Source organism: Pelodiscus sinensis, chromosome 6 (genome assembly GCF_052426305.1).
Source record: "Pelodiscus sinensis isolate ZL-2025 chromosome 6, ASM5242630v1, whole genome shotgun sequence".
In the NCBI taxonomy this organism is placed as follows: Eukaryota; Metazoa; Chordata; order Testudines; family Trionychidae; genus Pelodiscus; species Pelodiscus sinensis.
The window spans coordinates 11,174,771-11,277,968 of record NC_143057.1 but is presented as its reverse complement, the minus strand read 5'-3'; the positions used below and the strand labels follow the sequence as shown (position 1 = coordinate 11,277,968).

The 103,198-nt window shown below is 45.5% G+C and overlaps 3 protein-coding genes across 6 annotated transcripts; 2 read left to right on the top strand and 1 right to left on the bottom strand.

Moving 5' to 3' along the window:
• The first annotated feature begins 327 nt into the window (after positions 1 to 327).
• LOC112545100 (thioredoxin-like) lies at positions 328 to 46,468 on the top strand. 2 transcript variants are annotated; one of them, XM_025182499.3, is made up of 5 exons: positions 328 to 521; positions 30,352 to 30,456; positions 39,177 to 39,236; positions 41,226 to 41,291; positions 46,353 to 46,468. In XM_025182499.3, exons 1-5 carry the CDS (start codon positions 492 to 494, stop codon positions 46,413 to 46,415), a joined length of 324 nt encoding a protein of 107 aa, XP_025038284.2. In that variant the 5' UTR covers positions 328 to 491; the 3' UTR covers positions 46,416 to 46,468. The 2 variants fall into 2 exon arrangements, with proteins under 2 accessions (XP_025038284.2, XP_025038285.1); XM_025182500.2 differs by lacking the exon at positions 328 to 521 and adding an exon at positions 28,924 to 29,028.
• A 14,900-nt stretch (positions 46,469 to 61,368) lies between these two features.
• LOC102459221 (thioredoxin) lies at positions 61,369 to 77,266 on the top strand. Its single transcript, XM_006118848.5, has 5 exons — positions 61,369 to 61,524; positions 70,176 to 70,280; positions 72,079 to 72,138; positions 75,247 to 75,312; positions 77,052 to 77,266. Exons 1-5 carry the CDS (start codon positions 61,501 to 61,503, stop codon positions 77,112 to 77,114), a joined length of 318 nt encoding a protein of 105 aa, XP_006118910.2. The 5' UTR covers positions 61,369 to 61,500; the 3' UTR covers positions 77,115 to 77,266.
• A 5,468-nt stretch (positions 77,267 to 82,734) lies between these two features.
• PTGR1 (prostaglandin reductase 1) lies at positions 82,735 to 102,493 on the bottom strand. 3 transcript variants are annotated; one of them, XM_014571414.4, is made up of 10 exons: positions 102,221 to 102,493; positions 101,246 to 101,361; positions 99,820 to 99,865; positions 98,758 to 98,817; positions 92,651 to 92,815; positions 91,231 to 91,348; positions 89,840 to 89,995; positions 86,116 to 86,221; positions 83,736 to 83,854; positions 82,735 to 82,955 (listed from the first exon to the last, which is right to left on the bottom strand). In XM_014571414.4, the coding sequence occupies exons 2-10, from the start codon at positions 101,349 to 101,351 to the stop codon at positions 82,845 to 82,847; spliced, it is 987 nt and encodes a 328-aa protein (XP_014426900.3). In that variant the 5' UTR covers positions 101,352 to 101,361; positions 102,221 to 102,493; the 3' UTR covers positions 82,735 to 82,844. The 3 variants fall into 3 exon arrangements, with proteins under 3 accessions (XP_014426900.3, XP_006118911.3, XP_014426901.3); XM_006118849.5 differs by having other exon boundaries at positions 102,263 to 102,493; XM_014571415.4 differs by lacking the exon at positions 102,221 to 102,493 and adding an exon at positions 101,569 to 101,590.
• Between the last annotated feature and the right edge of the window lie 705 nt (positions 102,494 to 103,198).

Here is a 103,198-nt window from a genome sequence, read left to right as displayed (position 1 = left end):
CAGCCCCGGTAAACCTCATTCCATGAGGAATAACGGGGCTGCCGACAAAGGGCTTTGATGTCGACAGGGGGAATGTCCAGACTAGCCGCGAGCTGACAAACAGCTGATCAGCTGTTTGTCGGCTCAGCGCGGCAGCCATGTAAATGTAAATGAAGCCGCGATCATTTAAATTGCGGCTTCATTTACCTTTGCCTACAACCCTAATCTACATGCCTCTGCCGACAGAGGCATGTAGTGTAGACACAGCCTAAGAGCTGAAGTCAGTAGTTTGGCCTGGAGCCAGACCCATTGTGACCAGTGGCAGTGACTGGTGAGGGGTCGGTAGGAGAAGTGGCAGGTGGCTAGTAGGAGCAACAGCAGGCAGCCAGCGGGGCGGCTGGCAGAAGCAAGCGGACCACAGGACCAGCACAAAGGTGGCATGGCCTCAGGCTCAATGAACGGAGTCATCAAGGTGATGTGTCTGGGTCTGCACTGACTGGACAGAGCTGTAAATGCGGCGTTTGAAGTTGGAGAACGTTTGGGTAGGTGAGTGGGACACTTACATTGCTGGACTTGTGAGCCTGAGAGGCAAAGGACATTGCTCAATCTGCTTGAGCTGGGATGGTTACTCATGGGGGTTATGAACTCTGGTTGTGGTATTTTCCCAAGTTAATGCCATGTGACTTCTCTCCCTCTTTTATTAGACGTTTATTTTCTATGCTCAGACTCTGTGCCTGTGAGCGGGGAAGCATTGCCTCCCAGAGGCACCCAGGGGTGTGTGAATTTCCCAGGGTACTGGGTGGGGGCTGAGCTGGTTCTGTGTGAGATGGATGAAGAGGGACCCCTAGATCCTGAACCTGGCCCTGGCTGCTGCCGGCGCTACCTGGCAGAAGGGTTACAGTAGTAAGAGCCACCCAGCTCTTCTGACATTTAAAAGGCAGCGCTGTAGCACTGCTGCGCCTCTGCCTCCCCTTCCCCACTCCCCACACACTGCAGAGACAGTGCTGGGGGGAACTTGCTTTTAAGCCATCTCTTCCCAGCACTAGCTCCTGCTCCTCGCCCCCTGCTGTCTCTGATAAAGAGGCAGCAAGGGTGGGGGGGAATGTGAGTAGTCGACTCGACTCCCAGTAAGCCCAGGAGTATCAGGTAGCCAACTATTTGGCTACTTTTTTACATCCCCGGTGCAATAGTCATGGGAATGCTCCTGGCAGAGCTGCCCCTGTTGTGCCAGAGGGAGGAGGAGCCAAGAGGCCTTTCATCTCTGAGCCAGAAAAGGAACAATGTGTGGATCTGCTGCACCCTTCCACTGAAGAAGAAAACCCCTCAGAACAGGTGAAGCGGAGGAAGACCTGACACTAAAGCAGCCAGGTCGACTTGTCCCTACAGGAAGGGAGCCATGCTGGAGTTGACATGGGAAGGACGTGCACTCAGCCCGTGCTGTGGGGAATGGCTGGAGGTGTTCTTGCTGCAGAGGGCAGCATCAGATGATCTCCTCCCGAGGCCTGCAGGGAAATGTGCTCTCCAGTAGCAGCTGCTGAATCTGTAAAGCCAGGCCAGGGCCTCACAACCAGGATCTAACGAGGGCACTATGATGTTTTAAACAGTACCAACCAACAGCCACCCTTAATGGTTTGAAAAATTAACCTGATCATAGATTCTAAAGATAATGGATTCTTCCAGCAAGTATATTACATTATATGATGACCGGTCTGTAGTAAGGGTACATCGTAGGCACTGCTACCAATGTTCTCTGTAAACAGAGCGCTTGGGCTGCCATCCGGGAGAGATTCAAATGCCAGCCAGCTCATTAGAAGAGCGCCCACAGCAGCAAGTGTTTCTGCATGTGGTGCACATCTACACATGCCTCAGTGCACATAAAATTTATTCTTGCACATGGATGTAAAAAATTAGAGGGAACATTGACTGCTACAACTGACATGTTATGACACAAGGGGAAAGTAATACCAAAATGAACAAACCCCAGAACATAAAAGCAATATTTCAAAATTTTGAAACAAACGTATTCCAAAACCACAGTTTGTTGGATATTCTATTCCATGAGAACAGCTGAAGTCTCTGTTTTTTCATTCTGGATCCAAACAAGAACCGATTATGAATTGTCAACATTTCCTGCAAAATGGAAAACCCGAGTTGTGACCGGCTTCTTTGGCATCACCTGGGGCAGTGTCCTCTTTTTAAAGGCAGTTCTTGTGCAGAGGATGAGAAGTAGCCACAGCCTCCCTTCACCTGCAATCATGTGGAAGTCAGTCACTGGGATTTATGGACAGTTTGGGATACAAGTAAAAGGGGACGTTGAAGTTGATGTATAATGTATTTTCAGTTTATTAGTGCTGGTCCCAAGCTTCAGTTCTGATCCAAAGCTGGATCAGAAAGTTCTCACAGTTTAAAAAGTGAGCAGCCTTAGGGCATATCTATACTGGGGAGTTATTTTGAAATATTAAGGTAAACATCCACACTACCAAGCCCTTATTTCAAAATAATAAGTCCTGCTTGTGCAGAGGAATAGCTTATTTTGAAACATTTATTTTGGGAGTTATTGTTTTGAAATAATTTATTTCAAAATAATTTTCCAGTATAGACATAGCCAGAGGGTATGTCTACATTACAAAGTTAATTTGAACTACCAGCCGTTAGTTCGAATTAACTTTAATAGCAGCTACACATGCAAACCGCTAGTTCGAATTTAATTCCAACTAGCGGAGCGCTTAATTCGAACTAGGTAAACCTCATTCTACGAGGAGTAATGCCTAGTTCGAATTAAGTAGTTCGAATTAAGGGCTGTGTAGCCACTTAATTCGAACTAGTTGGAGGCTAGCCATTTCTAGCTTGCCCTGGTGGCCACTCTGGGCCTAGCCAGGGAAACTTTTCTGCCCCCCTCCTGGCCCCAGAGCCCTTAAAGGGGCATGGTCTGGCTACAGTGCCCATGCCAGTTGCAAGCCTGCCAGCACCCAGCCAGCAGACCCTGCACTTGCCACGGCATGAGCCAGCCACCCACTGCCACCCAGCCCTCCACCTCTTCCCAGGACAAGGCTGGTGGCTCCCAGGAGCCTGCCTGGTGCTGCAAGAGGCGGGCGCCCACCTGGTCTAGTGCGGAGATCGTGGAACTCATTGAGGTTTGGGGGGGGCCTCCAACGTCCACAACCTCCGCACTAGGCACAGGAATGCAGCCATCTAGGGCAGGATAACTGCCAGCCTGGCCATCAAAGGCCACATGCGAACCCAGGAGCAGGTTTGCATGAAAATCAAGTTGGTCCAGTGAGACCCCCTGAGCTTAGAACATAAGAACATAAGAATGGCCGTACTGGGTCAGACCAAAGGTCCATCTAGCCCAGTAGCCTGTCTGCCGACAGCGGCCAACACCAGGTACCCCGGAGGGGATGGACCGAAGACAATGACCAAGCAATTTGTCTCGTGCCTTCCCTCTCCAGCCTTCCACAAACAGAGGCCAGGGACACCATTCCTACCCCCTGGCTAATAGCACTCCATGGACCCAACCTCCATGAATTTATCTAACTTCTCTTTAAACTCTGTTATAGTTCTAGCCTTCACAGCCTCCTGTGGCAAGGAGTTCCACAGGTTGACTATGTGCTGTGTAAAGAAGAAGTTTATTTTATTAGTTTTAAACCTGCTGCCCATTCATTTCATTTGGTGTCCTCTAGTCCTTCTATTATGGGAACTAACGAAGAACTTTTCTTTATGCACCCTCTCCACACCACTCATGATTTTACAGACCTCTATCATATCCCCCCTTTTCTAAGCTGAAAACTCCCAATCTCTTTAGCCTCTCTCCATACGGGACCTGTTCCAAACCCCTGATCATTTTAGTTGCCCTTTTCTGAACCCTTTCCAAGGCCAAAATATCTTTCCTGGGGTGAGGAGACCACATCTGTACACCGTACTGAAGATATGGCTACCATAGTTTGATACTTCCCCTCCTCCTTCTTTCCCTGGCTTCCCCCTTCCAGCTCCCTTCTCCCAGGTTTGTAATGAGTCCACCCCATTACACCCTCTGTGTACAAACCCATAGACAACTGCTTCCAATAACATGAGCCCCTGTAGCACAAAGCCACTAACCAGCTGCACCAAGCCAAGTCCCCACCTCTACACTGGTGCAGTGCTGGTTCAGCCCCAGGTGAGGCCACATGCACAGCCAGCTGACTGGGCCCCGGGTGCAAGGTCCAGGGTGCAAAGGCCGACCTTCTTCCCTTGCCCCAAGCGATCTTCTATTCTCGATGGGTAGGGTCGGTCTAACCACAGGCTGATGGGTCCTAACCGGAAGCATATGATGTGCCCAGTCAGGCGGAGGTCAGTGGGAAGACAGCTAGATGCCCTCTGGGGGCTCAGCGGATCATTACCCAGGAACTCAGGCACCAGGAAGCAGCTTGTGGAGGAGGTGCCCCTTCAGTTCATCCTGGATGGGCTGGTGCCCTTTGGCTTTGGGGGACATGCTGTGGGACCAGGACCAATGAGCTGCACTAACTGTGTAAGCCTGAATGTGACCTTGCCCCAAAATCCCCCTATTGGCATCAACAGGCTTAGTCCTGATCTATAAACTGACTTACGCAAGCTCACGTCGGGGCCCAAATTTGTATTCATTGGAAGGCAACTGCCAGTTGAATGGCAGTTGATCAACAGCCAGTTGATCAACAGCCAGTTGAATGGCACGGTGCATGCTGTGCAGCTGGAGGTCGCCTCCCAGCTGTCCCATGGGACTGTACTATCCTGGGGTGTGTCTAGACTACATCCCTTTTCTCGAAAAAGGAATGTAAATTAGACACTTCGAAATAGCAAATGAAGCCGGGATTTAAATTTCCCGCACTTCATTTGCATAATAGTGGCTGCGGTTTTTTTCCACATGGGGCTTTTCGATAGAAAAACAGCAGTTTAGACGGGGGATCTTTTGAAAATAAAACCTTTTTTCGAAAGATCCTGTAAGCCTCATTTTTCATCTGACAACTCTGTCAACAGGCGCGTTGGCGACCTTCAACAGATGACTGACAATGTGATCTGCAGTAACTGCAGGCCAGCTTTGTGCATGTGGACATTGAGTCACACCTCGTCCACAAATTAAGGATGTATTTGGGAGGAGAGAATTGCAAACGCCTACCTCGTCCCCCCACAGCCTTTCAAGTTTTGCCTTCTGAGGGCATTTTTTGTCTGGCTGATTGTCTGTTAATGGAATGACTCACAGTGTCATGCATATGCTTATTTTGAGCTGACCCTGTCATGAAATTGTGACCACTTTTGGCTGGAGTTCGAAGGACTGTTCACCAGCCAGTCTTTGTTGGCGTCAGGAGGTGAGCTCTATCAGCATAGGAGGATGCATCTAGGCTCTTTTATTTTTTTCGTTGTAATGGATTTACTGTAAGACTAAGGCCATGTCTATACTATCAAGTTTTGTCTGCAAAACTTATGTCAACACCCAAAAGTCGACAAAACAAAAATCACCAGAGGGTGTTCACATTTGCTTCCTCTGTCAACAGATCATGTCCACACTGGGGGTGCCATCATTGACAGTGTGAGCAATGCACTGTAGGTAAATATCCCACTATGCAGTGTTGTGGGAAGGCAGAGCTGATCCCTGCACATCTTGGGATTCCCTCTGAGTTCTCTGACATTATCCTCAGCTCCTGGGAGTAGCATGCTGAGTAGTAGTGTGAGCTCTCCATGTTTTGAAAGGGGAGGGGGGGGGGTGAATGCCTGCAGGGCATCAGAGATCACAAAACACTAAGCAGAGCCATCAGGGCAGGGATTGTGGGATACTGGCAGAAGCCACTTCTGTGGACAAAACAAAGAGCAGAGTCTATGCTGGCTCTTTGTTGACAAAAAAGGGAGGGGGAAAAGAAAAAAGTCTCTTGCAGGAATGGAAGTTTTTTGTTGCCAAAACTGGGCATTTCCCCCCACAATAGTCACACTGCAGCAGGGTGTGCAAGCTCACTGTTTTGTCGCCAAAAGGCAAACTGTTGATAGAACTTCGTAGTGTAGACAGACTTGGAAAAGCCGTGTGTTAATTTGAAAGCCTGGGCTATTATGGTTTGTACTAGCCTCTGAAGAGAAAGCAAAGTGGAGCGGCTGGCCTGGTGAGGCTGATTTGCTGGGGAACTGTGCAGCCTGGAAAAATGCCAGCCAGGAGGGAAAGAGAATCATAGAATACTAGGACTGGAAGGGACCTTGAGAGATGCGGTTCTCCTCCAAGAGAGGGCCCAGATGCAGAGGTGGGAGTTTAGAGGAGGTGCCCATCCTAGCTCAGCGAGGGGAATACAGATGCCATTGCTCTGAACTGTGAAAAATAGGGTTCTTTCCTTCCTGTCCAATTACAGGGCACTTTGTTTAGGTTATCTATGCCCTGGTGATGTTATGGTTGTGCAAGTACTAATCAAGGAAATCAATCAAACCCAGCAGTGGGCCTGCAGATAATTAGGCCCATGTGGGGCCAAGACCAACTCCCTTAGGGTATGCCTGCACAGCAAAGAAAAATCTACCATGGGCCTGGGTTTGGAGGGGGGGGGGGGTGGGAAGGCTTGGGCAGCAGGGTTGTTTCATTGCTACGTAGATGTCTGGGCATGGGTATGGGCTAGAACCTGAGCTCTGGGATCCCCACCTGCCACACAGTCCTAGATCCCAGGCTAAGTAGACAGCACTAGGTAGATGGAGGAATTCTTCTGTCAACCTAGCTACTACCTCTGAGGGAAGAGGTGAGTTACCTCCTCTGATGGAAGAATCCCTCCTATCAATTGTCTACAACACTAATGTGCTACAGTAACACAGCTGCAGCCACGCTGCTGTAACATTTTCAGTGGAGGCAAGCCTTAAAACTTTATGAAAATCCATAAAGGGCTCAGCCGAATTGTCAGCTCTGAATTTTCAGGAACTGTAGAAAAGTTTAGGTTTCATTCTGGATCTGAATGTACCCATTGGAACCATCCTGATGACAGGCCCATGGCAAAACACTCTGGCTGTGTCTAGACTGGCAAGTTTTTCCACAAAAGCAATTGCTTTTGCGGAAAAACTTGCCAGCTGTCTACACTGGCCGCTTGAATTTCCGCAAGAACACTGACGATCTCATGTAAGATTGTCAGTGTTCTTGTGGAAATACTATGTTGCTCCTGTTCGGGCAAAAGCCCTCTTGCACAAATGCTTTTGCACAAGAGGGCCAGTGTAGACAACGCGGTATTGTTTTGAGGAAAAAAGCCCCAATTGCGAAAATGGCGATCGGGGCTTTCTTGTGCAAAACTGGGTCTAGATTGGCACGGATACTTTTCCACAAAAAGTGCTTTTGCAGAAAAGTGTCCGTGCCAATCTAGATGCTCTTTTCCGCAAATGCTTTTAACGGAAAACTTTTCCATTAAAAGCATTTGCGGAAAATCATGCCAGTGTAGACGTAGCCTCTGGGTATGTCTACACTACAGCACTAATTCGAACTAACTTAATTCGAATTAGTTAATTCAAAATAAGCTAATTCGAATTAGTGCATCTAGACCTAAAAACTCATTCGAATTAGCGTTTTGCTAATTCGAAATAGCATGTCCACATTGAGTGGACCCTGAACAGAAGTTAAGGCTGGCTGGAACCAGTGCATCAGGTTAGGACTTAGAGCGTGGAGCTGCTGCCTCAGGCTAGCTGAGGGCTGTGCTTAAAGGGACTCGACCCCCACCCCAGACAGACAGTTCTCAGGGGTTCCCCGCTTGCTTGTCTACCTCGATGAGGGACAGCAAAGCAGTCCTGACTTGGAGTGCCCTGAGTGCCCACACTCGGCACATCACAGCACTTGGCCATCAGCCCGGCTGCACTTGCTGCAGGCTGCCATCTGGGGGGGTCAATCGGGGGGCTGTCAGGATCCAGGAGGCCCGGCAGGAGAGCTTCCACCCCGAGGAGCCCACAGAGCCACCCCAGTCTTCCCCACTGGGGGCTCATGCCCCATTCCTCCCTCACCTCCTTCCACTTGCCCCTCCCTAGCCCCCCTTATTCTACAAATTGCATAGTTTATTTCTAGTCTAAATCAAAATAGCTTATTTTGAAAGTTGGGGCTGTCCACACCCAAATTTCAGAATAAGGCACTATTCCGACAAATCCCTTAACCCTCATGGAACGTGTGCCTGCTATTTCAGGAAATAGCGGGCGCTTTTAAAGATGCAGCGTTGCTATTTCAGGATACTTCTGGTATCTCAAAAGAGCAAGGCAATCTAGACGTAGTGTGGAATAAGGTGCACTATATGTTGAGGCTGGGGTAAGGGCAAAGGAGTTGTCTCCAAGAGGGGAAGCTCTCTCATCCGGATTGGGCCAACAGACTGAGAGACAGAGACACTCCACTGAGGGCCCCTGGCTGGGCCCCTGTTAGAGGTGTGCCCCAGAAGGGGGTTGCGATACACAGGGTGTGACTCAGCCAGAGGGCTGAGTTGCCAAAGAGGCTTTTGGTATCAAACTGAAGCAGTGCAGGAACCCACACGTGGCCAGATGGGGAGCGTTTGTGTGAGCTGAGTGCCACCCCATTACAGAGGGTCTCTGCTGGGATCCTTCTCCTATTTCAGTGACATTGTATTATTTGTTATTGGGCTGTTGCTATTTTCAACAAGTCCCCTCGGGGATGCTCTGCTGGAGTTACAGCTTCTTGCTTCAGCCCCTAGGGCGAAGTCAGTCACCTGTTTAATTTGTGAACCTGAATCTCCATGGTAGCTGTCTCCACACCCCGCTCCCCTGGCAGCCTGTGGCAACAGCCACAGGCACCTGCCGAGCCAGTCCACCATCGAGGTTTGCTCTTGGGGCTGCCAAGAAGCGAGATTTCAAACTGCCCTCTCATGGTCCTGTGCCAAATGTTCCTCAGAGGCCCTGCTCCTGCACCAGTTGAAACCAGTGTGAATTTTGCCTCAGTAGGATCGAGACCCAATTCCTGCCACCTCCTGCCTGCAAATCTTCCATTGTGAGGAAGGAGCAACAGCCCCCTTGTTTTCGCAGCAGACCAGTGGGGTGTAAAAGTGTGCGATAAAACCAGTGAATGCTGCGGCAACGGGGTCTCATAGCTGGACAAACAAGAATTAAGCCAGAAATCCACATGCCAGCAACAAGCTGGTCCCATGACTAGCCGGCCGCATAACTGTGTACTAGAGCTGTTCAGACATCCCAGACTGCATTGCTTCGTGTGCTGTTCATGTTGTTCCGTGTGCATGTCCTCCGGGGACTCTGTCTCCTGCCAAGGCCCCGTAGAATAGCTGCCCCACTTCCCCGAATTCACTGCCTACTCACATTGGCTTCTTTGAGCACAGACACCTTTCTATTAACAGAAAGGGAAAGTATCGATCACAGCAACGCCTCAAGCCCCAAGAACACCTTCCCTCAGAGGGGATCCATAGCATGGAGCGTCACCTCCACAATGGAGAGGGGGGGAAATATTAGTCCTCTCAGTTTACAGATGAGAAAGCAAAATGAGACTTGCCAGAAGTCTCACAGGGCATGAGGGCAGTGCCAGGCAATACAGCTAACTTGCTTTAGCCAAATCGGCCTTTAGCCAAATTGGCCCAGGGCTTTAGCCAAATTGGCCTTTTTCTTCAGACTGCCTAGTGACTTCTGACTTCCGAGAATCCTGTTCTGTCATTTCCCTGTAGCCTAAATGGGCTGAGTCGGAGAGCACTGATAAGAGCTCCTGGCTCACCGCAGTCTAATTGTTATTACTACACAAAGCACGGGCGGTTTTTCCTCGGAAAATAGGTGGGGGGAGGGAGGAAAGAGGGGTGCTCCTAGGCTAATTCTTACGGCTGGGTACAAGTAGCATTTTGCTGCAGATCCACTGTGCTTTTTCCTTCCCCTCCAGAGCAGGACACTGATTTGCCAGCCTTTCAAACATTCCTTCATTGTCTCTCTTCTAGCGTTGTTCTGACTGAGCTCTGTCACCATCACATTCTCTCACGTCTCTTTAGAAGTCTCATGCGATATTTTTCTGTTTCAGCTTTTTCCTCTTTCTCCCCTACATCCTAGGTCGATGCCCGAGAGAGGAGAGGGCATTCGCAACCCTGATCCTTTCTTTGTTTATTTGTTTGGTCTAAGAAAATGCAGGCCATTTACATCAATAGGCGACAGGAACAACTCCCAGGCTGTCTGTTGAGGCTATATTAATAGATGGCCATCTGTTCCTGGAACTGCTCACAGACTGGCAGAGGAGAGACATTTCCAGAGCTAAATGGGCACTGGCTTGGAATTTTTCACAGGATGAGCCCTACTCATCTTTAGCAGGCCAGTAGCTCTCTCAGAGAAAAGGAGACAGGCAGGTTTCATTCTCGGGGGTCATCTCCAAGGCCAGTAGGAAAAGCAGCTCCTCAGACAGGCCCTGCCAGTGGCTTTCTCTTCTAGAAGGGAGATGGCCCAGACTCACCCATGTCCCTTGGCCATTCTACTATATTGTACACATCATCCGGTCAATTTTATAGTGGCGCTGTGGTTGCCTGACCCTTGATCACCAGGGGTGACTAAGGTAGTGATGGAAGGGTGCAATCCTATTCCTGTTGGAATCAATGAGGGAGGGGGGTGGAGATGACAACTAAGTTCAATGGGAACACAACTGGACTCATTTCTGTGCATGGGGGTGGGTTATTTATTTACATTGAAAAGCAACAATCTTTATTTTAAAAGAGTTTTTCCCTGTCAAAGTAGTTTCTTAATTGCTCCTTAGTCATCTAATGAGTCTTTTGTATGTTTCTTGGATATGAGAGTTCCCACTAGCATGCCAGTGGATGAATTTAGTGTTGTCTAGAACCATAGCCCAAGTGACATTCCGACAATTCAAGGAAACTGTTTCTTTTGGATGACTCACACCCAAAACAGATTTCTCCTTGGACCATGGATGACCTTCAGAAAAAAAAGAGAACATGCACTGTGCCAAGGCGTTCTATATATCTAATCACTCCAAAAATACACTGCCTGCCCTTTCTTATTCCTTAAATGGACACTTTGGCTTCACACGGTTCAAGACACTTGTGAAATGTGTTTGCATAAAGGTGCAGTTTCATAGACCCAGAATAATGTCAGGCTGTAAGAAGGGACCTGAAAAGAACAGCAAGTCCACCCCCTGCATTGGGACAAGCTCCAGTCTACCTAGACCATCCCTGAAGGTGTTTGTCTCACCTATTCTTAAAAATCTCTGAATATGAAGCTTCCACCACCTTCTTTGGTAACCTTTCCCAGTGCTCTGCTAGCCATACAGTTGGAAAGATTTTCCCTACTAACTATCATAAATCTACCTTGCTGCAAACTAAGCCAATTACCAAGTCTACCTTTGATGGCCGTAGAGAGCAGTCACTGATAATGACTTTAATGTATTTGAAGATGTTGTCACATTCTCCTTTGGTTGTCTCTTCTCCAGACTAACCATGCCCAATTCTTTCAGCCTTTCCACATAGGTCAGGTTTTCTAAGTCTTTTATCATTTTTGTTGCTTTCAATTTGCTCTCAGTCACTCCAACTTGTCCACATCTTCCCTAAACTGCGGTGCCCAGAACTGGACACAACTGGGGCCTCCTACTGAGGCCTCACTAGTGCCAACTAGAGTGGGACGATTAACTCCTCTCTTCGTTTTTCACAACTGCATCACAGTGTTGACTCCTATTCAATTTGTGATCCAGTCTAGACCCTCCCTCTCCCCCTAATCCTTTCAGCGGTACTATCATCTAGCCAGTTATTCCCCATTTTGTTGTTGGGCATTTGCGTTTTCCTTTCTAAATGAAGTACTTTGCACTTGCCTTGTTTACATTTCATCATGTCAATCTGAAACCATTTTCCAATTCGTCAAGGTCACTTTTCATTCTAATCCTGTCCTCCAAAGTGTTTCCAACCCCTCCCTACTCAGTGTTATCCACAGATTTTATCAGCATACTTTCCACTGAATTATCCAAGGCATTAATGAAATATTGCATGGTACCTGACTAAGGCTGCCAACTCTTCTGACCCAGTGGATCGGATGCCATAGCATCCAGTTCTTGAGAGTTGACAACCTTGCGCCAGCCTAAGGCCTGACCCTTGTGGGATGCCAGTAGCTACACGCTCCTAGTTTGACAGGAACCATTGATAAATACTCTGAGTACAACCTTTCAACAAGTTGTGCACCCACCTTATAGTTATATCATATAGACCGTGATTATGAGAATGGCATATGGAAGAGTGTCAAAAGCCTTATTAAAATCTGCTTCCTGCTTCCTCTCCCTATCTAGTAATCCAGTCAAAGAAGGAAATTAGGTTTGGCATGACTTATTCTTGACAAATTCATGCTAGCTATTCCCTTACAGAACTATTATCTTTTACGGGTTAAATTTCTCTAGTCTGGCATTCTTTGGTCCACCAATATCCGTGGTCTGGCATGATTTTAGATACCCACTCCAATTATGATGGGTGTGGCCAAGTTTCCCGCAATGGCATGAAGTTTTTTATAGGCACCAGTCCTGGCTCTCAGTGTTCTATTCTGTTATTTAGCTCTAAATTACCCTAAATGTCTTCTAAGAGCCCAATAAGCAGTGGAAGTGTTGGTAATACTACTAACAATATTGACCTCCTGTGATCTGGCAAATTCTCTAGTTCAGCACCATTCAGGCTCTGAAGGTGCTGGACTAGAAAGTTTCAGCAGATATTTACTAATTAATTGTGTAATAATTTGTTGCAGTATCTTTCCAGGTATCAAAGTTAAGTTGATTGGTCTATGCTTCCATGAGTGTTCTTTGTCCTCCTTTTTAAAGACAGGTATTATATTTGTCTTTCTCCAGTCTTCTGGAACCTCTCCTGTCTTCCATGAGTTCTCAAAGATAATTGCTAATTGGTCTGAGATTGCTTCAGTGAGGTCCTTAAATGATCTAGTATAAATTTCATTAAGTCCTGTCAATTTGTATAACTTACCAGAATTTTTAAACCTGTTCTTTGCCTGGTCTGACGAGTGTTCCTTCCCCCTTGCTGTTTTAATTGTGTTAAGTACTGGTCATCATTATTAACCTTGCTAGGGATGACTAAAGCAAAATAGGCATTAAAAAAACACCTCTCACCTTCTTGATGTCATCTGATACTAATTCTCCTGTTTGGGGCTTTTTCTTGCTGCTAATGTATTTAAATAACCTCTTCTGATTACATTATATGACTCCTGCCACTAGACAGGAATCCAGGCTGAGAAGCTAGGAAACCTCAGGAGATTAGGCTGGAGGTGGGGGAAATACCAGCAGAAAGTGAGAGCTGCTTAGAAGGAATGTGACTGCTTACCTACGCAGAGCGACAGAGCACTCCTGTAAGGAGGCAGCCGCAGTGGAGAGGAACACAGGGGGAAGTAGGAAGGGTATCTGGGCCCCAGGTTGCAGGGAATGATAGACTATTCCAGACTGCGGGTGTAGCAACATGAAGATGTGGATTGCTCAGAATAGCTCTGGAACGGCTGTTGCATTCTCGATCGCAGTGTGCCCAACCCATTGCACTAGGCTATACCTGCTCTCACCCTTGGCTTTGTGCACTGCGTTGTCCCTGAGGAGCAAGTGTCACAGTGGTCTGGAGAGTGACTCTTGGGTATTCGTGTAGCAGGGCTTGCTCCATGAATTGCTTTCAAGAATAACACTACTAAGGCCTTAAACTGCCAACAGAAGCTGCCTGGTAACTTGGGGAGAGATGGAGGGATGTACTCACAGAGGCCTTACCCACATGGGGGAGAGTCAAGGAGCCTTTGCAGCATGTTCAGTTTCAAATACACTTACACTAATTCAGCTGGAAGGCAACAAGTGTGTGTCTCACTGTGCCCAGATCCTCAGGATCAATGGATCCTCAGGATCAGGGAAGCCGTCTGATTGAATTGCTGAACACTTGTGAAGCACTTCTTGATCCGTGCATGGAAGAACTCAAACCCCAGGGATTGCATCAGTGGTAATAGAAGGAAATTTTCCTCTGCAGGAGGGACAAAGAAAGCTACTGCTATTTTCAAAGCTGCTATGATCATTAAGAACCAAAACCCAATAGTTTAAATGGAAATTGTTAGTCTAAATCTTCTAGCTGAAATGAAAATCTCAGCCCCGTACCCTTAATATACAAAAGAGAAAGTTCAGTGAAAGGACCAAACATAAACTGACCAGGGAGAAACCTATCAGCAACAATCATGTTTAAATATAGTTGTTGCTATTACAACTTCTGGTGCAGATGACGTAGTTTCTAACAATTTTTTTTTTAATGAATTTAGCTGCTTTTTCTCCACTCAGAATATCCAGGAGCAGATTGAGATTTCCTTGTTGGGCAACTGTATTTTGGGATACTCAGATGGGATTTTTCTTGTATATTTTTTGGACCTGCAAATGGATTGTAAATGATTGACTGTGAGTATACGGTAGGAAAGCTGAAACAAAATACAGGACTATGTAGCACTTTAAAGACTAACAAGATGGTTTATTAGATGATGAGATTTCGTGGGCCGGTCTGGAGTGGGTCACTTCCTCAGATCAAATAGTGGAAGAAAACTGTCACAACCATATATACCAAAGGATACAATTAAAAAAATGAACACATATGAAAAGGACAAATCACATTTCAGAACAGAACGGGGATGGGGGTGGCGGGAAGGTAAATGTCTGTGAGCTAATGATATTAGAGGTGATAATTGGGGAAGCTATCTTTGTAATGGGTAAGATAACTAGCTCCTTTGTTCAGACTCAGGTGTAAAGTGTCGAATTTTAGCATGAATAACAGTTCAGACGATTCTCTTTCAAGTGCAGTCTTAAAAGGTCTTTGAAGCAGGATGCAGGTAATTAAGTCGTTGAGACAGTGTCCTTTCTGGTTGAAATGGCAAGAAACTGTTTTTTCTTTGTGATCCTGTCTAATATCAGTTTTCTGGGCATTGATCCTTTGGCGAAGTGTCTGAGACGTTTGTCCAATGTACAAAGCAGACGGACACTTTCGGCACATGATAGCATAAATTATATTTCTGGATGCCCAGGAATATGTGTTCTTGATCTTATAACTCACTTGGTTAGGTCCAATAATGGTATCAGCAGAGTGAATATGTGGACAAAGCTGGCAACGGGGTTTGTAGCAAGGGAAGGTACCACAGTTGGTATCAGTGTGGTATGTCCTGTGGTTGTTGGTAAGAATCATCTTGAGGTTAGGTGGTTGTCTATAGGAGACTATGGGTCTGTCTCCCAGAGCCTCTTGGAGTTTGGTATCCTGTTCCAGTATAGGCTGTAGTTTATTGATAATGTATTGGACAGGTTTAAATTGGGGGTTGTAGGTGATGACAAGTGGTGTTCTATTGTTGGTTTTCTTGGGTCTATCTTGAAGTAGATGGTTTCTAGGTATTCGTCTGGCTCTTTCAATTTGCTTTTTTATTTCTCCGGGTGGGTAGTTGAGGTTTATAAATGCTTGGTAGAGATCCTGAAGTTTCTGGTCTCTGTCAGTGGGATTAGAGCAGATGCAGTTGTATCAAAGGGCTTGGCTATAGATGATGGATCGTATGGTGTGTGCTGGATGGGAGCTGGAAGCATGTAGGTAACTGTATGAGTCGGTGGGTTTTCTGTAGAGAGTAGTGTCTAATTTTCCATTGTTGATTTGTACTGTGGTGTCCAGGAAGTGGATCTCTCGTGTAGAATGGTCCAGGCTGAGGTTGATGGTGGGGTGTAGGTTGGTGTTGTTTACTTGTGATGAGTCACATAAAGCACATAGTGTTGTTTATATGCCCTGACTGGGTGATTGAGCAAGCACTGCTGGCAGAACAGGCATTTCAGATTTGATTTCCTCTGGCTACTCATTCACAGGACTCCAACATTCCCTTTCTGCAAACCTCCATGGCACTAAAACCGGAACCTTTAGCAGTGACCAGAAAAGGGGGCATGTGCCGGCCTCAAACCAAAGTCATTCAAAAACCCCAGAAAGTCACACAATGTTTTTGCACTATTCACCGCTGGCCAATTTCTTTTGTGCTTGTACAACACCTGGCACAAATGGAGCTTCTTGGCACTACAGTAATACAAAGGAGTTATTAATCAGAGAGCATGCTTCATCTAGCTGAACCTGTGTAAACCAAGACCAAGATATCCGCCTTTGAAGTAGTTTGAGGTCCAGGGATAAATAATACTGTTAGACACACTCCAAGTACGTTTATTAAGTATAATAATGTGTGTAAATAAGTGCCCGAGGGAACACATGATATAGGTTCAACCTCAGGCCTCCTTCTCCTATTGTGTGCTTGGGTAGCCATTGATGCATGTGCTTAGTGAGTGTGCAAAGCAATCACTCTCATCGAATAGAATTTGAGTCCCATTTGGCACAGATGCAAAGGACACCACCACACTGTGCAGTGCACTGAGGTCTCGGGCCCAAAGAACTCTGCATTTCCAGGATGCAAAAGAGAGGACAGCGCTTCCCTGTGAAGTGAGGTGCAGGAAGTACAGGCCACCTGCCACCAAAGCCTCAAGGTCCATTTCTAAGCTGCTCCTGGGAGAAAGCTCACCAGGGCGGTAATTCATCACAGGCAAATGTCAATCAGTAAGGAACAATGATGAACTTAACATAAGAACGGCCTTACTGGGTCAGACCAATGGTCTATCTAGCCCAGTATCCTGTCTGCTGACAGTGGCCAATAGCAGATGCCCCAGAGGGAGGGAACACAACACGTGATCATCACGTGATCCCTCTTCTGTCATCCATTTCCAGAGAAACAGAGGCTAGGGACACCATTCCTTCCCATCCTGGCTAATAGACATTGATGGACCTAACCTCCATGAATCTATCTAGCTCTTTTTTTAACCTTTTTAAAGTCCTAGCCTTCACTGCATCCTCTGGCAAGGAGTTCCACAAGTTGACTGTGCGCTGAGTGAAGAAAAACTTCCTTTTATTTGTTTTTAACCTGCTGCCTATTAATTTCATTTGGTGACCCCTAGTTCTTTTATTGTGGGAATAATAACTTTTCTTTATTCACTTTTTCTATACCAGTCTTGATTTTATAGATCTCTATCATATCCCCCCTCCCATTAGTCTCCTCTTTTCTAAGCTAAAAAGTCCAAGTCTTTTTAATCTCTCTTCACATGGGACCCGTTCCAAACCCCTAATCATTTTTGTTGCCCTTTTCTGAACTTTTTCCAATACCAAGATATCTTTTTTGAGATGAGCGACCACAACTGTATGCAGTATTCAAGATGTAGGCATACCATGGTTATAGAGGCAATAAGAGTCTCTGTGGGTATGTCTACACTACCCCGCTAGTTTGAACTAGCGGGGTAATGTAGGCATACCGCACTTGCAAATGAAGGCCGGAATTTGAATTTCCCAGGCTTCATTTGCATAAGCGGGGAGCCGCCATTTTTAAAACCCCGCTGGTTCGAACCCTACACGGGGCTCGAACTAGGTAGTTCGAACTAGGATTCCTAATCCGAACTACCGGTACACCTCTCTATCCCCTTTTTAATTATTCCTAACATTCTATTTGCTTTTTTGACTGCCGCTGCATACTGAGTGGATGTTTTCAATGAACTATCCACAATGACTCCAAGATCTCTCTCTTGAGTAGTTGTAGCCAAATTAGTCCCCATCATATTGTATATATAGTTGGGATTATTTTTTTACAATGTGCATTACTTTACATTTATCAACATTAAATTTCATTTGCCATATTTTTGCTCATCACTTTAGTTTGGTGAGATCTTTTTGAAGCTAAATTAGTATCCATCATATTGAACGTAAAAATGCTCTGGATGCATTTACAGGAAAATGTTCCCTGCCCAGCATTCTTACAAGAACTGTTCCCTATGAACAGCTCCATTGCTGATGTACAGCAAAGCTAGTCTGCTGTAGATGACCTATGGAATCCAATGTAATTTTAGTGCAGTCTTGGGGAAATGGCCGGGAAAATTTACCCCATAAATAACTCTCGTGCTCTTCACCTTGATGATGATGATGATGATGATGATAATAATCCCAGACTAATGACTAATTACTCACCTGTCAAAATAATTACTAGCCCCTGAGACCTGGAGCTTTCTCTGGAACATTTTATGACGATACTTTCTTATTGCCCAGAATTGACCAAAGTCCAAAATTGATTCACTTTCCCACCTTGCCAAATTGCACTTAAAAATAACCATTGCACTGCCATTCCTAAATCAGTGTTAATAATTGCAGTATGCCAATAGCTCCCATAGGTGAAGGTGTTGCATTAATCATGTAAATCAGCCTTCTCTGGAGGGCTTTATGCTGCGACTCTACAGATTGAGTTTGACGCCCTGCCCAATACATTCTGGGAAAGGGGTTAACTTCTGCTCCACTATGAACTGTGGATTCAATTGTACTGTCAGGGCTTCATACTCCTCTCAACCCAGAGCAGAACTCCCATTGACTTCAATGGGAGATTTGCACAAAGGCTTATGTAATAATGTAACTTGCAAAAGTCTGATTTTTCTCTGGTGCTGAGGACAACGCCAGCCAAAGTCCTGCAGGTGCTCAGCATTTCTACACTTAGGCTGTTATCCACCGTGACTCAGGCTCTGTCTAGACGACACTGGTCTATCCGAAAAAGTTACACAAATTGCGCTCCGCAATTTTCATACCTTTTTCCATTGTTTTTTTCGGAAGTGGCTTTTATGAATTTTGACCAGTCTATACTGAGCCAAATTTCAGTTAAGACTCCTTTTTCAGAAGAGCCCTTCTTCCTTGTGGGAGGAGGAAGACAGGGCTTCTGAAAGAGCGCGTCTGCTCTTCCGCAAAAAAAAAAGCAGAAGAACAGACACGTTCCCTGGACACGGCGGAGTTTTTCTGGGGTATCCCCAAAAAAACCCGTAGTGCAGATATAGCCTCAGTGGGAAAGCCCTCTCCATTTAGGCCCATCATTCTTCCTGCCCTTTGTTTCCTTCCCTTCCTAGACTTTCTGTTTCTCCCTCTTTCCCGCTTTTGTATTTTTCCTCCTTTTCTCCCCACTGTACTTCCATTTCTGTAGCAATTTTCAGCTCCCTCCTGTCAGCATCACTTCCATCACTTTCCCCCTCTCACCAGCTAACATGATCAGCAGCAGTGTTCCCTGTAGGCTGAGCATTTTGGCAGCCACTGAGGAGAGACTCAGGTGCTGGTGGTGCACGTCCACACATGCCGGGGTGCACAGGCAAAATGTATTCTGTCCACAGATGGAAAAAAATAGTGGGAACATTAATCAGCAGTGACATAAAGTTGCCTTTTAGAGCATCCTCATTAAGCTTTAGAATTACAACCAGCAGGGCTGTTCTCTACGATATTGTTTTGAGCTGTTTGTTTGCAGACAAGGGCAGACATCACATTTCTCTACAACCACGAGGTCTGGAAATGTCCTTTGGCCTTTAAATTAAATCCTGATTCTGTAGCTGTGCAATGAGGGTTCAGGGTAGAGCAGAGCCAGACACAATGTGGCCAGTGGATGAGGACTATAAGGGTACATCTACACAGCGCTCCGACCTTGAAATAAGTGACTCAATTTGTGCTACACAAATTGCGTAGCTTATTTTGACCTTATATTGAAATAAACTATTTCAAAATTTGGCGCTGTCTACACAACAGATATTTTGAAATAACATGTGCAGTTAAAGATGCAGAATTGGTATTTTGGGATACTGCCAGTATCCTGAAATAGCCTCACTGTCTATACCTAATTGAGAATACAGGTCATTTTTCTAAATTACTATGCCTTCATCTGCTCTGGAGAGAGACATTGCAGCAAAGAGCTTACTACTGTCATCTGGGACAGCATCTCAGTTTCCAAGCTGTGTATCTGTGTTCCCTTCAACACCTCTGTGAATTGTGGCCTTGCCTTTTACATACTCAACAAGGTGCAGTTTCAGATATTCCAGTCATCTATGTACAATGTGCCGACCTTTTTAATGTACTGAGTGTAATTGCTGAAGTCATAATCATAGAATGCTAGAACTGGAAGGGATCGCAAGAGGTCATCAAGTCCAGTCTCCACCCTTACAGCAGGACCAAGCACCATCTCTAGATCATCCCTGACAGATGTCTATCCAACCTGCTCTTAAATATCTCCAGAGATGAAGTTTCCACAACCTCCCTAGGCAATTTATTCCAGTGTTTGACCACCCTGACAGTCAGGAAGTTTTTCCTAATGTCCAACCTACGCTCCCTTGCTGCAATTTCAGCCCACTGTTTCTTTTCCGATTTGGTAATTAAGGAAGTGTTTATACAACTGTCATGATTTTACTGGCTGCTTTATAAATGCGAGTGACATCTCTAAGCACAGGGCCAATCACTTCCTTCCTGAATGCAGAAGCAAGCAAGAAAGATGTTAGCCATTTCCTCCTTTCAGGGGAGGGGGGATCTCCAGGCCAGCCTGACTAATCCTGAGGCTGGTCAGACCAGAGGAGACTGGCGCCTGACAGCAGTGGGAGGTGCCTGCAGATCAGCTCTCCACTGCTGACCTGAATGGTGACTGCTTTGGAGACTGCCCCAATCATCCAATTCTGCAACTAGATGGCACAGCCTTGGGCAGAACCACCTGAGAGATAAATCTCTTCCTTGTTGGGTCAGCGTTCTGGGGGAGCTTATGGGGACCCTGCCCTCTAGCTCTATTAATCAGCGATGTCTCATCCTGTCTACATCAGTTGTATTTCCTGCTCTGTAATTTAGTTGCTGTTACCACACCCACTAATACAGCAATTGCACAAGCATGTGCAGACCTGGCTTTGAAAGGCACAATGGGTTGCTGGCTCACTGAATTGTCCCTGTGCCAGGAGTCTGCTTAGAGCAGGGGTAGACGATAATTTTTGCAGGGAGGCCACTCAAAGGATCTTGGTAAGTGGTCACAGGCCATTATATTAATGGAGGAGATGTGTGAGGTCTGGGACGGAGTTTGGGTGCAGGAGGGAGCTCCAGGCAGAGCATTGGGGTGCAAGAGAGGCGTGCGGGATCTGGGAGGGAGTTTGGGTCCAGGAGGAGGTTCTAACCTAGGGCAGAAGGTTGAGGTGTGGAAGGGGGTGTGAGGTGTTGGCTCCGGCCCTGGTCGAGAGGTGCTTATCATAGGTGGCTCCCAGCTAGCGGTACAGCACGCAAGCTACCTGCATGCCAGGGTGGCCCTGCACCACTCAAAGTGGCCAACTGCTACTGGCAAATGTGTCTTTGCGTTCCCCTTGACGGGGGGGGGGAGGGGACAACAGTTCTCCACTTGCTGCCCATGCCCACAAACACCATCCACCGTCCCCTTCCTCCAAAGGTGCACACAGAGACATGCTTGTTAGGGGCAGCCGGTTGCTTCTGGGAGTAGCATGGCCAGGGCTGCAGCAAGCAGGCAGCCTGCCTGAGTGACACACTGTGCTATGGGACTTTTAGCAGCCCAGAGAGTCATGATGGGCTGGAGGGAAATGTTTGGTGGGCCAGATCCAGCCCACAGGCCATATTTTGCCCTGTTTTAAAGGGTTTGTTCACCATGTATCTCTCTACAGTGCATCCCGGCCCATGGACAGTGTAAGAATTTAACACTTCCTATAGGTGCGCATGTCCATAGAGTCAAAGATACAGAGTCCAGACTCATCTAGTCTGACCTGTGGCGTGACACAGGCCACAGAACATCACTCACCAATTTCCCATGACTCCTGCTTGAGCTACTGCAGAACTTTCAGAAGATATCCTCTCTTCAATTATAGATTCCGAGTGATGGAGCATTCGACACATCTCTAGGCAAGTCGTTTCAAGAGTTAACTAACCTCACTCTTAAAAAAAAATTGCACTTTTTTTTCTAGTCTGAATTTGTCTAGCTTAAGTTTCCAACTGTTGGATTTCACTGTGTCTTCTTATTCTATCTGTATTAAGAATCTCTTCCACGGGTGTAGGTACACTTAAAGTATGATCAAGTCGCTGTTTAACCTACTCTTGGATAAACTCAATGGATTGTGTTTCTCAAGTGTCTGGTTTTTTTTTCATGTTTTCCATACCTCAAATCATCCTTCATAGGGCCTTATGATTTTCAACTTCCATGCCAGCTCTTTACTGAAGCCTTTACAATGTTTCAACATCCCTTTTGATGTGTGGTCCCAAAACTAGACACGGTGTTCTAGCTTTACTGCTCCTGTACACAGAGGTTATACCACCTCAGTGTTTTGACTTAATATATCCCTGCTTAACTTTTATAGTTGCTGTGTAACATCCTCTCTTGTTACCACCAGCATAGAAAATATTTCCTTATCACTGTACGAGAGTCCTACTTCCTTCCAAATATGGAACAGACATGTGTAGTGAATACTGCTGCCTTTTCTAAACCATGAGTGGCAACTTTGCCATCTTTACCTAGCATCAGACCCATATCATTGTTAGAAATTCATTTGATTTTGACAAATAGGAAGGAACTAACCAGTTGAGAGTTTGAAAGTGGAAGGCAGCTTGGGTGAAAATGATCATGAAATGACAGAGTTTATGATTCTAAGGAATGACTGGAGGGAATACAGCAATAAAAAGACAACGGAGTTCAACAAGGTAGCCGTTAGCAAAATCAGGAAGTTGGTAGATAAGATCCTCTTAGGAAGCAAGCCTCAGAGGAAAAACAATTTAAGACAATTGGCAGTTTTTCAGAGAGATATTATTAAGGACATAACAATTGATTCCACTTCATATTCATTCTTATATTTAAGCGTTCACCAAGGTTAGGTTTATTTTTTCCAGCTGATATCTTTTGGCCTGGGCTTTGATAATGTCTGTAGTCTAGCAATGTTGAGTTCCATCTTTTCCTTCCACATTTCAGCCATCTGATCTGAACTTCATTTGTTATAGTTAAATGATTTAAATGGGATTGTTCGTGTACCTGCTACCACCATCACAATTCATTATTTACACGCTCATTTGTTAGGAAGTCCCCACTTTCTTCAGAATGACTGTGAGGCCTCCCATGTTGTGTGTGGTGGCAAATCTTGTAGTGCAGGGGTGGCCAATAAGCAGATTGTGGGACAAAGACAGCACATTGGCACTTAGGTTCAGCCATCATAATGGGTATGTCTAGACTACAGGCTTTTGTAGACAGAAATTTTGTCGACAGATACGGTTGACAAAGCTTCTGTCGACAAAGAGCGTCTAGACTATATTCAGTTCTGTCAGCAAAGCAAGCTGCTTTGTCGACATGGCAGTGTAGACACAAAGGACAGTTTAGATGCAATAATGCCTTCTGTCAACAGAACTCTGTCAACAAAAGGCGTTATTCCTCGTAAAATGAGGTTTACTAGCGTCGACAAAACTGCTGAGTTCTGTCGACATTATGTCAACAGAACTCAGTGGTAGTGTAGACGCGGGTTTAGTTTTGTCGACAAAAGTCTACTTTTGTTGACAAAACCCTGTAGTCTAGACACACCCAAAGATAGGTAGTGCAAGTGCTGGTTTAACCATTCTTTTTATTCCTTGTGACTGGGAAAGGGCTGTTTTAGTATTCTTTCTTTCATAAAATTTTTAGCAATGGGGGAACACATCCGAACTAGTGCACATGACCTCAATATAGGTGTACAAGACAAAAGTCAGTCCGAAACACTGTCTTCATGCCTTGATTTTTTATATTCAAACTACCCTCAGTCTGAGTTTTATGTTTGAGCATCTGAATATATTCGCCCCCTTAGCTAATTTAAAAGTTTAAAACCTTTCTGACTTCTCTAGCAAGTCTTTCACTTCAAAGATTGGTTCCTCTACTACTGAAACTGATGGGGCCCACGTCATACATCCTGTTTTCCCTGTATAAAATGGCCCAGTGTTCACTGAAACCAAAACACTCTACATCATTCTCTGGCTTTCCTCCAGTATCTTTATCTTCTCTGACTCATGGGATAAAAAAGATCTTTGAGAAAATCACCTGTACTTTCCACTCCTTCTGCTGCTTTCAAAGAGCCCTGAAATCTTTGGTGTTCTCTGAAGAGACTTCAGAGGTCGTGTCATGTGTGCCAAAGTTTAATGTTAGCAATGGACTCCTCCTTGCAGTCTGCAGAATTCCATCCACTCTTTCAGCGATATGGGACAGCACTCAGTCTTGCTATCCTTTTCTCCAATGCGGAATGTTATGTACATTCTTTGTATTAAGTACTTGATGAAGATTCTCTGTCCTCTCTTTGGCTAGTCTATTGTTTCCTTTTAGACATGGTTGACATTTTCCAGGATTGGCTTGAGCACCGTTCCCATGTGTGTCTTGTGGAGATCACTGTTCCTTCTTTCCAGTTGAATCTCCGAAGACTTTTTCTGCTGGCACTGCCCTGAGTCCCTGAAAGCAACTAGGTACTTCTGCATGCATTGAATTTTTCTTGACCTCTTTCCTCTGTTCATCACAGACTGTCCCATCTCCTGGGCACTCATTAATGGATCTCAAAGTCACCATATTATTTCAAATCAATTTCAAAAGCCAGCTCAACAGAGAAGCTACAGAACTTAATTTCATTTACAAGTTTGATTCCTACAACAGAAGTCTAAACAAAGACATTGGCTGGATGGCCCGCTACATTCCACATCCTAATGACATGAAAAAACAAATAAAGGGTACTTCTGGTTGGTACTAAGTATTCTTATCAGCTTCGTTTAGCATGGACACTCTAATTGACAATTTATTTCCCCCCCTTTTTAATTCCTTTCTCTCCTCTCACGAGGAGTAACGGTAGTTCAAACTAGGAAGCCTAGTTCGAACTACCTAGTTCGTGTCCCGTGTAGCTGCGCTACATGGGGTTGGAACCAGCGGGGTTTTAAAAATGGCGGCTCCCCACTTATGCAAATGAAGCCCGGGAAATTCAAATCCCGGGCTTCATTTGCAAGTGCGGTATGCCTACATTACCCCGCTAGTTCGAACTAGCGGGGTATTGTAGACATACCTTAAGGTACTGCATGTCTCTTTGCTGTTTTTTTAGTTTTTCTACCTCTTCTATGTTTGGGGTGTAGAATGTCTTAGGTTTTCTGCACTCTGTCACAAACTGCCAAGTCTGCTCTGGTTTCTATTCTCTTTTGTTCCCTTGAACAAATACTCTGCTCAAATACCCTTTAGTCTCTTTGATACAATGCAGAATCAATAACAGCCTTCAAGAGCTAAAACCTTTTCTCCAATACAGCCCTCAGCTTGCACGTCATTTACAGGAAGTCCAGATCTTTGGCAGAAAACCGATCATGGCACAACCTTTGTAAACTGCAATAGCTGGTCTATCACTCCCCATCAGAACTGGTTAAGTAAATTTGTATCTAGGGACTAGCGCCTTCACTTCTTCAAACTCCTGTTGGCCTCTTCAGTTTGTGTGAGTAGAACTCCACTGTCTCAATATTTAGAAAAATTAAATACAAAAGGACATGAAACCAATTCATTTTTAAATTCAAGTGAATATTTGTGGAAACTTTTGGGCAGGAGGAAAGCAGCATAGACCCAGCTCTCATATTAGTCTTTTTTTCATGTTTAAACATGTATAAACAGATTAAATCTGAACTGATCCTTGCATCTGAACAGCCCCAAACTTTGAGAAAGCTCATTTCCATATCTCTGACTAGACTTATCTCCAGTGTATTTCACTATTGGTATGTCTAGACTACATGGCTCCGTCGATGGAGCCATGTAGATGAGTTTACTAGACATAGGAAAATGAAGCGGCGATTTAAATAAATGGCTGCTTCATTTACATCAAAATGGCCACCGTGCTGTGCCTCTCAGCTGTTTGGCGGCACAGCGGGGCAATCTGGACGCGCCGCGGTCGATAAGGGAAGCCTTTGTTGACCGCTCCGGTAAACCTCATTTCACGAGGGATAACAGATCTGTCGACGGAGCCATGTAGTTTAGACATACCCTATGTGAATTAATAAATGTGACCCGAGAGACTTACTACCAAAACCCAGGCTGGTCTGGGCTCTCTCTGCTCCCAAAAATTAAACTTGCAGAAATTCTACATAGATCCGTCTGGAAAAGTAAAGAAAATACTTAATTATTTGGTGATTGGATTGGCTAGCACCCGAATACACCTGGTACTAATTAAAGTTTCCTGTAGAGAGAGATGGTCTCTGTTCCTCCATTTTACATTAGCTGAAGTTAGAGAAGTGGTAATTTGGCTTATGATGGATGTGTGAATCAGCAGCGAGGAAATTTTGTGGAGTAATCTGAATCGCCCAGTGTAAATTCTAAGGATCATACTCTTGCCATGGCTATTGGTGGGTATCCATCATTGAATTTCTTGGGAGTGCATGAAGAAAAGAATTAGCCCAGGAGTTTTCTCACTGTACGCTCTTTATATTCATGTAGCCCTTTATATTTGTAGTTCAAAGCATCCCAGCTTTGAAAACAAACACATGACATTCTCTCTCATTATCTATGGATGTGGAATTGATTTTGCCTTCAATAAATCAGGAGTGACTCCACAGAGGCCAGAGGAGTTCCGACCATGTGAAACTAATGTGAGTGATCTGGCCCCACATCTCTGCCATACAGTTCTCTCCCTGTGACTAGTACTGGCTCGTTTTTTTCAGCTAGCATCATTTTCCATGTAGAGATACCGATCTATCCTTTGGGTGGAGAGTAAGAAAAGATTTAAATGAAAATAAAGTTTGCCCAGTCAGGGAAAAGGAGAAGCCTGGAAGCAAGCATTGAATAGGCTGTTATCTAGTCGGCTGATCTTTTAGAAGATTGCAATTATCTAGTGAAGAAATTGTTGGAATTTATCTAAGGCACTGACTCAGTTCCCTTTCTACTTCTCTGGAAATGCTTGTAAAAGGCATCTGTAGCATCAAAAAGAAGCTTAGGGCCTGGTCTTGCCTCTCACGTGTAACTAGCACACAAGGTAATGGGAGTTTTATGCATCCCACAAGCCTGATCCAAATTCCAGGAAGGCAAATGGAAGTTTTTTCATTGACTGAATGGCCTTTGGAGAAGGCCCAGAGATGAGCCATGATTATACTATGCTCAGTAGAGGCCACCCACAAGACTTGTTTTCACTTTTTTTGCTCCCTTCCCCACCTCCATGTTAGACTAATGTTTTCTTTTTATCTTGTTACTTACCAAAGAGTGATGCTTCAAACGCAAGGGCTACGTCTAGACTGGCATGATTTTCCACAAATGCTTTTAACGGAAAAGTTTTTCCGTTAAAAGCATTTGCGAAAAAAAGCGTCTAGATTGGTACGGACACTTTTGTGCAAAAGCACTTTTTGCGGAAAAGCGTCTGTGCCAATCTGGACGTGGTTTTGCGCAAGAAAGCTCCGATCACCATTTTCGCCATCGGGGCTTTTTTGCACAAAACGGTTCTCAGCTGTCTACACTAGCCCTCTTGCACAAAAGCATTTGCGCAAGAGGGCTTTTTCCCGAACGGGAGAGTCATTGTATTTGCGCAAGAACACTGACGATCATACATTAGATGATCTTGCGCAAATTCAAGTGGCCAGTGTAGACAGCTGGCAAGTTTTTCTCACAAACTTGCGAGTCTAGATGCAGCCCTGGAGAAAGAGATGAGTATTCGCTGTCGGAGTGAGAGGATTTGGGAGATTGTGGTCATCAAAATCTCACCTGTGTCAAAAGTGAGAGATCACTGAGTTGCCATTCACTGGGCTAAATCCCAGGTGTCAGATTTTACTCTGCTTTTTATTCAGTCCTTACTTTCCCACACTGCCTTCCCCCCAGTGGGATTTTCCCTGCATAAAGACTGCAGGATTTGAACCCCAGAGGCCTTGTCAAAAGACAAAGACAAACATACATTTAAAGTGGAAAATGCAATTAACGTGAACTTTCTCCTGAATACATTTATTGAGTTGGTGCAAAATAGATTGTGAAAGGATTCAACTACCTTTCAGCCTTTTGATAGTCAAAGATCATGAAACTCTCTTACTGGTGCTCATGTTGAATGACACGTTTGGATGAAACTCTGTGACATAATCTTTCCATGGAACACAAAAGCCACGGATAATGTTCTGCATGTGCTATTATTTATATATTGTTTCTTAATCTCACAAATTTGTACTCACACGCGCACATAAAATCTCCCTCTACATTTCTGCATAGCCTGATTCTGAACTCACTTACACAGGTGTAAAGGAAGAGCAACTGCAGTGAAATCAAAGAAGTTATCCTGCTGCCAGGGTAGGGAACGTAAGGCCCGGGGGCCACATCCAGGCCACAGCTTGCCTGAATCTGGCCCCCTGAGGCTTAGGGCTCCCCCTCAGCATAGGGGAGCACGCACTGATGCTCCAGCCCCCTCACTGTTCCCCCGTGGGGCTGGAGCACATGGGGCCTATCTAGGCTGTGGTGTGCGAGGGGACTGTGGGGTGTGTCTTTCTCCTCCTCCCTGCAGGGCCACGTCAGTGAGGGGTTTTGTCTTCGGTTTTGGGGTGGGATCTTTTTGTTTGCTTTTGTTTTGCTTCTCACTTGTGTGAAGCCCGTGACTGATTTTTCTGTGGGTCAGCAGCCCCTACCCCCCAAAATAGGTTCCCATTCCCTGCTCTACAGCAAAACTAGCCTGAGATGAAAACCCAGCCTCCAATCTTTTGCAAATGCCCAAGGCTGCCTGGGTGGAGTAGCTTGCAGGATTGGAGCTTTAAGATTCTAATTCTGATCTCTGACCAATTTTATATCAGGGTGACTGTCTTGAGGTTGGTGAGGTTACTCTCGCTTCTTGCCAGCACACTTGAGATCAGAGACAAACCCAGAAGAAACACTCTGCTCCAAAGGGCGTCTAGTAGAGATGAGACAGTGATGTGGGTCAACAGGAAGGCAGAGTGAGGAGGTTACTGGTGAGGAGAACAAGTAAGAATGGGGGGTTCCTGACAGCAGAATGTTTTAAGGGGGAATCTGAAGGAAACAGAGGGACAGGCCTTGGAGAAGTGGGAGGCTGTTCCCCTCACGGCAGAAGGTAAACAACACTCTCTGATGAAGCAAGTAATATAAAATCCCTGCTCCTCCCCCTGGGCAAAAGAAATAAGTTAATTTGCTCCCAGCTTAGATGACACATTTCACTATGTCACAAAGCCTCCTAACACTATGGCTAGAGCTGCACAACCTGGGGGGGGAAAGAGGGGAGAAGATGCCAGGAACCTGAAGCTTGTTTTCTGCAACAGTTCCCAGGCACTTCCATGCGTTATGCTGCAGACTATAGAAAATCAGGCAAGTAGCTAGGGGGTTAAAGAGGAAAGCAAACTGCTGTAGAAAGCTATAGCCAGCAGCATTTCTTCTGAAAATACTTTGGGACAGATCCTCCACTGCTGTAAATCAGTGTTGCTCCAATTGTGCCAATGAAATTATGCCAGTTTATACCCGTTATTAACCAAGCTATTTATTTTTGCCCTAGACTGGCACTATCTTGGGTGGGTTCGGTTCAGTTCCTAGTGGACAAGTGTCCACCCCATACAAACCACCACTTGGTGAGTAATCTCAGGAGGAGAAGGATAGAGCTAACCCTTCAGTCCTGGTAGGAAACTTCACATCTGGGTCAAGGCACAGGGCTGAATAGCATGAAGGACAAATACTGACTGTTCTCTGACTGCATAGATATTCTATTCTATTCAGGCTCTTATACTATGATCCACAGGAATTGAGTGTCTCCCAGAAAGCTATTGTGACTAATAGCTGTCACTTGTGGTCTGTTCACGCATCCTTTCCCAAGGGCTGTTGCTACACTTCAAAGGCAAAAGCATGGGGCCAGTGTGGGACTGAAGCAGCCCCCTGCTGGCCCTGTGTTCCTCGCGGTGTTTAGCAGCAGCAGTGCCGCATGGAGGTCGGAGTCAGCTGGGGCCAGGCTGCACATGGCATTTCAAAGCAGCAGCACCACGTGGAGCCCAGGATCTGGCCCCTGGCTCCACACGGTGCTGCCGCTTTGAAGCACCCCTTCCTCCTCCTCCCCCCTTGCTGCCTCCTTCAGATAGGGGCAGCAAGGTGGGGGGGAAGCAACTAGTCAACTAGTGTATTGATTTTCCAATAAGCATTTGCTTATCGGATAGTCGACTAGTCAACTAGTTGTTCACATCCCTAGGCAGCACCCCCGATCATGTCTTATTATTATGCTATATCTGCCTTTATTTCATTCATATTTTCCTCTTTTGCGGCCTCTCTCTGCTTTCTCCTCTTTGGAGTTGCTAGTTACTATGGAAACAGTGATGTCATTGCTATGAGTGAGGCTTTTCAACATCCAATTTTCATAATGGTTTGCACTCTGTATTATCCTAGCTTATATCATTGCGCCATGGGTTGTGAAAACAAGGGTGTTGCTATGAAGATTAACATAACCATATGATGTAGTGTGTTGGTGGGAAGCTTCCCATAGCTATATATCTGTGCAGTTTAACTAACAAATAAAAGTTAGTCAAGGCTGATGTAGACTTTTCTTATTAAACACTAAAAGATTGCAGCAGAGCAAATATCTTCAGGTTGTATATGTACTCGCTGTTTATGCAGCAACTCTTCCTTTTCACACAAATCTACTCCTTTCAGGGTGAATTTGATGATTTTTTGAAGGCCGCAGGCTCCAAACTTGTCGTTGTTGACTTTTCGGCAACATGGTGCGGACCTTGCAAAGCAATGAATCCTTTCATTCATGTAAGTACAGTATTACCATTCTAGAATGTTGTGTTCCCTGCAAGCTGAGTGGTTGGGCAGCCATCCAGGAGAGTTTCAAATGCCACCCTGCTGATTAGCAGAGTGCTCACAACCCCCACTGCTGGCAGAATGTGTTTCTGCTTGTGGTGCACATTTTGACATGCCTCAGTGCACAGAACAAAATGTATTCCATGCACGTATGGAAAAAAATGTAGATGGAACATTGGTGTGGGGGAATGGACTATGCATGGATAAATACCCACAAGGGCAGAGACTGATCTTTGTCACAATTTGGTAAATCCAGAACAACTCTACTGCAGTCAGTCGAATTACTCCAGCTTTACACATGTGTAGCTGAAACTCTCAGCCATAGATTGCCCCTTATACTTTTATTTGCAGAAAGGGCCAGGTGTTCAATTAGAAAGGAAACCACTAGGCACTCCATTGCAATCATCCTGGCTTCCTGGCTATATGGTGTACATCCATGGGAGATGACTCCTGGATTGTTCTTTAGACATGAAATGCATGTTCTGCGCACCCAAGTAATTTTATAATGAGAAAAAGGTCAGCCTTGATTTCTGGAAATAAAAAGGTTGGGGTGTCTTCAATACATGCCTGGCCCACCTGGGCCATGTGACAAGGCCATTGAAACCTGCTGCTGCCCTCACTCATCCTCTTCACTGGTCTTCTCCATCTCTGAATTTGGACCAACGTCACCTGTTTCCCACCTGAATTCGGGGGAGGTCTCTGCTGGCGAACCCTTAGGGCTTGACTGTGCCTGTTCAGTGTAGGTGGCACATGGGGAAAGAATGCAGAATGAACCTGACTCCTCTTGAGTGTGTGCGTGCCCCTGCTGAAGGGCAAAGTACAGCCTCTGGCCTTCTGTTCCCATGGTGCCTAAAGCTGTGCTAGAAGTCCCATAAGGGATCGTGGGACAAAGGTAGGATCTCCTACATGCTGTACTAACCACCAGACCTGGGGTGGCATGAGACAGGAAAAGAGTGTAGCAGTAGCCACCACTGCTGTGTGCATCCATGGGGGTGCTAGGTAGCCTTCAGGAGTCCGGCACCTCTGAACACGTCCTCCTGCACACTGTAACTTGCAGCTTTTAATGAGTTAGAGGGGGGGAGTGCAGACTAGTGATCTGAGCACAGAGGAAATTATGGACCTAATGCAGGAATTACAGGCAGTCCCCGGGTTACGTACAAGATAGGGACTGTAGGTTTGTTCTTAAGTTGAATTTGTACATAAGTCGGAACTGGCGTCCAGATTCAGCCGCTGCTGAAACTGACCAGCGGCTGACTACAGGAAGCCTGAGGCAGAGTATCTCTGCCCAGGGCTTCCTGGAATCAGCCACTGATCAGTTTTAACAGCAGCTGAATCTGGATGCCTGGGACAGAGCAGCTGGGGCGCTGCCAGGTAGGTCCCCGCAACGCCGTACCTCGGCGCTGCGGGGACCAACCCGGCAGCACCCCAGCTGCTCTGCCCCAAGCGTCCTGATTCAGCTGCTGCTGAAACTGACCAGCAGCGGCTGAATCAGGATGCCTGGGGCAGAGCAGCTGGGGTGCTGCCGGGTTAGTCCAGTAGCACTGGGAGCGGCGCTGTGGGACCAACGGCAGCACCCCAGCTGCTCTACCACAGGCGTCCGCGAGAAAAGCCTGGTCTGCTGGGGGTGGAGGGGGTGCACTATCTGCCCCCCTTCCCCCTCAGCAGACCAGGCAGACGCGGAGCAAAGCCGCGGAGGACCCGGGCGGCGGGACCGCGGCGCGTCTGGGCGATCCCGCCGCCTGCATCCTCCATGACTTTGCTCCGCATCTCCCTGGTCTGCTGGGGGGGGGGGGGGGGGCCAGCAGACCAGGGAGATGCGGAGCAGCTTTTTTGCCCCGGAGGACGCGGGTGGCGGGACCGCGGCACGTCTGGGCGGTCCCGCTGCCCGCGTCCTCTGGGGCGAGAAAAGCCCCATTCGTAAGTACGGATCCGACATAAGTCGGATCCGCGTAACCCGGGGACTGCCTGTACTGGGGAGCAATTGTAGGGCTTGTGCTATGCAGGAGGTCAGACTAACCCCGTGGTGTCTAACACATGTGGCTATTTGGCTGGTTGAGTGTGGCTAGTTTGCTACCGCAGTAGCCACTGGTTACTGATTGGACAGCACGGGACTAGATGATCATTATGGGGCCTTTTGGCCTGAAAATCTATGAACTCTTTGAGTCCTACTTCCAGCTGAGTCACGGACACCTCTCTTGTCCCCTTTAGCAAACAGGGAGAATCATGCTTCTGAGGTGCGGTGAGGATTAATTAACCAGAGCTTACCAAGAACCCAGAAAGTGATGTCCTAGGTAGTAATATTATTCTAATGACATTTTCATTTCAGTGCTATAGAATTGTTCTGATCCTATGCCTTGATTCTGCCAAGGGATAACAGAGCAGGCCCCTATGCCTGTGCAGAGCCCCACAGAAGTCAACAAGCACCTGACTGATTCAGGAGCCCACTCACACAGATTTGGTTGTGGGACCCAAGCTCTCATGTGTATCACTCTCTTGGTTTGAACTATGCAATAAGGAGTCCAGGAAAGTGCATTAAGGAATCTAGGAAAGTGCATTAAGGACTCCAGGAACCTGAGGGTTTATAATAATCTACAATGAAAATTACCATTACCGGAAATCAGCACCACAGCGAGATGGAGAATGTTTCAACCCATTAGAGACAAGAGGTTTTTTGCAAAGTTCTTCAAGTGAACCACCCCATTGGTGGTTTTGCTGCAAGATGTGCTAATGTTTAAAAAGCAATGATGTAAACTCAGTTATGAGGCTGAGGGCTGAGAAGCATACACTCTTCCAAGACACAAACGTTCATGCTTTTGCATCTGCCTCTGAAAGATGAAATTAAACAGAGGAAGAGTCGCTCTTAGGCCAACAGTTCAAACCTCAGCCAAGGGATCGGTCTCTGATATTTATTTGTGTGTGCATGTGTGTGCATACACTGTGCAAAAATTGTCCCAGAGCCCCAACTGAGTGTGCTGCTGTGATATTAGTTGGGACTCAGCAGGCAAACAAAGCAGCCTTCAACCCTGCTGCATTGCTGCTGTGTGTCAAGAGTCTTGTGACTGGAAAACACTGTGGCAGTGCATTAAATGGATTTTGCGAATCTGCTGACTTGCACTCAACATTTTTTTTTTTGCACTCAACATTACTGTGTACAATGAGATCGATCAAACTGTGGAATAGTGTTCACCAAGGGAAATTTCAGAAACCCTGGCACATTCATCTTTTACTACTAATCTCAACAAAAAAATGGGCTATGCACTAGAAGGAACAATAACAACTCTTCTTTTAAAACTACTTCATTTTTGCTAATAATGCCCTCTAAACAAAGCATGGTCACCATAGTGTGCTGTTGGGCATTCCTGCAGAATACTGTAACATCTCCCTATAAGGGAGTCTTGCATTGTCAGGGAAATGGACAGGATGATCTAATAGGCCTTCTCCGTCTTCTCTGATTCGGTGCTCTGCTCTCGACTCCTGGAGGAATTCTCCGTCAGTGTGTGTATACAGAATTCATGTCCCTGCAGATTTCTTTGCTTCCCCTCAGAAAAATGACTTTCTGAAAGAGGAAGTAAAGTGAAGCTGCAAGAGCAGTCACACACTACTCTTAAGCAGCACTGGTACGTCTCTTCAAGCACCCAGAGCAGCAGACACTTTAGGGCAGGGAGACATCCCAGCCAGTTGCTTTTAACCTGAGCTGGGTTCAGCTGCTAGTCCCAGCTGAGCTGAAGGCTGGAGAGGACAGGGCTTCCTCTTCCCCTGAAAGAATTAACTGGGGCTCTGGCAGTTCCCACCCGCAGAAACCTTCCCCAGCTGCATGACGCTCAGCATCCTGCTTCCTGTACCCATTGTTCCTCAGCTACAGGGGAGGGGTCCTTGTAAGGGGATTTGTCCCCCCACCCAACCAACCCCATGCATCTGAATCTCCCATACCTAGACATCCCTGCTAAGCCTCACCCAGTACATGCCTAATCTTCTATCCCCAAATCCCATCCCACTGAACCTCGCCTGTGCATCTGGAGCCCCCCCCCCCGCACTTAGATCCCTGCCTCTGGACCTCCATCCCTGCATCCAAACCACCCCCTGCTGAGCTCCCTGAACTCAAACCACCATGCAGATGAACCCCACCCACCTGCCTCACTCTGACCCCACCTGCCCCATGCCTCTGACCCCCAGCTAGCTATACTCAGACTCTGACCCCACCAAGCCTCACTCCTGCAGTATCCAGGGCCCCCCGGTGAGACCCCAAGGCCCCTCTGCTGAGCCCCAGCCATCTTCAACTGGAAGCCGCTGCAGAGTCCCAGTGCCCCTGCACCTGTAACCCCCAATGAGCCTTTATGCCTATCCATATCTACACCCGCCCCATTGCAATGCCCAGATTGTCCCACACAGAACTCTGTCACCCCACACCTGGATCTCCACCTCTGAGACCCTTTACGCTTGGATCCTGCCTGCTCCACACATGGTGCACCAGTCACAGGGGGGCAAGGTCGCAGGGTCGGCCCAGAGGCCAAGGATGGGTGCAGCCTGAAAGTGGGGGCTCTGCATGGTGATCTCTCCCCTCATGGAGCCAGGGACGTGTGCTCTCCACTGCCATGCAGGAGTCTCTGCGTTTATTCATTAACAAATAAAACTGGCAGAATTTTAAAATATTTTGTGAGAATTTTTAATATGGGGGCACAGAATGCCCTCAGGAGCAGCCCTCCAGCCCTAGAAGTGGTCTCTGAGATGGATGCTTTCACTGCCCGTGTGGTACTTTTTCTGTCATAAAAGGAGACACAGAGAGAGGCTTTTGGCTACTATCCCACTGTGCACTAGTTACTTCTTAGGTGGCCGGTCTTGTCTATTTCCTGAAGTCCACTGCACAGAGGCCAAGAACAAAACGTGTCTTTTTCAGGATAAATATCCATGCCAGGGCTGCTACCGAGAGACTCGCTGTTGAGAACCGTCAGCAATTCACTAGTGTCGCCATGGCTGAGGCTGGCCCAGGAAAGACCGGGATTTTGGTTCTGGGTTCTGCTTTTCAGTCTGTACAGATGTACAGGATTTACTATTTTGGCAAATACTAAAGAAAATGGCTTCACTCCATTGTTAGCACAGAACAACGTTCTCTGGAGATTTCAACAGGGAATTCTTTGGAGAATGCTGTATTGCATGTCATCCCCTTGGCATTAAAACGTTGATGGAGTCTGGATTGCCAAGGTGTCTATTCTGATCCTTATTCTCACTCTGCGAATAGTCACATTGGCTTCATGGGGCCTCCTTGTGATGAGATGGGCCCCTCAACATGAGACTCAGGGTTCTGGCCCCAAATCAGTAGCAAATATATGGGAACAGATTCACTGATGTGTTCTGGTTGCTGTGCACCACGTCAGTATAAATCTGGTTTATACTGAAGTGGTGCAACTGCCCCTTTATTTAGGATCCCTGACACCTGATCTCCACTTCCCATGCAAGTTCAAAGACTTCCCAGCTTCCCAAGAGCTCACTAGCATAACTGCAGAAAGTATTTTGAAAGATTAGGGATTATCTTGCCATCTTTCGCTTTCATATAGGGAATAGAATCATAGAACACTAGAACTGGAAAGGACCTCGAAAAGTCATTGAGTCCAGTCCCCTGCCCTCATGGCAGGACCCAGTACCATCTAGACCATCCTTGACAGATGTCTACCTAACCTGCTCTTAAATATCTCCAGAGATGGAGATTCCACAACCTCCCGAGGCAACTTATTCCAGTGTTTCACCACCCTGACAGTTAGGAACTTTTTCCTAATGTCCAACCTAAACCTCCCTTGCTGCAGTTTAAGCCCATTGCTTCTTGGCCTATCCTCAGAGGCCAAGGAGAACAATTTTTCTTCCTCCTCCTTGTGACACCCTTTTAGATACCTGAAAGCCGCTATCATGTCCACTGTTTGTCTTCTCCTTTCCAAACTAAACAAGCCCTATTCTTTCAGTCTCATGTTCTCTAGACCTTTAATCATTCTTGTTGCTCTTCTCTGGACCTTCTCCAATTTCTCCACATTTTTTCTTGAAATGTGGTGCCCAGAACTGGACACAATACTCCAACTGAGGACTAATCAGTGCAAAATAGAGCGGAAGAATGACTTCTCGTGTCTTGCTCACAACATACCTGTTAATGTATCCCAGAATCATGTTTGCTTTTTTCGCAACAGCGTCACACTGTTGACTCATATTTAGCTTGTGGTCCACTATGACCCCTAGATCCATTTCTGCAGTATTCCTCCCTAGACAGTCACTTCCCATTCTGTAGGTGTGAGACTGAGTGTCCCTTCTTAAGTGGAGTACTTTGCATTTGTCCTTATTAAACTTCTTCCTATTTACCTCAGACCATTTCTCCAGTTTGTCCAGATCTTTCTGAATTATGACCCTATTTTCCAAAGCAGTTGCAACCCCTCCCAGCTTTGTATCATTTGCAGTCTTAATAAGCGTACTCTCTATGCCAATATCTAAATAGTTGATGAAGACATTGAAGAGAACTGGTCCCAAAACAGACCACTGTGGAACCCCACTTGTTATGCCTTTCCAGCAGGATTGTGAACCGTTGATAACTACTCTCTGAGAACGGTTATCCAGCCAGTTATGTACCCACCTTATAGTCGTCCCATTTAAGTTGTATTTGCCTAGTTTATTGGTAGACTTCTGGGATCCTGCTTTTGCCCTATGTCATGGAACCAGCACAGTGCCACAAAGTCCAGGCAGTGTGAGATGAAACACAGTGTTTTTCCCCTCACAGTTGCACAGGACTTGACATTTTCTGAGCAGTCTAATCCATGGACTCACCCTCCTCTTCCATTTATTTTGACATCTGACAGGAATGACAGACTCTAGCTTCATTCCATTAGCAGCAAGAGTGTGATACTGGCGTATATGGCAGTGCTGAATCAGGCCCACCATTTCTCAGGAAATACTAGAACGTGCCAGGGAGCTGGAATCCCTTCAGGGGAATGATGTTGCTCCTGATTTCTATTCAAGGGAAAGCAAAAGAGGCATCATCACAGTATTACAAACAACTGAATGAGCAAGTGATATGGGCTTATGTTAAAATCAGGGTCAGGACTTGTTCCAGTCACTCAGTGTCTTGCCTGTGGAAAACCGAAGAACGCTGCCTCGAAAGCTGCTCCCAGTGACCTGTCAGGAAGGATCACTGCCTGCAAAAAAGAGCTGAAGGCTGACTTAGTGATCCCTGCTAGGAGGACACCAGGCTAATGGCACAGGATGGAGAATTAAAAAGCCCCTCCGCCCCTTATCTTTTTTTTCTATTTGGCTCCCTGTGGATAAGTGCTGTGTTCCAGTTAGGCTCATTTGTTGCTCAGCAACTGTTTTAATCAGGCAGTGCCTAATGAGAGGCTTGACCCACAAGCTATTAGCATAAAATGAGCAGCTAATGACATGAGAGAGCCCCTGAAGGGATTCCAGTTCCCTGGAACTTTCTGGTATTTCCTGAGAAATGGTGGGCCTGATTCAGCACTGCCATATCATCACACTCTTGCTGCCAATGGAATGAAGCTAGGGCCTGCCATCCTGTCAGATGTTGAAAGAAATGGAAGAGGAGGGTGAGTCCATGGATTAGACTGCTCAGAAAATGCCAAGCCCTGTGCAAGTGCGAGGGGGCAAACACTGTTTCATCTCACACTGCCTGGACTTCGTGGCACTGTGCCAGTTCCACTGCATAGGGCAAAGGCAGGATCCCAGAAGTCTATGCAGTGTGGTTGGATTTAGGGCAAGAGAGGGCTGAGCTAAGGGAAGGGTGATGATCTGACCAATGGCACCATGACTACATGGTCATACTAGACAGTCCAACAAATGAAATAAAGGCAGGGGCACAGCAGAGGCAAGCGCCGTATAATAACGCACTAATGGGTGAAGAGCCATTCCAGAGCTTGGGGAAAAGTCTAGTGTCCTCCCCAGCACAGGATGCTGGCTGAGTGCTGGGCCAGGACTTGCTCCTGTCCTGTTCCTGTTAAATCTGCTGGACAGCACATATCTAGGCAGGCTCCTGCTGTGAGCTGGGCGGTGGATTCCAAACACCAGCAGTTCTGGGAGATGTTTGGAGCTGAACTCCAGTATAACATTAGTGGCCAAATGTGACATTTAGATCTGGGAGCAAACCCACAAAGGTCAGTAGCCTTTGGCTCCAAGGTTTTGGTTTTGAATTTCATCAAATCTCTCCCAATATTCTTCCAGAATTTCTGGGTAAAGGATAAGCTAACTAATCTAATGACTTGAATGTAGTGCTAGTGAGAAGCCAGCCCTGGTCCCCAAATGCTCTCTATCCCTGTAACAAGTCCAGCAGTTAAGGAAGCTTCCCAACAGTGTTCTGCCAATTTGCCTCTACAATGACCCATCTGGAAGGAGACTATGGGATACAAGCAGAGTTCATTCTCAGCCCAGAACGGAAAGTAAAACCAATTAGGGACACCCAGTAGTTGTAGAAGTATTGTGGGCAATCACAGCAGAATAATCATTCCATCAGAACATACCATATCCAGAGACAATCACACAGACTGTCTTGGGCTCTTACTACTTCCGAGAGTTAATACAAAACTCCTGCTATGTAATAGTGTAGCTTTTGTACAGCAGAGGTAATGTTGACATACTGTGGTGCTTGTTAATGAAACTTCAGCAAACATATATTTATTACATTTATCCTAAAGGACCTGGCTGTTCGGTATGACAATGTCGTGTTCTGTAGTGTGGATATCGATCTGGCAGAGGTAAGCTATGGAAACCATGTTCACTGAAATCACGGTAGGGATGTTAAATGGTGTTTAATCAGCCAATCGACCAGTTGATGGAATTTCTATCGACTAGTCGATTAGTTGATGGGAGAGAACTGTGGAACTGCAGCAGGGTTAGCTGATAGAGGCAGCAAGGGGAGAGAAAGAGACTAGTCGCTTACATCCCTAAATCATGCTGATGTATAATAATAATAATTAATAATTAATAATAAATAAATATCTGGGTTTTACCATCAGTAGATCCCAAAACATGTCTTTAATGTTCAACAAAGTTAGTCCATAATCTTAAAAAATCCATGTGCATTTAATAAGTAACGTCTCACCTACAAAGTCAGTCCCACTGACTATAAAAGATATAAGCCCATTTCCACAGGGAATCTTAGGGTACCTCTATACAGCTGGGTTAAAGCTGAAATAAGCTATGTTTACTTAAGTTACGACAATTGCGTAGTTTAAGTCGAAATAGCGTGTTTTGGCTTTTGGTGCTATCCACACAGCAGGAAGTCCAAGTTAGAATACTCTTCCTCCGACTTCCCTTACTCCTCGTAAAATGAGGGTTACAGGAGTCAGAGTAAGAAGTCCTCCAGTTCAACATTATTTCGACATTATGTCAAAATAACTGATTGTAGTGTAGACACGGACTATGTTATTTTGGAATAACATCAGTTGTTCAGAAACAATACTGCTATATAGACATAGCCCCTTTAACTAGTGATGTGATATAGATTAGAAATGGACCAGAAGAGAACATCTCTGTGAAATGGCTGCCTACTGTCCAAATGTTGATCATTCAAATAAAATGGAACCAGATTCAAATTACTTTTGGTTCAGTGCAATTACTCCTGATTTACACTGGTGTCATTTAGACCAGATTCAGGGCCAAGTCCCTGATACAGCTATTGTGAATTACCAACACTGATGTAGACAGTAAAGAGATTGCGAGTTGCCTGCTTTTTAAAAATGTTCACCTAGAAGAGGCCTGGAATTTTTAATTCTCCATTGTGCTTAAGAGCAGAGCACACCTCTTTATTTGCTCTCCATTGTGCAATGTTATATCCTCACTTGTAGCTCAGTTACACCACTTTATACCAGCAGATTGGGTGATCAGATACCAAGTGTAAAAAATTGGGATATGGCAAAGGGAGAGGACCCAAATATCAGAGCTGCGCCTATAAAATCTAAACCTCCGGTCATGCTAACAGCCAAAGCAAACAAAAGTCTATAACATTTTACTAAAAAGAGCATAGATCTCCAGCCAAACATTAAATGGACAGTCCACTGCCTCTATTTAAGGAGCTGATTTTTTATTTACCATGTTGTAGCAATGTCTGCTTTTGTGTACAGCTGTGAAATATATAGACGCTTTCACATCAGCATGTGAAAGAGGTAGAAAAAAAATCTCAACAGCACCTTCAAGCTCTTGTTCCTTTATCAAGTGGGGAGAGAAAATTGTGAATAATTAAGTTGTTGCAGACGTTGTGCAAGGAGTATGGTAACAAGGGAGCTCATGGGCTGGATACGTCCCATCAAAGAAAAGAAAATGTGGCCCAGAAAACTGTCTACATTCATAGGCATTGTCAGACATCAGCATTGTGTGTCTATGTCTGACCCTGTGAATCAGGAATTTGACTCCTCGTGTACAAATCTGCAAAAGCACTAAGTCACTCAATTGTATTCAGTGTGAATGACAAGCACACATGAGTGCTTTTGTAAGTTGTTCTCATGAGTAATAATTCTGGGTGCCGTGTGCTATGATTTTATCTTGCCATATAATAGCTCAATGGTTCTGTGCACATAGCTTTTTTTCTGGTTTTTTATCTTACAGGTAAATGTCCTGTATTTCTCTTGGCTCATTCATTCTTAATTATTATAGCTGTTCACCTGAGAGCAGGCTCTTAGGTTTTAATGAATGATTCTAGCACCATTGCATTAGGTGATTTGACGAAGCTTCTCTCTCTTTCCTAGGATGTGGCTAATTCTTGTAAAGTTGCCGCCATGCCAACATTCCAGTTGTACAAGAAAACAGAGAAGGTACTATTTATGTAACCTTGTGTCCAAGATGAAGTCTGCTCTGCAGGCAGTTCTGGCCAAGAGAAGGCATGTGCAGGGATGCAGTAGGAAAAGTTCCATTCACCCCTCAAAGGCATCTGTTCCAACTCCCACAGAGCAAAAACACACACCCCAGAAGAGTATAATGAATTATAGGAAAGGTAAATATTTATTTAGAGGGATGAAAGGAGAAAAACAAGGGAAAGAGAAAGGAGAACAAGTAAAATAGGGTTGCATCCACTCTGAGCACATCTACACTATGTGGAAGATCGACACGCCTGTGTTCGATCTTCCAGGGTTTGATTTAATGGGTCTAGTAAAGACCCAATAAATCGAACCCGGAGGGTGCCCCCATCAGCATTGGCAGTCCTGCTCCTCACCAAGAGTAAGGGAAGCCGACAGGAGCATTTGCTCCCATTGATCTCCCGCTGTGTGGATGGTGTGGAAATGCGATTTGAGATACGTTCACTCCAGCCATATAATTAATGTAGCTGAAGTTGCATATCTTAATTTGACCTTCTGCTATAGTGTAGACCAGGCCACTATGAGGGCCTGCTTGCTGCAACCCTTCTGTCTGGAGCTCCAGACGCACACCCTGTCACTTCCTACCTTCTCTCTCTGCCTTCCCTCTCCACTCCCCAACACTTTTTCCTTCTGGAGCAATCAGCACTTCCCCGCCCTCAGGAAAAAGATTTAGAGACGACATCATGCTCTTTAAACCCCATGGTATTAGCTAGCAACATTAAATGATAATGTTGGCTCTTTGTTTTGTTTGTATGGCAGCAAAGGCTAATAAGTGGCTATATTTCTTCTTAATGACCGCTAAACTTGATTCAGAGGGATTTCTCTGAAACTCCTTCCTGTGTTGCACTAAGAAAAAGAGCTTCTATTTTCTAAATATTTCAGGCTTTTGTGAGTGCCGAAAAAAATAAGACCTTTTTTAAAAGAAAAAAAACTCAGCTCTAGGATTGGCGCCATAAACTTGGAGTCTGGAGCTTGAATTTTCCCAGAAATTTGAGGTTGTTGAGTTCTGGGGCTTTGATTCAACCCATTAAAGCATTTGGATCTAGAACCAAACAGCTGCAGATTTCAGAACCAGGTGGCTTGGGGTTTTTTTCTCTGGCGCCCTCTAGATCAGACCAGTGGGTCACAGTCACAGGGTGGCTGGTCCCTGTGACTGATGCGGGTCCAGCTCCCCTGTGTCAAAAGAGCTGGATGAGGTCCCAGAAGGAAACAGGAGGTACACCCTGGGGGAAGGCTGAATGCAAAGAGCATCCCCAAGCCAGAGAGCCAGGGCTGGAGATGACGGAAGTCAGAGGAGCAGCAGAGGAGCATATCCTCTTACATCTTCAGGACTGGAGAACTGGAGCTTAGGAACCATAAGAGGGGCAGAGGGAGTGAGGAGGCATCCCTGGCAAGAATGCTCCCCAGCAGCGCAGCTGGAGGGGACAGCTGCTGGGAAGAGAGGAACAAGGACAAGAGAGGTTGGATAGAGACCCCAAGTGAGGGCAGAGATGCCAGTCTGCGGGGCATCAAGGGAGGAAATGTATTACGTTTTAATGACTACTTGCACAGGAGTAGAAATGGACTGTGCCTGGGAACTTGTTTGGGACCATTATAGGCAAGCAACACGGGAATGCAGGGGCAAGATTAGAAAGGCAAAGGCACAAAATGAGATCAAACTAGCTACAGGCATAAAGGGAAACAAGAAGACCTTTTATAAATACATTAAAAGCAAGAGGAAGACCAAGGACAGGGTAGGCCCACTGCTTAGTGAGGAGGGAGAAGCAGTAACAGGGAACTTGGAAATGGCGGAGATGCTCAATGACTTCTTTGTTTCGGTCTTCACCGAGAAGTCTGGAGGTGTGCCTAACGTAGTGAATACAAGCAGAGAGAGGGTAAGTTTAGAAGATAGGATACACAAAGAACAAGTTAAAAATCACTTAGGAAAGTTAGATGTCAGCAAGTCACCAGGTCCTGATGAAATGCATCCCAGGATACTCAAGGAACTGATAGAGGAGGTATCTGAGCCTTTAGCTATGATCTTTGAAAAATCATGGCAGACAGGGGAGATTCCAGAAGACTGGAAAAGGGCAAATATTGTGCCCATCTATAAAAAGGGGAATAAGAACAACCCAGGAAACTACAGACCGGTCAGTTTAACGTCTGTCCCAGGGAAGATAATGGAGCAGGTAATTAAGGAAATCATATGCAAACACTTGGAAGGTAATAAAGTGATAGGGAATAGCCAGCATGGGTTTGTGAAGAACAAGTCATGCCAAACTAATCTGATAGCTTTCTTTGATAGGATAACGAGCCTTGTGGATAAGGGAGAAGCGGTAGATGTCATATACCTAGACTTTAGTAAGGCATTTGATACGGTCTCGCATGATATTCTTATTGATAAACTAGGCAAATATAACTTAGATAGGGCCACGATAAAGTGGGTGCATAATTGGCTGGATAACCGTAGTCAGAGAGTTGTTGTTAACGGTTCTAAATCCTGCTGGAAAGGGATAACAAGTGGAGTTCCTCAAGGGTCTGTTTTGGGACCCGTACTGTTCAATATCTTCATCAATGATGTAGATATTGGGATAGAGAGTACGCTTATTAAGTTTGCAGATGATACCAAACTGGGTGGGGTTGCAACTTCTTTGGAGGATAGGGACATAATTCAAAATGACCTTAGCAAGTTAGAGAAATGGTCAGAGGTAAACAGGATGAGGTTTAATAAAGAGAAATGCAAAGTGCTCCACTTAGGAAGGAATAATCAGTTCTATACATACAAGATGGGAAGCGACTGTCTAGGAAGGAGCATGGCGGAAAAGGATCTAGGGGTCATAGTGGACCACAAGTTGAATATGAGTCAACAGTGTGATGCTGTTGCAAAAAAAGCAAATATGATTCTAGGTTGTATCAACAGGTGTGTTGTAAGCAAAACTCGTGAAGTCATTCTGCCGCTCTACTCTGCACTAGTTAGGCCTCAGCTGGAGTACTGTGTCCAGTTCTGGTCGCCACATTTCAAGAAAGATGTGGAGAAATTGGAAAGGGTACAGAGAAGAGTGTCAAGAATGATTAAAGGTTTAGAGAACATGACCTATGAAGCCAGGCTTCATGAACTGGGCTTGTTTAGTTTGGAAAAAAGAAGATTAAGGGGGGACATGATAGCGGTTTTCAAATATCTAAAAGGGTGTCACAAGGAGGAAGGAGAAAATTTGTTCCTCTTGGTTTCTGAGGACAGGACAAGGAGTAATGGGCTTAAAGTACAGCAGGGGAGGTTTAGATTGGACATTAGGAAAAAATTCCTAACTGTGAGGGTGGTCAAATATTGGAATAAATTGCCAAGGGAGGTGGTGGAATCTCCCTCTCTGGAGATATTTAAGAACAGGTTAGATAGACATCTGTCAGGGATGGTGTAGACGGAGCTTGGTCCTGCCTTGAGGGTGGGGGGCTGGACTCGATGACCTCTCGAGATCCCTTCCAGTCCTATGATTCTATGATTCTATGATTTGCACAATGTTCTATAATAACCCAGCTGTCTGGCTTTCGACCAAACACTTGGTAGAAAAGGAATCTTGGCGGCACAGCCATCCTGTCCATAAGACAGTTTGGGCTGGACACACCAGGCTCTGCGCTTTGGGAGGCCCTATAGCAGCTGCCTCAACCATCCTATGGATGGAACCCATGGAATTAACTGGGGGCCTGGCACCGGCCTCACCAAGGGATGGCGCAGTAGACTGCAGCATGGAGCAGGCTGCCAGGCCACTTAGGCTTCCAGTCTGTGCTGCTGCCTCATGCCAGGCCAGGGGGAGGGAAAGGGGTAGAGAGGGGCGGAGCAGGTCCAGGATTTGGGAAAGAGGGAGAGTGGGACTGGGCACTGGGTGGGGAGGTTGCCCCAGGCTCCGTGCCCCTAGAGGAACAGCCATGCCTGGAGGCTCTAGTCAGTGCCACTGACCAGACTGTTGATTGTCCAGTTGATGGTGCCACAAGGGGGGGGGGGCTGGCAGGCTCCCTGCTAGCTTCCACATGGCATGTCTGTCCTCTGCTTCCTATATGTAAGGGCAGCCAGGGGGCTCTGCACCCTGCTCCTTCTCCAGTGCTCCCTCTGCTGTTCCCATTGGCTGGGAAATATAGCCAATGGGAGTTGTGGTGGTGCCTGCAGATGGGCCAGGATGCAGAGCTGCCTGGCCTCACCTCTGCATAGGAGCTGGAAGGGGGAGGGGCCAGCTGCTTCCAGGAGTTGCTTGAGATTGGCGCCACTCGGAGACTGTATCTGTGACCCTCTCCCAGGCCCCAACACTCTCCCCCAGCCCCTGGCCCTGAGGTTCCCCACCCCTGTTGTAAAAGGTAAAGTAGCAGACTCACTGAAGGGAGGGATAGCTCAGTGGTTTGAGCATTGTCCTGTTCTCTCCCCAGGGCTGTAAGTTCAATTCCTGAGGGGGCCATTTAGGGATCTGGGGCAAATCTGTCAGGGATGGTACTTGGTCCTGCCATGAGGGCAGGGGACTGAACTCAATGATCTCTCCAGGTCCCTTCCAGCTCTATGAGTTAGGTATATCTCCATAACTGTTTATTTACAGACAACCAAAAAATACAGATTGCACACAGTGAGGCTCACTGATGAATGGACAGACCTCCTAGAAGTAAATACAAAGTAGTTTTGCTTGTAGGGCCCTGAGTCAGCCAAGTGTGTAAGCATGTGCCCGTGTTCCCTCAAAGTCAATGGAACTACAGCACCCGTTTAAAGTTAAGCACAGGTTTAAAGTATTGCTGAATCAGGACCGAAAAAGAGGAGACCGGATCTCTATTCTTGTGTTGAAACAATCCCTGAAAATGAATCTCCTCATGTGTAAGGTTATCCAGGTGTGTAAGTGTTTACAGAATCAGAGCTTTAGTGTGCCAAGCTTATGAAGTTTTATTCTTTACCCCAAACATTTTTAAAGGAACTTTCTAAATTGCAATTCACTGCTTTATCCAATCAGAAGTTTGTGCAAAGTAACCTTCTCTTTTGTTGTTTTGCCTTATCTCTTGGTTTGTGACTAGATTTGTGAAATTACTGGCACCGACACCAAGAAGTTGGAAGCAAAGATTGAAGAACTAATGTAGTCCCCGCAGAAAACAAAAACAGAGGTGTTCCAGTAAAACTCACTTTCCGTAGGCTCATATGTATCCATTTTCTTTCAGTCCAGTTATTCAGAATTAATACATCAAAAGTATGAAGATTCTGATCTGTATATGAAGGAGTTAAGGTACGAGAATGGAACTTAAGAGATCTGGGTTCATTCTTGGCAATGAGACAATATAGGACTCAGCTTTGTACAGGCAGTCCCTGACTTACGCGGATCCGACTTATGTTGGATCCGCACTTACGAATGGGGCTTTTCTCGCCCTGGAGCTCACGGGCAGTGAGTCTCCCTGGTCTGCTGGGGGGGTCCAGCAAAGCCGCTGGACCCCCCCAGCAGACCAGGGACACCCGAGCAAAGCTGCTGCCTGGGCGGCTTTGCTCCTTTGCCCAGGCGGTGGCTTTGCTCGGGTGTCCCTGGTCTGCTGGGGGGGTCCAGTGGCTTTGCTGGACCCCCCCCCCAGCAGACCAGGGGGAGAGGAGCAAAGCTGCCCAGGCAGCGGGGTCCCTCCGTCTGTGCGGCTTTGCTCTGGTCTCCCTGGTCTGCTGGGGGGGAGGGGGCGCAGCTAGTGCGCCCCCCCCCCCCCCCAGCAGACCAGGCTTTTGTTGCGGGACGGCTCAGGTAGAGCAGCTGGGGTGCTGCCGGGTTGGTCCTGTGGGAACCTACCGGACAGCGCCCCAGCTGTTCTGTCCCAGGCTCCAGATTCAGCAGCTGTTGAAACTGATCAGGCTGATTCCAGGAAGCTGGGGGCAGAGCAACTCTGCCTCTGGCTTCCTGTAGTCAGCCCCTGGTCAGTTTCAGTGGCAGCAGCTGAATCTGGAGCCAGTTCCGACTTACATACAAATTCTACTAAGAACAAACCTATAGTCCCTATCTTGTACGTAACCCGGGGACTGCCTGTATTTTTGCCACACATATAATTTGGATCTTGTTTGCCCATTGGGATTTTTATTTATTTAAATACTTGCTAATGTGTATGAAAAAAGGGATCCTTACTACTGTGAGTTAACAAAGGATGGACATGGCGTGTGTGGCTTCTGCCTGGCTAGATGGGTTTTGTGAACAGGCAAGAACAGTTAAAGTATTACAGGGCGTGGTGGGATATATAAGTGCACATTTTAAGACTCCTTCAGCTCCTATCTCAAAGAAAGGTCAAGCAACCACTCAGGAGAGGCAAGGAGGGAAGGTATAAAATACTAAAGAGCCAAAGAAATGCTTGTTCCTGACCATTGCACAACCTCACTCCTCCCATGGGATACAAAAGAGATGGGACAAAGACCGCAGACTCATGACCCCCCACAATGGAACATGACCATAAATTGTAAGGGGTAGGACCCAGGGTGTGTGTTTCAGATATAATTATGCCCACGGGGTGGAGAGGATGGGTCACAGGGAAACAAGTCTCTGTGGCATCAGAGTTATACATATGCAGTGAGGCGACTGCCCCACACAAGCAGAACAGGGGGGGACTTATTAGGAACCAATAGGAGGAAGGCTTGATGAAGCAGTCAATCAGGGCCAGGCTTGGCCACATAAGAAAGGCTGCTCAGCAGAGAAGAGGTCAAGCTCTACCTGGAGGGCAAGGGTGGAGCTCTGGCTAGCTGAGGAAAGCACCCCTGACAGATCAGTGCTGGTCAGGGTCAATTCAAGGCCCTGATACAGTGGCAGAGAAGGTGCTAGAGCTACAGGGAAGTGGCCTAGGGAAACAGGCAGCAGAGCGTGGAGGAGGAACAAGGAGTGGCTGTCAGCTAACAGGTCCCTGGGCCAGGGCTCAAAGCCATGGGTTCCCCAGGAAGGGGGGCGAATGGAGTTGGGTCACATCTGGAGGACCATGCCCTGAAGAGAACACTGTGGTCTGGAAACAACTTGGGTCCAGAGAAGATCCAGACAGTGGAGACAGTGAGAGTGACAATGGATATGAAGCTAATTCCCAGAGTGACCAGCAGGCAGCGTCCTGATGGTGAATCACTTCCCGTTACAATATACTTACTAGAAACTCATCTCAATAAACATCAGATGACTTGCAGTTTGGACTTCTGTTTTCTGTCTGCATCACTAGAACTCAGGGCAAGGGTGAAAGGAAAAGCCCTCTAACACCACACAGTTTCTGAGTGAAATCCTAGTTCCCATTTAGTTCAGTGGGGTCAGGATTCCACCCTGTATGTAATCTTGGGCCTGTCACATAGGGCCAGTTTTTCTAAAGAGCTTGGGGTCTCATTTGTAAGTGCTCAGCATTCAAAATTGACAGTGGGTTTTTCAAAAAAGCACATTGAGTGCTGGCCACTTAATAATCTGGCATTTAATTTTTGGTTCCTAAATGGTAGCTGAACTCTTTTGATAACCTGGCCTTAAATCCAGTCAGGTGGAAGAGGAAGTCTCAGGAAAGAAACGGCAGCTCCCATTGTGATGTGAGACCCATCATGCTGAGCTCTTTGGAAACACAGCTATTTATTCTGGCCTATAAATTGGAATAGAGTTCTTTTAAAAACCTGTGCACTTCTGTAAAAATATGATCCTTAATCTCCCAGTTTCCTCATCTATAGAGTGAGGTTAATAACACTTAAGTACCTCCCAGGAAGGGCTATTTTGAGGGTCCCAGATTTTTCAAGGAGAAGCACAAGACAAAAGTCTACACATAAAAGTGGTGAGTCCGCATGTTGTTCAGACAGGCAATGTTAGCAAGCTGCAAACAGACACACACACCCTTATTTCCTATTCCTCTGGCTGTTCCCCATCGCTCATCCAGGAACAGCTACTTTTCAGTCCATGCTCAAGCCATGTCTACACTACACAGTATAATGAAGCTTTACAATTTTCTTATTTCCCGTTAAAATTAATATCTCCATTCCCCTAGGCAGCTGTGAAATTTTCTTCCACAATGCCCAGACCTACTAGAGGGAGAGAGAGGAGAACAGCTTCCATTCATTTCTTGCTGAAATAGAGGTCTTGCCTTTGTTTTCTCTCTAAATGTGAATGGTGACAAGAAATCTAATAGATTTAGCTAGAGATTTCATTTTCTAAATTATTTCCCGTCCATCAAATTTTAAATCTGGGATTATCCCAAATTATGGATCCCCACTCCCCCCCCTCCCCCCCCCCTAGAAAGTTTCAGGTTTAAAATTCAGCATGCAGAGCCAGCGCAGAAGACTCCAACAGGCAAAACTGAACCTAGGAATTCTGGAATTTAGTGCATGAGCCTCTACCACTCAAGCTAAAAGCCCTCTACCTTTCAGCTAAGGCTGTAGAGCAACGGTTTCCAAACTTTTCCAGATGAGGACCCATTTTGACAATTCAGGAAGACTTGGTGACCCAAGGCAATTCAAAAACGGGGGAGGAGGGAGAGCAGAACCACCTAGGGAGACACTTGGCAACCCTTTTGAAATGTAATGGTGACCCATATTTGGGTCCCAACCCATAAATTGGGAAACCCTGCTGTAGAGGAAGCTCATTCTTTATCTCGGTAAGTGGCCACTACATGGGACAGTAACCCACATCAATAAGTTGTGTGGGTTACACATATACTTACAAAACTGACTGTACCATATACCAGGTCTCGGAAATGGTTTTATGAAATCTTCCATGGCCTGTGTGACTCAACCACACAGTGACTATTTTAAAAACAAACAAATTAGGGGACGGATGAGTGGTAGCCCCAAAATGCCTTCCTCATGCATATCTCCTACTACACAAACAGAAAAGAAAGAAATTGTATGATATATGCATATGTGATTTCAATGCCATGTTTTGTTTTGTTTTGTTTTTTTAAATATGTAGTGAAATTTCCCTGGTTAAAGGTAGTATCTTGAGCAGTGAATTGCAAAATGATAGCTTGTCTTATTTTATTTTCAAACTACTAAAGACTCCTGGCCAAAAAGGGAGGTTTTCCATTGCCTTTAATGAGCTTTGGATCAGGCTTTGAGAGATTTGTAGTCTTTCACTCCCCTGTCAAGACGCAGATAAGGTCAGGATCCTGTGTTTCCCCTGAAATTATTGTGGATATCAAAAGCACCAAAATCAGAGCAGGTAACTGCACAGCTGACTTTGGATCTGCTATTTTGGTTGATCTGTCACCGTCTTATTTTAGTTGCTGTATGTATTTATTATTAATCCAGTGAAAAGGGGAGCATAAATCCTTGTGTTTTTATCAGTTGCTGTATCCTGTTGCTCTTCACCTGCTAGTTCATCAGAACTACAAGGAGAACATAGATTCTTAGCTATGGTGCTGTTCAACATTTATCCTTTTAGCGGATCTGCAACTGCACAAGTGGAAATGTGAGTGATCTACCTGGAGTGAAAATATATGTTCTGAAGCTATATTGAAATGGACATTAACAAGATACTAAAAAGTTGGAGTGGCACAGTTGTTGCTGTGTTGATGCTTTGCAAGATTCAACGTTGTAGCTTGAGCCTGTCTTGAGTGGCTGAAATTTAGAAAGTTTTGGATTCACAACTGGATTTTGATTTCTTGCTCTCTGATTTGGATTCAGATCTAGACTTTGAATCCCTCTTCTGTTAGTCTGGTCTGACCTAAAAGGTCATTCACTTTTTTCTATATTTTGATACTTTCAGTGTTCATCGTTGTAAAGATGGCCTGAAGACCAAACATTTCATGGCAGGTAACAACAGACTGAAATGTTTCAGGGAGGCACAAAGCCAACAGCTCTCACCCCTCTCCGTCAGCCATTGACTGGTTGAAAATGCCCTCTTCACATATCAGTGTACTAAAACTGGCCTCAGGGTAGAACTTGCAATGGCAAATATGTATACAGGAATGATACCACCTCTGCATTGCAGAAGGTGCATGTAATACTCAGTCAATCACACAAAACTGTTCTCTATTTACAATAGCTAGCTCTGCTTGTGAACTGGAATAGTTTCCAAACTAAGCAGACGATTCCAGCCTCCTGTAAACAAATAACTGTTAAAGCTCAGGCAGTCTTCAGCGGCCATTGAGAAACTGTGTATAAAATTGTGTAACAACAGCTGACCATTCCAATTTATATGAAGTGAGTGCAAAGAATGTAAATATTAATTCGGCTTGTAGATGATTACCCAATTCCCTCCAACTCACTTTTGCATCTTTTGGAGGAGACACTATTTCTTTAACCTGGCTGTCCAGAGAAATGATGTACAGAATTTACAAGGCATTATGGTCTTGTGCATGAGTGACAGTTAAAGGTATGACATGACTGTGCACACAGCTGAGCCTAATTAGCCATGAGTGCAGCTTGTCACCAATCCATGTTTACAGCTGCGTAAACAGCATGTGCAAACTAGCCAAGACATTTTGCATGCACATTTACATGCTTGTCTGAAAATCTGACATTCTGAGTGTGTAAAAGCAAGATTTTACAAAACCTGAGAGCAATAGAAATGCTTCAGTGATGTTTTTAGATGAAAATGGAAACATGCTTTTTTAAAATGAAGAAACACTCTATGTGGTATTTTAACCCTATCACTGCAGAACTGAGGGACGGGTTTTTAAAAGTATATATGCACCTAGAGATGCAGATACATGCCGAGTGGGATTTTCTAAAGCACACTGGTGGCTAACTCCACTGAAATCCATTAAATGTTTAATATCACTTGTAGTGGATTTGATGGGCCTGGTGGTGAGGGGAAGATTATGTAAACATGCAAATGAATGGATGTGATTGACATGACATCAGTCATGTAAAAACATACTTGTGTGAGCTCTGTAAAACGTAGGTACAGCTGTATTTAGGAATGTGTTAAAGGAAAGATTACAGATGTTACAGACCAAAATGCCTGCTTTCAGTTTTGCTAGTGGTATTCAAAAGTTTTCTTTGATTTTTCCATTTTAAAAAATAAAATAAATAAGCAAGGCAGGGGAGAGGCCTGAAAATAATTATGTAGTATTGTGTTAAGTATGACAATGTACTCAGCATCTCCAAGGCAGGGCATGGCAGGAGAAGAGAAGAAAGAAAAGAGAAGAGAAGAGAAGAAAGTAAGGCTAGGCCTACACTCATAGGGAACGTCAAAGCAAGATATAAAAACCCAGCTACATTAACTACTTAGCTGGAGTCAATATCCCTTGTTTCGCGTTTCCCTGCCGTCCCCACTGCAGAAGGTTGACAAGAGCAAACGCTATGTTTGGCTTCCTTTACACCTCCCAGAAGCAGGAGTACCAGCAGCAGGCACAGGCAGCCTCTGATTTCAATTTAGTGAGTCTTAACTAGACTCACTAAATCAAACTCCAGAAGATTGATTGAGGCAGTGGCAATCTTCCATTTAGTATAGACATGGCCTAAGAGGAGGCTTGTGGGGTGGTACCAATGCTAGGCACTATTTAGAGTTAGCATTCATCCCGGTTTCATTTGTTAAAGAGGTTCCATCATAATTACATCTTTTCCTTCCTTTTTAATCTCAGAAACAAGGCCAAATTTCTTTTTATAAAAAGAGGCTTGAGTATCATGCACTCCATTTGCATGTTTACATTTGCCTGTGTATTTATCACATTCAAGCATGCAAACTGGGTGACTGACTATGCATACAAATCTTTATTTAGGCAGCCAACTAGCCCTGGGTGCTGGAAGCTTTCATTTCGTGTCTCTTTTAGGGTTTTGCACAGTTATGATAACTATAGTATACCAGGCCTAAATGTTTCAACATGGTTCATGATCAGCAGTTTTTGGGTGCTCAACATGAAACACTTGAAAGGCTTTTCAGGCAGCTGGTGCTCAGTGCTTTCTAAAAATCAGACCCTTTTAAGGTATCTCAAATTGAGCACCCGAACATTCAGGCACCTAAAATCACTGGTCACTTTTGATAATTTAGGCCGGTGCATGTTTGTAATTTATATGTACAGGCTCAATAAAGATGTGCTCAAATGAAGATGTGCACTAATCTGCACGGTTTTCGGGCATGGAGCTTACGTTTGTGGGTAGGACATATATTTGTGGCTGAGACTTCTTTTTTTACACATTTTGATGTATAGCGTTCTACAAATTTCCAAGCAAAATAGGGAAGGAGAATAGAGGGGAAAGGGGAAAAATCATGGAGAAACTGAGGATGGAACAAAGGAAGAGGAAGAGAAAAAGTGCAAGGAGACAGTGGTGGAAAAAGGTAGCCATGCCAAAAAAGATCATTTATGGCATTCAAAGGCAAAATAGTTCCTTTTTATCAATCTGTGGTCTGAATGTGATGTAGTACAGACAATGCAATAGTTAGATCTCTGCTAGACAAACCCTGTCTGTTACAGTGCTGCTTCCAAAACTCCACAAAGCACTTTGTCTATGCTCACTCAGGGTATGTCTACACTACCCCGCTAGTTCGAACTAGCGGGGTAATGTAGGCATACCGCACTTGCAAATGAAGCCCGGGATTTGAATTTCCCGGGCTTCATTTGCATAAGCGGGGCTCCGCCATTTTTAAATCCCCGCTCGTTCGAACCCTGTGCCGCGCGGCTACACGCGGCACGAACTAGGTAGTTCGAACTAGGCTTCCTAGTTCAAACTACCGTTACTCCTCGTGTCCTGGGCATGGAGGCCCAAGGGCTTCAGCCTCAGTCAGGGGCCTGGTCTCAGATCCATCTTGCAGGTAGACTGTGGGCTGGGGGCTCACACACTCCACCCCTCCCCCACCCGGAAGCGCATAGCCCGTGCTGGCGTTCCAGCCTTGCCTCCACCCCTGAGGATGCAGTGCCAGCACCAGCTTCCCTCTGCTGGGGGAGAGTCCTGAGTCTTGCAAGCCAGATCCGGCTCATGGGGGGCTGGAAGCAGCTCCTTGCGCTGCCATTCCCCCTCCCCTGGCAGGGGGGGAATGACATCACAGGAAACCATTCACCAGCCAATGGGAGCAGTAGGAGGTTGGGCCTAGAAGCGGCAGGGGGCACAGAGCTAGGTAAGTACCTCCTCATCTCCCTCAAGCCCAGACCCCTACCCCCTCTCACACAGCTATCCTACCCAGATCCGCTAGCCTGCTCCTGCACCCTCCCTGCCAGCTGGATCCCCCCACCCTCAGCCCACTTCTGCACTTAAGCTCCCAGCCAGATCCCTCACCCCCCGCTTGCTCCTGCAATCCCCTACCACCCAGACCTAGGGTTGCCAGGTGTCCTGTATTGAACAGTCTAGAATTTGAGCTTTCTGTTCAGGAAACAAATTGAGGAAATATAATTGATCAAATAGAAATGTCGGGTATTTTCTAAATAAGATGGAATGTAGATTGTGATGTAATGGTAAGTGTGTCCAGTATTTTTGTTGAAACCATCTGGCAACCCTACCCATACCCGCACCCTCAGCCTGCTCCTGCACCCTCCCTCCTCCCCAGACCTCACACCCACACTCCCTCCTGCAAGGATGGTTGGCTGGTGATCTGCAGAAAAGTTTGCACTGAGCAAGGTGGTCCGTGGGCCAAAACGTTTGAGAATCTCTGCACTAGGTGGCAGATTTTACACCAGGGATGGGCAGCCAATAGTGGGTGAGTTGCATCAATGGCCCTCCTTCACCTCAGTGGGCTGCAGCAGTCCGCAGCCCACTGGGTTTCCACCTGTGGCCCTGCAGCTCCCCTATCTGCTCCTCTCCCCCATTCGCCTCTGGCGTATTGGGGCATTGGAGCCTGTACTTACCTGCTTCTCCTTCTCCATCCCAGACAATAATTGCCTGATTTATATTCTATCCCTGCACCTGCCCTTCCCTCCCAGAGCTGGAATGCTGCAAAATACTTTCTGCAAACAGCTGACTTGCAGCGGACCAGTTGTGGAAGGGAGGGGGAGGAGAAGGAATGGCGTGAGAATTAGGAATATAAATGACTAGTCGACTAACTGATAAGCAGGAGCTTATTCAGTTAGTACTATCGACTAGTCTCATCCCCCCCATCTCTCTGCATTAGAAGGGACAGGGGAGCCAGCACATGAAGATGCTGGCTCAGTCCCTGGTCCTGGGTCACTCATTACACAGCATGGATCCTCCAAAACAGATGGGAGCAAGTGGGGAAGATGCCTGGCAGAGGGAAGCAGACAGGGGTGTGCGGGCCACAGGTGATGCCCCAGTGGGTCACATGTGGACTGTGGGCCACAGGTAGGCCACCATTGTTTTACACCCACTTTGCACAGGTTTAAGTAAACACAGGAGGCTCAAGGCAGCAGAGAATCAGGGCCTGTATGCTTTGAATGTGGTAGGGACTCATTTCCCTTTTTTAACCTCCCCGCCATTTTTCCAAGTATTACTGTAGATGCCATGCTGGTCCTTATGAGCAGTTCATGTTTAGCTAGTGACATATGGAAAAATTTTATGAGATAGCATCCACTTTTCTTTGTGACACATCCCAGCATAACTTTAAGCACAGCAATACAATTGTTAAATATTCATTGCAATTTTATGTGTGTCTTATACAAATAAAAAATATAGAAGACCAGAGAAAAAGGAGCAGTCATGCAATTCCCCTTTCCCAGTATTAAAGAACTGAATACAGAATACACCTATCAGGAACATCCTTAATTACATTTCCAGCACTAGAAATACTCTGTTCTTCATTTTATCAGATCTGACATCTCTGTTGCTATAACCACGACCTGTGGCAGTTTTATTGTGGCAACAACTGTCTGGGTTATTGCAGAATGCATGAGATGCTCCAGCATTTACAATGCAAATACCAAAAAAAATTCTATTTAGAATCCTATTTAGAATGCACCACACATTTGAATATTCAGCTAACAAGCTCGGTTTGGATGCATATCCTGCCTGCCTGCTGGTTGTCTTTAATACAGTCATGAAACCAGAGAGATTGCACTGGTGTAATTAAAGACAAGGTCTAGCTCTTCCTCATTTACCCCAGTTTGACATTGTTGCAATTTCACTGACTTCAAGAGAGCCAGTCCTGACACACGTGGGAAGGGAATTAGGCCCAGAATTTGGCCAATAATCGTTCAAAAATTATAATGAGCTAAGAAGTCATCCCTTCCCTCTTCTCCTCTACCCATACAAAAAAATTAAATGCAGAGTTCAAAGTGTTGGTCACAGTGGGTAATCGGGCATTGGAGGAAACATGCTGGAGGCCAATAAACTCAACAAAAACGTAATGCAGTACACACTGCAATGATTGTCGACAATAAAGGCAGGGGAGAGACAGAGGTCTCATGCGGAGGTGGAAGTTTTCTATTACCAAAAATCTGCATTTGCTGCAACTTTTGTCACATTGCAGTGTGAACACTCTCCAGGTTTTGTCGCCAGAAAGGGTTGCAAGTGTAGACAAAGCCGTAGTGTCTTATAACCCTCTGTTACAAGATTAGCCCAATAGATTTTGAGGGTATATTCTACTCTTGTTTAATATTCTTTAATGTTGATAAAGAGTGTGTACTGATGTGGAAATGGACTCCTAGGCATTTTCCTGGGAAATGTGATCCTGCAGTGGGATCTATTAGTGCATACCTTGCACCCCTGTCACGTCCCAAAGCAGGACTGGTGCTTTAGGAACATCAGTTGGTTCAATAAACTGAAAAGAACCTAGTGAAGAGTGATTTCCTCATTCTTCTGTAGTGAAAAAACATGGCAAGAAGGAAGGAAGTTTGATTTCGCTGTGGCAACGTGATTACTACATTGAATCAAGTAGTATTAATACTTCGCACTTCTGTAATGCCTTCTACCCACAAGCCTTCATGCACATTAAAAAGATGAATCCTCTTAGCTCCACCAGAGGTTTGATCCTACTCTCACTGAAGTCAATGGCATACCTTCCATTGGTTTTAATGGTGCAGGATTAACCCCCAAGTTCCCATAGGTAAGTATAATTATTCCCACTTTATAGATGAGAGAATTAAAAGCGACAAAGGTAAGAGCCAACATTTTCTAAGTTGGGTGTCTTGTAGTGAGGCAGTGTAATACAGCCGGTCCTCGAGTTGCGAACGGTCAAGTTATGACCATACGCATTTATGACTGAAGTGGTCGTAAATGCGGTCCCCGAGTTACGAACGCAATCCATGCTTACGAACAGCGCAGTTGCCATGTAACTCAATGGGCTCCGAGTTAAGAACACTTCGAGTTATGGCCAAGTGTTTGGTCCGTAACTCATTCATAACTCGGGGAGAGGCTGTGTAACTGTCCTGATTTTGCTAAGCAATGGCAATTTCCCAGTGAAGTCTCTGGGAACTGCTTGCACGCCTCCTCACCTGGAAAGCAGATAGGGTTGCCAAATGGTTTCAACAAACATACCGGAAACACTTGACATTACATCACAATCTACATTACAGCTTATTTAGAAAACACCGGATAGTTATATTTTCTCATTTATATTTTCTCCATTGGTTTCCTGAACAGAAAGCTCAAATACTGGACTGTCCGGTTCAAAACTGGACACCTGGCAACCCTAAAAGCAGACCTCTTTCAGTTAGGTGCCTAAATATGGAATTAAGTGCCTAGTTTTAGGCATCTACCTGTTAAATAGGTTTCATAAATGTATCTACCTTTAAAAGGTCTTGTGGGGATTTGATAATATTTACAAAAACAATCTGAAGATTAAATTCATTCTGGGCTAAACCCTGATGTCCTTATTCCATTTTTACTCTGTGCTTACTGCAGCAAAATTCCCAGTGACTTTATAAGTACTAGGTTACTATAATTGTGGAGCAATACACAGGCTTTTTTTAAAAGTCCAAGTACTTCTTAGTTATCTTCAGTTTCAGAGGTTACTCAGCATCAGTCTCTGATTTGCTAGCAGTTTGGCCATGAGACCCGGTAAACTATCATGCAGCAAGGTGGAAAGAGGCCTTATGCTACTTTTGTACTTCTTTGTATTTTGGGACTAGATAGGGCCCTGCTATTTCTCAGTATAAATCAGAGTAGCCTCATAGCCACTGTAATTTACAGTCAGTTGTCCATGAAGCACAAGGGTATATTCTGGCAGTTGAGAGTAGCAGATCACAGCAGTGGTTCTTTCCTGGCCATGCTTCTAGCATTCCTGTACCTCAAGCTTTAAGAAGGGGTACATAGCTCCATTATGCCAGTTAAGCACCACCCAGATAATTCTCTTACACAATTACCCACTCTCTGAAGCCTCTAGTTTTATGACCCTATATGCTGCCAAAGTGACGAAAGTGGCCTCAGGTATCTATATATGGTATGTATGAGAGAGACATTTATCCTCTTCACAAAAGGAGAGGAATAAGCAAAAGGTCAAAAAGTACACTGTAAAGACTGCACATCATCTCCCAGGCAGGATAAATCATCTGAGAGCTTACCACATGGTGAAAATCCTTTAAAGACACAAGGAAATGAAATAATAAACACATCTTTTGCCGGAAAGACTGTAACTAACTAGCACAATATCTGTGAATCCAGTTGATAAAGAACCAGGGATTTTCCCTAATGCTTGGTGAAAGGGGATATCTGCTTATGCGGAAACAGAGATAAAGCGTTTATTAGATGTTTAAAATATTTTATCTTTAGTCAAACATTTACCTATTTAACAATTTAACATCTTTTATTCCCTTTGGCTTAGTCTCCACCAAATTCTAAGACATGTAAGACATATATATTTTATAGAGTACAAAATATTCATGTGATTGACCTCAGTGCAAAGAACCTAAAAATCTATTCATCTCAATAATCCAGCCACAATTATAGGGGCACCAATAATCATGTTCTTTGGAATCAAAAGATAATTATGGAGTCACTTTTTACAATCACTCAACTAAATTCATCCCAGGATTTTAAGGCACGCAACGAACACCAAAACATATTAAATGAGCCCCCAAATACATCCCCTCTTAAAAAAAACCACACACACACACAGAATATACAAAAAACAAAAATATACTTTTAAAAGTTCCACACAGTTTAAAGAATTCTAATGAAATTGTCCATTTTAAATATGCAAAATATTTCTGAACCTAGTGGAACTTTAAGGGTGTTCACTGTATCATTATTATTACAAATATACAATCAGGACTAGTTTAATTTAAGCAATACAAGTGACTACTTGAGATTTCATAATTGTAGGAAGTCTGTGGTCTAACACTGACTTGGGAACTCAGTAACCTTCCTGACTGCACCTTCTGAAAGCAAAAGAAGAGAAAACTTCATGGCAACTTGTGAACTCTCAAAAAATCATAAATCATATAGAGTTGACTGAAACTACTTAAATAATGCACACTGGCTGGAGTTTTTCCAGTAATATAAATTGTAAATAATGATATGTCACAAGCAGCAAAATCAGCAATGAACCACTGTGGGCAAGGAATGACGGAAGGAGAAGAGAAAGCATCTGAGTTCTGGGTGGTGCCTAAGCATGTGAAATACTTCCTGGTAATCATTACACAGCAGATATTTCCAAAGTCACTGAGCTTTTAGCAAGAACTGAGAGCCATAAGCTATGTAAGAAAATGTAGGCCCGCCCTTAGCATGTGGCTGTGATTAATGCATTTCTCACTATTTGATCAAAAGTTTCTTTAATGCCAAAAATTCCTCTACCTACCACTCTCTTTTTCTCCCATGTCACACTAAAGAGGCCCCATTTAATTCCAGAGAAACAAAAATACATGCTAAATAGGATGTATTTCCATCCATGTAATCATTTTTTATTTTCCGTAATTAAAAAAAAGAAAAATATCCTTTATTTCTTAACATCTGTTTTCAATTTTCCTGGAAGAAAAAATGCTTTCACATTTCTTATGCTATTATGCTAAGCATCTTTGGCCAAACTTTAGGGATCTTTTTTGCTTGTTTACTTTTCCAAGTAGGCACCAAAACACATTACCACAGTTTCTAATTTGTGTATTTTTAATTTGTGTGTTTTGTATTCCTTTGATGCTTTTTATCAGTCGGTGCTGGTGTATTGGCTTTTCATATATAGAGAGATTAATCAAAATTGCTTGCCTCAGAAAATTTCAAATTTTGGTTGAAAAATGTATCCTTACACCAAAATACTGCAATTGAAAACAATAATTGTTCAGTATTTGAACTCCCACCAAAAAACTGAAATTTTCAGTGAAATCCTCACTCCACCTTTTTTTAGCACACTTTGTGGATTTGGAGGTTTTCAATTAACAGACCATGAATTGGTTTTCAATACATCACACACTTTTATTGTTTCTTCGGCTACGTCTAAACTGGCATGATTTTCCACAAATGCTTTTATCGGAAAAGTTTTCCGTTAAAAGCATTTGCGGAAAAGAGCGTCTAGATTGGCACGGATGCTTTTCCTCAAAAGCACTTTTTGCGGAAAAGCGCCTGTGCCAATCTAGACATGCTCTTCCGCAAAAAAGCCCCGATCGCCATTTTTGTGATCAGGGATTTTTTTGTGCAAAACAAATCTGAGCTGTCTACACTGGCCCTTTTACGCAAAAGCTTTGCGCAAAAGGGACTTTTGCCGGAACGGGAGCAGCATAGTATTTCCGTAAGAAACACTAATTTCAGACAGTAGGAAGTCAGTGTTCTTACAGAAATTCAAGCAGCCAGTGTAGACTGCTGGCAAGTTTTTCTGCAAAAGCAGTTGCTTTTGTGGAAAATCTTGCCAATCTAGACACAGCCTTCAAGTATTAAACGCTTGCGCTGGGCCCTGATGTGCTGTGTTCCCGTCACAAGAGGGGTGGCTAGGGCAAATCTGAGCTACTGGCTCGCTCCCAGCCCCTGGCAATTTTCTTGGAAGAGCGGGGGGGGGGGGGGGGTGTCACTTGCAGATTAGCCCACCCCCCCAAAAAAAACCCGTCTGCAGCCCCGCCCAGCGCAGGGATTGGGCTGCATCAGCGCTGCCCTGTGTCCCTCCCAGGCAGGGGCAGGCGGCGTCTCCCTCCCTCGAGACCAAGGGGGAGAGATCTGCTGGGGGGGGGGGGATTTCTCAGGGTGTCCCTCCCCCAGTCTCGCCGCCTAGCGAAGCGAGGGGGCAGCACACGCGCCGAGGGGAGCGGGCGGGAGCGCGCACTGGCCCCCATGAGCGATGAGCGCGCATCCTCCTCTTCTGGGAAGGGAAGGGAAGGGGGCGGGCGAATCGCGCGTGCGCACTAAGGCCAAGGGGGCTGGCTGCTATATAAGCGCGAGGGTGGCACCCAGCCCGCCACAAGCACTAGCCGGAACAGCCGAGTTGTGTGTGTGACGAGCGCGGGCAGGGCGGCAACGATGGTGAAGCGCGTGGCGAACCTGGTGCGTAGCCAATGGCGCCGGCGCGGGCGCCGCGCTCTCCCCGCTGCCTACGGGCTGGGGCGGGTTCGGTTGGGCGGCGGTTGGAACTGCGGCAGCCCGTTGGCTCGCGGGAGCGCGCGCGGCCCCGTCGCGAGGCGGTGCTCTCGGGTCTGAGAGGCCCTGGGGATGGGCCTTGCCCAGTGCACGGCTGGGGGGGGGGGGGCTGCGCCGGGCCTGTGCGGGGAAGGGGGCGCGCTCCGCTCGCCACTGCCCCTATCTCCACACACACCTGCTGGGTGTGGCCCTGCGGCCGCTGCCACGGAGCGATGAGCCCGCGCTGGGCCTTGGGTGCGAGTCCGCCGCGCGTGTGCTACGGCCCGGCTTGGAGTCCACCTGTCAGCTCACACCTGCGCCTTTCCCTGGGCCCCGCGCGGCACGTGGCGGGGCCCCACGTAGCTGCCTGGGGGGGTCTCGATTCAAACGGTGCACAGCACCATTGCTCTCCCCCCCCCCCACCCAGCCCGCAGGGCGTTGCATGGGCTAGAGGGGCGCTCAGCTGCGGGGACACGAGCAAGGCTCTTCCCATGCGAATTCTGCGCTTGGGGCGCAAGCTGTAGTAGCGACAGCGAGGGTGGGAGCCGTCTGTGGTCTGCAGCAGTTTAATTAGAAAGCTGAAGCGAAAACTGATAGGCTGTGTTGACACTGGGCCACTTAGTCCGGAAAATCAGCTGCTTTTCTGGAATAAGCTGCGAGCTGTCTACACTGGCTCTTGAATTTCCGGAAAAGCAACGATGCTCTACTGTACAAAATCAGCCGCTATTCCGGAAAAACTATTCTGCTCCCACTCGGGCATAAGTCCTTATTCTGGAACACTGTTCCGGAAAAGGGCCAGTGTAGACAGCCCAGTAGTCTTTCCCGGAAAAAAGCCCCGATCGTGAAAATGGCGATCGGGGCTCTTTTCCAGAAAAGCGCGTCTACATTGGCTACAGATGCTTTTCCGGGAAAAGGGCATTTCTAGAAAAGCAGCCTGCCAATATAGACGCTCTTTTTCTGGAAAAACTGAAAACGGAATAGTATTCCGTTTTAAGCAGTTCCGGAAATTCATGCCAGTGTAGACACAGCCATAGTGTAAGCTCTGCCTGATGTCGAAATATAGCTTCTTACCTGCCACTAACAACAAGAGCATTTTCAAGTGAAAGCACAAATTTGTTTACACTGCGCAGATGATTCATTGATGATACTGGTTCCATGTCATCTCCATTAGATTTGCTGCTAGTGTGATAGTGTAATGATTACAAGAAGCATGCAGATTCCCTTCTTTGGGGAGGGCCTCAGGTCTAGGATTCTTGTTGTTCATCTGTGCTAGTAGCTTTGCTCAGTAGCCTGGAAACTAACATAAGAATGGCCATACTGGGTCAGACAATGTCCATGCAGCTTAGTATCCTGTCTTCTGATAGCGGCCAATGACAGATACTCCAGAAGGAGTGAACGAACAGGTAATCAAGTGATCCATGCCCTGTCCCCCATTTCCAGCTTCTGACATACAGAGCCTACTGGCAACATTCCTGCCCATCCTGGCTAATAAGACTTGATGGACCTAACCTCCATGAATGTATCTAGTCCTTTCTTAGACTCTGTTAAAGTCCTGGGCTTCTCAACATCCTCTGACAAGGAGTTCCACAAGTTGATTGTGTTGTGTGAAGAAAAACGTCCTTTTATTTGTTTTAAATCTACTATTTTATTTGACACCTAGTTATGTTATGGGAAAAAGTAAAATAACTTTCCCTTAGTCTTTCCCCATAGCTGTCATGAGTTTATAGACCTCTGTCATATCCCCCACCTTGGGACTTTTCAGCTTAGAAAAGAGGAGACTAGTCTTTTTAATCTTTCTTCATATGGCACCTGTTGTGTGTGTGTGTGTGTGTGTGTGTGTGTGTGTGTGTGTGTCTCTCTCTCTCTTTTTCTCTCTCTCTCTCTCTCTCAAAATTAAATAATTACAAACTCCCAAAGTTTCTTAGCCAAGACTCAGAAGGGTGACAGGCAATCTAGGCTAGCGAGTGGGCTGCATGGATAGCCCTTCATTTCGGCTGTAAGAGTTTCGTATCTAAGACAATCATATTTTCTTCCACTATTTGATCTGAGGAAGTGGGTCTGGCACACGAAAGCTCATCACCTAATAAACCATCTTGTTAGTCTTTAAAGTGCTACATAGTCCTGCATTTTGTTTCAGTTACACCAGACTAACAAGGCTACATTTCTATCATTATCCTGGGAGAGGGTCTTTTTTCCAACTGCACTTAGCTTAGAATTTGTGAGGTGTGACAACTGAATAGTAGCAGAGCTTTCATTGGATGCAGAGGAAGCCCATGGCTCTGAGTCCATGTTGTGTGATCAGCACACACTGCTAATATCAGTAGGAAAAACTGTGAGCAGAAACTAGTATAATCTGGCAGCCCCACCCCAGGAAACAATGTCTTGTGGGCCACACACCGAACCCTAGTGGCCTCAGAGTCCCCAGGCTCCACACAGTGCTGCCACTTTGGAGCTTCCCCTCTTCTCCCCCCATCCTCTGTTGCCTTTTTCTGATAGAGGCAGCAAATGGGGGCGGGGGGGGGGAGGGAGGGAGTAATAGTTGTTCATAGCCCTAGTTTATACCTCCTAGATGGATTGCTGCCTATCAATCCACCTTGTAGTGAAGATATGTAGTCCCTTTCCAGAGTTGTGAAAAGGGAGGTGCATGCCTTCAGGATAGCACAGCTCAATACTGAGTGGAGCCCAGAGTACAGGCATTGTGGGATACTGGTGGGAGCCAGTTCTGCAGTTTGTTCCATTGACATTCTGTTCATTTTTTGTCCACAATAAAGGGCTGGGAAAAGTCTCAAATGAAAGCTTTTTATCATCAAAACTGGGCATTTTTCACAACAAATTGACTAGTGAGCATACCAGTGCATATTGCACTATGTATGCTCTGTTTTGTCACCAAAAGGAGGTTTTTTGCAACAAAACTTGTTAGTGTAGAGACATTTTTCTTTAAAATGTTGGAATAGCATGTGGAACAGTATTTATAGGTGCTCAGGTAAGCTAATGCCTCAACCCGTGTTTTAGTGCTCAGTCTCCTAGAGTGTCACCAGATTATCATTCAAAGTAATGCTAGTTCTTACAAAAATTGTATTGGCTCTTTTTTGATCCCTTAACTTCCTGGAATTGTTTGCGGCCATGTACAAGATGTGCCACTAGTTGTCAGAAATAAAGGAGTTTCGTATTGTACAATTTAATTATAGACAGAGACCTTGGTGATTAGTGTCACTACAAATTATCTGAGGTAGCTACTTTGAAATCCAGGCTTTGTAGCAACACACAAATCTGACTTAGCAGTGTGAAAAGTTAGTGGATAAGCATCACCCTGGCTATAGTTAACCAGTGGGGTCTGGAGCTGCAGTGGGCAGGTGAAGGTGCTCCACCCTGGCAACACTTAAGCAGGTAACTGGTGAAATGGAATTTTACATCCCTAATCTTTGAATTCCACAATACAGCAGATTACATAATTTACTTGTTGGCTGAATATTATCCACAGTGAAATGGCATGTGGTTTGTTGTGCCTCTGTTTCATCTGTAGTATACAAGTTGTACTGCTTTTATCCTCCATCTGGTCAAATTTCTGAATTATAACGTTAAAGGAACACAGTAATATCTTAAAGTGGCTTGAATTAGAGGTAAGCAAACCTAGTGGGCTTTTAATTGCCTTCATTTAAATGTTTTGTGTGGGGAAATTATACCCTTTGGCTATGTCTAGACTGCCCCCTCTTGCGCAAAAAATGCAAACGAAGCAAAGCATGGAATATTGCTGTGCCTCATTTGCATAATAGGCTCCATTTTTACACAGAACCCCCCTCTTGCAAGAGCCCCCCTTCTGCATTTTTTTTTCCAGGAAGAACTGCTCTGCAAGAGGGGGTTTTGTGCAAAAAGGAGCTGTGTAGATGTCTCCTTTTTGTGCAAAAGCCTCTTTAATTAAGCAAATGAGGTGTGGTGATATTCCACACTTTGCCTCATTTGCATATATTTTTGCACCAGCGGGGGCAGTATAGACATAACCTGTGAGTCAGGTACTCAGACTTAAGTTGTGGAAGTGACATTCAGCCTTAGTACAAAATATAAATCTGTTTCCCAGAATCCATGGAGTAGTGTTGGCTCAACTGACACACTTTCACAAATGTAGATTGTGTTGTAGGTTTCACTACAAACATCTCTCAGCTCTATCTGCTGCACATGTAAGCTGCTTAAATAGAAGTGACTCCATCCATTCTTTGCTTGTAGAAGACTTGGCTATTAAAACCTGCAATAATTTGCCAGGAGTAGACTTCTTAAAATGTAGCTTAGCCATATACTGTGTGTGGTGTCGCTCTAGGAAGGTAAGACAGTGTTTCTTAGTGGAAAGTGTTGGATTACACATTGATTCACCTAGTTTCCAGTTTGGGTACTGACCTTCACTCCACTTTGTTTGCCCCTTTGCAAAAGTGTGGATATTTACCTGACTTTTGTAAAATGTTTTGAGATTCCCATAAGGATGAAAAACTTGTTCAATGGGAACTATCTGTTCTATTCTCATTATTGTCATCTTGGGTACTCAAAGGAATGAAGATGATGCAATGATTTGGAGTAAGGGTAGGGAATCTAGACAGTTTTATTTTGGTCTTTTCATATGTGTCACATGAAGCTAGGTGCTTTGAAAAATCCAACCAGTGCTTGGAATCTAGAATTACCATGTGGTTAGTGCTCTAATTTTGTCAGCATTTAGTACTGTGAGGTAGTCTTCTACATTGTTATAGTTGGGGTGGAGAGCAGAAATCCTTTCCCTTAGCAGTGCTGAAACCTAAGTTTGCCTTTGTGGTAAATTTTCCAAGACTAACTCAATAAATAACTGCAACATAGAGCTGATCTCTGATTCAGTCTTGAGTTAAATTTACTGATAGAAACTTGAAGCTTGAAGCTGTGATTGAGTGATATTAACATAAGACAGGTATGAATCTTTCTCTTGCTATATCATAGCTTCTGATCAGTGGAAATGAGCCACATTACAGTACATTTAGTTTAGAAACTCACATTGCTAGGCTCATGCCCATTCTTACAGATTCTAGTAGAGCAGTGGCCTCCAACCTTTTTACACCCAAGATCACTTTTTAAATCTCAGAACAGGGGAAGATTTACTGCCCTGTCCCTTCCTTGAAGCCCTGCCCTCTGTTCTCCTCCTGTTCATCACTTACTATCCCCAGGCCTTAATTACACACTCTGATAAACAGTGTGTTTTTAAATTATGCGATATATAAAATTAAAATCACGTGTTTATAGTTATGAAATAAATGGTCTGTTTTTATTCATGCTCTTTAAGTCTAAAATGAGGCATTTATAATTATACATGTTTAATTATCTCTGCAGCTGGGGGCAGGGGAGAGGGAACAGGGCGCCAGTGGGGACAGAGTTCTGTAGCTGGGGGCGGGGTGCCAGTGGCAGCAGAGAGACCTCTGCATCTGCCTCCTCCCAGGATTCCCCCAACCACTCCCCCGAGGGAAGCCAGCACATGCCTCCTCTGGGCCAGACCTCCCTCCCGTCCCTTACATCCCTAGTTTGGTACTGTTGTCTTAGCTAAACTTGTTCTCACCTGACAGCTGACAGAATACTTCATTGTAAGCAGGAGTATTTTTAATATCCAGATGAGATGTTATAACTTTAACTGGCACTGCTGGCTGACAAGAAGCTAAAGGCAAGATAAGAAAATTCTATTTAACTCCACTTTGCTGCTCATACCAGTTTATGCTGTCTTTCTGTTCCTAATAAACAGAACCATGTACATTTATCAGATCCCCTAGTTACTATTCTACTAACTAATGGATTTAACTTTCTGCTTACAAGACTAAACCTGAGCCTGCAGGCAGCTTGAGCTATGTGATGTCAATGATACCTTTCAGTGCTGGTCAACAGTGCTCCTCAACTATAGAGCTTAAATCAGGGTTGGGGAACCTCAGACCCAGGGGCCACATCAGCCACCAATTTGCCAAGGCTCATGGGGGGGGGGGCATTCCCCCCAGCATTGGGGAGTCCATGCTGGCACTCCAGCATCCCTGCTGCCCCACCATGGGGCTAGAACATAGTCTATTTGGCTGGCCCCCCAGGCTCCGGTGTGTGAGGGAAATATGGGGAGTGTCTTTGTCCTCAGTCAGGGGGTGTTAAGCATCTGCTTATCCGATAGTTGACTAGTCCTTATAGGATAGTCAGTCAACTAGATGATTATCTCCCCCCCCCCCCCCCGCCCCCAACCCCCTGGCTGCCTCTATCAGAGGCAGCAAAGGGGGGGGGGGGAGGGAGAGGTATGTCAAAGCAGCAGTGCTGCATGGAGCCCACCTCAGCATTTTAAAGCATCACTGCATGGAGCTGACCCCAGAATCCATGAGGTGCTGCCCCTTTGAAATGCTGCTGTGGCATTTGCATGGAGCCCGGGGTCAGCTGGTGAGTCCCCAGCTAGTTCTGGGGAAATGAGGGCACTCCTGTACGTTTCAAAGCTGGCACACCACTGTGCAGCCCAGAGTCAGCAAGACTTCTGCTGGCCCGGGGCTGCACTTAGAGCTGGGGCTCTTGTACATTTCAAAGGAAGAATACAAAATTCCATGAACTACTTGACTAAAGATGTTGAATATCAAGTAATTGACTAGTTAGGGGCCAGATCAGTGAGGGGTTTGAGGAGGTGGTGGGGGGGGGGGGGGGCTGCTTCATTTGTGTGCAGCCCCTGACTGATTTTTTTTTTCTGTGGGTCAGTGGCTCCCCAATCCATAAGTTCCCCACCCTGGCTTAAATATTTGGAACCTGAAGTTATATCCAGGTTTCATGTCAGAAATGCCTTGTCTTTTGGTTTTTTGAAAGGAGATAGCAGGGTACAGACAAGGGAGAAGGGGATCAATTTTTAAGCCTTACAGATCACCCCTCTGTCTATTTGGTACCCAAAAACCCCGTCTTTACAAAAATGTTTGGTCACATGTTTTCCTCCCTAAATCTTCTGACTTGACAGTTTTTAAAATGCTACTAAACTATTTGTTTAAGTTTTTCCAGTTATTTGAGGGTACTAACAAAACATGACAGTCTTAAATATTTTGGTAATAAACAATAATTTTGGCTTGCAATGTAGGTATGTAATCTTATAGTCTGAACATCTGCTTCCTTCTCTCTGATCTTTTCTTTAGTTAGTGGCATAGGAAGTATTGACACGTCCTGCATAAAAGCACTAAACCTTGCAGGAAAACTTCCCTTTTTTATTTTTTATTTTTTTTTAATTACAAAGGATGATCAGTTTAAGACTGAAGATTATAGAACTGTTTCTTCAGTGCGGCGTGGCTAGATTATATGCTGTTAAAGGATATGTAGCTGAAATGAGAGATGTAATTCCAATCTATGCTTCTTGGACTATGGGAGAGACACTATTGTGCCATGAAAACAAAAGTTATGGCTTCAGTAGTTACAGGCATACCTGTAACTACTGAAGCCCTACCTCTTGTTTTCATGGCACAAAACCTATTGCTTCAGTGGTGTTTCAGATAGGAATGTAAAACTGGCTAAATGTAACCACGTAATGGCTAAAAATCATATCAGTTACACATGATATGGGCTCTGCAGTATAACGCAGAACCCACAGCATGAGTAACCGCTATGATTTTTAGCCATTACATGGTGTAACTGCAGTTTTATATTGCTCTGCTGTATAATATGTAAGCTTTATACTGTAGAGCATGCAGTGATGCCTCCTTGGGAGCAGGGCTGGCAAGGGCTGTTTACCCTGCTCCTGAGGAGGAGGTTCTTCAATCAGCTTTCCTGGAGAGGGGCTGGTAGCCCCTGCTGCTCCCACTCCCAGGGAGCCAGTATATAACCTGCAGTGGGGGCCTGCAATGGATAGGAGCTACTCCAGCCCCTACTAACTAACCAGAATGAGTAAGCCTTACCTGTTGAGTGAGGCTAACTGGTTAACCTTTTACATCTAATTTAAAACTTCTACAGTGTAGGCTGGAGGAACTGGACAAACCTGACTGAAGTTAAAGTGTCATTTTCAAGAACAGTGGACTAGAAACAAACCTTGGGGGACATAAGAAGCTGGATGGGTGTTTCTTGCAGATTAGACTGACAAGGATTCTAAAGAGCTATCCGAGATCCTTATGTATCAAACATGCCAGAACACTGGCAGCATTTGCCTAACTAGTTAGTGCAATAATTTGATTAAAACTGAACAAACTCTTGCCTAACCTGCATGCCAGGTTCCTTTTAATGCAAGCTAAAAAGGAAAATGTAGTCAGTAGTATTGCTTTTCTTTGGCTTTGTGTCAGCCAGTACAACAACTTTCTGCTGTTGGGTAGAAAATTACTACATGAAAATACTTGTTCTTTTGCTGCAGAAGTAAAAGTACTGTAATAGCTTTTGGGTTGCTGAGACACCATCTTTTTGGACTTGTGCTAGTGTGTGTTAGAATCAGTGGATTTCAAAGTCTTGGTATGCAGTGCTGGCTATTGGGATTGAGCAATGAGAATATCCAGTCTGGAAACAGTATGAATTACAAAAGGAAGCTGGTCATAAAGAGATGTGACTGACTTGAGCACACTTGCAAAAATAAAACTTGGTATTGAATCTCTTTTCTACAGGAAGAATTTCAGACCCTATTGAAATGTGCTGGTGATAAGCTTGTAGTTGTTGACTTCTCGGCCACGTGGTGTGGACCATGCAAAATGATAAAACCTTTTTTTCATGTAAGTAATGCCAAACTCAATACTCTGCCAGCTTTTACAGCTGAGACTTGATTATTGCAATGGTATTAGTCAATGGTATTGCTATCCATAATGACCTAGTTTGATATCTGAACTGTCTTGCATTACTTAACACTCATTGAGAGACTAGCAAGAACCTCAGTTGTGACCTATATGTGGTATTCCTAATATGTCCAAATAATTCTTTGCCATGCTCTTAAAGCATTTCCCCCGAAAAGGTGAATTCCTCACAACTTATTGTGGGGATCATAAATTGATAAGGCAAACTAATTCATTTCTCTGGCTCCATAAGACAGTTTTATGTCAAATGACTTTGAAGTAAGGATAAGTACTGTGTAATTCACTAATCAAATAGTTGATGCATTTGTGAAACACCACAGCATTTCAGAGGAACAGCACCACATGGAGCCTCGGGATCAGCTGTGTAGCACTGCCCCTTTGAAACGCCACTGCAGCGTTTCAAAGCGGCAGTGCTGCACGGGACCCTGGGCTCCGTGTGGCACTGCCACTTTGAAGTACAGGCAGTCCCCGGGTTACGTACAAGATAGGGACTGTAGGTTTGTTCTTAAGTTGAATCTGTATGTAAGTCGGAACTGGCATCCAGATTCAGCCGCTGCTGAAACTGACCGCCAGTTCTGACTTACATACAGAATCAACTTAAGAACCCCAGGCGTCCCCAAGTCAGCTTCTGCTGAAACTGATCAGCAGCTGATTCCAGGAAGCCCGGGGCAGAGCAACTCTGCCTCGGGCTTCCTGTAGTCAGCGCTGGTCAGTTTCAGCAGAAGCTGACTTGGGGACGCCTGGGGCAGAGCAGCTGGGGTGCTGCTGGGTTGCTCCAATAGCGCCGCTCCTCGGTGCTACTGGACCAACCCAGCAGCACCCCATCTGCTCTGCCCCAGGCGTCCTGATTCAGCCGCTGCTGGTCAGTTTCAGCAGCGGCTGAAATCAGGACCTGGGGCAGAGCAGCTGGGGTGCTTCCGGGTTGGTCCAGTAGTGCCCAGAGCGGCGCTGCAGGACCAATCGGCAGCGCCCCAGCTGCTCTGCCCCAGGGTCCAAAACAAAAGCCTGGTCTGCTTGGGGGGAGGGCTAAAAATTCAGTTGCACATTTACAAAACTGCTTTTTAACATACCTATTGCTGTATTAGTCATAATTCTGAGGTTCTGCTGTTTCTACTTGTTTTATCAAGAGTAAACATTTGATTAACGAGTCACATATTAAATACTTTCAAGTCCCAGCTGTATTAAAACTTCTGACTTTTCTTTAAACTTTCACAAATTAATTTTCACTTTGAATTTTAAACTTTCACAAATTATAAACTTTCTTCACTGAAAAGGGGAATCTACAATCTATAAAGCTATTAAACAGAAGGGGAATGATATCTTGAGATCTATCTTGAGGAAGAGTACATGTAACTTCCTGCAGACTTGTAAATCTTCCTCCAACTGACTTGCAACTTGATGTTGAAAAATTTTGGCTTACAAATGTGCAAATACAGTCATGCTAGAGACAAATCTGTCACAATGATTTTGTGGTTGAGGGTCCTCTCACTAGTTTTAGTTTAAAGTTGATTAGTGGCGCAAGTTGGCCTTTGAAACTTTTAGTAAATGGCATTCTACTATCAGGACATGTACCACTAACATTACAAGTCATTTTAAGACTAACTGAATTCTTGACATGCCATTTCTCTATGGCAAACAAAATAAGATTGTCCTGAAACATTCTTAAACTAAGCTTATATGAAATAAAAACCAAGTTAACTTTTTTGTTTTAAAACTTTAGAGTCTTTGTGAGAAGTACCCAGACGTAGTATTTCTTGAAGTTGATGTGGATGATGCTCAGGTAAGATGTTCAAATAATACACCAACAGAAAATACTGTGACACAACTTCTGCATTCTAACACTGGGAAACATGTCTCCTAAACTTGATGGCAGTTGCTCACAAAATGGTCAGTGTGTGCAGCAGTGATTTAAAGCAGTGGTTCCCAACCATTTCCAGATGGAGACACATTTTGACAATTCAGGAAGACTTGGTGACTGAAGACAATTCAAAAATGGGGGGGAGGAAGGAGAGCAGAGCCACCTGGGGAGACACTTGGTGATCCTTTTGAAATGTAATGGTGACCCATATTTAGGTCCTGACCCATAGGTTGGGAAACCCTGACTTAGAGCAAGCAATTAGATTGTTTTTCTAAAAGGGGTATCTCGCTCCTCCCCACCTCCACCCCAAGAAATACTAAAGCATTGTCATGTACTCTAATTCCTAACAAACTCTAATTGACAAGAAATTGGTCTACCTGCTAAAATATCTCAATTCTGTAGCCCAGGGCTACTCAACTTTGGAAGCCCCGAGGGCCACAATGATACTCACAGCACATACCAAGTACCGCATCTTAAGTGTTGCTGTGTGTGTGTGTGTGTGTGTGTATGTATGTATGCAAATTGCTTCTTTCACACAGTGCTTCCAGCACTTCCTCCCTTGGGGCTAGAAACACTGACACCCTGTACCCATCTGTTCCAGCCAGCCCCTCCACTTGCGTCTTTCAGTGCTTGCCCTGCCTGGGAGACACCTCCCCATTGTGGAGCATGTTCCCAGTGGAGGCCATGTTCAAAGGATCCCACCTGTGGACCATGTTTTGAGCCCGATGTGTGAGCCCAGTGTGTAAGCCCATGGTCCATGTGTTGAGTAGCCCTTCTGTACCCTTTCAGATCTAAAACTCCTGTAAATTTGTTATTCTCATGCATGGAAGACAAATACCAAGAATGTCTTTAAAAATCTGTTAGTAAGATTTATATAATAGGTGGAGTCCTGTCTTCTTAAAGTGTAAACTTAAATTTGTTTTCAGATCATCAGGGGATGTTTTATGTTCCTAAAAGCCCATACAACAGGTTTTCAGCTGATCCTCTATAGCAGTCAATTGAATTCTTAATATCCCAGCCCATTGCATTCTGGGTTTTTATTATTCTTCCTGTGAAGCATTGGGGGTGGCTATTGCTACAGATGGGACATTGGATGGTAAGGTCTTAGGCAGTGTTCCCTCTAAATGTGTCAGTGTGCAGAATGAATTTTATGTGCACCAATATGGAGCTAATGTATCACTTAAAAGTAATTCTGCACACTGGGGGGGTGAGGAGTTGGGGCAGAGGGTTGCCATGTGGGATAAGGGCTGTAGCTGCATGGGAGTGGGATTTGTGAGCTGCCTAGGCCTGTAATCATGGCCCAGGCAGCTCTGGTTGGTTGGTTTCCAGCCCCTGGAAGGTGAGGGGGATTGTGATGGGGTAGGGGCAGTGTATGATGTCCTCTTTGAGGAGAGGGTGAGACGGGCAGGAAGCTTGACTGAGGGTCCTGCTGGGCTGCTGGCCAGGAGCTGCTTAGGGTAAACACCACCTGGCCAGAGCCTGCACCAGACACCCTAACCCCTCCTGTGCACCAGCCGCAGGTCACATCCCAAACCCACTGCATGCCCATCCTTGTTCACAACTTCTTCCCAGACTCTGCACCCCGGTCTCCTATCTGGAGTGCCTTTTTACACCCAGACTCCAGACCCTCTCCATTAATAGAGAAGCGTAGTCCTTGATCACTTTCCAAATTCTTGGAGTGGCTCCATCAAATTATTGCCCAACCCTGCATTAAGCTCTGATAACCACTCAGCTTCCACTTGGCCCTCATACAAGTGAAAGAACTTAGTACAGGGCTGGGCAAAATATGGCCTGGGGCCAGATCTGGCCTGGAGACCACCCTGCGGGGACCCTCAGACACAGCTGCCATGGTTTAAAACACGGTCCCTGTGGCTCTCTGCTGTGCAGGGAGAGGGAGGCTTCTGTGCAATCTCCTGCCCCAGGCCAATCTCTCTGCTCCTATTGGCTGGAAACAGCCAGGTGGTGTCCCCCTCCCCCCCCCCCAACCTGGAGTTGAGCCACATGGAGGGAGCAGTTTGTATTTTCAAGTGGACGTGGCTGCGGCAGTCAGGGAGCCCCTGTCTGCTGGCCAGGAGCCACTTAGGTAAACTCTTCCCAGCCAGTGCTTGCCTCTGGCACCCCAACACACCTACATCCCAACTTCCTTCCCCAGGTTACTATCCAAATGCTCTGCCCCAGGTGACCACTCTCTCCCAGATCCTGTACCTCCCTCCTACACCCCTCCTCCAGGCCAGAATCCTCTCCTGAACCCATACTCCCTCCCTGGCCTTACACCCCAATCCCCTGACCCAGGTCACAACCCCCTCCTCCACCTAAACACCCTCAGACCCCACACAGTCTCCTGCACCCCAGTCCCTTACCATGTGTGCCCTTCTGCACCCAACATAGACCCTACACCCCTGCCACAGGAAAGTGTGACTCTTGACTACTTTCCAAAATGTTGGAGTGGGCCCTCCCAAAAAAATTATTGCCCATCCCTGATTTAGTAGATGCTTGTATAACGCAGACATTCAGGCCATGTCTCTTCTTGCCAGAGGATTGACACTCTGATCAGTTCTCTGAGGTTCCAGACCCACTGTCAGCGCCAGTACTCCTTGCAATAGCAAGGAGTAAGGCATGTTGATGGGAGTATTTCTTCTATCCTCCTCCTGATGTGGGGCTGCCTAGAAAACTTGTGCCAGGTCCACTGACTCCAGCTACACATTTCAGAGCTAGAGTTGCGTATTTTGCATCACTTTTTCTCCACCAGTTTAGGCCTGGCCTCAGCTGTGAAATGCATTGTATGGAAGAAAGTTAGCTTTCTGTAGTAGTATGCTACTTTCTACAGAAGCAGTCTTGTTGGTCTTAACAAATTCTGCAAGAGGACAACACAATTGCTAGTTGTAAATCTAAAACAGGACTATAGTATGTCAACTACAGATTAGCAAGTAATTACTTGGTTCGCCTTCATTTTCTGTAGTCTTGCACAAGTTTCATTTCCTGTTAATTTGCTGAGCTAAAAATTAAACATTCCACTGATCCTTCTTTTAGGATGTTGCTTCACACTGTGGAGTCCAATGCATGCCAACATTCCACTTTTACAAACGGGGCGAAAAGGTAGGCTTTCAACCTTTTCAGTGATATAGGATTATGAGGGTGGTGTAGGGGGATTCTGGATGCCGAAACACTATTGGTTCTACAATAACTATGTGTAGGGGCTCAAAAGTTTTAGTTTTTTAAACATGGAGCTGCTGGAAGTTATTCTAGGGGAAAAATGGAACGCTGGGGCAGTGACCCTAAACAGAATAGATGTTTCCTGAGTAAGTCTCTGGATAAGAGGTACAGTATGACTGTCTTACAGTAGCTTGCATCTCTTGATCTCATGAGCAACATGGTTCACTTATTCTCTCCCATATTGAGAGCATAAATGGCTTTAAAGTAGCCTCAAGCAAGAACCGGATGATATCTCTGACCCCCTTCCACTCTCAGCAATGGGTCAGTCACTAATGCTGGAACAAACTACTTCTAAATGATCCAGCTGCATGTAATAAATTCAGGCAACACTCTAGGTTTGTTCCAGGTGAATCCTAATGTGACGTTATAACTCAGTGAGCCCTAATGCACTCATCCCAGCTGCAAGACACCTAGACTTAACTTTAATTAGCATTTCTTTCTTTCTGTGACCCAGCTATAACTATACAACCGCTCATAACTTTTCACAAAACAAGCAAACTAATCTCTCATAAATGTGTTTATTCTTGAAGTATTGAATTTGTTACCTCATCTTCAGCCATACACCATAATTTAGTGTCAATTTTTTGACACATCAATCTAAACTCCAGGTGCTGTAAAGAGAACTTGGGCCAAAACTTCTCTTGCGGTCTGTCAACCTAGAGATGAGCTTGTGATGTTTAGTAGCTTTATTTGGTTGTGTTAGGTATGAAATAATTGGATGGCTGTACTAATATTGAACAGGCCCTTCATTCATAATTTGTCACTTTGAATGTTTGCTAGTGTATAATCAGGCTTGCAGACACGCTGCTCATAACGCTTGTACAGGTGAGGAAGGGCCTTCTGGGGTAGGAGCTGTGACTTTCAAAACCTAATTTGGCCATCAGAGAAACATACCTCAAATGTTGAGTGGATTGAGATTGTGGACAAGATGTTAGATTCATTCTAGAATCTCTAGTAACTTTCTCTCTTTAAAGCTAGACCTATCCTGTTGCTGCTGAAGTGTGGAGTCCTATGGCACCTTACAGGCTGACAGATTTATTTGGGCATAAGCTTTCCTGGGTAAAAACCACTTAAGGAATCCTGTGGCATCTTAAGGCTTGTCTATGCAGATACAGGCTAACTTAGACTTATTGCTGCTGAGTCTGTCCCTTGTCCACAAATCTATTTAGCTGAAGAAGGTTTTTAAAGTGCTACCTAAAGTTAGTTCATGTGGATGTGAAGTAGTATAACACCTTAGTGCACTAGGTGAAGACCTGGTCTTGCACACTGTTAACTGCATAGCTTATGTGACCTCTGCAGCCAGTTTTGTGGATAACATGTAAGATATCTGTTAAGAACTTAAGTTGTACAACATTAAACTTAATATTTTGAGAACCCTTTGACATGGGATATGCATAGCTGCTTATGAAATATGTTAAATTTGACGTCTGTATGATAGGAATCAGTAGGAGGTGCTTGGAGAAGAATAAAAGTCTGGCCCAAGGGATGGGTAATACTTTGGGATGGGGCACTGCAGAATGCAAACTTGAAGTATTGTTTTACTTACAAACATAGGACTAAAATGCAAACTTAATTGGCTAACATCACTGTTCTCAATGGCCATTTTGTAACTTTTGTTACAGGTACATGAATTCTCTGGTGCAAACAAAGAGAAGCTGGAAGAGAAGATTACCACGTTCTGCTGATCAACCAGTATGAACAGTTAGTGTTGACTGTTTATATGTGGCCTGTAACTTTTTCTACTTAGAGACTAATCAAGTTAACTAAATATGTATCCAAAAATTCTGTCCCTTCAGACTGTAAATGAGTACAATAAAATGTAAATTCTTCACTTATAGATACTGCTGCCCAATGTGTGAAACTAGGCAGCTTGCATAAGATACAGCTATATTGCTGCTTGGGAGTGGATGACTAGATGGTCCAGTAGAGAAACACATTACCAAATACTAGCTACAAAGTCAATCCCCTCTGTCCATCTGAAATATTCCCTTAAAACTAGATGGCCGTTGTCATTAGCAGGGCTCAACAAATTCTGGAAAACCCTACTTGCCAGACAAGACACGCCACCCTCACCCCCAAAAATGTTTTTAATAGCATAAATTCCTAATAACAGTAATTACTAATGTTGTTGTTAATAACTTGAGTAATATTTATTAAATCTTATAAACCTCTACCTTTTCCCTCTGCTGCCATGTCTCCTCCCCTTGCTCCATCTCCCTTGGTACCTGCTGCCCCCCAACTGTCCTGACTCACTGCCCTTAGCCTTCCTGAGACCTGCACCTCTCCAGTAGCCCTACTCTGATCATGTGAGCTACTCCTCCTCATCCCCTCTCCTAACACCTCCCTCTACACACCTGCCCTGCCTCTCTCCTCTGGTGCTGGTCCCTCCCCTGCAGGTGCCTTCCCTTCTGCTTCACCCCCAGAATCCCCTGGCACCCACACCCTCCTGGTGCCTCCCCCTTCCCTCACTGCCCCTGCCCCGTTTGCTCTTTTTCCCTGATGCCCACCCCCTCACCACCCTCTGCCCCCGTTCCCCTCATAGCCCTGTGCCCTCACACATGAATTGCTCCATCTTTGCCTTCCTCATGCCCACCCCTTCTTTCTAGCCTTCTCCCAGCACCTCCCCCTCTAACTCCCAGTGCCCTTACTCTCTTCCCTCCCACTGACACCTCCCCTCCTGCCCTTTCCCTCATTGTCTGCACTTGGCCCCCTGGCATTTCTCCCCTATCCCTTGGTGCCTTCCCCTTTCTTCTTCTTCTCCTGACCTCCTCTCCTCCCCTCAGCACAAGCCCCTTCCCCATATTTTTCCCCTCCCCCAGTGCCAGCTCTAGGTTTTTTTTTGCTGCCCCAAGCAAAACACTTCCCCCCCCCCCCCCCCCACTTTTTGAAGTCTTTTACACATGTTTGCATTTTGCAATGGGGTTTTCATTTTTTAGCCCTATAAATAGCAAATAACTTTCATTTGTTTTTTTTCCATAAAGGCAAATGAACTCCCCCTTTCACTTGCTGGATCACAGCAGCCTTTTCTCTGCCCAGCCCCTCCCTATGAACAAGCACCCCATCACTCCTGACCCATAGGGGAAACAGGGTGCAGGGACAGCACAGAACCAGAGGGATGCAGGGAATGGGGGGGGGGCAGTACAGGGAACGGGAGGCACAGCCAGAGAGACGCAGGGTGCGGTGGTGGCACGGGGAACGGGAAGTGCAGAGGGATTGGGGGTCTAGGAGCAGTGCAGGGAATGGGCAGCACAGACTGGGGGGGGGGTAGAGATCGGAGGGGAGCAGGGTGCAAGGGTGGTGCAGAGCCTGAGTGGCAGGGAAGAGGGAGAGCAGGGGGTCTGGAGAGCAGGAGCAGCATGGGGAATGGATGGTGCGGAGACAAAGGGTGCAGTGAGCTGGGTGATTAGCTGGGAGTGGTCTTTCACTGGTGAGGGGGTTGGGCCATGGCAGGACTGGAGCCAGTGGGGCAGGGCCTGGCTGTGCCGCAGCAAGAGCTGAGCTGCTGTGGCTCTTTAAAATCAGTGGGGTCATGTCAAGCCAGTGTCCTGGCATCTGGCTTGTGCCTCACCTCCTCGCGCTGGAGCTTCTCACAGGCAGCCTGGTGCTGAGAATCACTGCGCTTCCCCCTTTCCGGTGGCGCTCTGCTCCTCCGCTCAGCCGGCAGATCGGATGGGGCCACGACGCCCATAGTGCGGGCTTTGGCCAGCCCATCACAACTGCCCACCAGGCCAGTCTGCCCCTGCACTCGCCAGCGGATAAAATCTACTCACCGTGGGCGAGTGCATTTGTTGAGCCCTGCAAGTAGTTATTAAACATGCAAAAGCATGTTTTGCCTTCTGACTAGGTCAAGCAAAATCAGAAATGAGGGGTCCAAGCAACCTTAGCAAGATCGATGTCACCAGCTGACAATGGCTTCATTGTCTGACAAAATTAAAGCTTTTTTCATTTGAGTCTAAACTCTGGTGCTGTCACGAGTCAGGGTCTCATTTATACAGCCTTGCACAGATACAAATGTGGATAAGCATCCACCAGGCTCAACTGATCTGATATGCTTCTGCAGGTCTGTGATTACTAGGTGGGGGGCCCTTATAGGGTGATTTTTGGCAACCTGTTGCACCCTTTCCCTGGGGGGAAGGAGGGAGTTGCCCCTCCTCTGCTTGGCAGTCAGGTGGGGGTGGGGGAGAGAGCCCTGCACAAGAATCTGCTCCATGATCTGCAGAAAACCACATCCACTAATCTATTCTGTACCTTTTAATGACTCCTTGGAGTGCTCAAGGACCCGTATTGCCATGGGGTAGTCCCTTGTTCTCAACTGAAACGGGACCTTGGGCCACTAACAGTACTGTCTTTCCCTGTGGTAAATACAGACAAGCTTGACTCATACAGGGGCCTTGTACTATACCCCTTTAGGGAACAATGCACTGTGGGTTTTTGCATCTGCCTTCCAGAGGGGTTCTGCTGTTAGTCAATTGTTCAGTTATTGGGGTTTGCCTGGTTTCTTTGATTCTCAGGTGATGTGATTTGGTTTTACTAACACCATGTCTCTCCCTAGTCAGAGAGCAGGGTTAACTCTTTAGCAGCCCATGGGTAGCAGTGCAAAGTAAAGGGAAACTGGGGCAAGCACAGTCTTGACAAAATTAGTCAGACTGAGCTCAGCTGACTCAGCAAAGCTAGGAATATATTGAGCAACATCTTGTGCATTAAATCATCAAACAGTACAATACTAGAGTTTGTGGCTAGGAGACTTATTACCTGACTAGCAGGCAAACCCTATTGACTAGGCACTTATAGGAAAGTTCAAGAAATTAAATGATGAATAAAAAGGAAGTAAACAGTTAAATTTGTAGGTTTTTTACTTCAAACATTATTCATGTTGAATAATTCTCATGCATAGTACATTTGAATCAAAATCATAAGGCTTCCATTACACTCTAATTTGAATTAGTGTGATTTGTAACAGTAAAAATTTTCTTGTCCTTAAAGTGAGTTGAATAGGCAACTTGATTTTAGTTGTTAGAAAATATTTATGAACTCTAGTCATAAATCATGACTTTTTTCTGGTGGGGGGGGGGGGGAATTAAACCCTTCACCCAACATATTCCAGTGTGTAAATAGTGCATTGAGTTAACTTAAGTGGCAGGATTGTTTATGCAAAATTTTATATCTGTAGGGGTGTATCAGGCAGGGTCATCCCAATGGGTTCCCAATAGGTCCTCTGAGATATCAGTGATAACCTTTCAGCTGCATGTGCTCCTTGTCTAACTCATTAACCATGCACAGTTAATCAACACAAGACTCAGACCACAAATCAGAAGGATGGAAAGCTCTTGACTAGGTTCATTGCCAAGTGAGGTACAGTAATTGTCTGAACACACTTGCTACTGTGCCATTATACCTATGTAGGCTGTGACAATGGATTAACACCCAAACACTCTGGATTCTAGTGTTGCCTCCATGGTCAGTTGATGACAACCCTCTGGGGTACACTTGTACACATACAAATTACACAATCATGTTACCTAGAGGCAACCATTACCTTCTACATGAGGTTGGATCACAATCATGCTGTCATTTTTAGACCTGGTCCTGAACCTAGATTGGAATGTAATTTGGGAAGAAGGGGGGGGAGAGAGTGGTGGTACCAAGATACACTAGGCATAGGCTGTAAGCACATTCTAGAGTATCTCAGAATATTTCTGTAGTACCAGCCTTGTTCTTGCCAATTTCTGTGAGCAGGGCCTGCCTCTCGCTCACAGCTTAACTCTGCTTTATCTTACAAGTACCTGGCCTGTGATACATGGGCTTGTTTCAGACCTGTTACCTACTGTAATAAGATATCACAAAGCATGACTTTCGTGCAAATAAATCCACAAACTCTTCAGAATATCAAACATGGAGTTTAGTGCTACACTCCCTAGCAGAGTTCTGAATATTGTAAAATTTACAAAACCTCTCAGTGCTGATTGAGTTTAGGCATTAAGTGTCCAGTCCCCCATTCTTCAGGCAGAAGGCTAAGCTGTAGTATGACACTGGGCTAGGGCTCACTTTTGGCCAAAAGTGCTTCCATCTCCATGAAGAGTAGAGCTGCAGAATATAAAATCCCACTGTCAGACTCAAGCCCAACTTGCTATCTTGCTTTTCCTAGCTGACTTCTTAGCCTCTCAAGCAGTGTTCCTTGGCAGTAGATTACTCACATCCCCAACCTTCAGGCAGTTTGTGCAGGTAAGACAGTTGTACTGACAACTGGAAGGCTAAAGCTATTTATACCCAGTGATTATTATTGCTTTAGCATTAGGTATAGGACACTTCAGGGTTGGGGGTTTTCCTGTAAGATGTTGACTCATTTGGCATCCTGGAGCCCGTGCAGAACCTAGTCTGTCTTGGCATTGGGAGCCTGTTGCCTAATTTTAAGATGCATTGGCTTCTGTAGCACCTAACCCATTCAGCATTCCTTTATCTGTTAGCCACAGAGAGCCTAGGTCCTAATATAAGCCCCCACTTGGAAGATGTGAGCATGCTTCATGAATTAGTTACTGAGTGAAAGGCATCAGGCAGAGGCTCCCTACATCTTGTTTGTTTGTAGTGGGTCGGATATTCCTGTTGTAGAGTTTACTGCTTCTATGTGCACCTGCAGAAAGCTCTGTTCAAGGTACTCTCCATTTTTAGGCTATTCAGTATCTTTTAGCTGAGCAGTAGTCTATCTAGGTCTCACTTAGCTATTCCAGAACACATGAGTTTACCGCCTGTGAGCTGAATGCAAAGGCATGTCACCACTACATTCCTGCAGAATTTCCTAGAGCGGGATAAATGTGAAGTTTGAGTGTGTGTTAAAATAAGGAACTAGCCTGAATAAATTGAAGTAACACAGATGGGAGAAGGAAAAATTCAGCTTAAACTACCAGGATGGCAGCTGTTGCTATTATTCTGACTATTCTAAGTTACAGCATAAAATCTACATCTTACGGCTCTAGTACAAATCCTATTTCAGTGACTTCACTAGCTAGCTGCATTTGACTTCTCTCTGTGTGGAGCTTAGTTCACATCAATCAAGCTCTTAAACATCTCAGTTAGGTTCCTTGCCTTTAAAGGTCAGCTCCTCAGTTGGTATAAAGTAGTGTACTGCTCCAGCAGAATAGCCTGGCTGGCCTTTCAAAATGTCCATTAAATTAGAGTGTATTCCTACATGCCTCAAATCAGAAGTAGCAATGGTGGCTGATTATGGTAATAATATTGGATTATAATTGCTTGGCTGCTTGTGGCATTGAATGGCGCATTCTTATTTCAGGAAACAGTTGGAGACCTCTATTTTGAGCATGTTAGATTACTTTAATGAAATGGCAAATTACAGCTGAGCATTTGGCCATGGCTTTTCAGGTTGTAGAAAGGTTTCTTATGTTGAGTGAACCACATCCTCTTTACACTTTTACTACTGCTTTTCCAAGGTTTTCTCCCTTTAACATTCCCATGAAAGCGGCTGGCATTTTTTCAAATCCTTCAGTAACATGTTCTTCACACTTGATTTTCCCCTGTACAAAGAAAAATTAAAGTGTTACCCAATTTTCTTCTGCACCATACTGCTCAACAAAAGTGATTTAAACCTAGATTCTGCTTTTAGTAGTTCCTCTACCATCCTTCCTCTGGCTGAACCCAGATTATCTATGGAACATCAGTTATTTCTGCAGAGGCTAACTGCAACAGGTCTAACATTTCCATCTTCAGCTATGGAGTGTTAGAACTTTCTTCCTCTCCTTGTAAATGTAGTTACCAACACTTAAGTGTTCAGAAGCCATAAATAGACACACCCCCTCCTCCCCAACTTCTAGGTCCTTTGAAGCTTAGTGTTATCTTTAGGGATCACATTTCCAAGTTTCTCTCTGCAGCAAACAGGTGTGATAAGTCACAAGAATTGACTGTTTTAAAGTGGAAAAGAAAAAGAGCAAGCCTGGATGTAAAATACTTGTTTGCTAAGGGGGGAAAAGGCAGTATTTGAAATGGGTCATGTTAAAAGACTTGCATTTAGGGGTGTCCCGGACCCCTTCTTGCATGTTAGCTAACTGTCTTTACACTGGAAGGGAGCTGAGTTTGGGGCCGTACCCCTTTAGTTTAGGTTAATGCATGCCCTATTCTTATGTACTGTGTTCAGCATAATGTTTTCTCCCCTCTCCCCTGCCACTTCTCACACACTCAAGGGATATGTTGGGTGTGGAAAAGTAGTGTATGGCAGCAGATTTAGCTCTTGGTAATGTAGGCAAGGAAGGAAGTTGCAGCGGGTAGTGTAGTCTTGGGAAACAGTCACTTCTTTTTACCTCTACCACCCATTTTAATAGTCTCTTCAGGGCCTCTTCACGCTTGTCATTCCACCGGGAAACGATAAATCCTTCCATGGAAAGCTGGTTGAAGAGCATTGGAATCTGAACATAAGGGCCTGTTGGAGATGGTTTAAAAAAAAAATCACTGGTAATATTACTTTGTTTAAAACTAAACCAATATGCAGCAAGGCGAAGCTTCTGTACTGAGATGCTGATAAAGCCAACCTAATCAGTGTGTTACCAACCCAAGTTTGCACTTCTTGACCAGATAGGGCTCTACATAAAATGGTGATGTGTGCTGGCCCCTCCCCCTTTATATGCATAGCCCAGTGATTAGAACAAGGATTTTGGAAATCCCAGTGGGGAGGGATTTAAGTGCCTAAAATAGCAGCAAAGTCAGGGCTATCGAGGGCTGCAACATAAGTGGTTGCATGTACATACAAATATATATGCAAATAGCGTCTCTCACACACGGGCATGAATACAAAGATTAAGGCAAAACTACACAACACAGGCCCCATTTAAGTCAGTTCTGATATTAATAAAATGCAATATTTACCCAATTTCCACCTCTATGACAGCAGTTTTAATAAGCAATGACAGTCCATTATGGAGCGTGTTCCCAGTGGAGGGCTATGTTCAAAGGATCCCACCTGTGGGCTGCCTGTTGAGCCCTGTGTAAACCCAAATTGGGCCACCTGTCGAGTAGTCCTGAGCCAAGTGCTCCAGTCCTGTGAATCTAGCCCTTAGTATAGAGATATCAGCCTAATTTAGAGAAAATATTGATGGTGCAAAATTCTCAGTTCTAAATGACTTAGGGGCTTAAATGCCCCAGTATGTAGAAAAGAGACTAAGTCATGTCTTTATGGAAAGTCATGGGTTCACTGAAAGCCAGTAGTGGGATTTAGACACCTCTGTCCCTTTTTGACAATGGAACCTGGAATGGCCTAACAGATTGTCATCTACAACTCCCCTTGAGTTCATTTGAGTTGATGGTGCTCAGTTCCAGTGCAAATCCGTCCATTAAAATTAAAAACATCTAAAGGCCTGAAGAAAGAACTTTTCCATAGACCATGGTACTGTGAAATCAGCTTTGCTACAGAAATTGCATGCCTCAGTAAACCACTGCTATTTACATAAACTGTATGGCTGTGTCTACACTGGCGTGATCTTGCACCACAGCGGCTGCTCTTGTGCAAAAGGTTGCTGCCTGTCTACACTGGCCATGTGTTCTTGCGCAAGTAAACTGATGTTCTAATGTATGAAATCAGGGCTTCTTGCGCAAGAACTATGATGCTTCCGCTCAAGAAGAAGCCCTCTTGCGCAAGAGCTCTTCCAGAGGAGGCCAGTGTAGACAGGCAACATGAATTTCTTGCACAAGAAAGCACTATGGTTAAAATGGCCATCAGAGCTTTCTTGCGCACTAGAGCGTCTACATTGGCATGGATGCTCTTGCGCAAAAGCACATTCCAGTGTAGCCGCTCTCTTCTGGAAGAGTTTTTGCAGAAGAACTCTTCCGCAAAAGAGTTTTTGCGTGAGAATGCGCCAGTGTAGACATAGCCTATTTGTTTACATAAAAACATTTGTCAGGTAAATACTACCCTAAAGCTAAAATTTGGAATCCTTGATGATAAAGCAGCTCAAGAGGAATCCAGTTCATCATTCTTTACTGCCCTCTCTTGGTGCGCAAGAAATACTCTACTAAAATTTTATTTCACACACACCATTTGTCACCAGGTCTCTACTACGAGGAGTTCTCTGGTTGTAGTCTGCAAGGGTTCCCTTCCTTGCTATTACTGGCATTTTAGATGAGGGGTAGTCACTTCTTTTCCTGAGAATTAGTAATTTACACTTATTGGGCAGTTTATTTGTATGGCTCTTGCCCATCACTAATCTCTCCATTTGTTTTAAACCAGCATTCATTCCCCCCACTTCTCTCCTGATGAGATGGTAGATGGCCAACAGGACAGTGAGGTTTAACTATCTGGAACTGTTTAATGATAAATATCAAAGATCAGCTACCAATTTTGGGGGTTCTCCAAGCTGAAGGGCATATCCATCCCCTCCCACGCTCATTCCTGTTTACTCACATACAGCTTTGACTCCGATGAGCCATGCTGTTTTTCTGTGAAATTTTACCTGGTGAGAAAGAACTATGGATATTTTTTTAAATTTGGCGCAAATACATCTTTGAGGCACAGAATGATTGTAATTAATGTTGTCCTAAAACTTCAGCATTTGCGTTACGTTTGCTCCATATAATATATAATTTCACATTTAGGCAACATAAAAACATTAAAAGAATTCAAAGAGAAGATGGCTCTCTTTCTTCATTATTTCTCCACCATAAAAAAGTAACTGACAAAAACACTCATACCTTTCTGGGGCACTGTGTCATTGTACCCAGAGATAGCTCCGCATACAGCAATCCTCCCAAATCTCTTCATTTGATTAAGAACAATACTTGAAAACTCTCCCCCCACCTAAGGTAGTCAGAACATAAATAAAAAGTTACAAATAAAATCCTCTAGGATCATGTAAACAGAGGCTGATCCTGTAAACACTTAAGCACGTATTAACTTTTTTCATGCAAGTTCTCCCATTGAGCAGTGCACGTCTACTGGGCAACTAGTCACCAAAGTCAAGTTACTCATATGCTTCAGTGCTAGTACTATTGGGCCCTTATTTGGGAGCATCTGATTCAAAAGCACTGCTCTGGGCCCATCTATATTATCGGTCCCATACTATCAACACAGAGGGCAGGGTCATCTTGGCATTCATTTGCTGTTTAGATAACACCAACTGTACAGATTTTAAAAACACATAAAATGACCTAGTGCCTGCCCTGAATTCATATAAATTTAAAAAAAGGACAGGGAAGAGATTAAATTTGAGAGCAGCAAGATGAACACCTTGGCTCTAATTTAATATCACCCTGGGAAGGTAAGTGAGCTGGTACAGAAGGGCTGGTATGAAGAAAGAGGTGGGTGGTTAGCAGTTGAAGTCAAGCCAGAAGTAGAGAGTTTTTAGGAAGGGCACAGAGAAAAGCAGCTGATCTAGGGAAAATGTGAAAAGGGAAGTGGACCATATGAAGGCTTTTAATGGAGGTATCCGAACCTGGCAGAGCGTTGGCATGAAGGGGGCTTGAAAGACTAAGTGCTAAGAAGTAGACTGGGTGGGATCTAGAATGTAAGCACCAGAACACCAAGTGAGGATTTCTGCTGACCGTATTTACATTTAGGCTGTGTCTACACTGGCATCCCTTCCAGAAAAGGGATGCTAATGTAGCACTTTGGAATAGGCAAATCCATTAACATGGCTGCCACTTTCTTCCGGTTTGGAAATAAGCCGGAGAAAAGCGCCAGTCTAGACGTGATTCTCCGGAAAATAAAGCCTTTTCCAGAGGATCTCTTATTCCTACTTCCAAGCCGGAAAAAAGCGGCAGCCATGTTAATGCAAATACCGCGGGGGATGTTTAAATCCCCCGCAGATTTGCCTATTCCAAAGTGCTACATTAGCATCCCTTTTCCGGAAGGGGTGCCAGTGTAGACACAGCCTTACAGTATATCCCATTATAATTTAAGCACTGGGATGATCAGATTTTCTCCAAGGACCTGCCAGATACAGCAGTGCTTGTTCTTTAAACCGTTAGACAAAAGGATAGCAAGCCACTGTTCCACAGCTTGATCACAGAAAGCACTACACAGTCTGCATGAGAAGTATTTCGTTACAGCCTCTCCTTATCTTGACAAAGCTTCAGTGGCAACAGTCTCTTTCCCTTTCCTTGGAAAATATGAATCAATTTCCCCATGTTTCTAAGTTGAAAACTTTTGTTGTTGTTGTTTTCTTTGTGCAACTGCAGTTGATGTCAGCCCACTTCTGGGAAAAGTTTGTAAATCCTGATCCATAGCCAAGCTATTTCCAAAGGGTGTGCCTCAGCATTTTAGGAGAGTACAAAAACTAAACTACTTCTGTGTTTTCTTTATCCTTATCACCCTCTCCTCATATATGGTCTTACATTGAACCACTAGGTCCTTAGGGAGGCTAGTTTTCCGAATGTTCACCCAACATCTGCAGGGCATCTGAGACTCTGTTGACAGGGATTTAAAGGTGTGATGTGAGATCGTGTCAGATGGGAGCGTAGGGCTTAGCTTAACTATTTTGGATCTGCTAAAAAGAACCCCAAAACCTTGCCTTGACTTGCACTTTTAAAGGTATTATTTCACTAAGTGAAATCAGTGTAGCTCCCTCAGTCAAACACCACACCTTTAAATCTTAATCAAGCAGAGGCTAAACAGCAGGAATATGCTAGAACTGAAACATGGCTGAGGTAGTCATGGTATCAATGAAAAGTTTTCTGACCTGAGATCCAAGACAATGTGTCAAGGGCTCGATCGCACCAGGAGACAAAGAGGGCAATTGCTGCAAGACCAGGTGATTCTAAAGGGCCTGGGGCTCCTAGCTGCCACTACTGCAGCAGTCACCCAGAGTCCCGGACCCTTTAAATTGCTGCTGGAGTGCTGTGTGCACTGAGAGCTGTGGGGGGCTGGTCTGGTGTGCTCACTGTCCCGGCCCTTCTGCCTGAGGCTCGTTCCTTCCAGGAGCGTGGAGACAGTCCACATCCCTCCCTTGCAAAGGGGCCCAGCATGGCTGTGAGCCCCCCTGCTTAGTGGGCATGTCCTCTGCTGCAAGTCAATATCAACAAGGAGTCCTGTGGCACCTTATAGACTAACAGATTTATTGGAGCATAAGCTTTCGTGGGCAAAGACCCACTTCGTCAGATGCATTTTGCCCACAAAAAGCTAATGCTCCTATAACTCTGTTAGTCTATAAGGTGCCCCAGGACTTCTCGTCGCTTTTGCAGATCCAGACTAACACAGCTACCCCTCTGATGTAAGTCAATAGGTCACCATTGAATGGAATTCATCTACATCAGGGGTGGGTAACAATTTTTGATGGGGGACCAGTCCAAGAATTTGGTAAGTGGTCAAGGGCTGCACTCTTCCATGATATCAAGAGGAAGTGTGGTGGCTGGGATGGAGAGTGCAGAAGGGAGCGGGATCCGGGAGGGAGTATGGGTGAAGAAGGGGCTGATACCTGGGGAAGACTACTGGGGTGCAGGGTCTGGAAGGATGTATGGGTGCAGGGTAGGATTGTAACTTGGAAAGGTGTAGGAGGGGATGCAGGGTCTGGGAGCGGGTTGTAATCGGGGGCAGGGGATTGAGGTGCAGGAGTGGGGGTGCAGAGGGTTTGGATTATCTGGGCAGGGGTGTTGGAGGCTGGCTGTGGCCAGGAGGCACTTAACTGCACAGCTCCCAGCGAGCAGGTTCCTCAGACAGGCTCCCTGACGTCCATGCCCCCCTACCCCCGTGCTGCTCAAGGAAGCCGTGTGTGCTGCTCTGAATGCTGTAAGCCTGGGGGAAGGTAGGGAGAGAGATTGTGTGTGCTGCCTGTCCCACAAATAGGCAGCTCCCATTGGCCAGTTTCCAGCCAATGGGAATTGTAAGATTGTGCTGGGAGCAAAGTCAGCACGCAAAACCTCCCCCCACCTCAGGCTCACAGTATTCAGAGAGCAGTGTGCAGGGGCAAGGCAGGAAGGGAGCCTGGCTGAGGCTCCCGAGGGCTGGATCTGGTGGCTTGAAGGGCCATATTTTATACTCTGATCTACACCAATTTGCCTCAGTTGCCCAGTTGATGCAAAGAGATATAAGTGACAGTGGGCAAATTACTTGATCTACTAAGTCACGGTTGAGTGTCTTAAGCACATGTCCATCCTTCCACCCCCCCAGAATACCTCTGACCTGCCACTGATGAACCACCTTAGATTAATTTTACATGTATTCAAATTACGACTTTCCAATCCCCATCTCTCAAATAGAGAGAGAGGCAAGAACAACTGAAAGCTGATTCCGTTTCATCGCTATTCCTCCTTCCCCATTGCAAGCCAGCAATTTAGGTAGCAAAAGAGGACTTGGAAAATAAACACTCTGATGAGGCTATTTCTCTCAGTATTATGCCCAACATTCCCAGCACACGTGCACGTCAGAAAGAAGTGAGCCTTCGCAAGGCGCTTGCACTCCAGCTAGCCCGTTTGAACTCACATTATCAAAGTAGCAGTCGTAGCCATCAGGTGAGGCTTTCTTCAGGGCTTCTTCCAAGGATCCCACCGTCTTATAGTTAAAGGCTTCATCAAAGCCAATCTGTTTCAAATAAGCAACCTTTTTATCTGAGCCAGCACAGCCAACCACTTTACAGCCCTGGGCAAAAAGAAAATACATGTCAATTCTCAGGTTTCAGCATGAACCACAAACGATAAATGAGGTGCCACGTGCCACCAGATAGCAAAACCTGTAACTTTCTCTGCCCTTCATAGCTTTTGAAAGCTGTGGATCCCCTCCTCCCCACCTCCCACTGCCTTAAGATGCCCCATGAAAGCTGTATTCCACCTACTTCTCTTTGCCATGCACAGAAATCTCTCTGCAGGCCATGTGGGACTTAGGACACATGACCTGCTATAGTAAGTTATGCTGTAGGAGTTGTCTGTCCTACATTTCAGTGTTTTAGCAACAAGGATTCAAAAAAGGAAGATACCAAATAGAATTCTGAGATTGCCACTGAAGGGGTAAATTTATGATGTGTGACACACAGCCCACGTAACATTCACATTTCAGACCATTTCTCTTCTGTGTTATTGGCAGGGACAGAAAAATGTTTCTAAAAGCACATACACCCCTTTCGCCTCCTCTCACCACACACTTGCAGTCTTCTTTAAGTTACATATATTGTGTGGTGCTGACAAGTGAAGACAGGCTTGTGACGTAGTGGCAACATAGTTACAGCTACACACACTGGTGTAGGGACGGGCTGACAACTCGGGCCTCTGGGACAACTGACAAAGAATATAAAAGGAAAACACATGCTGTGTCCCTGGCAAAGGAGAGTGCTGGTTACAAGGTTTGCACCAGCTGAATGATAAGTGCAGGCAGGAATTTGATTGTGGCATATTTTCTTTCTTTTCTGAGGGCAATACTCTGTTTCTCATCTGGCTGTTCACTACCACGTTGCTACATGTGCATAGCTAACTACATCTGCTGTGGTCCTGGTTCCTGTAGTCAGCTTCTCTGCTTTAGGGGATTATAGGGACACTACTGACAGGGAGAAAAGATCAAGTATGCATACACACTGCAGACTGCTTGGTCCTCTTTTCAGGTCTAGCTCTGGTCACATGGAGTCAATGGGGCTTCTCAACTGAGCAATGAGGCAGGGTGGGGCTAGCAGTCCCAAAGAGCAATAATAATTGCAAACAACTACATCAGTTTAATTAAATTCTCCTACTAGAAGTGTCTCGTCAGAGTTAAACCACTGATCTTGGAGCTAGTCCCATTTCATCTCATCTCAGAGACACTTTGTCCCCTTTACTCCCAAGCTCTCAGATGCCTCCTCTCCTTCACCTGGGGATCGATGGTGTTCATATGAACAATAAGCCACTCACTCCGATTTTAGCAAGCTGCCCCACCACTGAACCCACAGCCCCTGCTGCTGCAGTAACCAGCACTGTGTCTCCCGCTCTGATCTTGCAGATCTCAAACAGGCCGAAGTAGGCAGTGAGGCTGAAAGGGAAAAGAAACATTGAGTGGTGATTGATGGAGATATTACAAACAGAAAGTTGGGTCATGCTCCATGTAGCCGACCAGGGGAAGGGATCTCTCATCCCATTAGAGATTCCTTTTCCTCGTTCTATATGAAGGACTAGGAATTATTTATAATGTGTACAAAATCCATTCAAGCTAGTGGAATATGGAAAACTATACATTTTGCCTGTGTTTAAAATGTTAAGAAGCTTCTGTTCTGCACAGATCACAAATAGCAAGTTGAAAGTTTTCCACCTGGTGTGTCCTTCTATAGACAGAGATAAAAAAAAGAAAGGAAGGAGGAACTAGGCAACACAAAGCACGAGTGGAATGGAATTTCTTCTGTAGTTAGAACAGGGTTACCATGAACAGTTGCTCTGTTCAAGTCACAGATGTGCTTTTGAGGCTGCTATTTGTAGAGTTCTACAGCTGCATACATTTCCATCTTTGCACAAACTCTGGACATAAAGTGAGCTCAGCAGAGCAAGATCAATATTATGAATCCTGTCTAGTAACCTTTGAAATCAAAAGGACTCCTTCCATCAACTCTGTCTGTTGGAGTGGACCCTTGGTCTGCTATTCAATTCCAGCACAGTACTCTGTCCCCATCACCTATGGCCAAGAAGCAACTGTCCCCATGTAAGGGAAAGAGGCACCAAGTGGAGACAGAGCTATAAACTTCCCACCCTGAGATAGATCAAAATTCAGTCCCTCTGAATTCAGTGGAAAGAGCCCCTCAGAGCATGCATTGATTAGGCTCAAGTGTGGCTTGGTAGAGCATTCCCACAGATAGCTGGGCATCTCAATGCAGTGAAGTTCAGTTAGGCTGTGCTAGACAAAGGCTTTCTCAAACATTTTAGCCCATGGCTCACCCTGCTCAATGCAGATCTTTCCACACACCCATGATGAAAAAGTGGGTGCAGGATTGGGGATCTGGGCAGGAAAGGGCTTGGGGAGGGGGAGTGGTGTCTGGTTGGGATTTCAGCAAATGGGAGCATCAGGGAAAGCCTACAGGTGGGCAGTTTCCTGTGCTGCCATTTTCCCAGCCAGCGGGAAGGAGGAGTGGCAGCATGCAGAGTTGCTTCCTACCCCCTGCAAGCTGGATCCAGCCCACAAGGCTTGGGTCTCCCGCCCTGCAGTGGGAAGCCAGCCTCGCGAGGGGGGGCAGGGAGGAATTCAGCTGACATGAGCCCGAGGCCCACCCATGAGACGGTCATGGACTGCTAGTGGTCTGCAGACCACACTTTGAGAACCACTGGTCTAGCATGTCCTGTGACTTACCCTGGCATGCCAATTGTCCCAAGAGCCAAAGATCTGGGGATCTTTTCTGGCCAAAAAGGAAGCAGATGTAGATCTTTCCCATCAGAGATGAAGTGAGTTCTCCAACCTGAATTAGCCACGACATAGGTCCCTACTGGATAGGTGGGATTCTTGCTTTCCACAACCCTGAGAAGACAACCAAAAGCCACCACACATTACAAACAGCTCCTTCTCCCTAGCTTTACGAAATATTTACCTAGGGCTAACACACAGCATTGTGTGAAGGTTAAGAGGAAATGCTCCCTCTAGGCAGGTTCTTGCATAACTAGCTATAATGGACGTTTTTCTGAAACTGGAGGTACTGGCCATAAGAATTATCTATTGGGGACACAAGTTTGATACAGTATGGTGTTAAGGGGGGATGCCACGCCAACCCCCTGACAAACACATCCTAGAATACGCAAGGAGCTGATAGAGGAGGCATTCAAGCCTTTAGTTATCTCTGAAAAATGAAAGTCGGGAGAGATACCAGAAGACTGGCAAAGGGAAAATCTAGTGCCCATCTATAAAAAGGGTAAAAAGGGAAATAAGAACAACCCAGGAAACTACAGACCAGTAAGATAATAAGGTGTAAAGACCAAATCATGTCAAAACCAAGCTGATAGTTTTCTTTGACAGGATATCAAGCTTTGTGGATAAGGGAGAAGTAGTGGACATGTTATACCTAGCCACAGTCTTGCATGACCTTCTTATCAATAAACCAGGGAACTACAACTTATATGGTGCTACTATAAGGTGGGTGCATAACTGGCTGGATAACCATTCTCAGAGAGTAGTTATCAATGGTTCACAATCATGCTGGCAGGGCATAACAAGTGGGGTTCTGCAAGGGTCTGTTTTGGGACTGGTTCTGTTCAATATCTTCATCAACAATTTAGATACTTAAACGATTATTAAGTTTGCAGATGATACCAAACTGGGAGGTGTTGCAAGTGCTTTGGAGGACAGGGTCATAATTCAAAATGCAGGCCTGTCCATGGGAGGGAGTGCGTGCAAGGAGCGGGAAAGCACCAAGTAAGTATCAAGTAAGGTCTCCCAAGTAAGTATGCTCTGGCTTGCTGGGGGAAGGCTGGGGCTGATTTCCCTGCTTACTTGGGGGCCTATGGTGGATGCATTCATACTCTTGCGGTCCACATTTACACACACACACACAAAAAAACCAACCACACACACACAAGCAAGCATCTCCCTCCCCACCCCCCCTTTACACACACACAGAAATTCCTGCATACAGGTCTGAAATGTTCTGGACAAACTGGAGAAATGGTCTGAGGTAAATAGGATGAAGTTTAATAAGGACAAATGCAAAATATTCCATGTAGAAAGGAACAATCAGTTTCACACATACAGAAGGGGAAGTTACTGTCTAGGAAAGCCAAACAGGAATCAACAGCATGACACTGTTGCAAAAAAAGCAAACATGATTCTAGGATGCATTAATAGGAGAGTTGTGAGCAAGACACAAGACGACACATTCTTTCGCTCTACTCTGCGCTAATTAGGCCTCAGTTGGAGTACAGGCAGTCCCCGAGTTACGCGGATCCAACTTATGTCGGATCCGCAGTTACGAACGGGGCTTTTCACGGAGGACGGGAGCGGCGGGACGCCCAGATGAGCCGCAGTCCCGCCGCCCGCGTCCTCCGGGGCGAGAAGAGCTGCTCTGCGTCTCCCTGCTCTGACCAGCAGACCAGGGAGACGGGGAACAAAGCCTCCGAGACCGCCCGCAGCGGGACAGCCCAGGCGCGTCTGGGCTGTCCCGCTGCGGGCATCCTCTGCAGCTTTGCTCCGCATCTCCCTGCTCTGACCAGCAGACCAGGGAGACGGGGAGCAAAGCCTCGGAGGACGCCTGCAGCGGGACAGCCGCGGCTTTGCTCTGCGTCTCCCTGGTCTGCTGAGGGGGGGGGGGGGCGCAGCTAGTGCCCTCTCCCCCCCAACAGACCAGGCTTTTCTGCCCAGGACGCCTGGGGCAGAGCAGCACCCCAGCTGCTCTGCCCCAGGCGTCCCCAAGTCAGCCGCTGCTGAAACTGACCAGCGGCTGACTACAGGAAGCCCGAGGCAGAGTTGCTCTGCCCCCGGCTCCCTGGAATCAGCCGCTGATCAGTTTCAGCAGCAGCTGACTTGGGGACACCTGGGGTTCTTAAGTTGAATCTGTATGTAAGTCAGAACTGGCATCCAGATTCAGCCGCTGTTGAAACTGATCAGTTTCAGCAGCGGCTGAATCTGGACGCCAGTTCCGACTTACATACAGATTCAACTTAAGAACAAACCTACAGTCCCTATCTTGTACGTAACCCAGGGACTGCCTGTATTATGTCCAGTTCTGGGCACCACATTTCAAGAAAGATGTAGAAAAACTGGAGAAGGTCCAGAGAAGAGCAACAATGATTAAAGACCTAGAAAACATGAGCTAGGAGGGACGACTGAAAGAATTCAGCTTATTTAGTTTAGAAAAGAGCAGACAGAGAGGAGATGGTAGCAGTTTTAAAGTATCTAAAAGGGTGTTACATGGAGAAGGGAGTAAATTATTCTCCTTTGCCTCTGAGGATAGGACAAAGAGCAATGGGCTTAAATTGCAGCGAGAGGTTTAGGTTGGACATAAGGGGTATGTCCACACAGCAACATTATTTTGAAATAATTCAGTCTGTGTCTGTGTAGCAGGCAGTTATTTCAAAATAATATCTAAATACTGTCAAGCTGCAGAACTTCTTACTCCGACTCCTGTAATTCTCATTGTACTAGGAATAAGGGAAGTTGGAGGCAGAGTGCTCTATTTTGAAATAAGTGCTGTGTAGATACTCCCAATTTTGAAATAAGCTACACAATTGACATAAAACTCAAAATAAGCTTCATGAATTGAGCTAAACCCTGTAATGTAGGCACACCGTAGGAAAAACTAGAAAAAATTATCAGGGTGGTTAAGCACTGGAATAAATTGCCTAGGGAGGTTGTGGAATCTCCATCTCTGGAAGTATTTAAGAGCAGGTTAGACAGACATCTACTCAGGGATAATTTAAATCAGGAGTGGGCAAAAGGCTGCCAGCAGGCCGGATCCAGCCTACCAAGCCACCGGATCCGGCCCTTGGCTGCCTCTCTGGGACCCTTAAAGCACAGCACAGCAGCCACTTTAAATGTGGCTGCTGTATTCTGGGAGCGAGGAGAGAGGCTTTGTGCTCTGTCCTGCCCCTCAGCAAAATCTCTCAGCTCCCATTGGCCAGTCTCTAACCAATAGCAGCTGAAATATTTTGCTGGTGGCAGGGCCAGCCAATGAAGCCTCCTTCCTCCCTGCCCAGAGCAGAGCCAGGTGGAAGAGTTTTCGACTGCAGCCTTCAAGGTTCCTACAAGGTTGCTGACTGGGAGCTGCCTAGGTAAGCACCTCCCAGCCAGAGCCTGCCTCTGGCACTCCCCCCCCCCCCCCCCCCCCCCAACTACCTGTCTCAGGCCACCACCCAAACTCTCTGTATCCTTTCCCCCAGGTCACAACTGCCTCCTAGACCCAGCACCCTCTCCTAGAGCCCCTTCCTCAGGGTAGAATCCTCTCCTGCACCCATACCCCCTCCTGGACACTGCACCCCATCCCTCTGCCAAACCCCCTCCTTCAACCAAACTCCCTCTCAACTCCACACCCCCCCCTACACCCCAGTCTCCTATCCCAAGCTCCCTTCTCCAACCTCTGTCCCAGACCTCAAACCCTCTCAGTAGGAACGCGGCCATTGAGTACAATCTTGGAGTGGCCCCCCATTAACATTAATTGCCCACCCCTGATCTAAATGGTGCTTGGTTCTGCCATGAGGGCAGGGGACTGGACTTGATGATCTCTCGAGGTCCCTCCAGTTCTAGTGTTTTATAAGTCCTGAGAGGGGAAGGTTACAAAAGTGGTACATAACGGGCAGAATAGAAGGGGTGGTTCCCTATTCAGTAAACCAGGTCCCTTTGCAAAGGCTGAAGACATTTCACCTTCTAAAGCAGGCATGTCCAAAGTCCGGCCGGCGGGCCAATTGCGGCCCGTGTTCCGATTTAATACGGCCCCCTCTTCCTCCCCCTCTCCTGGCTCCCCGGCGCTCTTTTGAACTGGCGCGCCCAGCGCGCCGCTTCCGGCCGTGCCGCCACCGCCCATGGCCTCCGCGGTCCTAGAGCCTGCCCTGTAGGGCACGTCCGCAGCCCCACTCCCCCACTCGGCTGCGGGTTCGCCCTGCCCCCGGGCCGCCGTGAGGCCGGCGTGCCCTGCGCTCTCCGCCCGTCTCCAACCCTGTGGGCCCTCCGCCTTGGGGCTGAGAGTGCGGGGACGGCCCTCACACATGTTCACTTCTTCAAATCTGGCCCTCTTTGAAAAAAGTTTGGACACCCCTGTTCTAAAGGCTGCCCCTATAGTAGGACAGGATGGGCTTTTTAAGGACAACTTGAAAACTACATTGGTTTGAGACTCTTGCATCTTTTGACACCAGACACTACACATTCCCCAACTTATTTGGTAAATTGTTCCTGGAAAATCCATAGATTCTATGGCCAGAAAGCATTCCTGTGATCGTCTAGTTTGCTCTCCTGCATAACTCAGGCCAGAGAACTGCTCCCAAATCATCTTAATTTTCAAGGGAAGTGTTACAACTATTGATAGTACTCAACCTCTCGTGCAGAGGATTAGGGCTTAAATTTTCTTCCAATTCCTGGTTTCCCACACCGGAATACAAAGAAGTCGCCAAGGAATGCTGTAGTGTCTCCCCATACAACACTGAAGTGACCATATCCCTCATCAGAAAAAGGAGAAAAGTAACAAGAGTATTCTCAGCTGGAATTACTGACTGCACAGTTCCTGGGTGAGCAGTTATTACACAGCACGTACTGTATACAAGATGTCATCTCAAGATATGACCACTTATGCAACATCGGCCTTTTTGTGTCTGTCTTGTAAGAACTCACTTCACTTGCGTTGCTCATGTGAGTAACACAAGTGTGGATTGTCTCTTGAGGCCTAAAATCAAGCTCTAGGTAGTAGGCTGTATGGCTTCATAGGATGTACATGCTTTGTGGCAGGTTACAGACTCATGAAGAGCTGCCAAAGAACACAAGAAATACTGACTAAAAGGTGTAGCTAGTTATTTGACTGTATTTGTGGTTTATAATGAAAAATGTTTGAGACACTAAATACCCAAACTTAGCCAAATTTATTTCTAAGGACAAACCGCAGAGTGCAAAAAGGAGACATACGTATTAGGGATGTCAAAATGCAGTTAAAAAACCCAGTTACCATTACAAATCATAGCAGTTACCTGCGCTGTAGGCTCTGTAGTATAAAGATTAGGGCAGACAGGGAGCTGTTCCAGCCTCTACTGGTTAACCGAAACCAGTAAGCCTCATCCATTAAAGGTAAGGCTTACCAGTAACTGGTTAATCTTTTATATTCCAATACATACACTCCTTCCCAGAAGCAATTCTTTTCTTGCAGCGTGTTCTCTCAAAGGTGTGCCTCAACAGCGAATACCCCAAACCCACTCATTTATATCATAACTGATTAAGAGTTAAAAAGCACTGTATATGTCATCCAAGATCTGACCCATCTGATCCTGCACTTATTTTTCTGCATCTTTTCTTTTCTCTCTTGTGGATACTACATGCCAAACAAGTTGGACATAGAGGTACATCCCAGCCTCTGCTAGGACACACCATGTACGTACCTTGTCTTTGACAGCTTTCCCAATGTCATTTGACAGGACTATGCAGCACTTTAAAGACTAACAGCTGTCTTTTGTTTCAGCAAGACCAGCCTAACACCGCTACATCTCTTATTACTATTCTAATGTCATTTGGCTTTGCAAAGTGTGGTGGGATATTTGACATGGGTGAACAGGGTCATGAGGAGAGTGTAATGCATTCAGTTATCATAACTTCTCAACTCTTCATATATATATAATATATGTCATTGTAGTATACTGCAACTGGCTAACAGAAAGTAGTATAAGCTGCATACAACCATCTCTTAAAGCAACACTGTACTTTCTTTAGTGCTTGGAGTCTCCCATATGGAAAGATGGGGAGGTAACTTGGGGGAAGGGGAGGAAATAAATGAAACTTACCTAGCAACTTGAGTGCCCATCATTGTGTCCCCCTCCTTCATAGATCTTGTACTGTATGGTCTGAAACACACAAAATTGAGGTAAAGCCTTACTGTAAGTGCAAAATAGTCACTACAAATTATTCTCCATTTTCTGATTAAAAACACAGAGCACTGAGGGTCTAGCTGCTGACCATGCCAGGTGTCTGTGGAGAGAGAAAGAGTTATGTTCTCATTTTAACAACTCATTCCCCTAAAAATACATATATATATATTATTCCTCGCCGATCACTCATGAGTTCCACCTTGATCAACTACTGTGCTGAGATATCTAATTACAAAATGCTAATCCCCTGCTGTTACAAGGTCACAAGTACAATTAGAGAACACAGCTTTTACCTTCAAGATAAGGCATTGGTCAGGGATTCAGAAATTTTTTTTAATTCCTGGCTCTGCCTCAGGCATCTTTTGTAAACTTAATCTCCCGGTGCCTCAGTTTACCATCTATAAAATGGAAATAAATGACAACACTTCCATTCTCCTGTCCCTTGTATATGTAGACTAAATTCTTCAGGACAGGAGTGTCTCTTGCTCAGTGTAGGCACAGCACCTAGCATGAGGCCTCGACCTCAATTGAAGCCACTAGGTTCTCTTGGAATGCAAACAGTAATAACAATCATTAGGATTTGAAGCACAGAAGATCAGAACTGCATTTTACCGGAGTTCCCGAACTGTCTATTAAAATTCAGCAAAACCCAGAGACATTTTATGGCTGTAATGTAATTACTACGCAGTTCGCCCTGTCTACTCTGCTTGACTGAACTGCACTTTAGCCTCAGTTTGTGGACATGGGGAGGATACTGTGTTTTAACTAGATCCACCAATATGGAAGTTGCTACAATGCAGAACGGACATTGGTGAAAACATAGATGGGATGCTGGTGTTTTTAATAGGGCAGTTAGCCCCTGAGAGGACAGTGAATAGCCAGATGCTCTGAATAAACCCTGCTTTTAGGATTCAGCTAGCAATTCAAAGTAGTAACCTAATCCGGTATTTAACTAAAGAGGTAGAAAGAAAAGCATACCTCATGTAAGGATCAACACTGAGGAATACAGATTCAAACAGCACATCTGCAATAAAAAGGTTTAGCAGTTACATTAGGTCAGTGCAAGATACTTTTCCTTACTATTGGTCCTATCTGAATTCCCTTCTGAACTCAAATCAAGTTTCTAGGCTTTGCCTATGACTGCTACGCTGTTAGTGGAGAAGGCAAACGGCCAGAGCTCTGTGTTTTGTTTCTGAGGAAGGAAGGTTTGGGGGGACACACCTTTTCTTCTCAGCCTGTCTGCCTTTCCTGTTCACCAGGGATGGGCAAATGAGGGCCCAGAGACTATATGTAGCCCATGAGATCATTTTATTTGGCTCACCATGGATGTAATCATGGGCAGACCTGGATGGCCCACCCAATTAGACTCCAGCCCCATCCAAATCAGAGCCTGAGAGGAGGTGGCTCTGTCAGCATGCAGAGTGAAGGAAGTGGGAAGAGATGAAGGAGAGGAGGGAGCTCTCCCAGTACCAGGAGCCAAGGAAGCAAAAAGACTCTGCTGGTCCCAAGAAGAGAATGCTGAAAAGGGGGAAAAGAGGCTCTTTCCACCACCTGGAAGGGGAGAGGCAGCTGCTTCCTGGCACTGCTGGATCACAGCGGAATTCCCCCAGGATGGCCATGGTGGACACTGCCTGGAGTTAGTGAGCGGGGGCAGTGCTTCCTCAGTAGCAGGGATAGGTGCAGGGGGGTCAGAGGGCACATGCAGGCTTGCCCACATTTCCGGAGATCACGGAGCTGGACATAGGCAGGCGTCTGCTGGTGCGCTCTTCTGCACACTGACAAAAGGTCAGCCAGTGAAGACGTGCGTTTAAACTGTGTGTGGAGTGGGGAGGGAGCAGGAGAGAATTTAAAGATTGTTCTATAAGGAACTTTTTATTTAAGAACAATCTTTTGTGTTAACATGCTGCTCGATCCCTTTCCTTTGTAAGAAACTCAGCAGTCCAAGCACCTACACAGAGAGCTGCTTCCTTTTAAGGCCCATGCCAACCCTCCACCCCCATCCTTCAACCTACAAGACATTCTTACTTATCTGCAGTCAACTGGGTAGGCCTGTTCCCAGATCTCTGAGGTAAAAATGGGGATCTTCAAAAGTGCCCAGCATTGACCTAACTCTGTTCTCATTAGAGTCAGGGACTGATTGACTTCAGTGGAACCAGAGATGGGTCAGCGCTGAGCACTTCACAAAAATCCCACACAAGCTATCTGCTCATCCACGTGAGCACTGATGAGACAGGGGATTTTTTGTCAAACCACACAAACGTGCACATCTTTGCCAAAACCCAGACAGAACTTTTGTAAAACTCAGTTCACAGAAATGTATTCTTTTAAATTTCCACACAGCGCTATGAGTAAAAAGACAAAATAGAATCCTAACACCATCTCTGTAAACAAACATTTTCCTTACCTCCATCCTTTAACTTTGGCAGCTCTACCTCTTTCAGCTCAAAGTCACTATCTTTGGGGAAGCCCTCAAAATGCTTTTTCAGCACCCAAGACTTGGCTCGCACCATCCTGTCCCACCTGCACAAGACGACAGAACAATCAACATGAAAAGCTGGGATGCAAACAGCTGCACAGCCATTTTGACCCCGTCTCCCATTGCAAAATTAGAGGTTATCAGGCACCCCCGTATATGAGCATCTCATTCTCTGTGCTTAACCATTTCAGGTGAAGCAATGGCCCCAAGAAATGTCAATAGTTTGTCGGGTCTTTTATACTGCCACTTACCAAAATTTCTTTTTTTAGAAGTACCTTTCCTTGCCTTCATGAAGGATGCCTGAGAGCTTTTACCACTCCAGTCCAGGGACCCTTCTAGCTATGGAGCAGCTCAGGAATGCGAGGACATAAATGTGGCTTACATGATCTCAGTCCCTACTCCACTGAACTGTGAATTGTGCGCCACGACTCTTAAAGACGCAGCAGAGAACCTCACCCACATATTCTAAAAGAAATTGAAGGTGCCTGTCTATTTGATTATAATCCTTAATTAAGGGTGTTTTCCTTATGCCAAGTTAAATTTACATATTCACGCTGGTTAAGTGGACTCACGCTGAAAGCTCAAATCACAACTACAAAGCCTATTAAAGCCTCTATATTTTAACCTTGCTACTGTGGATAGCCTTTCCCCACACTTCTGCCAATAGGTGGTACAAAACAAATGGAAACACTTGATAAAACACAGATTTTAATAATAAAAAATTATTATTATTATTTCAAACAAAGACACAGGAATTTCTCAAGGTTAGAAATACAGCACATTAAACTGAGAGCACCCTTTGATCATTAGACAGCCCTAGCAAACTTTCCCAGGTGAACCTTAAAAGTGTTTATCACACACGCATGCACAACCTCTTTCAGACCCTTAAAAAACTGGATGTACCTTTGCACCCGCAAAAAGAAAAGGAGAAAAGTGGATACTTAAGAGATTTGCACTCTGCAGTTCCTGCTGGTAAGGAACCAGGTGGTGTTCTGTTGGCTGCTTTTTGTCAACAGGCTCAGCAGATCAGAGCAGACGCTTAGTCAGAGACTGGAATAGCCAGCATGAGAATAGTGAGGTTTCTTCTCTGCACGGTGATCAGTCTTACAGACTCGAACCTTATCTTTCCTTAGGTGGGAAGCCAATGTCAAAGACCAGGCTTTTTATCCCGTGGATATCAATTTCCCTTGCTCCGCCCCTTAGTGCTTATCTTCAAGTTGTTAGCAAGTCAGATGCAGAAGTGATTAGACTTAGTCCAATTGAGTTCATTGGTAGAAAAGATTCCAATTCATCAAACATTAACTCATAAAAGTATCCTCCATGACGCAGCAACTCTAAATATATGAAACATTTGCAAGTCACTCTGATGGGTGATCCAGGAGCCCCCCGAAAATATACTGCCATTGAGATGAGACGCTGTTTTGGGGACAGCAATAGTGTCCTCTGGTCACAAGTCCAAAGGAGATATCATCTCATTTGCCTTTATGAAAAGTCCTACACTGAAATCCAGTTGTTAAAAACTAACCTTGTTAAAAAAGAAACTACTAAGATCAGGCACTCAATGCACCCAACTATTTGCAAAGCAACGCACAACACTGTTATCACTACCTCTTTGCTATTCTCAAAGCAGGCTTGTATTCCTAACAGTTTCAACATCTTCTCTGTTTTAGAACTCAGGGACTGTTTTTGTAATTTTTATTTTTAACCTGAATCTTTGGTCAAAGTTTACTTTAAAGACCACCAACGGGGGCAAGGAGGGAACCTTATTTATCTTTAAACACTTTCTTGTTTCTGGGCCCAGTGGTAAAAATTTTCAACAGCAACAAAATTATCTAAGAGCCTAAGTAAATTTCAATGAAACACAGGTTCCCGAGGCTTGGA

What these genes read in the sequence shown, in the direction of transcription:
- LOC112545100 (XM_025182499.3), top strand. Translation starts at nt 492, where the DNA reads ATGCGGCGTTTGAAGTTGGAGAACGTTTGG. An exon ending in TGGATATCGATCTGGCAGAG is followed by an intron (nt 39,237 to 41,225) that starts GTAAGCTATGGA and finishes TCTCTTTCCTAG; the next exon opens with GATGTGGCTAATTCTTGTAA. An exon ending in TGTACAAGAAAACAGAGAAG is followed by an intron (nt 41,292 to 46,352) that starts GTACTATTTATG and finishes GTTTGTGACTAG; the next exon opens with ATTTGTGAAATTACTGGCAC.
- LOC102459221 (XM_006118848.5), top strand. Translation starts at nt 61,501, where the DNA reads ATGGTGAAGCGCGTGGCGAACCTG. An exon ending in TGAAGCGCGTGGCGAACCTG is followed by an intron (nt 61,525 to 70,175) that starts GTGCGTAGCCAA and finishes TCTTTTCTACAG; the next exon opens with GAAGAATTTCAGACCCTATT. An exon ending in TTGATGTGGATGATGCTCAG is followed by an intron (nt 72,139 to 75,246) that starts GTAAGATGTTCA and finishes TCCTTCTTTTAG; the next exon opens with GATGTTGCTTCACACTGTGG.
- PTGR1 (XM_014571414.4), bottom strand. Translation starts at nt 101,351, where the DNA reads ATGGTGCGAGCCAAGTCTTGGGTGCTGAAAAAGCATTTTGAGGGCTTC. An exon ending in AGTGTTGATCCTTACATGAG is followed by an intron (nt 98,818 to 99,819) that starts GTATGCTTTTCT and finishes TGTGTGTTTCAG; the next exon opens with ACCATACAGTACAAGATCTA. An exon ending in GGCAGCTTGCTAAAATCGGA is followed by an intron (nt 89,996 to 91,230) that starts GTGAGTGGCTTA and finishes CTTTTTGCCCAG; the next exon opens with GGCTGTAAAGTGGTTGGCTG.